The sequence below is a fragment of the Trachemys scripta genome, chromosome 4 (genome assembly GCF_013100865.1).
Source record: "Trachemys scripta elegans isolate TJP31775 chromosome 4, CAS_Tse_1.0, whole genome shotgun sequence".
Classification (NCBI taxonomy): Eukaryota; Metazoa; Chordata; order Testudines; family Emydidae; genus Trachemys; species Trachemys scripta.
Genome location: NC_048301.1, coordinates 46,365,532 through 46,509,710, shown reverse-complemented (window position 1 = coordinate 46,509,710; position 144,179 = coordinate 46,365,532). Strand labels below are relative to the sequence as shown.

Below are 144,179 nucleotides of genomic sequence, written 5' to 3'. Positions count from 1 at the left end.
TCTCTTTGGTGTCAATTCCTTTTTTATTTATTTATTTTATTACAAAATTTTCTACAAACAACAAAAGTTACTCTTTAATGGTTTTGGGTGGGGAAAGCATTAATGTAATATTTCATAGTAGCAACAAGGATTAAACAATTTTTGATAAATTTGATTCAGTTTATTTAAAAGTGGGGAAAAAGTATAGCTCTTCCTTAAGAACAGCAGATGAAAACTACATTTGGAGATCTTTCTGTGACTTTTTATTTTCTTCCTTCACCTCTGCCGTGAAATTTATTGAAAATTTCTGTGCCAAAATTGTAGCCTTAGTTATCTATCTTATTTTATATCATAACGCAGATAAAAGAAAACAGATGAATACCCAATAAAAATGTGACTGTGAAGGAAAACAGCAAACTGTCAAAAACAGCCCCCTCATTTTAAAACACTGCTTTCTAAAACAAGGATACCTTCAGCATGAGCCAGGTAAAGAAGAGCATGGGTTAACTGAACGAAAGACATTTTTTCTACCTCATCTTGCATTAAAAGTTACATAATAAAATGGTTTTTTTTAGTCACATAAATTATTTGAGTTAATTAGGTTTCTCTCTTTAAATTCTAGTATGGTCAGCAATAACTACAGTGACAGCCAAACCCCACTGAAGTCATTAGGAATCTTTCCACTGACTTCAAAAAGATTTGGAACAGGACCAGTAAAGCTGCTAAGGTAAAAGCAACTTGCTGCACTGGAACACACTGAAAGTTTTAGGGCTTGTCAACATGAACATTTAACTTGCAGCAACTGGGGTGTGAATCTACCCCGCACTAGCCTGCCATGCTCTAACTGTCCATTTGAACCCTGCTGACACACACTCCTTAGTGCACTTTGATCTACTCCTGTTTCAAAGTGGTGCCCCCCCATCAAAAGAAGGTGGACCAAGGAGTTCTAACTGAATACAAACTTTAGCACCATTTTACCAAATCAAACAGTGAAGCATGATGCACAGTCCAATGAGTAAAATGCTTGGTAAAAGAATGAACAGAATATGTGCTGTGGCCTTTTTGAAGAAGCAGCCTTGGAATGAGCAGAGAGCTGGAATCTTTTCCGACACTGAATGCTCTGCTGCTGTAAAGGAGACCATCTATGGAACCGGAAAGCAGTATAGGAGATCTTCTTTGAGACAGACAAGAGCTGGGAAAGTCCTATAGGAGTTAAGAGTGGAGGGGAACGAGATGGGGTGACTCTCTCGGTTTTAATCCTCTCTACAGACTCATCCATTTCATTACTAAAAAGACCTGACCCTTCAAAGAGGAGGTCTTCAATTATTCTCTGTGATTCCAGAGCAAGGCCAGTGATCCGAGCCAAGAATATCGCCTCATAACTATGCTAGTGGCCACAGCGCTAGCCATATCTGAGGTATCATATGATAGTCTCAATGAATATCTAACGTTCTACCCTCACTGACAAAAATTTTTACAGCTTCCCTCTGTTCCTCCAGTAAGGAGTCCAAAATAGGGTTTAGTGAAGCCCCAAACTGCATAGGTGTATCAGGATATGCAGTTTGCCACACAGAAACCCAATAAAGAGGAAGAATCAACTTTTCTCCTAAAACTATCCAGTCTGCGACCTTCACTATCTAAACCCTAGTCTACACTACAAACTTATGTCAGTAGGACTACGTTGGTCAGAGGTGTTGAAAATCCGCACCCCTGAATGACGCAGTTATACCAACATAACTCCCAGTACAGACAGTGCTATGTAGAGGGGAGGGCTTCTCCCATCAACATAGCTACCACCTCTCAGTGAGGTGGAGTACCTACATCGATGGGAGAAGCTCTCCCATTGGCGTAGGTAGCATCTTCACTAAGCACTACAGCCGCTAAACCACTTTAAGTGTAGGCAAGCCCTATGGGAAAAGAAAGGGATACCTTGCTGCTCTAGCCAATTTCCTGGTCTGCAAAGAACACTACAGAATCTGCTGAATGACGTTGTAACAAAAATCAGTGGCACTACAGGTTTACTTGGTACATCTGATTAACTCGCTTCTTCTTCTGATGTAGAAGGTGCCTCTGGTGCCAGAAAGGAGATCAGTGAAGATGACATCACCGGTGCCAAAGTCAGTGCCACAGCGATCAGATCTGGCCACAGTGAGCAGATCATCACCGATTCCTATAATAAATTGAAGGTCTTATACCATGGAAATAAGGAGTACACAGGTTGCTCATCCATCTCCTGAAGGCAAAGATGGAGTAATCTGGAAGAGTATAGATCTTAGACCAAAATATAAGAAAAGCAATACAAACTGTACTACTGACAGAAAAAACATCCACCCTTGAAATGTAAAAACAAATAGGGGTAGAATTTGAGAGAATTAGAAGTCTCCTACAAAATTATTTTGAACGATTTGAAATTTGGCCTTTAAATCAATCTTCTGCAATATTATTTTAGCATTAAAAATTCTTAGCGCTGGAGCAACTGTTCCCACCATATGAGAGGGTAAAACAGAGCACCCTTTGAGCAGAGCTAAGGACCTTTTGTTTTGAGTCTTTATGATAAGGGAACCAACAGCCCAAATGATGAAACTTTCTTCCTAAATAAGTAAAAACAGAGACTTGTTTTACAAGGTAACCATGATAGGCAGGGATGGTGTCCCCAACCTCTGGTTTGCCAGGAGCTGGGAATGGGTGATAGGGGATGGATCACTTGATGATTACCTATTCTGTTCATTCCCTCTGAAGCACTTGACATTGGACACTGTTGGAAGACAGGATACTGGGCTAGATGGACCTTCAGTCCGACCCAGTATGGCCGTTCTTATGTGGCCTTCTATCTTCCACTCAATTTGCAGAGAGTCCTTCCCAAAAATCATGAGCTTGGTCTTATTATAACTGAGAACCAGGTCTTAAAAATTACAGTAAAAAGAAAAACAAGCTATATTTATATACAAATTCTTTTACTGGTATAGCTTAGTTCCCCATGGGAAAGGGAATACGCTATACTGGTACAAGACACCTGTATATCATAGAACTGTGTCCGAACTAAAGATGGTACTGGTATAATTATTTTGGTTAAAAAGAAAAATTGTACCCCTAACTGAAAGAATTATATGGGTACAAAAGAGGTGTTTAGCTCAGGTCTAGCAGAAAATTACTAAAAAAACACCACCAAGAAACATTCTTTGGGCCTTTGAGGCAAAAAATGGTCACAAACTGTTTTCCTTTGCAAGTCACCTTTAAGATTTTTCTGGAGTGAACCTTCATGGAATACCAGCAATTGATTTTTCCTGTAACCCACCATCATTTGGCTACATATAATGCTTACCAGTATATGTAGAATCTCAGAAATGTAGGATTGAAAGGGAACTCAATAAGTTATCTAGTTCAGCCCCCGAGGCAAAACCAAGTATACCTAGACCATCCCTGACTGGTGTTTGTCTAACCTGTTCTTAAAAAACTCCAATGATGGGATTCCACAATCTCCCTTGAAATCTTATTCCAGTGCTTAACTATACACATAGTTTGCAAGTATTTCCTAATAGCCAACCTAAATCTCCCTTGCTGCAGATTGAGCTGTTTACTTCCTGTCCTATGTCCAGTGGACCTACAGAAGAATTGATCTGCATAGCATCCCTTAACATATTTGAAGGTATCATTAGGTCCCCATTCAATCTTCTGTTCTTAGGTCTAAACATGGCCAATTTTTTTAACACTTCCTGTAGATTGGGTTATCTAAAGCTTTTAACATTTTTATAGCTCTCCTCTGGACTCTCTAATTTATCCACATCTTTATAAAGTATGGCACCCAGAACTGGACATGATACTCCAGCTGAGGCCTCACCAGCACCGAGCAGAGCAGGACAATTACCTCCTTTGTCTTACATATGACACTCCTGTTAATACACTCCAGAATGACATTAGCCTTTTTCTCAATTGTATCACATTGTTGACTCATATTCAATTTGTGATCCACTATAACCCCATTAACCTTTACAGCAGTACTACCATCTAGCCAGTTATTTCCCATTTTGTAGCTGCGCATTTGATTTTTTTCTTCCTAAGCAAAGGACTTTGCACTGGTCTTTATTGAATTTCATCTTGTTGATTTCAGACCAAGTCTCCAATTTGTCAAGGTTGTTGTGAATTCAAATCATATCCTCCAAAGTGCTTGCAATCCATCCCAGCTTGGTATCATCTGAAAATGTTATAAGCTTATTTTCCATTGCCTTAGCCAAGTCATTAATGAAAATACTGAATAGTAACAGGTTCAGGACTGACCCCTGCGGTAGCACACTAAATACGCCCTCCCAGTTTGATAGTGAACCATTGATAACCAGTCAGTTTCAACCTGCTGCTGATTGATAAGGCTATGAACAGCACCAGAGGCAAGCACCGGAGCTATTCACTTAGGAAGGGGACACAACAACGGAGTCTAGGCGGTGAAAAGGTCCCCTCAGGTCTTGGAACCACTTTGTGACCAATGCAACAGCAACTGCTGTTTCTAGTGCAACCCTCTCTATGAGGGTTGCAGGGGATGGCTGATGGATCTGCAACTACAAGGAAAATGCAAATTTTCAGCGTGATCAATGGGAGCTACTCATACAGTTCCTGCCTCTTGACAGACAAATGAAGAATTCCCATTAGCCTATTTTTCAGAGAAAAACAAAACGCCATCCAGATTTTCAATGGGTTGGACATTAGTTAATAATGGGGCATAGAACCTTTCGCCCCCAGGCCACAGATTTAAATCCTCCAGAGTTCAATAGTGCCTAAAAGACACTTTTGTCCATAGCTGTTTGGTGGCCTATGTGAAGTTAGCCTAGATCCCAGTGGACAGGTACATACAATCACATAACACAAACCACAATTGGCCACTGTTGCCAGTTTAAGCAGAGTGCCAATTAATGAACAGGCTTAGAAAACAAACTATGTTCTCATTGTATATAAATGGTCTTCTCCCCCATCCCTCCAGATCATGATTGACCATACTGGCTGCATGGTGATAAAAAGCCTCCACACCATTTCTATTAAGAATAACTTAAAAAAAAAAAAAAAAAGAGGGATATAAACTCTCATGCTTCAGGGCAAAAGCCAATCCCTGGGAGGGCTTAGAAAGAAACTTTACCTCTGGGCAGGTTATTTCATAATTACCCGCTAAAAGGTTTCTTGCCTGTTGTTCTGGTATCGGCCAGTGTCAAAGACAGGATACTGGACTAGTCTAATCTGGTCTGATTAGATACAGCAATACATATCTTCCTAACAGAGGACTTCATTTACCAGTGCTCTTAATCTGGCACTTTTCAAAAGCACTACATTCACTTAAGTTGGATATCTGCCCTCTAACGTTGTTTGCCTAAGGTCAGCAAGCAATCATTCTTTTTGCTGTAGTATAATCTAGTGACCAGATAGAATATAAAATTTATTCCCCCTTGATAATGGACAGCTGTTCTATGCAAGTCTTTCCCTTTACTCCTTTCCCCACGCATTCTAGTAACCCTTCTATGTAATTTTGGTTTGGGGTGTTTATTATAAATTAAGTTATATTGTTATTGTTGTACAGTATCCCATGTGCCTCAATGGGCAAGGGGAGGGCACTGTATAAATTACCTTTGACAAAAACTAAGAAAAACTAAAATGCAGGTTGAACAACAACTTCACCATCCAAATCAGTGCCAATGGTCCTGTAGACTTATAGACTACTGATTTATTCACCCCAGCAAAGGAGGCCATTATATTGTTCGTAATACCAAAGTCTCAGAAGACTCATGCTTAATTACAATCAATTAAATATTAAAACTATACCTTGGACCCAACCCTATCCCACTGAATTTAGCAGCATAACTCCTAGGACCAGATCCTCAAAGGTATACTGGCTCCTAGTTTCCACTGAAATCAGGAACAGGCCACATAGCTCAGTGGACTGTGTTGAACTACAGAATCGTATTATTTTGGTTGCAATTTGGCCCAGGGTGCACACTGCTATTTCCAGCAGCATGTCACTCCTGCCATAAACTTCCAAGTTTCAAGCATCTTACCAGGACTCAGAATTCAGTAAACTGGTTAGAAACATATCCTGTATAAGTATTGACACCACAAGGTAGAACTAAATGGATCTAGTACTGTGAGACATGTCACTGTTTAGGTGAGAAGTTAAAACAGAAGACCTTCTTCTGGTAAAGTGCAAGATGGAAATTTAAGATCCCAGAATATTTTTCCAAAGAAACTGGGGATAATCCCAGTGTCCGTTTTCCTTCTGTCTCAGTGAGACATACAGGTTGTTAATGTTTTAGTTCACGATTTTATATCTTAATTCATTACCTTTAGCAGTAAATATTATTCTAGGTTTAATTTTAAACATTCTTTTCACTAAAACTGGAATAGAATTGAAACAACAGGAAGAAGAAACTAAATTGCTTTGAAAATATAAAGATTTCGGATCCCAAACAGTTTTACAAGGTAACAGAATTACAGGCAGCACTGGTAGCAATGCCTATAGTTAAGGTTACCTACATTTTCCATAATTGTTTATAACTGACCAATTTAAATTGTCTGGGCAGAAATTTTATATGCTGGGCATCTGCCTCAGACTAGATTTTTTGAAAGTTTCAGCAAAAATGGTGCAGTCTTTTCAGACAATTATGTTAGCAGAAAAATTGTAAATGTTTTGCTCGTTTACAAAATTCTTAACATCATTTAGCTGAGAAACCTAAGTGCCTCCCTGCTTTAGAACGAGGACTTAAAATTTGGGGGGAGAGGGTCCTCCTTTATCCACCAAAACACATAGCTGCTTTTTGACATCCCCCTAAAAATCTGCCCAAATTTGGCCAATTTATAAGCGCTGAAAAACTGCATTTTGCACATGCTCAATAGAGGCTCATTTGTTTGGCAGCTAAATTCTCTGAAAATTCACAGATTCTGTCTGCAGTAAGCATGCTCCATTCCCTTGCAGCTCCTACATGCCAGCTGACACATATCACTCCTGGAGAATGATTATGCATACTCCATTCAGAGACTTGCAGGAACTGAGCAGGACATTCCCTGCAATTTCTCTTCCTGGCTGCCAGAGACTGCTGTGGTGCTAGACATAGTAACCAAGAGCAGGGAGACAGTCTCTCCTGAACTCTCAATATTTCTCCTGCTGGCACCATGGCGGTGAGGAGGAGGAAGTAGCCTGACTGGAATGCAAAAGGATGAGGAGCAGAGGGAAAGACAAGGACAGGCTGGGAGCTATAGGAGCCAGAGTTGGGGAGAAGGGAAAAGAGGCAGAAGGGTCTGGAACAACTAGAGCACACTCCCTCCAGAACCTGCAATTGAACCCAGGATTCTTGAGTCTCAGTGTTCTCGTGCTCCCTCCTAGGAAACAACTGTGAAATACACTGACAGTGTCTTTCTTACCCCCCACTCCAACCTACATAGTCCATACAGAAATAGCAGCCTATTACTACCACCAGTTACTCAGTTAGCTGAAGTGGTAAAAGTCTGTATTGCAGATTTAAAGGCCCCAACCACGCTAATGACCCAGGTTGGAGGGTCAATATGATACATTTTATTTTCCAGTTTACTTTTTATTAAAAACATAAGAAAGAGCAAACGCAAGCATTCAAAAGTTAGAAAATGCCAGAATTAAGATTGCTTGAGTAACTTTAATTCAGCCGCTGTACTGTGTATGCACTATGATACAGTCTTTAATTACATGATCACACCCTATATTTCCCACAGGATCCAAATTAAGTGATGTACTGAAACAATCCATATATGTGTCATATTGGTCACTGCCAAATTTTGTTACTCTCGGTGACAAAAAAAAGTATGATTTTTTTTTTTTTTTTTTTTTTTTTTTTACAGGTTGACTGTGACCAGATTTCTTTTATTAAAATATATCAAAGCAATATAGGTCAAAAGAGATCTAATACAGTAAATTTCTATTTTGCCTGAAAACCATATTTTCAATAAGAGTTAAGGCTTCAGGCTAAATTTTCAAAGCTAGACAAGAGGATCAATACACATAAATCCTTTTATTAATTGTAATATTATTTATACATAACATGGACTTCTACACTTAACGACCCCATGCAATACTTTGAAAATATAGGCCAAAGTCCAATTAACAGTCAACTGCTGTAAAAGGGGAATAACTTATGTCCGTCCCCCCATACTGTTTAATTATATGACTCCAAACAGAGATACTTCAGCAGTAACATGATTTTTGCACTTTGTTTGCCATGCATTTTAAAGAGGTAACTTGGATCTCCAATATAAGCCATGCAGGACTACTATTCTAGACTATCAGCCTTAGTGCATGTATAATAGTTAATTTTACAAAATACACAATTCATGCTCATATGTTTAAGAATAGACAAACCTGAACGGCTTAGGTCTTAGTGGAAACAGACTTTTTACCTAAATTTTTTCTTGCCATCCTTTAATTCAATCTTTTATTAGTCATTTAAAAAGACAACATTAATTTCAGGAGTTTAGCTAAAATTTGAGTGTATTTTGTAGTTCCACATTCTAATTCATACACCAGCGTTATTAATTAAAATATGCTTGTTTTTGTCAGTCACCTTCGAATTAAAAATGAATGAAAATTCTCCTAAATTATTAAAATTCAGATAAAATGCAACACTTACTGAGGCAAATCCAATTATTCAGAGATAAACTTATACTGCAATTTGATCAGAACAATAGCTCAATATTTCAATTTATTCTCAAAGTGAAATGAACAAACATTTTACAGGAGAGCATTATATATGCATAAATGTGGTGCATTAACCTCTAAACGGAAATGTGAAAAGGACTCCGAATTTCATCCTGTGAAGAAACAAGGCAGCAAACTTTGTCTGTAGTTGCATTAACCAATTATGCATCTACTTTTCAACTGAACATTTTCCCTTATCATGCTCACTAGCTGTCACAAGAAACAAATGGAAATATGTGAAAGGGTAATTGATGATTAACATTATATTTAGCAAGGTGAGAATGGGCCTATTCCATTTGATAGAAAGTGTTGCCAACTTCTTCTCACATGGGCCTCTCACATGTCCACTTCCAAAAAGGGCATTCTGTTGGTGATCACAAGCACTTTGCAAGAAAGTGTCCACCTCAGATAGGAATATTCTGCAATAACTTCAGATCAAGATACCAGATTATTGGTCCACACTGAGCTATAGCCAACATGTTAGAACCCTGAATTAGACAAAGGTAGTCCCCAAGGCAAAGCAAGGGGACACTGAACCCTAAAAAGACTAACCATGAGGAAAGAAAGGAAGGACATTCTCCCGCCCCAACACCACCTCCTGAAGTTGTATTCTGCTCTCTTTCTTGAACCAGACATCCAGAGAAGGTGGGAGTGAAAATCTCTGACCATCAGCTAAGCCAAGCCTAAAGTCTACAACTAAGAGACAGAGGAGATCAACCATCGCCCCACACAAAACAAGCTCAAATAATTTGCAACATTAGAACTAGTGCTCAACTAAGACTAATGATGTGATATAAGAACATAAGAATGGCCATACTGGGTCAGACCAAAGGTCCATCTAGCCCAGTATCCTGTCTTCCGACAGTGGCCAATGCCAGGTGCCCCAGAGGGAATGAACAGAACAGTTAATCATCAAATGATCCATCCTGTCGCCCATTCCCAGCTTCTGGCAAACAAAGGCTAGGGACACCATCCCTGCCATTCCTGGCTAATAGCCATTGATGGACCTATCTTCCATGAATTTATCTAGCTCCCTTTTGAACCCCGTTATAGTCTTGACCTTCACAACATCCTCTGGCAAGGAGTTCCACAGGTTGACTGTGTGTTGTGTGAAAAAAATACTTTCTTGTGTTTGTTTTAAACCTCTTGCCTATTAATTTCATTTGGTGGCCCCCTAGTTCTTGTGTTATGAGGAGGAAATAACATTTCCTTATTTATAGGCCTCTATCAGATCCCCCCTTAGTCGCCTCTTTTCCAAGCTGAAAAGTCCCAGTCTTATTAATCTCTCCTCATACAGCAGCCGTTCCATACCCCTAATCATTTTAGTTGCCCTTTTCTAATTCCAATAGATCTTTTTTGAGATGGGGCGACCACATTCACACACAGTATTCAAGATGTGGGCGTACCATGGATTTATATAGAGGCAATATGATATTTTCTGTCTTATTATCTATCCCTTTTTTAATGATTCCCAACATTCTGTTTGCTTTTTTGACTGCTGCCACACATTGAGTGGATGTTTTCAGAGAACTATCCACAATGACTCCAAGATCTCTTTCTTGAGTGGTAACAGCTAATTTAGACCCCATCATTTTATATGTATAGCTGGGATTATGTTTTCCAACGTGCATTACTTTGCATTTATCACCACTGAATTTTACCTGCAATTTTGTTGCCCAGTCACCCAGTTTTGAGAGATCCTTTTGTAGCTCTTCGCAGTTTGCTTGGGACTTAACTATCTTGAGTAGTCTTGTATCATCTGCAAATTTTGCCACCTCATTGTTTATCACTTCTTCCAGATCATTTATGAATATCTTAAATAGGACTGGGCCCAGTACATACCTCTGGGTAGAGGTAGAGTCTCTGAGAGTATATCTACACTATACCAGCTTAGTTACTTAACCGTAGCTGCGCCGCCATAATCCCATAGCATAGATGCAGTCTACACTGACAGAAGCAGTTTTTCGTATCTGAGCAGGAACATCACCTCCTTGAACAATGTGTTGATGGAAGCATTCTTCCACTGACATAGCTACCCCCACACTGAGGTTAGGCCGGCATAGCTACATCAGTCAGGGGTGTAGACCAGGCCCAAGAAGACAACAATATGAGAGTGCTTATTTGGCAAATTCAGAGACATCTGAATTCGCCCAATATTCCACTGGAGCACATGGACTCGTATTTTAATTATTTGATTAAAATCCTATTTCCACTACATAGTACAACTATTTCTGTATCTGTACTGCCATGGAAAAAAGGCAAAGCCAGGAATCATATGAAAGGGCGGGCCTCCAATAAATATGCAGACCCTGTCCCCTCTAACATATGCAGGGTTTTGCCACAGATGTCAGGGCATCCACAGGCTGCTGTGTCGTGCCATCCGACTACTTCATGGCATGGCGAAGCTTGCCTCGCCCCCAACAGGACAAAGGCCCAATCCAGCAAAAATGTATACATATGCTTAAATTTACACTCCGAGTATTCCCATCAATGGGACTATTCAGTGTGTAAATTTGAGCATGTGGAAATCTTTGCAGGATTGGGACTTAAATGAAAACTTTATGACTTGAAATTAAGAACATTTCCTGGTCCCTTCAGAGAAACAATGTAAGGGAAAATTCAACCCAACTAACACACTTATAGCTAATTATAAACTAATGGATTCAAATATGAAAGTGATCACATCTGAGAAAAATACCTTTAAAATTCAGGATTTCTCCAAACCCTTAATAGTAGTGGCCTCACCACTCATTCCTTTAACTAAAAGCTTCTGTAACACATACAAAAATAGTACCAAAAAGAAGCATTGTTAGCAGCACATAACATGTTCGTATATACAGTATGAGCTGAAACAGCTTTAAAAACCTATAGAAAAATATGTGCACCCTGGAATGACCAAATATTATATCCCTCTCTCACCATTCCTCACTTTTCTGAGCATGTTCCTGTAACAAACTAATACTCTTGGAATGGAAGTGTTTTTAGTCCACCAATTACAAAACTTGGATAACCCAGCTTAAATTGCTTATTTCCCTTTCTAAAATTTTGCCTCTTTTGGGGTACAAAAATACCATTTGGTGACTTCCACACTACTTCACAAGACTTATCAAAGAAGTCTTTGAGGAAGTGTTTAGCAGTCATTCATATTGTTCCCTAGTTGATAATTATATCTCACTCCAAATGTTTGTAAATCTGTTACCTAGTACATCAACTAATAGTTTGTCACCAAAGTTTATATCATTTTTCCACTCAAAAATCACGATAATTTGCAAACATTTTCCTGTGTTCCATTCAAGTAACCTTTGATCACACAGCATGTTTTTTGGACCTTAATGGATGTCAAACCACCCAAACGCCAGCCCACTCTGTGCACTGCAGTGGCTTTCCTTGACAGAGGGCTGAATGGGAATTCCTTCAGAACACATCAATGTTACTTCAGCATCAATAGGGCCGCTCTGGAAAAAAATGCCAAGGGGCTGAATGTGCTGCCTCCAGCAACCACAGTAACTGCCAAGCCAAGGAATGAGAAACTGAGCCCAGGAATCCAACCCTAGCCACTAGTAACACAATAAACAGCATTAATCACATGGCTAGCAAGAGACATTGTACTTGTCCTACAAATAGCTTGTTACAGAATTCATAACCCCAAGTTTTGTAAAAATAAATACATGAATAAGTAAATAATAAAAATACATATACCGTAACACATATTTAATGAATAATATATATAAAATGTGTTTACCTTGCACCATTATTTCTAACTACTTCCACTGTTTCGCCAACAAAATATCGATCCTTGACATAAGCAAAGATTTCATCACAGATTTCATGAAGTCGTGAGCGATGGGTTAGGGTGGCCAAATACAGAACTGGAACTATGAGTGCCTCTGGAAAACTCTGGAGATTAAGTCTGGCTTTCTTTTCTGATTCCAGTGCTTCCTGATATGTGAGTCCAGGTTTACCTGTGACAGCACAGCTCCATACAAGGCTGTTACACAGAATGGTGCGTTCAAAAAAGTCACTATAATGAAGAAAAAAAAGAAAAAGAGTGAATAGAATTCTACCTAACACCTACAGTTTAGTCACAGTTAATATGGTGTGACGTGTTTTCAATCAACTAAGTGAAAAACACTCTTTACACATCTAAAATTTAAACATTGCACTGCTTCTGTTCGAGTTGTAGATTGTAGTATCGCCAGACTTAAATTACAGACATTACAGTATATCTAGAACACGTTATTATTGGCTCTCACTTCATGATGGAATACTTAAAGGGTCATTTTGCCACTTCTGTTCAACCCAATATTTCAGTGTTTGATAAATCTACTACTGTAGGGCCAAAACTTGTTCTCACTACAGTCTACATGCAGCAAAACTCCCTCTGATTTTAACTGGGCAGCATCAGGCCCTTAGGCCCTGCAAAGAAGCGCACATACATGAGCAATTTTATACATCGGAGTAGTCCCACTGAGTTCAATGAGACTACTCCTGGGTGTAAATTTAACACCACCACCCCATTTATATGCTTACAAAATCAGCATCTAAAATTGTACAAGTATAAAATAGTCTGGCAATTTTTTTTTCTTAAAATGTTTTTAATTCATTTAAGTTCCAGTTTGCTTTTCAGCAGTCAAAACTCTTAAGTGCTTTTGAGTGTTCTGGCCCATCAATGAGGAAGTTAAAAAATAACACTTCTTTTAAATAGTTTTTGTGCTTTCACTGTTTGCATTGCTCTTATAAAAACATTAAAAATTTTTTTTGCAGATTCTTCCCATACCCCTTTTCAATTTGGCAAATATTGATTTTTCTTCCCCTCTTGTGTTCCAATTAATACTGAAATTACCATGGTTATTCTTGTTTACTTCCTGTTTAGAACACCAGCATAATTTCTACAGTATTGATTATTCAACAGCTGTTGCAGGGTAAGCCCATCACAATATTTTTTGATGAACCTGGCAAAAATAGTGGTTTGTTAAATTAATTTCTAGATGGAATAGTTGATTTTTTTTTAAGTAAATGTAGAATCAAAGCCATTTAGTAGATTATAGTTATGTTAAAATACATCACATAATGTGGATCAACTAACAGTTTGACAGTGTGCCTTTAAATACGTATTCCTTAATGCAGTGTTTCCTAAACATTTAAAAACGGAGGACCACTTCAGCCTAATGAAACCAATCATTGCCGCCTCCCCTCCCTCCTGCAACCTTATCGTGTGTTGTTATAAATTAAGACACACGACAAATTTAACATCTTCTGTGTCATTTCAGCTAATCTATCATGCCCCATCCTCAGGGTGTACACTCCATACTTTGGGATATACTGGTATACATCTTCATAATGTGATACTTTTTTTTTTATTGCATGGTTTGATGATGAGTGAAACAGTTAACAAGGGTGACATTTAAAGTATTATCATTGTCATCTGAGTTAGCACCCAATGAAGTGAATGGGGCAGCTCACGCCTCAGAGCTATTGTTTTAGGCTCTTTACACACTCAGGCAGACATCTCTGGATCAGTTACATTTGCTTCACCTTTTCAAAGTTTGCATTGCAACCATAACAGCTAAACACAAACACTGTGTACATGAAAGCTGAGACTCTACATGACAATTGAGAGTCTGGCTGTCTCTCCCAGCTAGTCCTCCCCATGCCTTCAAAATGGGGGCTTCCCACATATTAGGAAAGCTTCCTTAAAAGAACACCAGTTTCTCTACTTTGTGCATTTCACAGCATCTTTGGTCCCAATTCTTCAAAGACTAATGCATGCACTTAATTTTTACACTAGGAGTAGTCTTAAATGCATATAAATATTTACTAAATCTTTGCAGGACTGGAGCCTTTGCTGTATAGTTTATCTCCCTGTCAATCCCCTAGTTCTTCCTTTGCTGAGGAAATTCTTAGAATTATCAACTGGCGATCAGAATTTATATATACTCATTCATAAGCCGAATTTTTTTTTAAGTAAAAAATGGAAGCACCAGAGAAGGAGGTCAGCTTATGAATGGGTATAGAGAGGGAGAGATGGGACAGAGCTCCTCCCCCCAACAGAGGGAGCAAGGAGAAGCAGCACAGCCAGCAGAGCCAGCAGGGAAGAGGCGGGACCAGAGTCTCTCCGCTTCTGGCCACACTGTTCTCCCCCCAGCCTCTGAAGCAGGGGGCTGGCAGGCTGCAGCCATGCCGCTCAGCCCTGTCCCCCATAGCAGGCTGTAGCTGCACCACTCGACCCGCCGGAGCACACTGCGGCCGTGCCGCCCAGCCCAGCCAGCTGAAACATGCTGCGGCCGCGCTGCCTGGTCTGGCCTGCCGAAGCAGGCTGCAGCCGCACTGCCCAGCCTGCTGGAGTAACTCCACCCAGGCCAGAGACATCGTCCCCTGGCCCTCCGCAGAATAGGTGAGAAGGGATGGCATGGGGAGAGTGTGGGGGGTGGGTTCATGTGGGGGGTGGTCACAGGGGTTACTCCCCTGACCCCCAGCTTCTTCCCCCCCAAAACATTTCCCCACCAGTTGCTGTCCTGGCCCATCAGGGTAAGCAGCTGGCGCGCCGGGACACTTTGTTTACTTAGATTTACCTCCGTGCCTGCAAATGCTCGAGGTAAACAAACCATCTCGGCCCGCCAGCAGCTTATCCTGATGTCCCAGGAGCCAAAGTTTGCTGACCCCTGAATTATAGGGTCAGCTTATGAATGGGTCATAACATTTTTTTACTTATCCATCTTGGGGGGGGTTGGCTTATAAATGAACCGGCTAATGATCGAGTATATACAGTAATTATTTTTAAAAAGTTTCAGGATATACTATTTAAAAGGGGCACTATCAGAAACTGGAGTTTTTAAAAATTTGTTCACTTGAAACATAAAAATCAAATTGACAGTGTCCCTTTCAGGGCTGCTACCTTTTTGTGAGGGAGTGGTGGGGACAGACATGTTATTTAAATCAGTGGTTCTCAAACTAGGGCCGCCGCTTGTTCAGGGAAAGCCCCTGTTGGCCCGGGACAGTTTGTTTACCTGCCGCATCCCTCGGCCTGCGTCGTTTCCTGCAGGCCCCATTGGCCTGGAGCGGCGAACCACGGCCTGTGGGAGCCGCAATCGGCCGAACCTGCGGACGCGGCAGGTAAACAAACCGGCCCGGTCCGCCAGGGGCTTTCCCTGAACAAGCGGCAGCCCTAGTTTGAGAACCACTGATTTAAATGACACCTTCAACTTAAAAAAAAAAAAAAAAAAAAAAAAAACCCCACACATCTCTCAAGTAAAATCTACAAGTAAATTTGTTACAAGTGAAAGCTAAGATTACCATGAATGAAACAGATTTGAGGGGAAAAAATTTTTTTTCAGTTACTCTACAACAACACTTCGTGTATCCTGTTTCTCGGTAGTTAGTTTACTCTTTTGTTTAGTGTGGGTTTTTCCACACATCAGCATGGAGAAAGAAATCATTTGCAGAAAAAAGTAAATGTGCTTATAAAACCATCAAAATAATCACAAAGACACAGGAGTAGGCAAAGTCCCTGAAACTACCTTTCAGCTCTCTCTCACTTTAAAAGATTGATTACATTTAATCTTGGCAGCATCCCTTAACTTTAGGTAGCGGCTACAAACAGCACATCAGACAGATAATTTATATCACAGGCCATTAACATGTTATTGTAACATATTAATGATTTCACTGAAACTGGGTCTGATAGAACAAAAATCCAACATCATGTCAATAGATTTTTAATATTCCTGCACTTCTGCTCCATGGAGGCATCTTTGTGCCATTGCAGTTATGTAAATAGAAGCTACCAATACAGCTAAGTAGTGGTAGTTACAATATTCTGTATTAAAAGAAATAGAAAAATAAAAGGTTTGATTGAGCATACTTCATGTTGCATTTAGAGTTAAAATTGCAATTGTGTCCTTATTACATCCCTTTATGTTGAAAAGCTGTGACATATATGGCATTTTAAGATCACCAACTTTTCCAAGAACTCTGCACCTGAACATATTAGGATGAAGTTCACACGGAATGGCAGTTGAGGCCCATTAGAATGGACCCTTTAACCTACGTAAAACCCATTTGACTTCCAGGGGTTCCACAGTAGCAAAAATCAAGTTGCAATCCAGAGGACTAAGTTGGAGTTCCTTTTGTGGGAAGCCTTTATGCTAAACCATGAATTTGAATGGCATGTTTGTATTTATATTTATAAATGTACAAAGTATTAGCAATGTAAATAGTTAACTTTTTATGCAAGAATAAACCCATTGACAAAATCCTGGGCAAAAGCCTTGAAAAGTAGTTCAATCCTGTTACTAAATAAGTAAAAAGGATTTATTATGAGCCAGATTCAATTAAAAAAAAAAAAAGAAAAAAAAAAAAAGAAATTGCATCCAGTTTCTGCACTGAGAATCTTTGTGAAAGGCCGCAGAAGCCTGATTTAGGAGTTTCTGCAGCCTTGTGCGACGGCCAAAATGGTGTGTGTGGTTCTGATTAAATTGAACATATTCAAATGTTTCCTCTTACCCCAAGACCTACTAAATATATGTTTTTATTGTTGAGTGTGTCTAAGAATAAGCTTATTTCAAGTCAATTTCTTTTTTTAGAAAGTTTAAAATGCTAAGGAAAGAAAGTTTACTTAAAACAGAATTAAAAACACAAGCATCAAATATTGCAAAATGTTACTTCATCCTGACATATGCTAAACCCAATGTAAAGGGTAGAAAATAAATGATTATCCTGAATTTAGAAAAGAAAAAAGAAAAACTTTTTCTCAAGCCAGTAATCTCTTTTTTTTTTTAAATATGGATCCCTATCGGCATCTAATATACAATGTACACATAGGCATGATGTTAGGATACTGACTTACAAGGATGCTGGTGTGAATGGCATTTCCTGTGTTCCAAAATATCCTATCTTCAAAAGGGGTCAATATGAAATCATCAAAGCAATGTACAAAATATCCCAAAGTGAGCAGTTATGGACTCATCTGCCTACAGTTTCTTCCTAAACTCCTTAGTTAGAGATTAGATATTCCCTATAGAATATATTCCAAAATTCTGGGTTTCTCTTTAAAAAATAATATACCAACACCATAATATAACTATGTATGCTCTCATTATCCATTTACACATTTTTGGAATTCTGCTAAACTACTGGCATCAATAATATCTCGTGTCTATGTGTTCCACTGGCTGATTGTGCAGTTGAGTAAAAAGTGTTTCAAATCAGTTTCACGATCAGTTTCAAATATGCTGACCTTCAATTTCACCAAGTGTCCCATTGTTCTTATATTATTAGACAGGGCAAACAGAAGTGCCCCAACTACTTTCTTTATACCATTCATTATTTTGTATCTCTCTCTTGTCTCCTCTTTATTTCTCCTCTCTGTACTAAACATTCCCAGTCTTTTCAGTCTCTCTTCATATGGAAGAAACATTGCACGGCTCTGCACCTCACATTCTACCAGATAGTACCACCAATTTTTAAAGGGCTTTATAATTTTTCCATTCCATTTCTCATGCATCCTAGCGTTTGTTTTTTCAGATGCCGCTACGTACCAAGAGGTGGTTTTCATTGAGCTGTCCACAGTGATACTCAGATCTTTTTCCTGACCTGTTACAGTTAATTTAGAACCTATTAAGGTCTAAACAGACAGAAAATGCAAAAGATTTTTGTGTATGTGTTATCAGCACACTTTTGTACTGGAGCAAGGCATGGACCTTATACTCTCATCAGGAAAAGAGGCTTAACAGCTTTCATATGCATTGCCTTTGTCAAATCTTTGAAATCTCCCGGAGAGACAGAGTCACCAACACTTAGGTGCTCAAGCGGGCCAGTATACCCAGCATGAAAATACTCCTCAAACAGATACACCTATGATGGCTTGGGTATGTGTGATGAATGATGGGCACATGTCAAAGGACATCCTCTACAGAGAATTGGCATCTGAAAAAAAGACGCAAAGGATGCCCAAAATTCCGTTTCAAGGACGTTTGCAAGTGAGACCTCAAAGAAATGGACATGGATGTGGATAACTGGGAAAATCATACTCAGGACCACAGCCTTTGGAAACAAGAGCTTAACAAAGGTCTCCAGAGTTACGAGAGGAAGCAGTCCAGTTTAGCAGAGGAGAAAAGAGCTCACAGAAGTTGGAGCCCAAAGGGTCGAAACACCACCTTTAAATGTGACAGATGCAGCAGAAAATCACTCTCTCGAGTGAGTCTCTTCAGCCGCAGCCATGGCTGCCATAAAACCAACTGAGTAAATTCTTTACCTCTCAGGGTGCATATCTATGGTCTCTCAAGACTGAAGGATGCCTACTACTACTACTACTACTAGCAAGGTATGCGAATAATTTAAATTATTCCTTCCAGCATGCAATATCTTGCAACCGTCAATACTGAATTTAATCTGCCATCCTACTGTTTAATTCCACAGCTTTGATAGGTATCACTAAAGATTTCCAGTCCTCTCTAGTCTTGATAACCCTAAATAACTGTGCCACCTGCAAATTTTGCCATCTCCCTGCACAACCCCTCTTTTGTAGATTACAGAATTATGAAATATTTTCCAATAGGGTGAAATAATAAGTTCTAGATCACTAAAAAAAGTCTTTTTAAAATGTTAGTCCTGCTGAGTTCTACATGCATTGGTTATTATCGTGACAGCTGTCCAATAATAAAGGGATGATACAAAAATGTAAGAAATACATCTCTATTACTGCTGCTAATAGTAATTATAAAAGTAAATTTGCAGCCAGATGATTTCCAAGTTTGTTGTTTGTGCAAACTTGCAGTAATACCAACTCTTAAGCACATAATGTAAACTGAGGTGTCTTAATACCTAATGTGCTAGATCCAGCCTATATGATGTATTTATGTGGCCAATTCAGATTCTGTGTAATCTGGACTTAGAATCTTTTTTTTTTTTTTTTTTTTTTTTTTTTTTTTATGTCTTATGGTTGCAAAAGTAACCTAAATACAAAGTGAGGTGTATACAGAGGCAATGTTGTCTTCCCAACTGCACAGAGCATAAAACAAACAATGGTTTGGAAAGTGTGAACTCCCCAGCCCTCATAAATCTCATTGGCCACGTACAGAGAAGGAAGAAAGGTAGGTTTTCCAAATATGTTAGCTAATGCACTTTTAAACACCACTCTCAGTTAGGGTACACCACAACCAGCTAACACAATTTTAAAGATGTTAAACTATGACTATACAAGTTGTTAAGTGATGTTTCAAATCATATTGGCTAACTTGATTTTTAAAAAAACAAACCAAACTAAAAACATACCATCTTTTCTTCCAGCCTAAACACCAACAGAGACAAAGCAAGGGGAAGAGAAACAGATACAGGAGAACAGGTAAGTGCAGAAATAGCAGAGGTCCAGAAAGTGAGAGAATATTTTCCTACTGAGTGATATCTAATATGATAAATAGTAACTGAAAGTTTAGTTAGTACATGAAGGCCATATTCAATCCCTGAATATATATGCAAAGTATCATCCGATCTGGGGGAAGATTCATTGCGACCTGAGTGTAGTATGTAATCCAAAATTTATCCTCCAGCCTACAAACCAGATTGAAAAATGGAATCTGGCCCTTTCCAAAGAATGAGTGACATTCTTATTTTTTTAATCTTCACACCTCTTCAATGCACCTGGGATGTCAATGAGAGTCAGTTACAATACTGTGATAACAATAATTCTAATTTATAAAAGAAACTTTCAAAGTAATGGAATTATGAGAAGTTTTATGTTCTGCAGAAAAACTTGGGTCCTTAGGTTCCTGCCCTTTACATCCTTGAGACCTTAATGCAAACACTTCCGAACTACACTTCTTAATAAGCCTTCTTTAGGGCTTTTGTTTTTAAATTCTCTCCTCCACTGCTTTGCTCAGAAAACCCTTTCAAAAGTACTTAATCCAACTTCTCTTAAGGTTTTGTTAGGTGAAGTCTATTTGAGTAGCAAAAACAAGTCCAAGCATGAGAAGACTTAGGTGTGCTCTAATTTCGTATGTTGCAAATGAAAGTATTTCTGGTTTAATCTTGCTAGACTGCATATATATATATATATATATATATATATATATATATAAAAATAAAAAAATAATAATTGTCTCTGCTTTTTTAATATACCTTGTACATATGACAACACTTTGTTTCACAATCTCGATTGGTCGTTAACACAAAAACAGGGGAAAGAAACATTTTTTAAAAATAGAAAAATTATTGTAAAACTATAAATATTGGAGGGGGAACCTGAGGGGCAAGTGTACTACTTGTAACCATGTTGGGTTTGTTTGGGGTGTTTTTTTACTGCATTAAGTCGGTCTTCCTTTGAATGGAGAAGCTCAGTTACTTATTAAGGGGAGCCATAGAAGACCTTAAGAGGCTGCTTTGAGCAGAGAGCCTGCAAAGTGTTTGGGATTAAAGATGCTACCATAATACCCCTGATATTAATGCCCTCAAGGACAGATGCAACATCTTCCGTCCCCAGCAATCCTCCTCAACCGCAAAGGACGAGTCTCAGGGCTGCAAAGCTGTGTGATGAAAGAACCCCCCTCCTATTGCTTAGGCGCCCGAGCAACGGCAACCGCTGGGGCAGGGCACGTTCAAGACCGGGAGCTGGGAGTGAGTTCAAACGGTCACCCAGCAGCTCCCAACCCGGCAGTGCATTGGAGCTGGCGGGGGCGACGCCAGGGGCTACCCGCAGAAGCGCAGCAACCCCAGGCGAGAACAAGGGGTGAAGTGTCGGGGGGGAGGCTGAGTTGACTCCACATGCTGCGCCACCCCGGCCCGGCTGCTACGACAACAATAGTGAGGCTAGCACATGTCAGGCTGCTCCCCCCGCAGCAGGGGCCGCCGCTCCCCCGCGGCGTTATTTAAACCGCGGCCCGGCCGCCGCAGAGTTAGGCGGGCGGCGGTTCAGTGCCGGCGGCCCGGTGACCGTTGTGCCCCTGCTCAAGGGGCTGGTGCACACACCGAGGCCTAGTAGCCGCCGACATGCGGCTCCGGCTCCCCCGAAGGAGCAGGGGGCCGGGCCAGGCACTTACTGCCGCCCGCTCAACTTTCACTTCCCCGCTGCCTCTGGCGGCCCGCGGCCGATGACAACGCACGCGGGGCAGCTCGGCCAGCTGCTTCCCCGCCGCCCCAGGGAGCCCCGGCCGGCGGAGGGGCGGCGAGTGACCTCCCTTCCCTAACCCTGACGAGACCCCGGGGGTGAGGGCTCCGGGGAGGGGATTCCCCCGGTCTCCGGGGGCACCCCCCGCCGGAGAGGAGTACGGCTCGCCGGCCACAGCGCTCCCAGCGGAGGGTCCCCGGGGCGCCGAGCGGGGAATCCCCTCCCACCCCAGATGTCAGCAGCCGTTCGGGAGGTTAAACTGCCCTGGCCCGCCCGGGGAAGCGGACACACGCGGGGGGAGGGGGGTCTCTTACTCGTAGTCCCTGAAGATCTCGTTGGTGACCCTGCAGTAGAAGACGCGCTCGTCGGGCCGCAGGTCGGCGGGGGGCTTCTTCCTCACGAAGGGCTTTCGGTGCAGCAGCGGCATCGCCCCGCTCCGCGCGCTCCTTCCTGCCCCGATCCGCTTCAAATTGGAGGGAAAACGAGCGTGAGTGCGAGCGGCTGCGGCGGCCTGGGGAGGAGGGAGCGGGGCCCGGCGTGTCCCTCCCCCCAGGAGAGCCGGGGAAGGAGTCCGGGTCGCGGCGGCACGGGGATCCAGCGGCAGCCTTTTGTGTGCCTGACACGCCGCTGCCTGCCTGGGACTGTGAGGAGGGAGCTGCGGATCCTTCCTCCCCCGCCTCCTCCTCCTGCCTCACAATGGGGCCATGACGCCGAGCAGCAGGCGGAGGCGGCTCCCTCCCCCCCCCCCGTCACACAACGTGCTCGGCTCGGGGATACCCCGGCTGCTGCGATCGCGCTTTGTCTCCTCCGGTTCCCCGGCCGCAGGGTCACCCCCTTCCCCCGCTTCTGACCTGCACACGCCGGGCCGGACACCAACTTCCACTCCCCCTTCGCCGCCGCCTCCTCCTCCCTACACAGCAAACGCGGGGGGAGGGGGAGCGGCGATCACTTCTCTTCCTCCTTCGCTTCCTGCCGGGCTAGTGTCCAGTGGGACTCCCCCCCGCGTCTCTGCCGGGAAGGGTATAATGGGGTCACCCTTCTCATTCCCGGCTGGTGTGTAATGGGGACTTCCTTGTCCGCCCGTCTGGGTGGTGTATAATGGGGTCTCTCCTCCTGCCTACCTGCTGTTTAATAGCGTCCCGACCCCTTTCTGCCTGGGTGGGATATGAAGAGATCCTCTCCTCCTCGCTTCTTTTCCTCCTCTTGCTCTGCTGTCTTCCCCCTCAGCTCCTGGGAAGTTTTTGATCTACTTCTTCAGCTCAATGAGGAAGAGCTGCTGGGAGGAGCTTTTCACTTCTCTACCCTACATCTTTATTGGCCGCCCAGTGCCTTCTCGCGTGTGTCACACAGGAAGACAGAGAGCTACATTATTAATTAATGGCTGAGAAGACTCATCCTCCATTTTTGAATTATCAGCCTAAAGATCTATAGAGTGAGGTGGGTGACCAATATGGGGCAAAGACCTGGATCCTCCTCATGGTGTGGTACCCAAGCAGGTTGGGATTTTAATGACACCTCACTTGGACACTAGAGAAAGCTACTGCTAACAGGGGAGTTCGTGTTCAAAGACGGGAATAAAGACCTTTCAAATTCCGTGTCACATTTTCTCTCTTCAGAAATCACTGTTGCTACTTCGAAAATTCTCTCTGTGCACACTCACACAAAACCCTCGCTGACTTCTTAACTTTGGAAAAAGCCACTGACCACAATACATGCTCAATTCATCAGGGATAAAAATATCAAAGTACTTTATAGTCTCTTTCATACAAATTGCAATCTCAGGGGTTTTAGTGCTGGTAGTACAATTATGGAGAAATGTCTCTCTTCCATTATTTAAGACCAAAATGATATGTTTCTGTATGAGGTCAGGTGGAACAGGGACGTATACTGTGGTTAAAATTATTCTCAAGTATAACTCCCATACATGGTTTAGGAGTGCCTGGGCCACAAAGCATGACCTGCTACCTTCAGCTCAGCTGGTCTAAGGACAGGCAAGCACTACCTTACTAAAGCACATCTTGTTATTATTGTTCTTAAATGGATTTTTATTTAAATAAATGTATTTTAAATATATTGATTGAGCGCTCAGGTTTGCTAGATGCCATACCCTGAGGATTTTAAAATGTAAGGTGCTAGTCCTGCAAAATACATGGATAACTTTATTAACTCAGTAGGGTTATTCACATGCATATAAGTATCTGAAGGATTGGTGTGTAAGTAGGAGTTTACAATCTAAAGCCCTGCTCCTGCAAATACGTGCACTTGTATAGTCCCCTGTGCTTATCAAAAGTCCATGGACTTCGCTGACACTTCATGCAGGTGCAGTTATCTGTACTAGTGTAATTTGCATGATCAAAGCCTAAATGAAAGTTTCCATGATATAGAATCATAGAGTTTGAATTATTCTGCTGGGTGAAAAATATGGTTTTGGTCATTGACATTTTAAGTTATGTTTATTCCCTGCATTTAGTCAGTTTACAAAATGTTTAGCTTAAATTATTAATAGGATTTGTCCCAAGTCCACTCCAAATTTCCTACCCTTTTATTTTCTCCATTTGCCAGTATCCTCCACTCTCCATTATAAATTAATTTGTGGTGAAGGGCAGAGATATGATTGCAAATTAATCTATTAAAAAAAAAAAAGTATTTAGCAAGCTCCTCTGAAATCATGTTTTTGTCTGTTTTGCATCAAAACCTTACAGTGTTTGAACTACAAATATTGGGGTAATGGCATTCAGCAATGCTAATTCTCGTGATTTCATGGTGAATTTTGCAGTATATCACTGTCTTAAAGCTCTAACTCCTGGAGACATGATTAGATGGGAATCTCAGCTTTAATTTAAGAAAAAGTTTCTAAAGGTTGCAGACAAAAGCTTGAAAATGAGCACCCTGAAGGCTGAAAAGACAGGAAATAAAATAAGCCCCAAATTAATTACTTGTTAAAATTTAATGATTCTGGAGCCAATATAATGATTTTTGAATGGTTGGGCTTGTCAGTACTGCATTATTTTAGAACTGGTTGGCATCCATGAAAAATTCATGAGTTGATAGAACTGTGACATCAAAAGCAGATTCCCTTGCCCTCTCTCTCTCTTGTTCTCACCTTTTCCTCCTCTTGTTCCTCCCCCCCTATTTATTCCCTCAGCTGTTTCCCTATGAGGGTTGAGTAGTAGGGATGTGGTATCAGAGGTACCATTTGCTCTTGCTTAGGATACAGTGAAGCAGTTGGTATATTTAGCTTTGAGTTCTGAAACCATTTCTGTTTTTACAAAACCAAGATTTTAGCACCTGATTCTGCTCCCAATCAAGTCAACAGGAGTAGGACTGAATCCTTATGACACACCTACAAGCTAATGGCTACTGGTAGAGGAAAGGTTGAGCATTTAAATTGAAATTAATTAATTCTGACAGATCTCAGAAATTATGTTTTTACTTTCACAAGGTCATTTTTTGTCTTTGCTACACAGTATTTGTAAGTTGTTATAATACATTATACCTTTAATACTTAATTGAAAAATACATTTTTGAGTCAAGGTAGAAAAGTATGGAGTTATGTAGCGGTTTCTTTTTGAAATGTGATAATCAGCTGATATGTACTGGAATCCTCATTACCCAATCAGATCACAGTATTCATTCATGCCATTTTATAAATGAAAATACCTGTAGTAAGAGCATAACAAATATCAAATATTGTAAAATACTGGATATTAGGTTTATGGCTACTGTGTTGTCAATAGTAAAACAATTTCCTAGGGACTGTGTGGACCCAGACTCAGGGCAAGTTCCTTTTCCTTCAAAGCCCTCCACAGTCTACCCTGAGTCCCAGTAACTCTTCTGCTTTTGTCTCTTCACTTGCCCTCTATTCCATCAAATCTGTAGTTTCCTTCATCCTTTGTTTCCTTCATCCACTACCATCTTCCTGCTTTTTTCCTTGCAAGCCCCTAAGGGCTTATCTACACATGGAGTTATTCAGGAATAGCTATTCTGCTTTAAATTTACAACCAATCTATTCTAGAACAACTTTAACGTGAAGGCAAATCCTAAGACTGAAACCCCAAGAAAGTAAGCCTTTTACCCACCTGTTTCAACTCTGCCATCTTGCCTCATTCAGTTCTTCTTCTTTAGGGTTTGAATTACCATTGGTTGCCACCTGATCTTGTGTCGTCGTCTTTTTTTTTTTTTTTTTGACACTACCATCTTATTCTCCAGGGGCCTGATCCAAAACCCACTAATGTTAATAGGAGTCTTTCCAATTACTTCAATGGGCTTTGGATGAGGCCCTAGATTCTCATGTTTAATTTTTGTTAAAGGCAAGTCTATCCATTGAGACTGAGAAGATAAATGATAAAATATTATAGTGTAGCTGATGCAATAATGTCTGCCTGTAGAGAGCCTGAAACAATAGTTTGGAGAGGTGTGAACTTCCCCATTTATTTCAATGGACTGTTAACTCAGAGAGCGTTTTTACAGCACAGTTAGCTGGAGTGTTACCCCTAACTCACTCATGTCCACACACAAAAATCCACTAGCTCAAATTAAATGGTGATTTAAACTCAAACAAGCTAGTTTCTCAGGGAGAGAGGGGTGGGTTGATCCTGATGCATGAGCTAGTAATGCCGTGGAAATGCAACAGCTCAAATTACAATTCATCAGCAGCTAATCCAATCATTTTGTGCTACTAATCACATTACTCTGTGTGTAACTCCAGTATGCTCTTCTCAGTTGAGCTAGCCTAGCTGGAGTGCAGTAACTTGAGTGTATTTAGGCCCGGTCTATACTCCAGGTATGTCTACACTGGCAGATTTACATCGCCAGCAGTTACATCCCCACTCAGAGAGCGCTGAAGGGAAACTGCTGTTGTGTGTTCACACTGTCAGCTGCCTGCACAATAGTGTGTTTACACTTGCAGCACTTGCATTGGTATTCAGAGCGATGCACTCTGGGCAGCTGCCCCCCGGGCCTTTCTCTTCCTCTTCTGCCACTAAGAGTTTTGGGAAGGCAGAGGGGGTTGCGGGGCATCCTGGGTCCTGTCTCAATGCCACGTGATGCATTGCTTTGCATCCCAGCAATCCCTATGCTTCCATCTGCATTTGGCGCCATCTTTCAACAGTTTGTGTACTGCGCACTCTGCCTCTTCGGTCTGCAGGAATGGATCCCGCACCGTTGACCAATATGCTGCTCGCTCTCACTAACATGTCACGAGTGGCAGTGGAGTTTTTACTTAAACTACAAAGGCAAGAGGAGCTCAACATTAATCTCACCACGCATAGAAGCTACGACACAAGATAGCTTGTGGCATTCACGGAGGTGCTGACCACAGTGGAATGCCGCTTTTGGGCTCGGGAAACAAGCACTGAATGGTGGGATCACATTGTCATGCATGTCTGGGATGACGAGCAGTGGCTGCAGAACTTTCGGATAAGGAAAGCCACATTCATGGGACTGTGTGATGAGCTCGCCCCAGCCCTGCAGCACAAAGATACGAGAATGAGAGCTGCCATGTCTTCGGAGAAGCGTGGTTCTCCAAGCGCTTGTGGATCACTGTGTGTGTTTCTCAAACGCTAACACAGGCTGGTCCAGAAAGGTGCATGATGCACGCATCTCTCGGAACACTGGCCTGTTCAGGAAGCTGCAAGCAGGGATTTTCTTCCCACACCAGCAGCTCGCCATAAGGGAAGTCGAAATGCCCATTGTGATCCTGGGAGACCCTGCCTACCCCTTAATGCTGTGGCTTATGAAGCCAGACATGGGGAACCTAGACAGCAACCAGAAGCAGTTCAACAACAGGTTGAGCAAGTGCAGAATGACCGTGTGTGCTTTTGGCCATTTAAAGGTCTGCTGGTGCTGCCTATTTGGGAGGCTGGACCTGGTCGATGACAATATTCCTATGTATCGGGGGGTAGCCGTGTTAGTCTGAATCTGTAAAAAGCAACAGAGGGTCCTGTGGCACCTTTAGGACTAACAGAAGTATTGGGAGCATAAGCTTTCGTGGGTAAGAACCTCACTCCTGGCATTGAGATAGGACCCAGGATGCCCCGCAACCCCCTCTTTAGAAGAAGTGAGGTTCTTACCCACGAAAGCTTATGTTCCCAATACTTCTGTTAGTCCTAAAGGTGCCACAGGACCCTCTGTTAATATTCCTGTGCTTATAGCTGTGTGCTGTATGCTCCATAATATTTGTGAAGGGAAGGGTGAAAGCTTCACTCAGGGCTGGACTGCTGATGCTCAGCGCTTGGAGGCTGAATTTGAACAGCCAGAGACTAGGGCTACTAAAGGGGGGCAGCGCGGGGCCATAAGGATCAGAATGCCTTGAGGCAGCAATTTGAAGCTGAAAGTCACTAATATTTGTTGCTATGCTTGGGAGTGCAGTGCTTGTAATGCTAGGAGGTGATTGTGATTGGTGCAGATGATACACTGTAAAGGTTTAAGAAAATAGCCTGTTGCTTTTCAGGGCTCTGTTTGCTTTCAATTAATGGAATAAAGATTTCTTTCAAACAAAAACAATTCTTTTATTAAAAAACAACAACCGGAGGAGATAGAGGAGACAAACCAAAAAACACATCAGTGGGGAGATGGGGGAAGGGAGGGTCCCAGGAGGAGGTGGGGTCCCAAGACGGTTAAAGATTTGTGTATGTCCAGGTAACATATGAAACCTTGTCCTTTGGAGTACAGTGCAGGGGGTACTGTACTTCAGCAGGGCTAAACTGCAGAGGGACGGATGTTGAGTGCAGTGGGTACTGGGAATCCACAGGGCTGGACTGTGACGGGGCAGGAGCGGGTATAGACTGGAGCCAGGAAATTGATAAGAGTGTCTTGGCAGTGTCTAGGGGACACATGGGAAAGAGTTTTGCGGCAGCGGTGGGTAGGCACAGAGCTGCTCGGTTTGCAGTGCTAGTAGTGCCTGGGAGCGTGTCTGCTTGGTGCTCCATAATGTTTAAGAGCCACTCTGTGGCTTTGTTCTGGCACGCTGAATTCTCCTTTCGGTCCCTCTTCTCGCTGTCCTGTCACTACTTCAATTCTTGTTTTTTGGGTGTGGGGTGCATCATGACATCACGCAGAAAGTCCTCTTTATTTTTTTGTGGCCGCTTTCTAATTCTATGCAGCCGTTCAGCAGGCAATAACAAAGAGGGAGGCTGGGCTCCAAGGGTCATATCTGTGAAGCCAAAATGCAACATTTTACAGAAGCAGTATTGTTTGCAACACACAGACCACTGATTCAGTGATTTAAAACACAGCCACTGTTCACATACCTGTCACAAACTGGCTGACCCCAGGCAAGCACACATGAGCCACAAGACCCCCTAAATGATGAGTAACCACAGGGGCAGCGGAAATCAGTTTTCCAGGACCGTACTGTACACTGGGCACGTGGCTCTTGGGGAGAGCCAGCACTGGGGGGTGGGCAGCTTATAATCATTACTGTCCCCACATTTTCCACAGGCTGTGTTCATTATGGAAGATATCTTGCTGCTGAGGGTGAGCAGGGAATCAAGGGAGGGTCTTTTCCAAGACTGTGGCTTCCGCCCTGGCCCTTATTCAGCTCGCCTGTGTGCAGCAATGGTCCTAGGGTGACCAGATGTCCCTATTTTATAGGGACAGTCCCGATATTTGGGGCTTTTTCTTATATAGGCACCTATTACGCCCCACCCCCTGTCCTGATTTTTTACACTTGCTGTCCAGTCACCCTAAATGGTCCCCCTGTCCAGTGATGGCAGAGTGGCGTGGGAAAGTTAATCTTAATGGGGCAAGAAAAAAACAGCTCTGCCAAAGAGCCTGCAGCAGCAGATTGCCCAGTATCTCCATGAGAATTTTGTGGAGCTCTCTGAAGCAGATTCCCGTGAAGTAAGGGAGTCAATCAACACCCTGTTCTGCCGCTCAAACTCCAAACCCGGAGCCCCCTCCTGCATCCCAAACTTCTCATCCCCAGTCCCACCCCAGAGCCTGCACCCCCAGCTGGAACCTTCACCTCCTCCTGCACCCCAACCCCACCCCAGAGCCTTGGGGAAGCCCTGAGCCTCCACGCCCTCTTGCGGGGCTGGAGCTGCGAGTACTGTCTCTCCCTGCTGTGGGTGGAAGCCGCGAGCCTCTGCCCTCCTCCCCCCGTGGAGCTGTGTGTGGCCCACGATTGATTTTTTTCTGTGGGTCAATGGCCCCTGATAGAAAAAAGGTTCCCCACCCCTGGTCTACACTGACATGCTGCAGTCGTGCAGCTGCACTGCTGCAGCTTTTAAAATGTTGACATACCCTAACTCAGTGGCTCTCAACCTTTCCAGATTACTGTACCCCTTTCAGGAGTCTGGTTTGTCTTGCGTACCCCCAAGTTTCACCTCACTTATAAACTACTTGCTTACAAAATCAGACATAAAAATACAAAAGTGTCACAGCACACTATTACTGAAAAATTGCTTACTTTCTCATTTTTACCATATAATTATAAAATATCAATTGGATTATAAATATTGTACTTATATTTCAGTCTATAGTATCTAGAGCAGTATAAACAAGTTATTGCCTATATGATATTTTAGTTTGTACTGACTTTGCTAGTGCTTTTTATGTAGCCTGTTGTAAAACTAGGCAAATATCTAGAGGAGTTGATGCAGGGCTTTGGAGTAGAGCTGGAGCGCGGAGCAGTGGAGCTGCACGTTTTTGCCTGGAGCTGGAGCGGAGCTGGAGCACAGCTCCAAAACCCTGAGTTGATGTACCCCCTGGAAGACCTCTGTGTACCCCCAGGGGTACATGTACCCTGGTTAAGAACCACTGCCCTAACTGCCCTAACTCAAGCTAAAATCTGGTCAGCACTAGGAAATTAGGTTAGCATAACTACATCGCTTAGTGGCATGAAAAATCCACATCCCTGAATGATGCAGTTAAAATCAACCTAACCCCCAGAGTAGACAGCACTAGGTCTAGAATTCTCCCGTCGACCTAGCTACCGCCTCTTGGGAGGTGGCTTACCTACACATTTTAAGTGTAACTAGCTCTAACTATTGCCATGAAGACAAACCCTCAGATGCCCAATGATGATAATTTAAATGTCAACATTGTTAACTGTTTCACTACTGATCAAGAAGGTACATAAGAAAGGAAAAGGACAAACATATTATGAAGATTTGCATAAATGATGTGAGCAACATCTCATTTTGGGACCAACCTTCTTAAAACATTTTTCTTCCACAATGCCTACAAACCAAAAATATCTTACGTAATTCTGATGATGCATACATTAATAATTAATGCAACTTATTGCTGTAACTTTTGACTTACCTTAGATTTTAAGCTATTTGAGCAGAGACAGTGAGCTAGGTTTACTAGTATGCTCCGACTGCATGTGTACCACTACATATGGTCCATTGTGTTTTACTAGACTGTAAAATGGTATGTAAATTTTTGATATAGTATAAATAATAACATCCTTCAGTTGACAAAAGGAAAAGATACACAGGTGATTTTCATAAAATGTTTGTTTTTGTTTCAGTTTGGCTCAGTTGTGTTTCAGTATGGTCCTTGAATGGCTCTCTGATCACTTGGATTTTGAGTTCCTGATTTTGCTATTCTATTATTTTAACATGTATTGACTTCCATAGGAGTCACACATAGGCAGCAGCTCTAGAATCACATCCGGTGTCTAGCACATTCTCATCTATACTTAAAATTTTGTCCATTCGCTTAATTCAGTACTAGTCCCCTAGGCAGAACTACAGCTGTGAATGGAGACAAGTTCTTTACTTTTTGCCTTTTAATAGAGTAGCCTACAAGACAATATTTGTGTCTGTTGTTGAGTTTGTACAGCACCTAGCACAGCAAGGACTTAATCCTAAGAAGGCCCTCCTGGCACTATTGTGATTTCTTTAATAAGGGTCACAGAAAGAATTATTCTATCACTGATCCTTACATTTTCAGAACTTAACAGGTTTTAGGCACACAGCTCCCACTGATGTAAGCACACAACATCCATTAACTTCCCAAGCATCTCTGAAAATAAAAAGATACATCCCTTGAAGGTTTCTTTTCATCACATTTCTTTCGTAACTACTGGTTTTAAGGCTATTTACACTGATAACCTATACGAAAGGGGAATAACTCTGATCACATTTACATTAGAGCTATAACCAAGTATGGTTGGCTCCTGAGCTGATTACAACATGGCAAAAAGGTGTTGTGTAATCACTAGTCATTTCCTAATAGTGTCTCTGTAACCAGGTTAAAACTCTAGAAGGGTTGGTACTGAGTCTTCTTACTCAATTACAGTCATAGAGTACAGAATACTGACACTATTGTTACTGTCTAATACTGTGAGAATTGTTCATGCATTCCACCAAACTTATTTCCTCAGTGATTAAGGCTATTTGAAGTGAGGATGAGGGATGAATTTACCATCTTGTGCTATACCCACACCATCACTACTAGATTGGTGGTATTTTACTTTTTGATTTTTATATTCTGCCTTGTATCAGTCTGTTCTGAAACCTGGATTTGTATAAGTTCGCTTACTCTGTGTATTCAAATTTAAAATTAAGAACCTAAAAGCTTATAGTGCAAACCTGGCATTTATCAAAATGTTACATGAGCCTTCAATGAATTAAGTGCATTGGAAAAATCTCCCTGTTGATAAGTAGAACCAATAATTTTAAGATGTTGCAATAATTTATGATTTTTTGATGTACAACTGTACATGTCCCAATAATTGTCCTTGCACTCCTTCTTTTCTGTTTACAATTCTTTTTTATGATTTGAGATTAGATTACATAAATATGTTTACATATTATAGACTTCTTGCTATTATACAGTGAAATTTACTATGCAATGTCACTGCTGTTTTTGAGTTTGATCCTGGAAACGCTATGCACATGAGTAACTTCGCTGATGTGAATAGTCTCAGTGAAAATATGTTTATAGAACTCGACCCTATATCCATAATATTGTTGTAAGTAATAACTAGGATCAATAGTGACCAAAGACAAAACATAATATTTCTGCAGAAATATTTGCTATGTTGAAAATTTATTAATATTATTGTTTTGACAAATGCAGCATATTACCATAACTTCTGGTAATCTCCACATTACACAGTTTCTACATTTTAAAGCTTTTTGTTTATATAATTCTATTTAAGTATAAATAATGGTCAAAAGGTAATACAAAACACTGAGCTCGTGTTCTTTTTGTGTACTTTTTTCCCCCCTTTGACTTTTCATTAGAATTTCAATTCTTGTCTATCCTGGAAGATTCTATGGAGAACTGGAGAATTATTGGGATTTTGCTATTACAGATGCTTAGGAAATAAAACCTGATTATCTGAGGGGAAAATATTCTTAAAACTCTTTTCTTTTAATTAAATAGGTGTGTAGTGGGGTTGGAAAAGCCCTGCAGAGGGCTGGGCCTGGGTAAAAAGGAGCAAAACCCCAGCTGATTGGGGAAGTGGCTGCAGCTGGGGCCAAGCCCCAAACTGAGCCACTTAGCCTTATAAGAAGGCCAGGATGCTCAGAGGAGAGGAGTCTCTCTATGAGAGGAGAGAGAGATAGGCCTGGCTGCAGGGAGCTCACCTGGAGACCTAGAGTGAGGCAGGGCTGGGAAGCCCTAGGCCAGCAACTCCCTAGGCTGCAGGGCCTGGTCCTAGGCCATATAGGTATTGGGGTTGCAGAGGGGTAGTCTGAGGGTGGGTAAAGGCAGCTAGTCCAAACCCCTTGTTAGCTGTGATGATTGGCTGATAGACTGCAGTCTGCCCCAGGGCGTGGGGGCTAGATGGTGACTGGCAGTAGCCATAACTGAGGTAACATTGGGAAAAGGGGTGGGGGTTCCCCTGGGTGGGGAGACCTAGAGAAAGAGTGGGGTACTTCCAGGGAGGGCAGCACCTAAGTTAAGGGCACTGGGGTCCGGGAGGGACATGGGGGCCAATGACAGGTGGACCACCGGCCTGCAGAGGGCACTCCAGAGGCTGGTGAGCTAATTCCCTGGACGACCAACAGGAGGTGCCACAGGGGTGAGTCCATACCTGACTACGAGGTGTTACAACAAAACATTTGTGGAAAAAGCTCTCTGTTAAGGATTCAACAACGTCTCATAAATTAAGGGCTGAGAATTCTCTCAATCCTCATTTGAGTCATCTAAGAAGTACTCCAACAAAAAGGGAAGACAAGACTTCACATTCCTGATATTTCTAAGGCCTTGTCTAATCACAAAAGTTAGACTGCTTTAACTACACCAGTATAATTAATGCAGTTCAACCCCATAGTGTGGATGCATATATACTGGTATAGCTTATTTCCCCATGGGAAAGGGAATAAGCTATACTTGTATGTCACATTTATGCCATTTAACTGTATCCACACTAAGGGTATGTCTACACTACAAAATTAGATTGATTTTGTAGAAGTTGATTCTTAGAAATCGATTTTATACAGTCAATTGCATATGTCCACACTAAGCGCATTAAGTCAGCAGAGTGCGTCCTCACTACCATAGCTAGCATCGACTTACGGAGCTATGCACTGTGGGTAGCTATCCCACAGTTCCCAAAGTCTCTGCTGCCCATTGGAATTCTGGGTTAAGCTCCCAATGCCTGATGGGGCAAAAACATTTTCACGGGTACATGTCATCAGTCGCCCCGCCCTCTGTGAAAGCAACGTCAGACAATCGTTTCGTGCCAGACACCAGGGCGATTAGAAGAGCACAGCAAGCTGCGCTGTGCATCAGAGAGGCTTTGAAAACTAGTTTCATGACTGGCCAGGCTTCGGTGTGATAGTTGTGTGTATTTCTCCTTGATGCAAACCCACCCCCTTTGTTGATTTTAATTTCCTGTAAGCCAACCACCTCCCCCCTTCAAAATAAAGTAACTATTGTTTTGAAACCAGGCATTCTTTCTTTATTATCTAAAAAAATAATTAGATAATGGACAAGGTATCCCGGGTGGTTTAGGGAAGGACAAGGCCACATTGCTTATTGTAGCCACACTAAAAATCAAACTGTTTGAATGACAGCCTTCTGTTGCTTGGGCCATCCTCTGCAGTGGAGTGGCAAGGTGCCCAGAGCCTCCCCCCCCCACCCACGTTCTTGGGCATCTGGGTGAGGAGGCTATGGAACATGGGGAGGAGGGTAGGCGGTTATACAGTCGATGCAGCAGGGGTCTGTGCTCTTGTTGGCTTTCCTGCAGTGCCAACAGATGCTTCAACATGTCCATTTGCTTCCCCATTAGCCTCAGCATCGCGTCCTGCCTCCGCTCTTTGCGTTCACTTAATTCTTTCCTGGCCTCTGCCACTGAATGCCTCCATGCATTAAGCTGTGCCCTATCAGTGTGGGAGGACTGCATGACATCGGAAATCATGTCATCGCGAGTGCGTTTTTTTCGCCTTCTAGGGACAGAGATGATAGGGGGAACATAGAAACATTCTACACTCTACGATTCTGGGGGGATTGCATGGTCACCTGTGCTGCTGAGTTCACCACACTGACCAAACAGAAAGTGAAATTCAAAAGTTCCTGGAGCTTTTCTGTGTACCTGGCTAGTGCATCGGAGTTCAAAGTGCTGTCCAGAGCAGTCACAATGGAGCACTCTGGGATAGCTCCCGGAGGCCAATACCGTCAATTTGCATCTGCACTACCCCAAATTCAACCTAGCAAAGTCGATTTTAGTGCTGCTCCCCTCGCCGGGGAGGAGTATAGAAGTCGATTTTAAGAGCCCTTTAGGTCGATGGAATGGAGTTGGTTGTGTGGTTGCATTCATTTTTAAATCGACCTAACGCAGCTAAATTCGACCTAACCCTGTAGTGTAGACCAGGCCTAAGAGTGGTACTGGTATAACTATTTTGGTTTAAAAAAATTACACTCCTAACTAAGAAAGTTATTCATGTACAAAAGATGTGTGTAGGCCAGGCCTAAGGGGAAGGGGGAAGAGAAAATTATTTTAAAAACAAGCATTCTTCAGGCCTTTGAGGCAAAAAATGGTCACACTTTTCGTGTGGCGTGAACCTTCGCGAAATGCCAGCAATTGATTTTTTCTGCAGCCCACCAGCATTTGGATACAAAGAATGCTTACCAACAAATGTAGAATCATAGAAATGTAGCTTTGAAAGGGACCTCGAGGTTATCTAGTTCAGCTCCTTGTGCTGAGGCAAGACCAAGTATACTTAGACCTCCCTGACAGGTGTTTGTCTAACCTCTTCTTAAATCCTCCAATGATGGGGATTCCACAGCCTCCTTTGGAAGCCTATTTCAGTGCTTAACTAGCCACCTAGTTTGAAAATATTTCCAAATATCCAACCTAAATCTCCCTTGCTGCAGATTGAGCAGATTACTTCTTGTCCTACCTCCAGTGGACATGGAGAACAATCGATCACCATTCTCTTTATTATATCCCTTATCATCATATCCAAAGGTTATGAGATCCTTTCTCAGTCTTCTGTTCTCAAATCTAAATATGCCACATTTTTTAACCTTTCACATAGATCAGGTTTTCTAAACCTTTTATCATTTTTGTAACTCTCCTCGGGACTCTCTCCAGTTTATTCACATCTTTCCTGATGTGTGGTGCCCAGAATTGGACACAGTACTCCAGCTGAGGTCTCACCAGTGCCAAATAGAGCAAGTCAATTACCTCCCATGTCTTAGGTGGCACATTCTTGTTAATACACCCCAGAATGATCTTATCTGTTTTCAGAACTACATCAAGTTGGCTCATACTCAATTTGTGATCTATTATAACCTGCAGACCTTTTTCAGTAGTACTACTGCCTACCGAATTATTCCCCATTTTGTGGTTGTGCATTTGTCTTTTCCTTCCTAAGTGAAGGACTTTGCACTTGTCTTTATTAAATTTCATCCTGTTGATTTCAGAACAATTCTCCAATTTGTCAGCATTGTTTTGAATGCTAATCCTGTCCTTCAAAGGGCTTGCAATCCATCCTAGATTGGTGTTATCTGAAAATTTTATAATATGCTCTCCCAGTTTGACAGCGAACCATTGGTAACTATTCTTTAAGTATATTTTCTCAACCAATTGTGCGCTTATCTTACAGTAATTTCATCTAGACCTCTTTTCCCTCGTTAATTTAGGACAGTGTCAAAAGCATCACTACAATCAAGATAAATCATGTCTACTGCTTCTCCCCTATCCACTAGGCTAGTGATGCTGTCAAAGAAGTAAATTAGGTTGGTTTGGCACAATTTCTTCATAAATCCATGTTGACTATTATTTATCACACTATTATCCTCTAGATAAGTACTATGTTTGCTGGTCTCCAGTTCTCTGGGATCACACCCATCCTCCATGGGGAATCACACCCATCCTCCATGATAATCACAAATCGTTTCATGATTGCTTCAGCTAGTTCAGGGGTTCTCAAACTGGGGGTCAGGCCCTCAGGGGGCCACGAGATGATTATTACATGGAGGTCACAAGCTATCAACCTCTACCCCAAGCCCCGCTTTGCCTCCAGCATTTATAATGGTGTTACTTTTAAATATATTTATTTTTAATAAGGGGGGGGGTCACACTCAGAGGCTTGCTGTGTGAAAGGGGTCACCAGTAAAAAAAGTTTGAGAGCCACTGAGCTAGTTCCTTTAGTATCCTAGGATGAATTCCATCAAGTACTGCTAACTAAAATACATCTAAATATTCTTTAACCTATTATTTCCCTGTTCTGCCTTATGTTCTTTGCCCCTTGTGGTTAATATTAATTGTGTTAAGCACTGGGTCACAATAAACTTTTTTAGAGAAAACTGAAGCAAAATAAGTATTAAACACTTCAGCCTTCTTGGTGTTGTCTGTTGTTAGCTCTTACATGTTCCTTTGTCTTTCTTTTGCTCCTAAAGTATTTAAAAAACCTCTTCATATTGCCTTTTATATCCCTTGTTAGGTGTAACTCATTGTGCCTCAGCCTTTCTGATTTTGTCCCTACTTGCTTGTGCAATTCTTTTGTACTCAACTTTAGCACTTTGTCCATGTTTCACTTTTTGTAGGTGTAGTGAGGCAGAGTTGCCTCCCTCCAGACTGGAGAGCGAGGGACCACTATACTCCCCTTGGAGGATGGAGCTAAACCCGCCCCGCCCCACTCGTCAGAAGTACCGGGGAGGGGCAGGAAGTATAAAGGGAGGGCCCTGCAACTCAGGTGTGAGGAGACGGACACCTCTGTCCTGCTGTGGCACCCAGGAGCTGAATCTACGTTCTGCCGCACCCTGCCCCGAAGGAGACAGATCCAGACGAGGAGTTGCTGGGACTACCATCGGCTGTCTATTCAGAGGAGCCTGAGGACTGTGGGATGCCCGAGGTACCAAACCCTGGTGAAGTAGGAAGTAGCCCAGGGGCAGCCGACGACTGGCCGGCTACAGGGCTGACCGCTTCTAGGTCGGCATCATTGCGGCTGGATCCCCACCAACCCAGTGGCAGACTTCTCTGCCACTGCTAGGGCCCTACGCTGGGACGTGGTGGAGTAGGGTGGGCCTGCGTCCCCCTGCCAGCCCAAACCCCAGGGGAGCTGACTCCCCACCTTAGGCCAGGAGGCGTCTACTCTCTGAACACCCCTGTCAGCATCCTAGGCTGCCTGCTGAATGCACAATACTTTTGGAGCCCCTGAGGCTGTGTGGGCGCTCACCCCTACCTGAACCCTGAGTCTGTATGTGTTTGCTGGCTGCCTGAGCCCCAAGTTTAGGCCAAAGCCTTCTTCCTGCTCCGCCCAGCCCAAAGGGCTAGGGCTATTGACTGTGACAGTGTATAATTGCTGTCTGTTTTGTCCCGGAGGCATAGGCTATACCCTGCTACTAGCCCGGACCCACCCCAAGGGCGGGGGCCTCAGACTGTTAATTGGTGTCAGCCCCGGCTGAGCAGCTGAAGGCTAACCCAAGGGTAGGGACAGAAGCCCAGATTATTGTTGTGTGGTTTCTTCAGCTAGACGGACTCCAAACCACAGACTGCGTATGGCTCAGCCCGCCGGGGCAGCCCAAGCATGAAGACTACCACCCCTACAACGAGGCAGAGTGGCCTCCCTCCCCACTGGAGAGCGAGGGACCACTACAGTAGGATTCATTTTTGATATTCAGATCATTGAAGAACTCTTGCGATATTGGCCTCTTACTATACTTCCTATCTGCTTTTTAGAAGTCCATTGTCCTTATTCTGCTGCTCTCAATCTTCCCTTTCCTGAAAATCATTAAATCTATCATTTCATGATCACTTTCATCCAATTTGTCTTCAACCTTAAGATTCACAACCAATTGTTCCCTGTTAGTCAAAATCAAGTCTAAAATGGCTGTCCCCCTGGTTACTTCCTCCATCTTCTGAACCAAGAAGTTGTTCCCAGTACATTCCAACAACATAGTGGGCATTTTGTGTTTCACTATGTAACTTTTCCAACAGATGTCTGAGTAGTTAAAGTCCCCCTTACAAACTGGTAATGTCTAGCTCACTGAGTATTGAATATGACAGACATCTCTTCTCTTATGCTGTGTATATCATAAGAACAGTCATACTGGGTCAGACTAAAGGTCTATCATGCCCAGTATCCTGTCCTCTGACAGTGGCCAATGGCAGGTGCCCCAAAGGGAATGAACAGACAGGTTATCATCAAGCGATCCATGCCGTCACCCAATCCCAGCTTCTGGCAAACAGAGGCTAGGGACGCCATTCCTGACCATCCTGGCCAATAGCCATTGATGGACCTATCTTCCATGAATCTATCTAGCTCCCTTTTGAACCCCGTTATAGTACTGGCCTTCACAACACCCTCTGGCAAGGAGTTCCAGAGGCTGACAGTATGTTGTGTGGAAAAAATACTTTCTTGTGTTTGTTTTAAACCTGCTACCTATTAATTTCATTTGGTGGCCCCCTTGTTCTTGTATTATGAGAAGGAGTAAATAACACTTCCTTATTTACTTTCTCTACACCAATCATGATTTTATAGACCTCAATCATATCCCCCCTTAGTTGCCTCTTTTCCAAGCTGAAAAGTCCCAGTCTTATTAATCTCTCCTCATACGGGAGCTGTTCTATACCTCTAATCATTTTTGTTGCCCTTTTCTGAACCTTTTCCAATTCCAATATATCTTTTTTGAGATGGGGCGACCACATCTGCACCCATTATTCAAGTGGTGGGAGTATCATGGATTTATATAGAGGCAATATGACATTTTCTGTCTTATTATCTATCTCTTTCTTGATGATTTCCAACATTCTGTTCGCTTTTTTGACTGCCACTGCACATTGAGTGGATGATTTCAGAGAACTAACCACAATGACTCCAAGATCTTTCTTAAGTGATAACAGCTAATTTAGACCCCATCATTGTATATGTATAGTTAGGATTATGTTTTCCAAGCAACACATCAATGGATGTATTTTGACCTACTCCTACAGTTGTACTCAGGCAAAACTCTGTAGTCCAATTCCTGAGATCCTTAGTCAGGCTCAATTTGGCAATCTTTCACCTATTGGGCACGTGCCACTGGTGAGCATGGATCGGTGGAAATGCACCCTCTCAACTCCCAACATAGACAGGCAAAATCACTATTTGCACCAGTGGACCTTACCTCTGCTTGAAACCAGCATGAACTCCACTGGTACAAACAGTGGTTTTGTTTGTCTACATTAGGAGTTTGCACTGGTGCAGCAACAGTGATACCCTGCCACTAATGTCTGTAACTGGTGAAAACCTCCATTATAAAACAAGGCTTTAGTCACACTGCTGAGTAGCACTTATTCACTAGTTTTCTTTTTTGTACAGCAACGTGAAAAGCAACATTAAAGATTAACATCCAATTCTGCCATCCACGCTATTTCCATTTCCATTCAGCCACTTTAGATTAAATCTCAGGAAAAACTTCCTAACTGTAAGAACAGTAGAACAATGGAACAGACTGCCTAGGGAGGTTTTCAAAAGGAGGCTGGATAGCCATCTGTCTTGGATGGTTTAGACACAACGAATCCTGTATCTTGGCAGGGGGTTAGACTAGATGACCCTTGCATTCCCTTCTAACCCTTATGATTCTGAGGTGACGTGGAATGAATCAAAGCTGTCCCTCTGGAGAAGGATCTTAGAGAGCAGTGTTCATTAGATGTTCCATGGTTTGGATATCTTATCCACATTCACATATTTGGGCTGCCCTTAATTTTCCATTTATGCAGTAGATAATTACAATGCCCAGGTGAGGTTCTGATGCAGTTCACTATGATCCATATCTTATGTGGGATGGTGAAGTCAGGTGGTTGGTCTGTAGGATCCATAAATAGGTCTTGATTCTTTACCCCACTATTTCCCACAGCCTCTGTCACTTGTCTTTTGATAACAGTACCAAGGTTTTTAGAACTTTGGCTGCCAATCAGAAGGGGTTTCTGGACTTAAGGTGGCATTTTGGTATGAGCGAGGGGGATGCTGGAGATCTTCACAGATGGGCAAATCTGGATTCATTGTCATGCTGGTTGAGAACTTGAAAGTGAAAGGCAGCTTGTGTGAAAGTAACCGTGAAATGGTAGAGTTCATGATTCTAAGGAATGGTAGGAGGATAATAAAGATAATGGATTTCAAGAAGCCAGACTTTAGCAAACTCAGGGAGTTGGTAGGTAAAATCCCAGGGGAAGCAAATCTAAGGGGAAAATGGTTCAATAGAGTTGGCAGTTTTTCAAAGAGACCTTTTTAAGGGCACATGAGCAAACTATCTCACTACATAGGAAAGATAGGAAGTATGGCCAGAGAACACCCTGGCTTACTCAAGAGATCATCAATGATCTGAAACTCAAAGAAGAATCCTACATAAAGTGGAAAGTATAAACAAATAACACAAGTATGTAGGGACAAAATTAGAAAGGCCACGGCACAAAACAAGATTAAACTAGTCAGATACATAAAGGGTAACAAGAAAACTTTCTACAAATACATTAGAAGCAAGAGGAAGACCAAGGATAAGGTAGGCCCATTCCTCAATGAGTGAGGAAAAACAATAACAGAAAATGTGGAAATGGCAGAAGTGTTAAATGACCTTTTTGTTTCAGTATTCACCAAAAAGGTTGGTAGCGACTGGACATCTAACATAGTTAATGTCAGTGAAAGAGAGGTAGGATCTGAGGCTAATATAAGGAAAGAACAAGTTAAAAATTACTTAGACAAGTTAGATGTCTTCAAGTCACCAGGGCCTGATGAAATACATCCTAGAATACTCAAGTTGCTGATTGAGGAGATACCTGAGCCGCTAGTGATTGACTTCTAAAAGTCATGAAAGACGGGAGAGATTCCAGAGGACTGGAAAAAGGCAAATATAGTGCCCATCTATAAAAAGGGAAATAAGAACAACCCAGGGAATTACAGACCCATCAGCTTAACTTCAGTACCTGGAAGGATAATGGAGCAAATAATTAAGCAATCAATTTGCAAACACTTAGAAGATAATAAGGTGATAAGTAACAGCATAGATTTGTAAAGAACAAATAGTGTCAAACCAACCTAATAGCTTTCTTTGACGGGGTAACAAACCTTGTGGATAATGGGGAAGCAATAGATGTGGTATATCTTGACTTTAGTAAGGCTTTTGATACTGTTTCACATGACCTTCTTATAAAAAGAACTAGGGAAACACAATCTAGATCAGTGGCTCTCAAATTTTACTGGTGACCCCTTTCACATAGCAAGCCTCTGAGTGTGACCCCCACCTTATAAATTAAAAACACTTTTTTTATATATTTAACACCATTATAAATGCTGGAGGCAAAGCGGGGTTTGGGATGGAGGTTGACAGCTCGTGACCCACCATGTACTAACCTCGCGACCCCCTGAGGGGTCCCAACCCCCAATTTGAGAACCCCGATCTAGATGGAGCTACTATAAGGTGGATACATAACTGGTTGGAAAACCATTCCCAGAGAGCAGTCATCAGTGGTTCACAGTCAACCTGGAAGGGCATATCGAGTGGGGTCCCACAGAGATAGGTTCTAGGTCCGGCTCTGTTCCAATATCTTCATCAATTATTTAGATAATAGCATAGAGAAGGGGTAGGCAAACTACAGCCTGGGGAACGGGATCTGAGGCTTGCCCCGCTCCGGTGCTCCAGCCAGGGCGCTGGGTTGGGGGCCGCACCACACAGCTCCCGAAAGCAGCCACATGGCCCCGCTCCAACTCCTATGCGCTCCAATGGCTCCCTCCGGCGCTCCAGTGGGATTTGCAGGGCCGGTGCCTGCAGATGGGGAGCATGCAGAGCCGCCTAGCCGTGCGTCCGCATAGGAGCCGAAGAAGGGCCATGCCACTGCTTCTGGGAGCCGCTTGAGCTAAGCGCCGCTCAGAGCCTGCACCCCTGAGCCTCTCCCCACGCGCCAACCCCCTGCCCCAGCCCTGATCCCCCTCCTGCTCTCCAAACCTCTCGATCCCAGCTCGGAGCACCCTCCTTCACCGTAAACCTCTCATCTCCAGCCCCACCCCAGAGCCCGCACCCCCAACCAGAGCCATCACCCCCTCCCATACCCCAACCCCAATTTTGTGAGCATTCATGGCCCGCCATACAATTTCTATTCCCAGATGTGGGCCTCAGGCCAAAATGTTTGCTCACCCTTGGCATAAAGAGTACACTTATAAAGCTTGTGGACAGTACCAAACTGAGAGGGGTTGCAAGTGCTTTGGAGGATAGGATTAAAATTCAAAGTGATCTGGACAAACTGGAGAAATGGTCTGAAGGAAATAGAATGAAATTCAATAAGGACAAATGTAAAGTACTCCAGTTAGGAAGGAACAATCAATTGCACACATGCAAAATGGGAAATGACTGCCTAGGAAGGATACTGCTGAAAGGGATCTGGGAGTCATAGTAGATCACAAGCTAAATATGAATCAACAGTGTAACATTGTTGGAAAAAAAGCAAACATCATTCTGGGATGTATTAACAGGAGTGCTGTAAACAAGACAAAAGAAGTAATTCTTCTGCTCTACTCCACACTGATTATGCTTCAACTGGAGTACTGTGTCCAGTTCTGAATGTCACATTACAGGAAAGATGTGGATAAACTGGAGCAAGTCCAGCGAAGAGCAACAAAAATTATTAAAGGTTTAGAAAACAAGACCTATAAGGGAAGATTGAAAAAATTGGGTTTGTTTAGTCTGGAGAAGAGAAGACTGAAAGGGGACATGAAAACAGTTTTCAAGTACATAAAAGGTGTTACAAGGAGGAGGGAGGTAAATTGTTCTTGTTAACTTCTGAGGATAGGACAAGAAGCAATGGGCTTAAATTGCAGCAAAGGCACTTTAGGCTGGACATTAGGAAAAACTTCCCAACTGTCAGGGTAGTTAAACCCTGGAATAAATTACTTAGGGAGGTTGTGGAATCTCCATCATTGGAGATTTGTAAGAGCAGGTTAGACAAACACCTATCAGGTATGGTCTAGATAATACTTAGTTCTGCCATGAGTGCAGGCGACAGGACTAGGCCTCTCAAGGTCCCAGACCTATGAGTCTATGATTCTCGTATTATTGCTGCTTTTCTTCAGAGGGATGGTGGTAAGATATGCGCAAGGATTGGATGCTAGAATGTCAGTGTTGACTTCAGCACTCCTGTGACAATTCTCATAGTGTTCAAATGAACATTGACACATTTCATATATACGCTACCTGCCCATTCTAATGTGCAATATTCAGCTGTTGAGAAGACCAGGGACAAGGTGGCTATCCGCAAGGTGTGAGCATCTGCTCCCCAAGGCTAGTTTGTGGCTTATATTGTTCCTAGCTTTTACCTTGACAGTGGTCTTTGTCAGATGGTGGTGGTATGTGATATTATGATTCAGAACCACTCTAAGATATTTCGGGAAAATCTTGTGCGTGCATTTGGTATCACAGAAGGTGACATTCGGGTGCTTCTTTGCATGTTGGTTGTTCAGGTGGAACGTGGAAATAGCTGTCTTTTGATGATTCAGTTGAAGTCATCATAGCCAATAGTATACCTCCATTTTTTTCAGATCTTTTGTGAGGATGCTTTCCACTTAGATCATGGGTCGGCAACTTTTGGCATGCAGCTCGCCAGGGTAAGCACCCTGGCGGGCCGGGCCAGTTTATTTACCTGCTGACACGGCAGGTTCAGCCGATCGCGGCCCCCACTGGCTGCGGTTCGCCGTCCCGGGCCAATGGGGTGGCGGGAAGCGGTGCAGGCGAGGGATGTGCTGGCCGCGGCTGAAAATATAGATTTTACTTCAGTTAATTTATATTTTCGCTTTAGGCATATGTAACTATTTCAGGCATCTATTAAATAAAGGTCTGACCTTATGGCCACAGTGGTGGTACTATAGGAGAGACTTTGGGAATAGGAAAGAAAATACCTTGAAGAATGATATGTTTTGTCTCATGGATCATGATAACTATTAAAAAGCTTGGAATCACTCATGAAAGAGCAGGCATACAGCATGGTTCTTTAATATGGTGATAACAAAGTTTGATTACACTCCCACTAGCAAGACCAGATGGCTTTACAGGTGAGGTGCTGTTGTGGAGCCTGATTGGTGCACTGATGGGACCTTCCATGCACAGATCTCCCCATTTCTGCATAGAAAGTATGCCCAGACACCTCCATGACACTATATCCCCACACACTTCCTCTTTGGACTCCACAAAGCTATCTCCATGTGGTTTGAAGTCTGTGAGAGAGAAACAGGTAGAAACTGAGTGGGGCTCTCATTCAGATCCCCCAGGGAAGATATTACAGCTTGACATTCTGATATCTTTTCTAGGCAAGCCAGGATCAGCTGGAGTCCCTAAAAGGATGGCTCCAATGGAATGGCACTGCTAAGGAATTAAGGGGAGTTGCTAGGAGCTGTATGAGGTACAGGACCTCCACACAAATGGTGCTACCTTTGTGTGTATCCCTGAATTTCTGTGTATTTCTGAGTTCTGAAAGCAGGCTCTACAGCCTTTTTCTATGGGGTGCAACTCCTCCCAGACAGAACAATGTGTGTGGGGCACAAGGTGCCTAAGTACTGGGAATCAGGACACCTGAGTTTTGCCACTGGCTCACTGTGCAGCTCTGGGTAAGTCACAAAAGACATAAAGGTTAGAGAATCTTCTGCCCTGTTGAAGTCAACAGGAGATGCAGGTATTTGACAACTCTGAAAAATCAAGCCCTTAACCTCTGTGTTCCAGTTTCCTTACCTCTAAAATGGGGCTAAAACCATTCCTTTGTAAAGTGCTTTAATTACTTGGCTGAAATATGCTACAAGTGCTTTTAATAGTCCAAATTTAACAGTATGTTTCCTATTGAGTTTTTTAATAATGTGTCATTTCGTAATATGGGCATGCAAGGCCACATTTTCAAATACATTGGCCAAACCGGACAGTCTCTACGTAAAAGAACAAATGGACACAAATCAGACATCAAGAATTGTAACATTCAAAAATCAGTAGGAGAGCACTTCAATCTCCCTGGATACTCAATAACAGACTTCAAAGTGGCAATTCTTCAACAGCAAAATTTCAAAAACAGACTTCAACAAGAAACTGCAGAACTAGAATTAATTTGCAAACTGGACACCATCAAATAAAGACTGGGAGTGGATGGGTCACTACAAGAGTAATTTTCCCTCTCTTGATATTCACCCCTTCTTGTCAATTGTTAAGAATAGGCCATTCCACCTTAATTGAATTGGCCTTGTTAGCACTGACCCCCCTATGTGGTAAGACAACTCCCATCTTTTCATGTGCTGTAATATTTATACTGCTTACTGTATTTTTCACATCATGCATCTGATGAAGTGAGTTTTAGCCCATGAAAGCTTATGCCCAAATACATTTGTTAGTCTCTAAGGTGCCACAAGGACTCCTTGTTGTTTTTACATTTTCAAGAGTGACCACTATTTTTTGCATGTCCAACTTTAAAACTTGGCCCAACATTTTCAGAAGTGACTAAGGATTTTGGGTGCCTCCATTTTTGGGTATTCAAGTGGAATACCTTAAAGAGGTCTGATTTTCAGAAAGTGCAGAGCATTCATTCTTTGAAAATCAGGCCCCTTTAGAAGTCTCAAATTAGGCATCCAAAAACTGAGGCACCTCCAAATCATCCCCTTCGAAAATGCTGGCCTTCAGCCTGATTTTTAGAGGTGCTAAACATATGCAGTTCCCATTTATTTCAGCTGGAGTTGTTCCTGTTCAGTGCCTCTTAAAATCATGCCCTCCTCTACCGCTTAAGATTGGCACCCAAAAACTAAAGCCCTCTTTTGAAAATGTAGGCCTTAATGTTTTGAATACCCTCTAGTGGTAGCACAAATAAATACAGGAAATACCTGTTGGATTAGACTAGTGTTTCTCAACCTCTTTGACCATCTTGCTGCCTTCCTAAATAGGGTTGCCAGGCATCCAGTTTTCGACTGGAATGCCCAGTCGAAAAGGGACACTAGTGGTTCCGGTCAGCACTGCTCATATGTACAATAAACTAGGGGTTCTCAACCTTTTCCTTTCCCTCCCCCAACAAGCTAAAAAAACTCCATGGCCCACCAGTGCCACAACAACTGGGTTTTCTGCATATAAAACCCAGGACCAGTGTTATGGGGTAGCAAGCAGGGCCAGCACAACCCACAGGGGGGCGGTGACCACAGTGGCCGGTCTTCCACCGACTCTGTCAGGGGTGGCATTGTGGGGGTGGGACCTTCTGCCGCCTAGGGCGGCAAAAAAGCTGGCGGCGCTCCTGGTAGCAAGCAAGGTCCCGTGAAGCTAAGTTGAGCAACTGAGCAGGGGGTTTTGTGGATTAAGTCCCTTAGGGCTTGTCTTCATATATAGCGCTACTGTGGTGCAGCTCTAGTAAAGATGCTGCTACACTGACGGGAGAGATTTTTCCATCGGTACAGTTAATCCACCTGCCTGAGAGGCGGTAGCTATGTCAGAGCTCTCCCACCAACATAGCATTGTCTACACCAGGGGTTAGGTCAATATAACTATGTTGCTCATAAGTGTGGATTTTTCACACTGCTGAGCGATGTAGTTATACTGATATAGGTCTGTAGTGGAGACCTGGCCTCAGTTCCCATGTTCAATCAAGATTTGTTTGAAGGTTCTTGGTTATGGAACTCTAATGCAGAGATGATCCACCAGCCTGTCTCCCTGCTTGCCTTTATCTACTGAATCTATCACTTTAAATATTTAGGAAATGATGCAGATCTCATTAATTTATCATGCTTATCCATTTTGTGAGGGAATGGGGGAGTGGACACCACCTTGTCCTCCTTTTCTCTATATATCCTACCACCCCTCTTTATTCCTATTGTTGGCCCTTGTCTACACACAGAACTTGCTCCAATTTAATTAAAATTGGTCTTAAAATAATCAGTTTAGTTATACTGGTGCAAACCCTTGTGTGGTCACAATTAAACCAGTTTATAACAGCCTTATATCAATTTAGTTATGAATTGAGCCAAATCAATGTCAGTTGTAAACTGATGTGTGTCCACACAGAATATAATGCTTAACTAAATCAATTTAAAAAATAATTTAAGTTAAACCAGTGCAAGTTTTCTGTGTAGACACAGCGCTTAATATTAATTGGGAATTTATTCCTTTTGTCTGATGGAGTGATTTGCCTAGGCTAGAACCCTGACTATTCTGTGTCTAATTAGTGGTATTACTGTGCACTTGTCTCACAAAAAGGAGGTCTGGTTTTGAAGCCTTTAGGATACATGGTGTAACACACACACTTTCTACAGCGCTGCCAACACCAGATATCCAGCACTATCAGCTGATTTATTCAGTATTTTCTTTAATGTGTAGTACTATTAATTCCTTTTAGACAGTGGAAGTCAGCAGCAAAGCAGGAACCTCCATTTCATGACATAAGTATTTTCTCTTAAACATACACATTCCAAAGCTATTGCAAACAGTCTGTGTGAGAAGAAACGCTCATTAATGTGTTTTAGCTTTTAGACAAAACAAGAGTACAGTGAGCAGTATGGATGAAATAAGCATTTGGTATAAAATCCAATAGGGGCAAATGCTATCCCTATGCACTAAAATGTAATGTTAAAACTCCATGGTTTATTATAAAAGATTATTTCCCCATCTAAAACCATAATAGGCCAAAATCAATGGGATGACTTTGGATTAGTACCTTGTAAATGGACAACTCAATCATATATTTAAAAACACATGCTGGGCAAAATGTTTAAGAAGACAGGCTGGCTTTGGATTTGTCCAAATGGTACCTAAGTGTCAGAAGATAGAATTTCGACGTAGACCAGGGGTATGGTCTCACCCCAAAGAGTCCAAGTCCAGTTTTCAAGACCTACAAACCATGATGTGGCATTTAAGCAGGGAAACTAAGATACAATGGGAGATGTTTACATAGTTCCTATTACAGATGCTATTAAAAATTATACCACCTGAACTTTACCATTGCACAGAATCAAGTCTTGAGTGCAAGCTATATTTGTACAACTCAGAAACAGAAAAATGTTTTCAGCCACATCCTCACCCCTGCTCCAGCTGCCAAAGCAACTCCAAAGACACTTAATTGGCTGGTCCTTTAAGAATTCCCACTTCACTGGGTATCTCTGGGGGTTTAGAGCCACCACAGCAGTTCCTACATCACTCCACCCTTGGACCTTGGTTCAATGGCCATGTCCAGGGAAAAGGGGATGTGACAGGGTGTCCCTATACTCTTGTGATCCCTGTCTCCTGGAACACCTCCTTCAGGACCATAAGTGGCTGGAGTACATTTTTTTTAAATGTCCTAGTTAAATTATATGTCTGTTTTCTTCCATGTGCTATTCTAAAAATCTTTAAATTGTTTGTGTTTAGAAATACATCAGCTGTTAGATTTTTATGTCAATGAATAAGGTATAATTCAACCATGTGTGATTTTCCTTGATCCCTCATGAGCTTCTTATAGCTTGTTTTATACCAGACTATGTCTACACTACGGGATTAATCCAAATTTATATAATTCGAATTTTGGAAACAGATTGTATAAAGTCAAATATATGCGGCCACACTAAGCACATTAATTCGGTGGTGTGCGTCCATGTACTGGGGCTAGCGTCGATTTCTGGAGCACTGCACTGTGGGTAGCTATCCCATAGTTCCCGCAATCTCCTCCACCCATTGGAATTCTGGGTTGAGATCCCAATGCCTGATGGGGCCAAAAACATTGTCGCGGGTGATTCTGGGTATATCCTCCCCCCTCTCCAGGGAAGCAACGGCAGACAACCGTTTTGTGCCTTTTTCCTGGGTGAATAGTGCAGACGCCATACCCCGGCAAGCATGGAGCCCGCTCAGCTCAAGACAGCAGTCATGAACATTGTAAACACCTCGCGCGTTATCGTGCAGTTTATGCTGAACCAGAACCTGCAAAACCAGGCGGCGAGGAGTAGGCTACGGCAGTGCAGCAGTGAGAGTGATGAGGATATGGACATGGAATTCTATCAAACCGCAGGACCTGGTGCTTTGGAGATCATGCTGTTAACAGGGCAGGTTATAGCCGTGGAACGCCGATTCTGGGCCTGGGAAACAAGCACAGACTGGTGGGACCGCATAGTGTTGCAGGTGTGGGACGATTCCCAGTGGCTGCGAAACTTTTGCATGCATAAGGGCACTTCCTTGGAATTTTGTGACTTGCTTTCCCCTGCCCTGAAGCACCAGAACACCAAGATGAGAGCAGCCCTCACAGTTGAGAAGCGAGTGGCGATAGCCCTGTGGAAGCTTGCAATGCCAGACAGCTACTGGTCAGTCGGGAATCAATTTGGAGTGGGCAAATCTACTGTGGGGGCTGCTGTGATGCAAGTAGCCAAAGCAATCACTGAGGTGCTGCTACGAAAGGTAGTGACTCTGGGAAATGTGCAGGTCATAGTGGATGGCTTTGCTGCAATGGGATTCCCTAACTGTGGTGGGGTGATAGATGGAACCCATATCCCTATCTTGGCACCGGAGCACCAGGGTACCCAGTACATAAACCGCAAGGGGTACTTTTCAATGGTGCTGCAAGCACTTGTGGATCACAAGGGACGTTTCACCAACATCAACGTGGGCTGGCCGGGAAGGGTTCATGACGCTCGCATCTGCATGAACACTAATCTGTTTAAACAGCTGCAGCAAGGGACTTACTTCCCAGACCAGAAAATAACCATTGGGGATGTTGAATGCCAATAGTTATTCTTGGGGACCCAGCCTACCCCTTAATCCCATGGCTCATGAAGCCATACACAGGCAGCCTGGACAGGAGTCAGGAGCTGTCCAACTACAGGCTGAGCAAGTGCAGAATGGTGGTAGAATGTGCATTTGGCTATTTAAAAGGTTGCTGGCGATCGTTACTGACTCGCTCAGACCTCAGCCAAACCAATCTCCCCGTTGTTATTTCTGCTTGCTGTGTGCTCCACAATCTCTGTGAAAGTAAGGGGGAGACCTTTTATGGCGGGGTGGGAGGCTGAGGCAAATCGCCTGGCTGCTGATTACGCGCAGCCAGACACCAGGGCTATTAGAAGAGCATACCAGAAAGCGCTGTGCATCAGAGAAGCTTTGAAAACCAGTTTCATGACTGGCCAGGCTACAATGTGAAATTTCTGTTTGTTTCTCCTTCATGAAAACCCGTCCCCTTTATTGACTCATTCTCTGTAAGGAACCCACCCTTCCCCTTCCCCCAGCTTGCTTTCAAAGGAAATAAAGTCACTATCGTTTAAAAATCATGTATTCTTTATTAATTGATTATAAACATAGGGAGAGAACCGACAAGGTAATCTGGGTGAGGTTTGGGAGGAGGATAGGAGGGAAGTAAAAGGCCACTGAAAAAATTCAACATAATGACAGCCTTTTGGTTGGGCTGTCCACTGGGGTGGATTGGGAGGGTGCATGGAGCCTCTCCCCCACCCCCGTGTTCTTACACGTCTGAGTGAGGAGGATATGGAACATGGTGAGGGGGGAGGGAGGTTATACAGCGGCTGCAGTGGCAGTCTGTTATCCTGCTGCCGTTTCTGAAGCTCCACCAGACACCGGAGCATGTCCGTTTGATCACGCAGCAGCCCCAACGTTGCAGCCTGCCATCTCTCATCTCGAGCGTCCCTCATGACCTCACGTTCACTGGCATCTTTCCTAAATTTAGATACTGTGTCCTTCCACTCATTCAAATGAGCTCTTTCATTGCGGGTGTATTCCATTATTTCCATGAACATCTTGTCTCGCGTACTCTTTCTCCACCGCCTTATCTGAGATAGCCTTCGGGATGGAGGAGGGAGGCTTGAAAAATTTACAGCTGCTGGAGGGAGGGTTGAAAAAAAGGAGAGAAGTTTTTAAAATGATACATTTTACAGAACAATGCTTATACTCTTTCATGGTGAACAACACTATTCACATTACATAGCACATGTGATTTCAGTACAAGGTTGCATTTTCCATCTTAATATTGAGTGCCTGTGGCTTTGGTGTTAGAGATCACAGACGTTAAACAGACTTTTCCAGTAGCTGTACTGGCCGCGAATGCATCCCAAGTCCTCAGGGCAAAGTAATCATTAAAAAATGCTTGCTTTTAAAACAAGTTTTATATTTTAAAAAGGTAAACTCACCTGAGGTCTCTTCCATGGGGTCATGGTCTTGGATATTGGCTTAGGAGGGTTGGGAGGGTACTTCAGTCAGGTTGAGAAAAAGATCCTGGCTGTTGGGGAGAATGGAGTGCTGGGTGCTCTCCGCAAGCTCGTTGTCCTCCTCCTCTTCCCCGTCCGCAGAATCCTCAGGTGTAGTTGATGAGATTATCCCTACCTTGGAATCCACGGTCAGAGGTGGGGTAGTGGTGGCGGCCCCCCCCAGAACTTCATGCAGCTCGGCGTAGAAGCGGCATGTCCGCGGCTCTGACCCGGAGCGACCGTTTGCCTCCTTTGTTCTTTGATAGGCTTGTCTGAGCTCCATGACTTTCACGCGGCACTGATCTGAGTCCCTATTGTGGCCTCTCTCCATCATGCCCTTGGAGATTTTTTCAAATGTTTTGGCATTTCGTCTTTCCGAACGAAGTTGTGCTAGCACTGAATCCTCTCCCCATATAGTGATCAGATCCAGTACCTCCTATACGGTCCATGCTGGTGCTCTTTTTCGATTATCGACCTGCATGGTTACCTGTGCTGATGAGCTGAGCTATCTGTGATCACCTGTGCTCTCCACGCTGGGCAAACAGGAAATGAAATTCAAATGTTCACGGGGCTTTTCTTGTCTACCTGGCCAGTGCATCCGAGTTCGGATTGCTGTCCAGAGCAGTCACAATGGTGCACTGTGGGACAATTCCCGGAGGCCAATACCATCGAATTGCGGCCACACTAACCCTAATTCGAAATGACAATATCGATTTTGGCACTATTCCGCTCGTCGGGGTAGAGTACAGAAATCAATTTAAAGAGCCCTTTATTTCGAAATAAATAGCTTCATTGTGTGGACGGGTGCAGGGTTAATTCAATTTAACGCTGCTAAATCCGAATTAAAGTCATAGTGTAGACCAGGCCCCAAAATGTTCCCAAACTTACCTTAAATGTGAAAGGAATGGGAACTGGTAGAGTAATGAAAAGAAACAAGGAGGAAAAATTGTTACTCTAGAAGTTGTTAATGGCTGCCATCAAAATGATCTTTGATCTATAGACAATCACAGTCATGGTTAAAGCCAAGGGGTGTGCTAATCACCCTTCCTTCAGGCTCAATGGAAGGACCAAGGCAAATAATAACCCTTAAGCAGGGATAGCTGAAAACAACAGGAGGCTACTGCCCAAAGCACTGGGCCACATGCCAAAGCCTGAGCAAGAATTATCCTCCGGAGATTAAGAGGGTTTTCCCGGGGATTGATTGTTTGCAATTGTGTGTGTCTGTGAGCAGCACAGAAAGAGAAGCAGTCATGAGCACGGCCCTGAATGACAAGGGAAACAGACAGCTCCTTAGGTACAGAACTGATTGGAGGAGCAGACTTGGAAATTGTGAGCAAGTAAACTGCCTGCTGCTATTTGTTTCTACTGTGTTCAGGGAAACAGAACTTTGTGTACATTTTTATAAACAAACAATATTACACCAAAGAATATATATGACTGGTATCGTCCATTTTTCCTTCTAACAAAAATAATCCTGTAAGAACCTGAATATTAGCTAACCGCTCAGGCTAGCAGGGCAACATCATTTTCCCCTTCTGTTATCATCAAGATATGTGGTGGGAGGAACATGCAATATGCATTTAAGAGATAGTAATGCCAGTTGTAAGGAAAAGACATCTCTTCTGCATCCTAATAAACTAAATTCATGTGTCAGGTTGCCAGTAAGAGGAAGCAGCATATGAACAGTAGAAAAACTTATGTAAAATGAATAACCAGAATCTATTAAGTTGAATACTAAGATTCTCACTAATATAAGACGTAATAGCTCACACAGGAAGAAAAAATATTTTTCTTCTCTAGAAACAGCACCAAAGCATTGCATTCACTTAACAAAATTAAGTTTAAAGGTAAACCACACAATATTCATAGGGCTAGCTGGGAAGGGGGCAAGGCGAGGTCACCTGGGAGATGTGTTGATTTCAGCTAGAGTTTAAAGCTGCTCCCCTGGCACAAATGGTATGACTTACTGCTTTCCCTGTCCTGTGGGTGGATGAAGCCCTGTAGCAAGAAAGGATTTTGGTCAGCAGAACATTTTGAAAGTTCAGGTGGTGAGAAGGCTGAAAATGTGAATGCGATGGACATATTACAAAAAAGTGACATAGGCATCTGCTCAAAAGGTATTAAGTTTATCATTTCCCCCAAATTTGCTCTCTTTACCGCTATAGGTGAACTCCATCCCTGTGCCGAGCACAAGCACAGGGGCTCTGTACCACTTAAATTCCACTAACTCCCTATTTTGAGGAACTTAAGTTGTATATAGCATTTTGCTGGCCCTCCGCACAATTTGAAATTCACCTTATTTCCCAAAACCTCATTCAATAGATACTTAGCTTTAGAATTGATTTCTGTATAAGTGGTAATTCTTTTTGCCATTAATACTGCTTTTTAAACTTGTGGTTTGTTTATACCCTCCAGTTTGTTACAATTTCCTAGCTCCACAATTTTGGGGTCATTAGGAAAGTCAATTCCAATAATAATAAATAATAATAATGTAGTTAATATAAATCAGAAACCTGACTTAATTATGTTTTGGCCTATCTTATCTAGTTTACTTAAAGAATACAGTACAGTACATCAAAAGTTTTCAGCAATGCAAACTATTTCAACATCTGTTATAACAAGTAGAGAGAAAAGGTTTTGGGGGTATATGCTATATTTATGTGAATGAATGAGTGAGAATGTTATTGAGTATGTCTTGTAATTGCAGATGCCCTTGAGAGCTCTGTCACAACAAAAAAGTTTATTGTTCACATTCAAATAGTTATAAGAACATAAGAATGGCCATACGGGTCAGACCAATGGTCCATCTAGTCCAGTATCCTGTCTTCCATCAGTGGCCAGTGCCAGATGCTTCAGGGAGAATGAACAGAATGGGGCAATTATCAAGTGATCCATCCCCTATTGCCCAGTTCCAGCTTTTGGCAGTCAGAGGTTTACAGACACCCAAAGCATGGGGGTTGCATCCCTGATCCTCTTTGCTAATAGCCATTGATGGACATATCCTCCATGAATTTATCTAATTCTTTTTTGAACCAAGTTATATTTTTGACCTTCATAACATCTACTGTCAACAAGTTCCACAGGTTGACTGTTCTGTGATGTACTTCCTTATGTTAGTTTAAAACCTGCTGCCTATTAATTTCATTGGGTGGCCCCTGATTCTTGTGTTATGTGAAGGAGTAAATAAAACATCCCCGTTCACTTTCTCCACATCATTCATGGCTTTATAGAGCTGTCCCATATCTCCCCCTCGGCATCTCTTTTCTAAAATGAGCATCCCCAGTCTTTTTAATCTCTCCTCGTATGGAAGCTGTTCCATACCCCTAATCATTTTTGTTGCCCTTCTCTACCTTTTCCAATTCCAATGTCTTTTTTGAGACAATCAGAACTGTATGGACTCTTCAAAGTATTTCGTATTTAAGCTCCTTCTGAACTCTTGGGTGAATACCATCTGGTCCTGGTGACTTATTTTACTATTTAATTTATCAATTTGTTTCAAAATCTTCTCTACTGACACCTCAATCTGGGTCAATTCCTCAGATTTGTCACCTAAAAAGAATGTCTCAGGTGTTGGAATCTCTCTCACAACCTCTACAGTGAAGACTGATGCAAAGAATTCATTTTGCTTCTACACGTTGTCTTCTTTGAGTGCTCCTTTAGCATCTTGATCATCCAGTAGTCCCACCGACTGTTTGGCAGGCTACTTGTTTATGATGTACTTTAAAAAAATTTAGCTGTTAGTTTTTATATCTTTTGCTAGTTGCTCTTCAAATTCTTTTTTGGCCTGCCTAATTATATTTTTACTCTTTACTAGCCAGAGTTTATGTTCCTTTCTATTTTGCTCAGTAGGATATGACTTCCAGTTCTTAAAGGATGCCTTTTTGCCCCTAACCGCCTTTTTTACTCTGCTGTTTATCCATGGTGGCATTTTTATTTGGGGGTATACATTTCGTTTGAGCCTATATTATAGCGTTTTAAAATAGTTTTCATGCAGCCTGGATACTAGATAGACAACAAGGCTAGGAAAAAACTTCAGGACAAATCAGAAAAGTTGACCTCAACATGACTGTATATTATGCAAAAATGAAACAACAACAAAAAACCCTTTATAGCTGCTGGCATCTACCTCCAGGATTCCTTATTTCCAGTTGAAGTCATGACCTAACTTTGAAGGCAGCTCCGAGTTCCAACAGTACTTAACATTGCTAAAGCAAAGTATCAGCTATAGCAAGGGAAATATCTGAATTCAGTTGAGCAATGAATAAAGGGAGAATTGATTTTCAAATGTTTTATTATATATTGGTTATTTTTAAGTCTACACATATTACTCATTTGTGATTTTAGGTGAATTGCGATGCTTTATATGCATAAATAAACTGAGATGTGGAAGGGAAGCCATTAGCTGATGTGCAAATTATTGATGTCTTTGGTATTATTAACTAATCTGTCTAATTTGGAGGTGTAACTTGGTCTGTTGAACGGTAGGAAAGAAACATCTCTCACAGTGAGTCAGCCCCTTTTATTTTCTATCAGACCTCACCCATTTTTGGGAACAACTACCTTCCTGTTTCTCATTGCCCCTTACAGATCTCCCTGTGTGAGATGTTTTCTTTTTGGCATAGTTTCTGCATTTGGCATGGTACTGGTACAGTAAAAAGTTGCTCTGAAGACTGGGTCTGAAGGTAAGGAAAACATCTAAGTGAAAATATTTTAAAATCACAAAGGCGGCAGATATCTCCTTTATAAAACTGAAAATGCTGGTTTATGTTGCAATTTGGGTTACACAATTTTTTTTTTTTTTTTTTTTTTTTTTTTAAACAAAACCCTAAGGACAAAACCCTAACAATTATAGTGGGCCAGAGCTTCACCTCGTGTAAATCAGCACAGCTCTATTGACTCTGATGGAGCTATGTCAATTTGCACACAATGAGGATCTGGGTTCCTGTACACAGATGTCTTCTCCCCCCCCCCCCCCCCATCAATTTAGGAAAGGGTAATGATCAGCAAGCTGGAAGCAATTATGTATGTGTATGGGGGTGGGAGGTTAGTTTCATAATAATTAACTTGATTTTATTTCCTGAATAAAGCATTAGGAGAATGGAGCCCGATGACTTGTTCGTTTTGTAAAAAAAATAGTTGTTCAAATCTGTTTATAATAATTCATTTGACAAACTATGGATAGACTCAGCTCAGGCACACACTTCCTATTGACACCGGTGGAGTCTGCTACTGATCTGGGCTGTAGGGGTGCAACTTAGGGCAGAATTGGTCCCAATTTGGCTCTCATTTACATTTGCATAAACCTGCAGTAATTCTAACAAAATCAATGGAGTTATTCCTGATTTACACTGGTTTAACTGCAAGCACAATTTGGCTGAGAGGGTTCAACTAAACATTTATAAGCTGCTTCTGGCAGCAAACAGGAATGGGGGAGGTGAAGAATATTCATAACAGATGCTTTATGAGATTAGCAAAGACTTTGTGACAACACAGTCTATTGTCAGAGTCAGTCATTTTGAGAGATGCTTTTACTAAAAAAAAAAAAAAAAAAAAAAAAAAAATCTACTGATTTTCCTCCCCACCCCCAGTTTAATTTTTAGTGAATCCAGTGGTGTTGAAAGGTGCTAACTGACGGCCCTAGAGCTTGAAATATTCAATTTTGCACGAGTACAGCAGTCTAAACTATCCATTATCAGAGGGGTAGCCGTGTTTGTTGCTTTTTACAGATCCAGACTAAGAGTCCTGTGGCACCTTAAAGGCTAACAGATGTATTGAAGCATAAGCTTTCGTGGGTGAATCCTGCGTCTGACGAAGTGGGCATTCACCCACGAAAGCTTATGCTCCAATACATCTGTTAGTCTTTAAGGTGCCACAGGACTCTTTGTTGCTTTAAACTATCCATATTGTCCTGTCTATGTATCTCAACACTGATCTGGAGTAAGATCTACTGACTGGCTTAAAGCAGCTTATGGGGCTCTAACAAATCTAATAGATTTTTTTTTTTAAATGTCTAAACAAATATTTGGTAAAGTCCATTTTAATTATTGTAAAATTTCCAAAGATTGAGATGGGAGCTAAAAAGGTTGGAAGAAATAAATACAACTACAGTAAATCCAGTGGTCATGTAAAAATGATTTGTTGTTTTAGCCCTTTCTGAAGAGGTTTCTAATCATTTACATTACATGAACATCACAACCTAAACACACTTAATCGAATATAACTGTGTTTAAATACAGATAAGATTAAACTGTCAGTGCTGGTCTACACACATTTTGTATCAATTTAATTTAGAAATGGATATTGTTAAATTAATGCAACCCCCTAGTGTTAATAACATTATTCTGATATAAAGAAAGGTATTTTATATTAACACAGCTTGTTCCTGTATAGAAATGTTTCTATACAGAGACGTGTAGTTCAGTGATACAAAAATTGTATGTAGACAAGTCCTTAAACACTAGCCAACACCTCATGAAAGACTACAGAACATTTGGCTTAGAAACTATTTTTCCTTTATGTCAAATTTTATAGGGCTCATCAACATTTCACCAAAGAATTCTTTGGTGAAATTTGGCACACACAAAAATAACTAATTCATTTCCCATTAATGTCGAATCCTCAATTTCATTTTCTGTAAAATTTCAATTTTTTTATTTTTATTTTTATTTTTTTTAAACAGAGCCAAACATGTAAAATCATGCCTCAAATCAGTTTCACCATGGCCAAACTATACGTAAAAGCATGGTGCAATTTCAGTATTATAAATCTAGTGCTTGGGGAGCGTGGAAAAGGTTCAAAAGCTTAATGCTTTTATCCAAACATATAGAAGACCCCACCAGCTCATGTGGCCCCTCTTTCACCACACAGTCACTATCCAATCCTACCTGTTGTCTTTCCCAGAGAAAGACCTGGAAGCCTACTACCTGCACAGTTGCCTTTGAGGGCTTGTGGAGAGGGGGAGTGAGAGAGACGGTCCCTAAAATTCTGCATTTTCTTAAGATAGGAGATAAGTCGCCTTCCCCCTGCCCAATGCATGAGAGAAGTAAAGAGTTACTCCCCTTTTGCTGCCTTTTTTTTTTGGGGGGGGGTAGGGGGGAAAGAGGGGTGGAGTTATTTTAACTGTCTCACAAGGACAACCTCCTTCTCTGAAAACAATGAGAGAGAAAGGCTCCTGCTTACCCTTCTATCCAGTTTGAATACAAATTAAAAATAAATCAACTGTTTTTATTTACATCAGTTTTCAATCTAAATAAAGAGATTTTAAATTACAAGTTGTTAGTTCTGTACTTTCCATTTTATAGTCTTAAATTGCTACAGTGGATGTTTTGTTGTACTTTTTTCTTTAGTTTCTTAATTGTTAGTAGAATTTCAGATTGTACAAGATTTTTTTCTACTAAGAAGTTTCACACTTAAATGGTCATCTGTACTGCAAAAGATAAGTGCAAGGCCTCATTATCATTCCTACTGAGATAACACCACAAACTCAAACAAAAGTTGCTAATCAAATAGCTTGGGCTGTATTTACAACCAATACGTCCCATCTATTGAACTTCCACAAGTCAAGAAAGATTAAATGCTTCAATCTTGCTGTATTCCTGTGTAAGATTTAACGTTTGTGGTCAATGGGACTTGTACTCCTAAGTGATTTAGGAATTTTTGAAAAATTCCACTATTAAGTGCCTAAATATGGCGTTAGGAGTCTAATTTTAAGTTCTGATTTTTAAAAATGTTGGCCTGTGTGTATTGTGAACAAAGTTCACAATAATGTTGTTAATGTGCTGAAAGTCTGAATAGCTTTTCATTGTTAACACTGTAGCAATTTTGTTTTGAGGTGACAAAGATTTTATGCCACTAAGAGAAAAGTTGTTAATAAAAATACAATTTTAGCCCCTCATGCTGGAAACACTAATGGAACACACTTAGTTCTGAGAGCATGAATCATCCAGTGGGACTATTCATATGAGTACAGTTATGTATTTCTTTAGGTGTTTGCAGGATTAGAGTCAATTCTTATTATCTCATTAAGAGAATCAATTCTCAAATGCAAATAAGGTACAATACTAATATTGGTATTTTAGAAAAATCACAATTTAGTTTATTAGAAATTTTAAAATTGCAGTGGCACAATTTTTCAAATTAGTTTTACAAAACTTCAGTTAAAAAAATCAAATTATTTAAATCCTCTTAAATAACTCCATTCTGCTTCTAACCACAGCCAATTAGGGAACCAGAATTAGTGCAACATGGATTCTATGACCAATAACAGAACTAGTTCAGCTGAAAAACTTGAAAGAGTAATGACAAAATTAGGTACAATGTGTCAACTGTGATAGCTAAAAGAAAACTGCATGAAATTTCACAAGAAAATCTAAAAATCAATACGATGTAGGCATACGCTTTTCATTATTAATTTTTTGTTCACTTATTTTCTAGGGCTGGTTCTTTTTAATTTTATTGCTAAAAACACAATGAAAATAGGAGTATTGTCATAATCTGTTTGCTGTGGCAATGAGTATGATATCACAGTTAACTATACAAGGAGTCTGGGTAAAAAAATGGAGGAACTAGTACTACCGCTGCAGAAAGTGAAACCTGATATTATAGGGGATAAAAGAAACATGGTGGAATAGTAGTCATGACTGGAGTACAAGTCTTGAAGGGTATGTGCTGTTCAGGAAAGACAGAAACACTAATACAGACAGAAATACAGTTAAAGGTGGTGGAGTAGCATTGTATATTAATGATGAAGTAGCCTGTAAAGAAATTAGAAGTGATGGAATAGATAAGACAGAGTCTGTTTGGGCCAAAATCACTTCGGAGAAGAAAGTTACTAGAGGTTCCCCAATACAGTGCTTGGGGTATACTACAGACCTAAGATCCTTCTAAGCTGCACAGCCACGCAGCAGCTGATTAAGCACCACACAGGCGCTCAGGGCTGTGACGGGGAAAGATTCTTCCCCTGCAGTCCCTCCACGGACAGGGGAGATGTATCTCTCCCCCCGGCCCCGACCCAGCCTGGCCTGGACCTGCTGTAGCCAGGGGAGACATGCCCCTCCCTTACCCCGAACCCAGTCCTGGACCTGCCATGGCAGAGGCACCTCTCCTCCCCAGCCCAGGTGCTGCTGCAGGGAGAGAGAGTTGGGTGAGGGTGGGGGCGAAGTCCTCTCTCACCATCACAGCCCTGGGGCAGCCTGCACCCAAAACCCCTCATCCCCAGCCCCACCCCCACCCCCAGCCAAAACCCTCTGCCCCAGCCCTGAGCCCTCTCTCACACTCCAAACATAACAAAATTCATTCTGCACATGGGTGGGAAAAATTAGAGGGAACACTGCTACAGACCACCAGGATCTGATTTGGATATGGGTAGAGACCTCTTTAATGTTTTTAATGAAATAAATACTACTGGGAATTGTGTGATTATGGGAGACTTGGAGGACAAGTGCTACTAATAATAGGGCCCTGAGTTTCCTGGATGTGATAGCTGACAGAGTTCTTCACCAAACAGTTGCTGAACTAACAAGCAGTGATGTCACTTTAGATTTGGTATTGGTGAGTAGTGAGGACATCTTAGAAGAACTGGTTGTAGAGGACCACCTTGGCTCGAGTGATCATGAGCTAATTCAGTTTAAACTAAATGGAAGGATAAATAGAAATAGATCTGCAATAAGAGTGCTTGGTTTCAAAAGAGCTAACTTTAAAAAAAATGAAGGGAATTAGGGAATTGGACTGGACTGAAAAACTCAAGGATCTGAATGTGGAGGAGGCTTGCAATTACTTTAAGTCAAAAGTGCAGAAGCTATCTGAAGCCCTAATCCCAAGCAAAGGGAAAAACATTTGTAGGGAAGGGTAGTAGACCAAGCTGAAGTATAAAGGAATGGAAAATGAGCTGGATCAGCAAGGAAAGCTACCTTGTGGAGGTCAGAAAGTGTAGGGATAAAGTGAGAACTGCCAAAAGCCAAGCAGAGTTGGACCTTTCAAAGAGAATTAAAACCAATGTAAAAGATTCTATAGACATATAAAGAAGAAGAAAACAAGAAGTGGGACCACTAAGCATTGAGGATGGGGTGGAGATTAAAGATTATCTAGGTATGGCCCAATTCCTAAACAAATACTTTGTCTCAGTTTTTAGTGAGGCTAATAAAGGGCTCAGGGGTAGTGTCAGGGTAGCTAATGGCAATGAGGATATGGAGGTAGAAATTACAACATCCAAGGTGGAAGTCAAACTCAAACAGCTTAATGGGACTAAATCAGTGGGCATGGATGATCTCCATCCAAGAATATTAAAGGAACTGGCACATGAACTTCCAAGCCCAAAAGCAAGGATTTTTAATGAAACTCCTCTGACTGGAGAATTGCTAATATAGTTCTTATTTTTATGAAAAGGGCTAAAAGTGATCCAGGAAACTACAGGCCTCTTAGTTTGACCTCAATTGTATGCAAGGTCTTGGAACAAATTTGGAAAGAGAAAGTAGTTAAGGACATAGAGGTGAATAGTAAGCGGGATAAAATAGGACATGGTTTTACAAAAGGTAGATTGTGCCAGACCAACCTGATCTCCTTCTTTGATAAGGAAACTGATTTTTTTAGACAAAGGAAATGCAATAGATCTAATCTACCTGGATTTCAGTAATGCATTTGATATAGTTCCACATTGGAAATTATTAGTTAAATTGGAGAAGATAGGAATTAATTTGAGAATTGAAAGGTGGATAAGGAACCAGTTGAAGGGGAGATTGCCTTTCAGTATGACGCATTGCAAACTGTCAGGCTGGAGGGAGACTACTAGTGGAGTTGCTCAGGAATCAGTCTTGGGACCAAGCTAATGTTTTTATTACTGACCTTGGCACAAAAAGTGAGTGTGCAATAAAATTTGCAGATGACAACAAAGTATTGCCAATACAGAGGAGGACCAGAATATCATACAAGAAGATCTGGAGGACCTTGTAAACTGGAGAATTAGAAATGGGATGAAATTTAATAGTGCAAAGTCATACATTTATGGACTAAAGGGGTAGCCGTGTTTGTTGCATTTTACAGATCCAGACTAAGCGACAGAGTAGGAGAAAGACCTGGGTGTATTGGTTGATCACAGGAGGACCATGAGCTGTCAATGTAATGCAGCTGTGAAAAAGGCTAACGTGGTCTTGGGGTGCATCAGGCAAGGTATTTTCAGTAGAGACAGGAAAGTATTAGTATCATTATAAAAAGGCACTGGTGAACCTCATCTGGAATACTATGTGCAATTCTGGTCTCCCATGTTTAAGAAAGATGAATTCAAACTGGAACAGGTGCAGAGGAGGGCTAATAGGATGATCAGAGGAACGGAAAGCCTACCTTATGAGAGGAGACTCCAAGAGCTTGGCTTGTTTAGCCTAAGCTAAAGACGGCTGAGGGGAGATATGATTGTTATCTATAAATTAAGGCTGTAGATTAATCGCAGTTAACTCACACAATTAACTCAAAAAAATTAATCGTGATTAATCACATTTTTAATTGCACTGTTAAACAGAATACCAATTGAAACGTATTAAATATTTTTGGATTTTTTTCTACCTTTTCAAATATATTCATTTCAATTACAACACAGAATACAAAGTGTACACTGCTCACTTTATATTATTTTTATTACAAATATTTGAATTGTAAAAATGATAAACAAAAGAAACAGTATTTTTCAGTTCACCTCATACAAGTACTGTAGTGCAATCTCTTTATCGTGAAAGTGCAACTTACAAATGTAGGGTTTTTTTTTTGTAACATAACTGCACTCAAAAACAAAACAATGCAAAAAACTTTAGAGTCTACAAGTCCACAGAGTCCTACTTTTCATTCAACCAATTGCTAAAACAAACAAGTTTGTTTACATTTACAGGAGATAATGCTCCCCATTTCTTATTTAAAATGTCACCAGAAAGTGAGAACAGGTGTTCATATGGCACTTTTGTAGCTGGCATTGCAAAGTATTTACATACCAGATATGCTAAACATTCATATACCCCTCCATGCTTCAGCCACCATTCTAGAGGACATGCTTCCATGCTGATGACGCTCGTTAAAAAAATACTGTGGTGGGGTGATGACTCACCGGCGCGGCACCTCCTGCTGGTTGTGCAGGGAATTTGCTCTTTTCTAGCTCTGGAGCATCCTCTGCCAGCTGATGTCTCGCCTGCCGCTGGCCTGTGTCCCTCCTGGACCCCGGTGCCCTTGCCTAGGGGTTCTGCCCACCACAGTACCCCCTCACTCTGGGTCTCCCTTCCCTGGGGACCCCCCCAACCTCTATCCCCACCTTGCCTCAGTAGCTACTGCCAGTCATCATCTAGCCCCTGCTCCTTGGGGCAGACTGCAGTCTGTAAACCACTCATTATCAGCAAGGGGGGTTGGACCAGCTGCCTCTGTCTATTTCTGGGCTGCCCCTCTGCAGCCCTAGTACCCTTTTGTGGGCCCCTATCTTGGCCAGCAGCCTGGGACTTTTCTAGGCTCCCCAGCTCGCAGCTCCCTCCGCCCTTCCCCAGCACTGCTCCACCCTAGGTACCCGCCTCGGCTTCCCAGGCAGCCAGGACCTTCTCTCTCTAAGAATCTAGAGAGTGTGTCTCAGTCCTGCTGGCCCCCGCCCTCTTATAAGGGCCAGCTGGGCCCTGATTGCACTGGCTACAGCTGTGGCTGCTTTCCCAATCAGCCTAGCTTTTCTCCAGCCACAGCCCTCTCCAGGGCAGCTTTAACCCCTTCAGGGCCGGAGCGGGGTGACCACCCCGCTACAAATACGTTAATTACATTTGTGGCTGAACTCCTTGCGGGAGAACTGTATGTCTCCAACTCTATTTTACTGCATTCTGCCATATATTTCATGTTATAGTAGTCTTGGATGATGAATCAGCACATGCTGTTCATTTTAAAAACACTTTCGCTGCAGATTTGACAAAATGCAAAGAAGGTACCAATGTGAGATTTCTAAAGATAGTTACAGCACTCGACCCAGGGTTTAAATATCTAAAGTGCCTTCCAAAATCTGGGAGGGATGAGGCGTGTAGCTTGCTTTCAGAAGTCCTAAAGAGCAACACTCCGATGAAGAAACTACAGAACCCAAATCACGAAAAAGAAAATCAACCTTCTGCTGGTGACATCTGACTCAGATGATGAAAATGAACATGCGTTGGTCTGCGCTGTTTTGGATTGTTATCGAGCAGAACTCGTCATCAGCATGGACACATATCCTCTGGAATGGTGGTTGAAGCATGAAGGGACATATGAATCTTTAGCGCATCTGGCATGTAAATATCTTGCGACACCGGCTACAATAGTGCCATGCAAACACCTGTTCTCCCTTTCAGATGACATTGTGAACAAGAAGTGGGCAGAATTATCTCCTGCAAATGTAAACAAACTTATTTGTCTGAGTGATTGGTTGAACAAGAAATAGGACTGAGTGGACTTGTGGGCGCTAAAGTTTTATATTGTTTTATTTTTGAATGCAGCTTTTTTTTTGCACATAATTCTACATTTGTAAGTTCAACTTTCATGATAAAGAGATTGCACTACAGCACTTGTATTAGGTGAATTGAAAAATGCTATTTCTTTTGTTTTTTTACAGTGCAAATATTTGTAATAAAAAATAAATATAAAGTCAGCACTGTACACTTTGTATTCTGTTATAATTGAAATCAATATATTTGAAAATGTAGAAAACATACAAAAATATTTAAATAAATAGTATTATATTATTAACAGTGCGATTAATCATGATTAATTTTTTTAATCGTTTGACAGCCCTACTATAAATACATCAGAGGGATACATACCAGGGAGGGAGAAGAGTTATTTAAGTTAAATGCCAATGTGGACACAAGAACAAATGGATATAAACTGGCTATCAACAAGTTTAGGCTGGAAATTAGGCGAAAGTTTCTAACCATCAGAGGAGTGAAGTTCTGGAACAGCCGTCCAAGGGGAGCAGTGGGGGCAAAAAACCTAACCGGCTTCAAGACTGTGGTGAATAAGTTTATGGACGTGATGGTACGATGGGACTGCCTACAATGAATGGCATGTGGCCCATCAGCAACCTCCAGTAGCAAAAATCTCCAACAGTGAGATGGGACACTAGAGGGGAGGGTTCTCAGTTACTACAGAGAATTCTTTCCCAGGTATCTGCCTGGTGGGTCTTGCCAATGTGCTCAGGGTCTAACTGATCACCATATTTGGGGTCAGGAAGGAATTTCCCCCTGGATCAGACTGTGGCAGAGACCATGGGGTTTTTCACCTTCTTCTGCAGCATGGGGTACGGATCACAAGTAGGTTTAAACTAGTGTAAATGGTGAATTCTCTGTCAAGTCTTTAACCCATGATTTGAGGACTTCAGTAACTCAGCCAGAGTCTAGGGGTCTATTTCAGGAGAGGGTGGGTGAGGTTCGTAGCCTGCAATGTGCGGAAGGTCAGACTAGATGATCACGATAGTCCCTTCTGATCTTAAAGTCTATGAGTCTATGAAGTCAAACTGAAATTCTGACTGAAAGTCAGAAATACACCGAAGAAGATTAGATTTTAAACTATAACCCTGTTTTCCTGTAATTGTCTTTAGGAAATAATAAAAATGATACAAAATAAAATCATATACCTAAGCCAATCTATTTATCATCAGGATGGTTATCGAAGTTTTCCAGCAGTTCTTTAAGGTTTGCTTTGATGTTAATTTTTTAGACAATTGTTGCATTTTAGATTTTGTTAAATGTCAGGGGTTAGAGTGGCACAGTGGTTCAAGGTATGTTGCATGGTACAAGCAAGAAGGCATTTCTTTCAACCTGGTATAGCATTGGACAGTTGACCAGGTGAAACATGGGGGATGAGTGGCATGTTCCACCTTTGTTTAAAGCATTCCTTTGTCTGAAGCAGGTGTCTGTCAAAGGCAAGATACTGGAGTTCATGGTCTATTCTAGTATGGGAATTACTACCAATTCATCAGTACAAGCCTGTCTGCTTTCACTTGTAGAAACCTAGGGCCTAACCATTCTTGGTGTAACTATTAAAATAAATGAAGTTGAATGAAGGGATGAATCTGAGCTGAGTTTCAAACTGACGTAAGGCCTGATCCTGGTCCTGCACATACATACTACTGAGTTTAGGGCTTCTACAATGAGACTTCTCAAGCTACCTTGAGCCTTATGCTTATAGTTTAGGTTATGTTTTAGTCATGGGTATTTTTAGTAAAAGTCACGGACAGGTCACAGGCAATAAACAAAAATTCATGGCCCATGACCTGTCCATGACTTTTACTATATACCCCTGACTAAAACTTGGGGTGGGGCTGCCCGGGGGTGCCGCGGGTGCTGGGGAACGGCAGCCCGAGTACTGGGAGGGGGCAGGTGGTGGCGCACGGCCCGAGACCCCCACTGGTGCTGGGGGGGTTGGCGGGGCCAGCAGGCTCCCTACCTGGCTCCGCGCCTCCCTCCCCCAGCAGCAGCAGCAGCAGAGTTTGGGTATGGGAGGGTGAGAGGGTTGGGGCACAGGACAGGGTGAGGCGGGCTTTGGGCGGCACTTACTTGGGGGGCTCCCCGGAAGCAGCGACATCCCCCTCACTCAGCTCCTAGGCAGAGGCGTGGCCAGGTAGCTTTGCATGCTGCCTCCGCCTAGAGTGCTGGCTTCGCAGTTCCTATTGGCTGGGAACTGTGTCCAATGGGAGCTGTGGGGGCGGTGCCTCCAGGTCTGGCCATGCCTCCGCCTAGGAGCTGAGCGAGGGGGATGTCGCCACTTCCAGGGAGCCCCCCAGGTAAGCGCTGCTCAGAGCCCGCCTCACCCTGTCCCATGCCCCAACCCCTTACCACCCTCCCACACCCAAAGCTGGTTCCGGGGTGGGGGGCAGTGGCCCAAGAACTGCTCCAGCAGCGGCCGGTGCAACTGGCGCAGGGGTTGCCTGAGCTGTCCCTAAGCCAGACGCACCGACCACTGCAAAAGTCACGGAGGTCACGGAAAGTCACAGAATCCTTGCAGCCTTACCTATAGTAACTGTTTGCAGAATAGTACTTATAACTAGAATTATCTGCTCAGGAGAGATCCAGGACCAGGATAGCAGAGCTGTTGTCCATACAGGACTGAGATCAAGCGATAGCTCTGTGAAAGGAAACTTGTAGTACCTACTTGAAGTATATATCTGTCTCTAGCAACTGCTGATAGTCACTCGCTGTTCATTAGAAACAGTAATAAAAAATTACCCATTAAATTTTCAGATGCAGATAAAAATAAAACCTGAATTTGTCAGGGCAGATTCTCTGTGCTATTATGTTCCCTTTACACTACCGTACTCTTGTGGTGGAAATGGAGCAGAAACCACCCACTGGGGATTTCTCCAGAGTGGGTGAGTCCCCAGTAGGTGAATTTGTGTCCTTCAATTCCCTCTGTGTAGCTCCTGATGAAGGGGGCCTGTCAGGGCAGGGAGGGGAATGGCCATGCTACTCTGGCTATTCCCAGTTAGCATATGGTCCTTTGGGGAACAAAGCCATCTGGTTCAAGTTAGAGCAGCCACAAGATTGCACTAGCCTGGCCTGGGACTGCGGCAGACATTCAGGGAAACACAGTCCCTCGGCTCTGCTGCAGCCAGCTAATCTAGCCTGTCAAATCTAACAAAGAGCAAATATTAACAATGTCAACGCAATCTAAAACAAAATATTCAGATGCTCAACTATTTTGAAAATACTTTCAAACATTCCTTCTAATGTCATAATGTTTTAAAAATGTGAAACAGGACATTGTATTTACCAGTTGAATAGAAACCTTCAGGAGTAATAGCTACCTCCCCAGCAGACAAAATTGACCCACCACCAATTTTAGGATAAGGACAAAGCATAAAGTCAAATTTCTACACCATTTTGGCTCACAGACTCCATTTCAAGTGTGCTGAGTATGTCTGAGTCTCATGCAAGGATTTTTTTTTTTTAAATTACTATGGTATTTATAGCTTTTCGTGAAAGAAATGCAAACAGGAATGAAAGCATGCAGTTTAATAGAAACATTCATTAAACTACTTATTTTGGCTTCTCTGGTTACTAATGAAATTAAGGCTGTCTTCACTAGAAACGCTGCAGCTGCACTGATGATGAGTTTCAGTATAGACACTCAGTACAGCATCGGGAGGGGTTCTCTAGTTGCTGTAGTTAATCCACCTCCCCGAGAGCCAGTAGATAGGTCAATGGGAGAACTCTTCCTTTGACCTATTGCTGTCTACATCTAGGGGATAGGTCAGTTTAACTATATCACTCAGAGATATGGATTTTTCACATACCCCTGAGCAACACAGCTGGGTCAACCTAACTTTTTAGTGTAGACCAGGCCTAAGACGCTGTTGTCATGGCCCACAGACCCTAAACAAACCAGATAAACTCTAATTACTAGATTGACAATTCAAGTTTTTAATTACCAGTGATAAACATATTGGGAGAAAACTGTTATGATACTGTATTGGGAAACCACATCCTCCCTACTTTATACCCATCCCACTCAGCCTCAGTGTTTTGATCAGAGTGTAGTAAGGGAAGGCAGATAACCACATCCCCAATCTGCTGTCATTCTCAGACAGCAGAGTTTCCGATGTGCCCTTCTGTTTATCAGACAAGTGGTGAAAAACATAAAGGACATAAGCACTCACAGCGGGCCCAGTCCTACAACGAAAACTTCCATTGGCCCTTTGGAAGACTTGCATTAACAATTTAACTTCAATGAAAGCTTTGCCTAAGCAAGGACTGAGGGTTTGGAGGTGCAGCACACACAGGGCAGCCAAGGATAAGAGAGAAGTAACTCTCTAGAAGAGTGAAAGAGAGACTGACCTTCAGCCTGGGGACTGCCTGAATTACAGCAGCCCCTTCTCAGCACTATGCATGTCCACTACCTTCCAAAATCCCTGCAGCAGTATGTGCATTGGCCCTGCCTCTTCTCATCACCACCGCTCTTGTCTCTGACATACAGATAAGTTTTGTTCAGCTCCATGTCATGTGTGGAATTTTATGCAAATTACTTAGCTAATTTGTCTATCTACGTATAACTTGCATGTGGCCAGGGATGGATTAGAGTTTTAGGGGAACCCTGAAAGGGAAAGCTGGTCTTAGTTCAACACCTTTCCCTCAGCATTAAGTGCACAGTATAGTTTCAGAACTGGTATTTATGGTCACATGCAGTAGCGTATTTATGGGCCCCATGCCCAGGGGCCCCGGCCAATTGGGGGGCCCCAGAAAAATGGGCACCACCGTGCCTCGACCCGCTCCGCCCACCTGGCACTCCTCCCAGGGAGCAGGGTCAGGGCGAGGGGACTTCCCCCACTCCCCAGGATAAGTGCCGCATGGGCAGAGCGGGGCAAGACCCCGTGCGCAGGAGCACACAGGGATTCAGCCAGAGAAAAGAATCACTTCCCAGAGATCTCGATATAGTGCAAATCCATCTATTGTAATCCTGTAGAAACTATTATGTGTATTACTGTAAGGCTGTATAGGCTGAACTGTGTACTTACAAGTCCCAGTAAAATATCCCTTTCCATTCCACTAAATGATGCAAAATAAACACTCTTCCCCTGTTATTTGCAAGACCTGAGCTATATGTACAGTTATTATGAAATGTGGTTGCTGTAACAAACTTCTGTTAATTTGGAGTGTGACTCTCAGATATTAGCTAATTATATGAGATGCATGGGGAGAGGGGGGAATTATATATTTTAAATATCATAGTATCAAGGCCCTTTCAGGGACAAAATCAACAGGTGTAAAACTTAATTGACTATATGAAGATTATTCCCCAAAAGAAAGGAAAAAAGGTGGCTAAAGAAAAATAAAAGAATGCATTATTCAAAGACCTGAACATATTTTATAGACATATTAGAATCCCATCCCTACTGTATATGTAAAAGAAAAAAATCAATTTGAAGAGAATTAGAGAATTTCAAATGAGTCATGTTCTCTTTATTAAATAAAAAACTGGACCCTGTGATGGGGTAATTTTGTCCCAGACTGGTGGTGCAAAGCTGCCTTAGCGCTTTCACACTATGATTGCATAGTAGTAGTATAGTATAGTATACTACAGGTAACATTTTTTTGAAATCTACTGTGACACCATTACATCTAAATGTCAGTACTAGCCTAAAGAGGAAACTATACTCTGAAGAACAAGGAGCTGGAAAGTCCATAGACAGAACTGATGTCTGCTTCTATTAGTACCAAAACAGCAGTCTGACCTAAATAGCAATTTGTTTGGCATTGAAAGACAAACAAGAATAAGATCCAAAGAATGAATCATAAGAAAAATCATGTATTGTACTACATGATCAGTCTCTTCCCAACTCAAGGCCAAAAGCTGTACGTATGCTTGAGGTCTTTTTTCTAGAGAACCATAATACTGTTTCAACATTTGTGGATGACAACTTTATGATGTTAGATTAAGAGACAGAGTCATACTCTACCTAAGGCATTTTTAAAATAGTCAATTAAACCTATTCCTAATTCCAGTAAGCACATTAGTTACATTATTGCAACATCATGTGTGATACTTAAATGCTTTATCAGTGTTCTGATAAAATCCTGGAGTTTCCACTGTGACCTACTACTCGTTACCCAGGTCCACTGGGGACTTTTGATGATGACCTGCTAGTCACTGGGTTATTGCCCTGATTTGACAGACCTCTGACAATGATCTATTTAGTCATTGGTCCAGTCTACCCAAGATGCCTGATTCAGGGTCACAGAGAAAAGTTTTTGTGGGGCATCACTAGAAGTCTGTTCTGATATAGGCCCACACTTCTGTCACCTATGATGCCACTTTACAAGTGTACCATGGAATATTAAATAATATTTTGCTCAGGTTGTAAAAGTTTCTAATTAAAATGTGCTTGGGATACTCAAAATGCATTGAAACAGCATGCAAAATTATGAAAATTCAACATCCCATTCATGCAATCTACTCACCCACCTTCATAGGGATGATGATAAAGAAAAAAATAATCACTCATCAAAAATATTATTCACCCCCACGTGCGTGGGTGAGTGGAGTTTTGCAAGGCTGCACTTAAATATTTTTAATTTTACATATCAGCCATTTAGCCTCATGTTTACTTACAATTTCCCATTTAACCTACTAACATTTTCCTTGATGGCCTCATTTGTAAAGGTATCTGGAACTGTACCTTTACAAATGAGGTACAGATACCACTGTAAAGGTATCTGGAACTGTTCTAATGGCTCCACTCAAATCCTTTTTTTTTTTTCATTGCTAATGTCCTCGTTTATTTTATCTAGGTAGCTAGACATCAGGTTCTTGTCCAAATGTTTTTTGCCAAGACACTTTCAGTAATGTTCCTTCCCTCCGTTATGTTCTAATTAGCTTAAGACTTTGCTTAAACCTATCTTTAAAATGGGGCTGTTTCTCAAAATAGTTAGGTGTGCAATTCCATGCTCAAAATTGCAAGCTTAATTTGTGTGTCTGCCATCTACCACAAGCACATGTGCCAACTACCAGAGCAAGCCATGTGTGTTCAATTACTTGATTTGCTTTCACCATCACAACAATTGCATGTGCCTCAGTTCCCCATCTGTCAGACAGGGATATTAATACTTCCTTTCTCCCAACCTCTGCCTGTTTAGATAGTAAACTCTTCAGGATACAGACTCTCTCTCACTAGGCATATGTACAACACCTAGCACAACTGGGATCTGCTTTTTGTTGGGACCACTAGGGACTATGGTAATACACACACACAGTTGCAAACTCTCATAAGTAACTCTATTTCAGTCTCTGCTAGAGCCAGTCTCCTGCTCACCCGAGAAGCTCCGGCTTTCACACTATTCCCAGCCTTGCCCAGCAGTTTTGGTTGGCTGCTCTCTCCCACTCCCTACCTCCTGGGGAAGAACAGCCACTCAGAACTCTACCCTTCCCACAGAGGTTTGTGGGGAGGGGTAAGGGAGAGGGACCACCAATATAATTTTCACACTAGGGGAGTGAGGGAGGAAGAATAGAAAGAGCCCAGGAGCTCATGACCACTCTTGCCTCCTCCCCTCTTCTGAAAAACTGAAAAAAAATGGTCAGCTCCTCTCTGCTCCTTCCCCGCCATGCCCTGGCACCATCATGCCTGGGGCTGAGAGCTTACATGGAGCTGGCTAGGAGTAGAGAGAGTGTCCCCCCCACTCCTCGGGCATGGGAGATGGGGGGCAAAGAGACCCCACAGCTGCAGTAGGAGCTGAGGTACATTGCAGGGAAGGGGCAGATGTGGTGCTGGGGAAACACAGAATTTACGTGGCACTACTAGATTTTTACATGATTTTAGGGTCTGACTTTTGTTTTTAAACTTTTGGGGGTAGTCAATACTATACAAATAATAGTAGTGTGTAAATCAGGCATGTAATAGTGCAAGGATGGGCTGCAAAGTGCTCCTAGGTCAGGAGACCTTTGTTAAATATTTCAGCACTAAATTGAAGGGAGAATGTTGCAGAGATTTCCATAGCTCTGATAGCAGTATGGGGGTCGGGGCTCGGAAAGAGGAGGGTTAACAGTAAGTCATTCCTGTCAGAGAGGACTTCTCTGAGCTTTATATAAATGCTTCTAAGGAGCAAATATTTTGCTGTTATAATGTGACTAGACTACAGCAGGTGGCAGGAATTTACAAAACTTTAATGGGAAGGAAGCACCTTGTCCCACCTCCCCACCTTCAAACAACACAAGAGGTAATAATCTATTAAAAATCTATTTCTCCCATTAGGCTGTTATGAACCTTGTGCTCTACTCTCAATATACTCAGTATATTTTTTTCAGAACTGAAGTATAAACGTTTCCAACAAGTGCACTTAATATAAGTGTCTTGAGCAAGTAATGTTGCCCCTTTCTCAGCTATGTTTATCAAAATGCATTTCTGCAAACATATTACTCCTAGCACACAGGGTTCAGAACAGCCTAATGGGAGAAATGCTATGGAAGCACCCTTGTTAAAATATTGGAAACTAACAATTACATTGCCTGTGTTGCATGGCCATTACAAAAAAAAAAAAAAAAAAAGTCAGTCCCTCTATGGATTTAACAGTTTTGTCTGATGTTCTTTGGAACATCTTCCCTTATTTATGATTGAAGAGATTTAGGTTGAGTTGGTTTTCTCCATTTCTTTGGATTCATCAGTGAGAAGTCCTTTAAAGAAGCTTTTTAAAATATTTCTGTGACTTCTTTCATTCTGGATTAACCCTTAGAAGTTCTCCAGCTAATGTTAGTAACTACATTCTCTATTCTTACTGTATCCCAGTAGCTACATTGTGCTGGACATCATCCACGCACCCAGGGAAACACTGTCACTATCAGGGCCGGCTCCAGGCACCAGCCTGGCAAGCATGTGCTTGGGGCGGCCGCTCCGGAGGGGGGCGGCATATCCAGGTATTCGGCGGCAATTTGGCAGACAGTCCCTCACTCCCTCTCGGAGCAAAGGATCTCCCACCGAATTGCCGCCGCAGATCGCGATTGAGATCGCGGCTTGGGGGGGGGGGGGGCGCTGCTTGGGGCGGCCAAAACCCTGGAGCCGGCCCTGGTCACTATCCCCAAAATGCTAGCAACTTTGCAAGAGGGCCAAGCCCTTAGCCTTTTTTTGTACTACTCCTGACCACATCCCTATAAATAATAAAAATAAGACTGAATCCTGTTCCATTCTCTCCTCGCTGAAGAAATAACCTGACACTCATTCACCCTACTCACATCTCATGTTGCATTAATGTGAATGAATAACAATCTCAGTATTTGCATATAAAGGGGATAATCACATCAGAAAGTCATACTATCCCTGTTTCAGGGCCTGGCTCTGTCACTTTTACAGAAATAGCAGCCACCTGAATGAGCCAATCAGCAGCCAACTTGGTAAAACTCCCAGTAGGGTGGGTGGGCACTACCCACCGCAGAGATCACTCCAAGGTCTGTCACACAATAATGTTACTTCCTTACTCTTCATTAAGCCTCCCAGTTAGCATCCCTGCCAAGCAGCATCAGAGACTTGCCTGTAGACTCACTACCCACAGAAGTGCCAATCAGCTGCACCATTATCACAGGAAGGTGGCTATGACTCAAAGTGAGGACTGGTGTCTGTTCTTCTACGCTCCTCCTACTGCACCATAGGCAAGCACAAGATTGTGGCAGGATATTCAGGGCAGGAAAGACAAAGGGCCAAGAAAAGATGAGAGATTGAGCATAACAGAGAATGGGAGACGGAACTAGAGAGAGGAAAGAAGAAAAGAGCAGAGGAGACTGAGGAAAAGAAAGGTGGGCAAAAGCGTAGAACATGAGGGAGGAATGGGCAGCAGTTGCTTTATCCCACCCTCTCAAGTGCCCAAGCCCTCCTAAGCAGGCCTCACTAGCCCCCACTGTAACAACACACAGTCAACCTGTGGAACTCATTGCGAAGGGAGGTTGTGAAGGACAAGAATATAACTGGGTTCAAAAAAGAATTAGATAAGTTCATGGAAGATAGCCATCGATGGACCTATTAGCCAAGATGGTCAGGGATGCAACCCCATGTTCTCAGCATCCCTAGCCTCTGCCAGAAGCTGGGAGTGGACGACGGGATGGATCACTCGAAGATTGTCCTGTTTTCAGGGTTGTATTTTTTTCATACAAACTCATCTATCATACTCAAGGTTTGACAGTTCATGTTTCACCAAAACCATTGCAGATCAGAGAGCTATCCTTCACTCACTGAAGACCTCAGGTAGTTCTTGATCAGTTTAGATTTCAAATAGCTATTTCTGCAGAAGCTAAAATTGTGCATATAAAGTTATTTGCAGTGGTGTTGTAGCAGTGTTGGTCCCAGGATATTAGAGACACAAGGTGGCTGAAGGAATAACTTTTATTGGACTGACTTCTGTTGGTGAAAGAGACACACTTTCAAGCTATACCTGAAGAAAAGCTCTATAGCTCGAAAGCTTGTCTTTTTCACCAACTTGGTCCAATAAAAGGTACTATCTCACCCACATTCTTCATGTAAAGTAAGGGATTTATAGCCCTAGATAGGCACTTCAGTAAAAGTAGCCGATTTTAGAGGTGCTTGATAGGGGGAGGGATAGCTCAGTGGTTTGAGCATTGGCCTGTTAAACCCAGGGTTGTGAGTTCAATCCTTGAGGGGGCCACCCGGGGATCGGGGCAAAATCAGTACTTGGTCCTGCTAGTGAAGGCAGGGGGCTGGACTTGATGACCTTTCAAGGTCCCTTCCAGTTCTAGGAGATGGGATATCTCCATCTGCAGCTTCCACTGGCCTCAATGGGCACTGCAGCTGCTCAGCACCTTTGTATTTAGGTTAGGATGTCAAGAGATTAAAAAAATTAATTATGATGAATCGTGCTGTTAAACAACAATAGAATACCATTTATTTTAAATATTTTTGGACGTTTACTACATTTTCAAATATATTAATTTCAATTACAACACACACTACAAAGTGTACAGTGCTCACTTTATTTTTTATTACAAATATTTGCACTGTAAAAAACAAAAAAATTGTATTTTTCAATTCACCTCATACAAGTACTGTATCTCTATCATGGAAGTTGAACTTACAAATGTAGAATTATGTACAAAAAAACTGCATTTAAAAATAAAACAATGTAAAACTTTCGAGCCTACAAGTCCACTCAGTGTTACTTCTTGGTCAGCCAATCACTCGGACAAACAAGGTTGGTTACAATTTGCGAGAGATAATGCTGCCCGCTTCTTGTTTACAATGTCACCTGAAAGTGAGAACAGGCATTTGCATGGCACTGTTCTGGCTGGCGTTGCAAGGTATTTACGTGCCAGATACACTTAAGATTCATGTGTCCCTTCAGGCTTCAACTACCATTCCAGAGGACAGGCTTCCATGCTGATGATGGGTTCTGCTTGATAATGTTCCAAAGCAGTACAGACTGTTCATTTTCATCATCTGAGTCAGATGCCACCAGCAGAAGGTTGATTTTCTTTTTTTGGTGGTTTGGGTTCTGTAGTTTCCGCATCAAGAGAGTTGCTCTTTTAAGATTTCTAAAAGCATGCTCCACACCTCGTCCCTCTCAGTTTTTGGATGGCACTTCAGATTCTTAAATCTTGGGTCGAGTGCCGTAGCTATTTTTAGAAATCTCACATTTGTACCTTCTTTGCATTTTGTCAAATCTGCTGTGAAAGTGTTCTTAAAATGAATATGTTCTAGGTTATCATCCGAGACTGCTACAACATGAAATATATGCAGAATGCGTGTAAAACTGAGCAGGAGACATACAATTCTCCCCCCAAGAAGTACAGTCACAAATGTAATTGACGCATTATTTTTTTAATGAGCATCATCAGCATGGAAGCATGTCTTCTGGAACGGTGGCCGAAGCATTAAGGGGCATATGAATGTTTAGCATATCTGGCATGTAGATACCTTGCAACGCCGACTACAAAAGTGCCATGCGAACGCCTGTTCTTAATTTCAGGTGACATTATAAATAAGAAGCAGGCAGCAGTATCTCACGTCAAATAAACAAACTTGTTTGTTTTAGCAATTGGCAGAGTAAGAAGTAGTACTGAGTGGACTTGCAGGCTCTGAAGTTTTACATTGTTTTTTGAGTGCAGTTATATAACCAAAAAAATCTGCATTTGTAAGTTACACTTTCACGATAAAGAGATTGCACTTCAGTACTTGTATGAGGTAAACTGAAATTTTTACATTGCATATATTTGTAATAAAAAATAATAATATAAAGTGAGCACTGTGCACTTTGTATTCTGTGTTGTAATTGAAATCAATATTGAAAATGTAGAAAAACATCCAAAAATATTTAATAAATTTCAATTGGTATTCTATTGTTATAAGTATGATTAATCGTGATAATTTTTTTAACTGTGATTTATTTTTTGAGTTAATAGCGTGAGTTAACTGCGATTAATTGACAGCCTGAATTTAGGTACCTAACTTTAGGCACCTAGTTTGAAAATTTTGGACTTTGCAACTTGATCAAGACAACCAGGGGCGGCTGCAGGCACCAGCGCAGCAAGCGCGTGCCTGGGGTGGCAAGCCGCAGGGGGCAGCCTGCCGGTCGGTGTGAGGGTGGCAGTCAGTCGTCCTTCAGCGGTGTGCCTGCAGAGGTCCGCCGGTCCTGCTGTTTCAGCGATGGGTACGCCAAATCCGCAGGACCGGCAGATCACTCGCAGAAACGCCGCCAAATCCACATAACTGCAGACCGCCCGCAGGCATGCCACCAAAGGCCGCCTGACTGCCGTGCTTGGGGCGTAAAAAATATAGAGCCGCCCCTGATGACAACCGAGTATCAGCCAGAGCTGTTTAGTCCCTCAGATTAGTCCCTTGCACCTGGTGCTTTTCACAGAGCTGTCCCTCTTTGCGACCAGAGGTCATGCTGGCTGCTTTGCAGAGGAGCTGGCTCAGCCACAGGCAGCCATCTGGAAGAGAGCCTACAACTGCTGTAGTGCCACCAGTAGTAGGCTGGGGAGTACTGTCCATACAGACAAGAACTGATCTGAGATCTTCACAAAAACCAAGAGAACTACAGATAGTTCCACAGTTTTTTCCAGATCCCAGTGACCATTATGGGTGGCTGCGAGGGGACTGTGATAGTGTGTGACATTAGGGGGAAAAATAATCAAGCTTTCAGCATGACTGAGCATTTTACATTGGTTCCATTTTCAAGGCTACCTTTGCAAGGAAAAAGATTAGAAACTTAACTTACAAAAAAAAGTTCTGAGATCTTTTCCACTTTTAGGTCCCTCAAATTAGGCAGGCCCTGCAACTACAGATTTTGCAAGTCCACAAAGGCCAGCTTGGCTTTGCACTTCTATTTTCATCCAAGGATCTCATAGCAATTAATAGACATTAATTCAGCTTCCCAACCCCTCTATGAGGTAGATATTATTCCCATTTTTATATGGGAGTGAGACAAATTCAATGCCTTGCCCAAAGCCACAGTGTGTCAGGGCACAGCTGAGAACAGAACCCTGCCTACTGGACACTCAATACCTAATCTCATATTTTGAAAAAAACTGCAGAATTTTTAACATCTTTCAGATTTGTGAATGTGCAAAGTTGTGTAACACTCCCATCCCCTCTGCACCCAGGCTCCCTTACATCCACTCTACCCATCTGTAGAGGAGTCAAAATTTGTGAAACTTATGCATCAAGGACCGAGAAGATCATGAAAATTAAAGGAGAGGGTGGTCTACTTTAACTTACACCTTCATACATGCACAGTTGCTTTTCTTGTTATGTTCCTATCTTCCAACCCTCAACACATTAATTACACCAACTCACACTCCCTTAGGACACACACAAACTCTGTGGGCCAAATTAAGAGCTGATATATCAGAAGGCATGTAAGTACCATTTGGGTAAGTGAGAGTGATAGTTTATGTCAGTCAGTTTAAAGATGTCCAAATGTCACATGCTTGATGAGAGTGCCAAGTGAAAATGTAAGTTACATTAGCCTGGACTTGCCTCTGAACTTAGTCTAAAAAGGCAATAGGAGCCTTCCTGTAATAGCCTCTACTTTAAATGAGCTACAGATGTACAGGTAACATTTTCAATGTCAGAGGGTCCAAATGTCATCAAATATGGATTTGCTCCACCCTCTCTCTACTGAAATTTTTACCCAACAGCAACTTAAAAACCAAAGCATTTGGGAGTCAATGAAAAGCAGGAAGGAAGGAAGAGAGAGTGGTGAAAGCTGGCACCCCTTATATAGTTATTACCAAAACAAATTGCAAAATTACAAACCAGCCCAGTCACATGGAGAAAACTAAGAAGTAGCAAAAACTGAGAAGTGACTGATCCTTGCTGTACCTCTGAAACATGAGCAACAAACCAATGTGTGGAATTATTTTCTGCTCATAAGGCAGTATTTGTTATTAAAGTAGCCTTCTATGATCAAGTTATACCACTTTTCCCCCTCCAACAGGAGCCCTAATTGTAAGTTTGAAATTCAGTCAAACTTTTGTCATACCTTTCTGAGCTAATTATTATGGTTGCAGAGCTTGTTTCCTGAAATGCATATTAAATTTCCTTTCTTGTTTCATGACCCCTCTCATTCATTTTCAGATCACAGCCTTATACTGTCACCATCTTGCATGTGGCTTAGCCTCACGGGGAATCTCTTCCTAGCTGATCAGTACAGGCAGGGACACAAGATTGAGGGGCTCAATTATTCTAGATAAAGAAAATAAATAGAAACTTTTTAACCATAATTTTCCATCTTTATTCATTTTATAATTTATGAAAAATGCATCCACAAAAGTCTCTGGGTACAGGCTCAACATAAGTCAAGTTACAACCCCCCCAAAAACAAAATGAAGTGAGAAAAGTCTGACTTCTTGGCCTCAAAAATAAAGCTCTTCCCACATAATAAAGATCCATATATTTGGTGTGCTATTAAGGCCCCAATTAGCTGTTAAATCTTTTTGCCTCCATATATATTATTACAACATTTAATAGGTATTCTTTGCTGCAAATTATTAGAAAAATAAAAAGTGTAGCCAGTATAACGTTTTGCTACTTGCACAGGACTTAACTTGTGTAGAAAACTTTTAGACATACAGTAACATTGCTTCCAACTGGCACTGCACTTAGTCAAAAATTCCTGCAGTTAAATGCAAAACATATTGATTATCAGTGATGTCTAAGGCTGAAAATTTTTTCAATGAACTGAAAGTTTTATATAGTTGGAATAGAAAATCTAAATATAAGCTCTGTGTGTGTGTGTGTGTGTGTGTGTGTGTGTTTCATTCTCTTTGGGAGGGTTTGGGTACGGTTCTGTTATTGTGTATTGCCAATGTTTTACATCACCAAAGATTATGATAGGCCATAACTCTTGCTCAGAATATTTAGTTTCTTAACCCCTTACAATCCTCATTAAAATTAAGGAAGTGAAGCAGATTTTTATTCTCCTATATTTAGACCAATATTTCTGAAGGATTCTTATTTATCCCCAATTACATCAACAGTCAACCTGGGGACCATTGAATAGAAGGAGATCGCCACTGTCACAATGCTACTCTAAATTGAGACAATAATCTTTTCTACATCAATGCCTGTAGCTACTGTGCAGACCTTAAAAAAAAAAAAAAAAAAAAATCAGGAATTCCATAGGCAGAATATTAATAGCAGTACTGTAAGTTTGTCAGTACTAAAACCCCAACATATTAAAGCTTTTAAATAAAGCTGTGTTAAATATATGAATACCATTCACATTTAATAGTGGGTCTCTATTTTTCTGTTAATGTATTTTAAAAAAAATTTTTTTGGGAGGTTCACAGCCATTAACAGTGCACAAGATGGACTCTTCTGGTGTTCATAGACTGCCATTCTTTCAAAACACTTCCATGCAGAATGAAGCTACAGAGATACCTAGTGGCTAAAATTTATTGTACTGCTATGACACACTGAGAACTTTAATGCAAATTTGACATCTCAAAATATGTTCTCACTAATGAAACGGGAGCTTTTGAGAATATGTATAATTTCTAAAATAAACAGTAAGATTTTTTATGATTTATTTGGAAATAGGGCTTAATCCTACAGTCCTTTCACACAGCTCCCTCTGAAGTCAATGATTTTATACTGTTATCAGTAAATCAGTCTGTATGCTAGAGAATCTTGTACAAATGAATTTGTTCAAGTGCTTCTCTATCAATATCCTTTTCCATGTATACATCATAGTCCAACTTCATCTCTTCTACCCACTGGCTGAGCAGTATATCCGTCTGAAACAATTTAAAACAGATACATAAATTAACACAGTTTTGAACAACCAACTCAACCTATGTTCCAAGGGTGGCAGACATCAGTGAGAAGAGGAGAGAAAGACAGTTTAGCCATTACAGCTTATTCACCATTGGTAAGTTAAACTTATTTTTGGAAGCATCATTTTACCTAAATATGAAAGAGTAAGGATAACTTCTGAAAAGTAACTCAGTCAGCTTATCTGTTTACTCAAGTTTGGGTCTGACTGTGGAAAACATACTGAGTTTTTATCTGGAATGGGAGTCTCTTTGGATTAACATCTGCCGATTAATTATACACATGATTTTATGTTTCCACCCATATTCCAAGTAATATATTGATGAAAGCATGTTATACAACTCAAAACATACATAATATAGGCTTGAATAATAGTATAATACTTTGAGATCCTCAAAATTAAGGGCTGGTATGAATTAAGCATCACAACAGCCCTGTGGGGGTAGATAAATAGTATCCCAATTTTACAGCTGGGGAACCAAGGCACAGAGAGATTGAAATAAGTTTTCCAAGATCATGCAAATTGGTGGCAAAGCTGGGAATAGATCCCAGGGTCCTGATTCCCAGTTCTCTGCTCTAAGCATTTGACCACACTGCCCTCTCTGTGATACCGTGGAGTCTGAATAGTAACAATTAGAATGCATATTGACTCACTATAACCCCTTCATAAAGGGTAAGATAAAATGTGTCAGCTAAAACTATTTGAAAAAGAACCACGAACCTGTAGGTTTGAGATAGATTCTTCAAGGCTTGGGACTGTCACTAATAATGACCCTTTTTTCCTCATATTATGACTGATAAATTCCCAGGCTCTGAAACACATTTTAAAATCCAAATATAGTATTTAAAGATCAAAAGATTGCCAATTTTTAGAGAAGGAAACACATTCAATATAAAATGAATTTAACACTGATAATTTAGTGACCAGAAGTAGATTGACTTTAAAGATTTGCAATTTGTGCTTTAGTATAAAGTCACTGTTCATATCTTACTGTCATGTCTGTGTGTGGACCAGCCACTAACACCAATGGGAGCTACTCATGCAGATCAGAGGGATTATATGGCTTTAGAGTTTCATTTTTGAAATATGTTGTTTCTTTTCCTTTTTAAAATTAGGTTTAGTTGGTGCTCAAAAAAGGGAAGAATGAATAGTTCTCTCAGTGGCCTGTGGTGAGGGCAGAGATTATGTAATGTTCCTCACTTAACTCTTCTAACATACCTTATCCAGGACATTCAACACTCTTGCTATTCCAATCTGGAGCCTGAGATCCTGCCAGTTATGTCCAAGTTTGTTGTTTTTTTGTGATAGTCAACAAATATCCACTCTAAACTAGGATGAGACACCAGACAACTTAATTTGTGACCTAAATCAGAATTTGAACTCTGGTCTCTAGGGGAGAGAGGCTAGTCCTCACTCACTTTTTTATTCACTATAGTCAAAAGTTTCTCTTCATATCACTATGCTGCAGTGGTGACAAAATACTTTGAGGTAAATTAACATAACCAGAGTATTATAGATATATCCTCCAGCATTACTTTTTCCTGATTTTACAAGTCAGATCATTTCACATACCACAGTAATATCGACTAAGAAGAATATAGTTTCCATCACTCTGCAAACCTCATTCTTCCTTAGGCTTGCTGTGCAACATTAAGCCAATTATCTTTAGTTCTTAAGGCAAGTAAAGGCATAACTGTGTCTCAAAGAACACAGGTGGAATCTTAACCATGCCTTTGCCCTTTATAGCTCACCTTTGAGGACTTCATGTTTGAAATGTCACTAGTAACTGTAATTTGCAGTGTGAATACATATTTATAGCCCTTTTGTAATCCATAGGTTTGAGGAAGGATCCTCTTGTTATTTTGTTACAGATTTTAATCTTTATATGTTGTTAAAACAATTCAAGACCATGTAATTATTTCCTATAAAGACAGTACCCTATTTTAACAGATTAGTGCAAATGTTCTGAGAAATGTCTTGGTGGAACTAAGAGAAAAAGCTTTTAGTAGATTTCAAAACTAATAATTGCCCTTAAGTTTTAGCTGCTAAATCTGACTAAATCAAGTACAGGCATTTTAAAATACATTTTTCTAATACAAACTATGTGTGTGACTTCAAAAGGCACAATATAAAGGATTTTTTATAACTTGCAAGGTTAAATCCACTGGCAGAGAAACTGATTACTTGTTTGGACACATACTTACCTGGCCTGTTCCAGTCTGTCGAGAAAATATTCAAAGACATTATTCATTACAACAACATCAGCATTTTGAAGGAGTGAAGCCTGAGTACAGATGTCTGAATGAAGCACCTGAAGGACAAATAATTGTACATACGTAAAAGTTAACTTAGAAGAAGATGCACAGCTTTCTAATAGACACAGTCTGTACATAGAGCACAGTATACAATTCATACAATTTATATTAAGTAACATAGAAATGAACTCACTGTTGTGAGTGTTAAAGAAGCCAGTTTTATTTCCTCAGTAATTACAGTACTTAATTCATTATGTATATTAAATAAAAATATATTACATCTACTTTTGATCTTGATCATTGAATGCCACAATAGAAGATTTAGGAAATTACTATTATATTTTAGTTACCTGTGCTTTATCATCATGAACGCTTATTAATTTTAGTAAAGGATTTAATCCAGCTAAAGCTTTTTATGATGCTATTAAAATGCACTTTAAGGGCTGAGCTGGTTGTTTAGTGATTAAGGCTCAGACTGTCCATGAAGACCCAAGTTTGGTTATTGTATTCTCCTTCCACATACTGGGAGTAATGGAGATGCGATGTGCTCAGCCTTCAGAGGGAGAACTGCAGAGACAGAGTGCCTCATATTATTAAACAAGTACTTCTCCAGTCAGTATAGGAGCTCTTCTTGAACATCAGCATCCTGTCCAGTCTTCCTCAGCCAAAACAATGGTAGCAGAAAATGGAGTTGTGGGGCAGCTGATGATGATGATAACATAGGGGGAATTTGGAGGCTCATCAAAACTCTAACAGGAAGTTGGAGGACTTTCCTCCTAACCCAGAAAAATAAATCTTAAATTTCTGATTGAAAAAGTAGTAGTATCATCTCTTTTGGGATTTTGTCAATCCATGTGTTATTTGTGCACCAAGATTTGATTTGAAGTGTCCCTACCAATTAGAAATCAACCTAGTGAATTTATCTAACTTCTGGATCCAGCTAAACTGATACTTTGCTTATTCAATCTGAAGTTGAATAGTGGATCACTGTCACCATGAGAGTGTTACTTATAGGAGTGACATTATCATGGTGGACAAACAGGATGATGCAGTGGCACTGGTCACCTTTTACAGTCAATATTAAGGGACTGATAATGTAGAAAAAAAGTTACTAACCTTTCCATAATTATTGTGTTGTTTTTTTTTTGAGATGTGTTGCTCATGTCTATTCCGCGTTAGGTGTGCACAAACCGCATGCACTGTTGCTGGAGATTTCCCCCTCTTTGGTATCCATCGGACCAGCTCTAACGCCCTCTGATGCTGTGCACTTATGCACTGGTATAAGGGGCATCACCATCCATGCATCCTCTCAGTTCCTTCTTGGCTGCTAACTCTGACAGAGGGGCAGGAAGGTGAATTATGGAATGGACGTAAGCAACACATGTTGAAGAACAACAATTATGGAAAGGTTAGTAACCGTTTTTTCTTCTTTGAGTGCTTGCTCATGTCACATCCATTCCACGTTAGGAGACTCACAAGCAGTACCCAAGGAGATGGGCTCGGAATTCATGGACATGCAGCTAAGACTAATAAACTAAATTTGAAGAGAAAAACACCTTGCCGGAGGCGACATTCCATCAACTGTCACAGGCTGGAAGGAATTGACAGGGTGCGATGCCAACAGTGCCCCTTATACCGGTGCATAAGCATGTGGCACCAGCCCAACGGATACCACTGAGGGAAAAAACCTCTGGCAGCGGTGCACATGGCATGCACACACCTAACGTGGAATGGACAAGAGCAAACACTCGAAGAATGGCCAGCCTGGGTACTTAATGTAATGGAGAGTAAGTTAGCTATTGTGGTGGGATACCACCACACACTAATCTAGCAGGTTGAATATCCCACATTTTGTTAATCTCTACTAGTGTTCAGGTAATTAATTTTGGGGGAGGTCTTCTCACAGGAAAATGAAGTATTTGTGTAGAGAAGAAAACACTTTTGCCACTATTTTCTTGTCTAGGAAACCATAACTTCTTATTCACTCTCTGAATTGCTTAAAAACCTGCTGGTAGTGGGAGGGAAAGTGATCTGTCTTTCCGCTACTGACTGGGGTAAGCTGCAGTTCAAATGGTCCTTCCTGAAGGACCAAGCTTTTGTTTTATCAAAACTTATCCTCACAAAGGAAATATTTGCACTTGGATCACTTAAGCAGATGTACACTATTCTGATTGCTATAGGAAAGAGACACTCCCCATGCAAAGGAGCACTATAGCAACTGAAGTGGGGAGAATGTATCATTTTGACTCATGCAGCATTGGCCAGCCACTAACACAGCGGTGGGCAAACTATGGCCTGCGGGCCAGATCCAGCCTGTCAGGGCTTTGGATCCGGCCCGCGGGATTGCCACCCCCATGACGCTGTGGGCCCCGCACCGCTCCCAGAAGCAGCCGGCACCATGTCCCTGCGGCCCCTGGGTGGAGGGCAGAGGGCTCTGCGTGCTGCCCTCGCCTGCAGGCACTGCCCCCCCGCAGCTCCAATTATCTGGGAATGGGAAACCGCAGCCAATGGGAGCTTTGGGGGAGGTACCTGCAGGCGGTGGCAGCGCGCAGAACCCTTGCCTCTCCCTCCCCCAGGGGCTGCAGGGAAGTGGTGCCGGCCGCTTCCGGGAGCGGCACAGGGCCAGGGAGCCTGCCTAGCCCAACTGCGCGCGGCTGCCACCCCGGAGCCACTCAAGGTAAGTTGCATCGGGCCGAAGCCCGCCCCCTCCCGCACCCCAACCCCCTGTCCTTAGCCCCCGTCACACCCCTCCTGCACCTGAACCCCCTGCCCTGAGCCCCCGCCGCACCCCTCCTGCACCCGAACCCCTTCCCTAAGCCCCTGCTGCACCCTGCACTCCAACCCCCTGCCACATCCCTCCTGCACCTCAACCCCCTGCCCTGAGCCCCCTTGTACACCTCACACCCCTCCTCCACCCCAACCCCTTGCCGAGCCCTTTCCTGCACACCACCCCCCACCCACCCCCCAACCCTACATTCATGGCCCTGCATGCAATTTCCCCACCCAGATGTGGCCCTCGGGCCAAAAAGTTTGCTCACCCCTGCACTAACAGAATATTTTGTAGTGATTCCATTATAGCCAAACATTTTGGTATTCACTTTACTGAAAACGAAACTCTAAGACTAGTTAAAAATGAAGAACTAGCAGCACTGGTAACTTTCATCCATTTAAGAGAATAGAGCCAAAGGGTTCACTAAGAGTTTATAGTCATACTTCTTAGTGCACCTAGACTATAAATGGGATTAAGTTCACTGCTTCTTTGGTTAAGAAGATTATTTGGACATTATTCTCAGTATGTTCTTTAATCTGAATGACAATGTTATCTGGGTACACTACAATTCTTATTTCTTGGAACTATTCTATACTCTTTTCTAATTTGGTGATTTAAAGGGATTGTGTCAACAGTCTCAAATCTGATCTACAATACCTTCTTTTAAAATGTCCTCTGAATTTCAAATCACTTCTTTAAAATCCTCCACAATGTAGCCAAGGAAAAAAAAAGTTTGTGTGCTATATATAAGTATTCGTCAACCAAAGGTGGGGACTGACTCTTTGCTAAATTGAAAGGGAAAAAGAAATCAGTTCTGAAAAATTTGATTTTCATGGTACTAAGAGAAAACCAAACTACTATATAAAAATAATTATGTGTATTAAAGTTAGATACATGTAAGGGTGATTTTCTGAATTTGCCCCAACTTCTGTTGTTGTTTTTTTAATCAAATTCTAAGCATTCACACCAAACATGGTACAACATAAGTGACTTCTATGCACTTATTTTTTTAATTTATGAATAGAACAACACAAGATTCACTCATAAATTCACTATTAAATATAGAAATTGTTTTACTCTGATCTCTCAGGTAGTAGAGGTTACAGTGGAAAGAATGTATCGTTCTGGATTTTTATCAGAACATCCCAGATAACAGTGGACATTATGAGGCTTTTTTCCCTCCAAGATTTTTAACCTCTTTTTACCTACTTATTACTTAGCCAACTGGCTTCTGGCAGTTTTTTCATGCTACTGTATATCTCCCAAAAAAGATGCAATAAAAGAGAGGATTCATTTTGGGGTGAAGCTGAAATCCAAGAATGAAATGTTTAAAGCAGTGTGTGATAATGTTCAAAACAGCGTGTGATAACAGGAGTCACATGACTAAATTAACATCAAGTGGGAGTTGAATGGCAAAGTCACCAGGCACTGCTTTGAAAATTATCTGTTTTATCTTTATGCATTGAAAACTATAACACTTCAATAGAATTACAAGGTGTGAAGAAAAACTAACATTTAAGGTGTATATTTTCCAGATATAAAGCAACTCAAGAGCATGTATATACACATCTACAGTCTCTAGTGAATTAACCTGATGGAGCATTCTGTTGTACAGTACAATCGTATTTCACTGATATATTTCAGACACATCAGAAGCCTTGTTTACACTGCAGCTAGGAGCAAGCTCACAGCCCAAGTAAACAGACTCATCCCAGCGGGGCTCAAGCTAGTGAAAAAAAAAAAAAAATAGCAGTGTGGACGCCGCAGCACTAGCAAAGGCTCAGGCTAGCCACCCAAGATAGACTCACCTCACTCCCAGCTGCAGTATAGACATACCCTGGGAGTTTTGCCACTCATTTCAATGGGGCCAGGATTTCACTTAATGTGTTTTATTTATTGCCTTTGGCCACAAGACCTTTTCCATGGGCGAAGACATTCCCAAAAAGGGACTGTTCTCATTATGAAAACAACATCTCTGTATATTAATGGTTTGAGTTTGTTTGGAACATTTCTTGTTTTTTCTGACACACATATGCACTAATGTGAACTGAAATTCTCAGTTCCAAAGAAACTAATAAAGAAATACAACATCCAGCGTTGGCAGCCTGCAGACCTTAGCGTCTACTCAAATGCAAATCCTTGACAGTATCTTTGCTATTCTTAAAAAAATATGGAAACCCCAGATGCCTCTTGTTTTTCTTACCATTCTAGATATAAACATTTAATATACTGGCTTAATCCTATTTCAACAAACAGTGAAACAGCAGTAGAACTTCTATTGATTTTAATGAGACTAGTATGTACTTGTTTGGGGTCAGCTGAGAGATTGACCCATACTAAGATAAAAGGCTGAATGAATCAAATATTACTATATTTTAAAAAAGAACTTTTTAAATCTCTTCTCAATTTTAATGTACATTAACTTTTTTTGTTTTGTTTAAAATCAAACCAACAAAGTACAGATTTATCTTTAGAACAACACTGATTTTACCAGCCTCTCTCATTGGAATAGAATTAATTAATCTATTATACAGTTGGTTAAAAAATATACACACTATAAAATGTATTTAGTCACCTTTACTCTGTCTGTAAATTGGTATTTTGTGATTATCATTTCTTGCAACTGGCAAAAGTCTGAATTCATTTCCACTCCATATAGTTGGGATGCTGAGCTGTAAAGATAGCCCTGAAATAAGGAGAGGAAATGTAATAATTGAGGTGCCTATAAAATGACTTATTCTAACTTAAAGTGGAAAAACTAAACATTATAAAGTGAAAAACAAAGGTTATGATTAGAGGCAGGTTAAAAAAAAAAGTGTATTGGAGGGGTTGTTAAAAAATTGTTAATTCGTTTTAAAATAGAATGGTCGGAAATGCACTAGAGTGAACTACATATTTTTCCAGGGTTAAGACCCTCTTTTTGGCAATTACAGTAAATGGTTTATGAATATTACCATGAAAAAACAGATGTGAGCTGATAGGCCAAGATAAGAAAGGAAAGCAAGCAACAACTCCGGCTCCACTTCTACTGGTAGATACATAGAAACTGCTTAAGGGAATGGGGGAAAAACTAAAGTTAGCACAAACCGAATTATAAAAATAAACTGAAAGAGGAGGGGGGGGTGGAATTAACACACAAAGATTGTGTTGGGATTCTTTTATTTATATATTTATCGGTTTGTTTTCTTTTGTAGAACAGAATGCAACAGAAATATCCAACACACACACACACACACACACCCCTGTATGAATCGGGAGTTCACTCCACACAGTGGTATGTGAAAGTCCAATTTGCAACTATAATGGGATGGAAGAGCTCACAAAAGGATTTTCCTCCTAGACTGAACAATGCTACTTATAGATGCAGTATTTTTTTTAAATGTAAAAAATGTAAATCATAATTTATATTTTACCAATACCTCAAAAATGGTGGAATTAAATTTTTTAAACATTATTCTAAAGTAATTTGCCTTTGGGCTCAGACCAATCATGGAAAGTTTCTGTCCAAAAGGAGAATTTTTGAGAAAGTATGAATGCCAGAAAAAATCAGCCTATAATGAGTAAAATGTTGTAACTTTAACTACAATTTTATCTACAATGAACACTATAATTACACTTAGCTAGCATAGGAAAGTTTAAAAAAAAAAGTATGACAAACATACTATGTTACAGATGTCAATATACTGCAACTTGATTATTAAGAGCTTTCTGAAGCCCTTCAACCCTCTGGCTAGAAAGGCAACCTGTGCAGATAAAACATGGCAAATTGCCACTTCTGAAATACAAGCCAAGAATATGATGAAAAAGAGAACCTCTCTTTTAATTATATTGCTGCTTTATCTTGAGGCTCTCTTTCATTATAACAGTACAAGTGTTCCATAACTTCAAAATAAATCCAATAACTGACAACAAAATGTTAACATTTAAGGACCCAATCCTGCAAACATTCACATGTGGGAATAACTTTACTCATATGATTAATCCCAAACTGGATTATTCAGAGGAGTAAAGTTACATGTTCAAGTGTCTCCAAGATCAGGCCCCTATTGAAGCCACTGACTTTGTTAAGAATTTTTTATTAACTGATATAATTTGCACCCATATATGTATTGTGCTGCTGTTGGCCATGCAGTGTACCAATCATGCCAACAGCAATCTGAAATTACACTTGAGCTTCCTGATAAAGTATTTGATAGGACAAAATGCTTTAAGCGTTAGCTAGGTAGTGTTTCTCAACGACTAGTACATGGACTGGCACTGGTCCCTGAGATTTCCCTGACACAGTTTAGGAAGGCAGCAAGCCAGTCCCTGGTATCAAAACAGTCAAGAAACACTGAGCTAGGAGACAAATTCATATCCAAAGCATCTCAGTGAAATTTAAGAGTTTCCCGCTTCACGATGGGATTTACCAAAACTCAGCAGAATGCTTGGCCAGAACAGGAAAGAAAACATTAATTTAGCAATGCGAGACTGAGCAGTAACAAACTAAAGAGCAGCCAGGGTGTGCGACAGCAAAATGCTACACTGTTGGACAACAGATTCTGATTGTTTGTGGAGGCAAGTCAATAAGTGAGATCAACAGTGTTTTCGTCTCTGTGAGAAGCAGAAGGAGAACTGAGTGTACAAGAGTAGAACACCTCTTACTGGCTGGATGCTTCATGCTATAGATGGCTATTTGTTGATCTGTCCCCTCAGATGAAGTATGGAACAATGAAAGCTGCCAACTGGAGAAGGGAAAAGTATGGCACAGAAACAGAATATGAATTCCCATGCTGGATTTTACCCCAAATAGCACTGCACCAAGCCTGGAGCCAACGTCAACCAGAATCTTTCCTGTCAGGTCAGGCAATGCATACTGATAAAGAAACTTCAGTTCCATGAGGGAAAAGGAATGAGAAATAAACTCTGAGAAATAAAAGCAGAACAGAACAAATGTGTTACATGGGCAACATTCATCAGTGCAAAATATTCAGCAGAGCTTAACCCTACTCTGACACGGCTCTCCTCTTCTACTATATTTTAATTCTTATTTCCTAGACATTTTTTTATTATAGGGCTCCACCAACCATCTGAGTCTGCAGTGTCCTGTGCTATGACTTAGAACTTGTCAACATTTGAAACACTACAGCAGCACAGCTGCAGTGTTGCAGCTGCATTGCTGCAGTGCTTCAGGATAGGTACCACCTACGCCAATGGATGAGGCTCTCCCATAAGCGTAGGTAATCCACCTCTCTGAGAGGTAGTAGCCTGGTCAATGGAAGACTTCTTCTGTCGGCCTAGCATTGTGTACATCGGGGGTAGGTTGGCTGAACTATGTCACCCAGGGGTGTGGATTTTTCACACCCCTGAGTGAAGTAGCTGGGTCTACCTAACTTTTTAATGTAGACCGGGCCTTTGTCACTAGATTAACTTTAGTTGAATCAGCATCATTCCTCTATTATAGAGAAGTTAACTATAATTATTAGAGCTGGTTGGAAAAACTCAAACAAAATATTTTTTCATTGGAATTTACTGATTTGTCAAACTCATAATGTTCCATGGAGACAGTCTGACTTTGACAATGTTTCAGGGAATCCAGAAAGGGGTCCTGATGGACCCCTGCCTGCTTTCCTGCCAGCTCACTCGCCCAGCTCCTCAGTGCACCGCCGGACTGCTTTGGCATCAGTGCTCCATTTCCTTTTGGGGACATTTTTTAAAATTTAGGTTTTCAGCCTGAATTGCAACAAAACCAAATTCTGAAACACTGAAATCCTCTGAGAAACAGAATTACCTTTCTCCACCCAGCTCTATTAATTATTTACCTGGAAATATTACTATACATTAATGGCAGTGAATGATTCAGAGTATTACAACTGAATACAGCATCTTAGATTTCAATGTAACAATATATCTGTTCACAAAAAAGTCTGTAAATAGTTTAAATTGGAACATCTAGCTTTTAGAACACTGAATGTTACTGTAATAAAATATTTATGTCTTGCATTTTAAAGGCCCTGCTCTGCTTTGGGGTAGCAAAGAGCTGCACCAGGCCAAAGAGCAGCTCTCAGAAGCACTGTTCCTCCTAATGTTCCTACATATGAAGGTGGAGGAGGCCACTGTCATCTCTTTTGACACTGCTGTATGCACTTTCCTCTTCAGCGGTCCATAACCCTGTCTCCTTCCTGCCCCCTTTGTGGCTGGTTAGTGTCACTCATGCAAATGTGCAAGTGTGTTTGGCCCTTGTGTGCAGGAGGCTTCTTGTACTCTCCCCCATGCAGAGTGTGGGGAATAATTTGGCCTGATGACTATGCCAGTTTGGAAAGACAAAGGCCAGGTCTACACTATAGACTTCTCATAAAATAGCTAAGTCAGTAGGGGTGTGAGGATGCATGATCCTTGACCGACATAGCTATACCGGCAAAAGCCCCTAGTATAGCCACAGTTATACCAGCAAAGCTGTGCTTTTGCCAGTTTAGGTTATTTTGCTTTGGGGTGGGGGAGTGCTGGAAAAAGCTACACTGGCAAAAGTGCTGAGTTTTGCAAGTAAAAACAGCTTTCACTCTAGGTGCACTTTGCTGGTATAGCATGACGGTGTACCTATATTGGTAAAGCACTCCTAGGGTAGACTTGCCCAAAGTCCTCAATCAGCTGGATGGTCTGTTGCTCAGCTGAGCTACTGCATGACTATTTTTAACAAATATAAAATAGCTACATCTATTGTATATTCACAAATCAGCCAGCATATGCTTGTGCACTCACAACATGGTACTTACCTAAAGGTGCGGTCTTGTGTGAGCCACACACTACACAGTAGTTTCTACTCATTTTTCCCTTCTCACACAATGAATCAATAATATCATCATCATCATAAAGGAATGCATCAACATGAACTGTCGGCTCTGGCTGCTCAAGTATCTGAAAAAGAAGATGAAATCTAAGAAAATCACAGGCAAATCTCTATTTCACTTATACAGTGATTTGGTTGTTTTAAACAAAACCCAAAGGTCCAGACTGTGTCCTATGCAATGCGTTAGACATAAATTACAGATCACATGTCCTGGAATTATGTACACTACTTCCTCACGCACTCTCCACCTTCCCCCAAGGTTCAGTCCAATCAGTCTACTAGCATTTGTGTAATTTATGTATTTTAATACTAAATTTAATATATATTTCTCCAAAATGTGGAGCTGGTCTAACCAAATTAAGCTAAATTGATTTAAGTCACACAAACTGATTTAAGAGAAGGTCCCACCCAATAGGGGTTGCACAGATTTATTTAAAATCTATTTGATTAAATAAATGCAATTCTTGTGTGTAGACTTAGCCTTCAATATTCAACTGACAAGCAACTGCTTTGTAGAAGTTGTCAAGGAAAAGCTGGAGGTTTGACCAGCTGGGCAAGGGACAGTTGGGGCTTTTGGTGTCCAAGAGATAAGTAAAGGTTATAGGCTAGGGAAGGGACACATTCCCTCTTTCCTTTACAATTTGGGCAAAGGAAGAGGTGACTTACATTTAGGGGATGGGGAGCTGAATCCCTCATTACTCACCCCAGAAGCACACTAGGGTAATGCTACTTCTCTTACAACTTTAACTGTCTAAAGAAATACATCTTTTCATGTTTAATATTTCAGAATCAGAAACACCATTGATTAATGCATGTACAATTTTCAATCAGATGGATGTTATTGTGTTTGCCTTATTATCTGAAGGGGGTGTGTTCCTCAAACATCCCTCTATCTCCTCTTTCCTCCCCTCAAAGCACTGGTGTACAGGGCCAATCCATTTTTCCAGTTAAGAACTACATGCCGCTCCTCTGGGAATGTATTAATTCTGTTCCTGGAATGAACAGAAGTGCCTAAGTAGAAAAGATGCTACTTTTCTCCACTCCCAAATACACATGAGCTGAGCATCCTGCCTCTTTCAGTCCCTAACATCTCAGGAAACAAGGAACTGGAAGCCAAACTTGAATCTCCTGTACTGTATGCCACCACACCACTGGCCCGATCTTTTCAGTTTTCTTATTTCACGTTCATACTGTAATAGTGCCTAGAGGACCCAAATAGGAATCATCATGCCAGCCAGGCACTATATCCCATAACTAGGCTAGCTGCATTTTGCTGGGCACTCTACATGCATGTAATAAAAGACAGGCCCTGCCCTAAATAACTTACAATCAAAGTATTTAACAGAGGCACACTGAAGTGAAGTGATTTTCCCAAGGTCACACAACAAAGCAGTGGCAGAGTTGGGAACAGAACCCAGGTCTCCCAAATCCCATTCCAATGCCCTAACCAATAGACCATATTTCCATCAGTATTACTATTATAATCTCCGAGTGAATTCTGTGGTGCAGCAGAGAGAGACCAGAATGACAAGCTTACTTTTTTAATTGCTAGATGTTCCGAGTTAAGCATTGCCTCAATGGGTAAGCAATTCCGAAGATCTTCAGCAATACTTCTGAGCACAACATCATTATTACTCAACATGAATTCATCAAAGTCATCTACAAAACAAAAGGATTTAAAACAATCATGTATATATCATGGGGACTGTAAGTGATGACCAATACAATATAGCTGTGATTTGTAAATAATGCCAGATGTACAGGGTTTTTATATGAAGCATGTTTTCCAATCTTTGTTGTTTGTATTTTCAAAAAGAGACAGATTTAAATCCTAATAACTTTGTCTCTTAAAATAAGTATTTTTTAGATTTCAAATTTTTATATTTACAAACTTATAACTTACACATGATTATCTGTATCCCACCAAAGCGATACGGTCTCAGTCTAAGACAGAAAAACATCAAAAATGTTTTTGAAGTGTTGGGAAAACTCACAGTTGCTTGCACGCACATAACTGTCACAAAGATTTCTCTTATAGAGTCAAATAAAATACAGTAGAGTGCTAGTTACGAAGATCAGGGACAATACATAGTTCAACAATTCAGTTTACAAGACATCTTAAATAAGTGTTTAAAAACAAATGAAAAAAATAAGAATTTATTTTTTCACATCCTATTTGTATTGTAGATTCTTGTTATTTTTCACATGGAGACATCTGCAATCATAGGGATCTCCCCCCTTCTATCCTGATTTATCCTCCCATCCTTCTCTCTTTAGATCTATAGCCAATTTCCTTTTAACCAGGAAGGACTAGATGAAACTGCCTTTTAGAACTCCTCCATGCTCCAGCCACATTGAGCCCTGACCTAGTTTTAACCACTGGCATAGGCCAGGATGCAATTATATTTATTTAAAAAAAAAAAATAGTAAAAGACAGTTACCTTTTCCGTAACTGGTGTTCTTCAAGATGTGTTGCTCATGTCTGTTCCACAATAGGTGTGTGTACTTGCCACATGTACTGGAGCCAGAAGTTTTCCACCAGCAGTAGCCATAGGGGCGCGCCCGTAGCAACCCCTGGAGTGGCGCCTCTATGGTGCGGTATAAGGGGCGCTGCGCACTCCCCCCACCTTGTGGTCAGACAACTCCGACAGAGGGGAAGGATGGCGGGATGTGGAATAGACATGAGCAACACATCTCGAAGAACACCAGTTACAGAAAAGGTAACTGTCTCTTCTTCTTCGAGTGATTGCTCATTTGTATTCCACAATAGGTGATTCCAAGCTATATCTGTTGGAGATGGGTAGGAGTTCACAAACTCTCAGGATGGCGCACAGCCCTGCCGAACCCGGCGTCTTCCCTGATCTGGGAGACGATCACATAATGCGAGGTGAACATGTGAACTGAAGACCATGGGGCAGCCCTGCAAATGTCCTGAATGGAGACATGGGCTAAAAAGGCAGGCGACGAGGCTTGCACCCTAGTTGAGTGTGCCCTCACAATTGACGGCAGAGGGATTCCTGCCAGGTCATAACAGTACGGATACATGAGGTGTACAGTTGAAGAGCCACCGAGTGGAGATTGGCTGACCCATCATGCGTTCGGCCGAAGCGATGAACAGCTGCGAAGACTTCCTGAATGGCTTAGTCCGCTCCAGGTAAAAGGCCAGAGCCCTTCCCACGTCCAGCGTGTGGAGGCGGTGCTCCTCACTGGACACATAGGGCTTGGGGCAGAGAACTGGCAGGAAAGTGTCCTGACCCATGTGGTAGGCGGAGACCACCTTTAGGAGGAACGAAGGATGTGGGCAGAGCTGGACCTTATCCTTATCCTAGGGAGGTGGTGGAGTCTCCTTCCTTGGAGGTTTTTAAGGCCCGGCTTGACAAAGCCCTGGCTGGGATGATTTAGTTGGGAATTGGTCCTGCTTTGAGCAGGGGGTTGGACTAGATGACCTCTTGAGGTCCCTTCCAACCCTGATATTCTATGATTCTTATGGAACACCGTGTACGGGGGCTCAGAGGTCAGGGCCCTGAGTTCCGAGACTCATCTAGCAGATGTGATCGCCACCAGGAAGGCTACCTTCCACAAGAGATGTGACCAGCATCATGTAGCTAATAGCTCAAAGGGGGACCCGTCAACCGGGCCAACACCAAGTTCAGGTCCCATTGCAGGACTGGGGGTCTAATGTACGGGAAGAGATGATCCAATCCCTTAAGGAATCAGCCAGTCATAGCATGGGAGAATACTGCGTGCCCCTGCACTAGCAGGTGGAAGACTGATATGGCTGCCAAGTGCACCTTGATAGACGAGGACACAAGGCCTTGGGCTCTAAGATGAAGGAGATAGTCTAAAATGAACTGGATTGGGGCAGCCATGGGAGAAACGTCCCACTCAGCCGCCCATTGGGAAAACCGAGACCACTTTGCCAAGTAGGCTCGATGCGTGGAGGGTCGCCTGCTTTCCAAGAGGACATGCTGAAACCCCTTCCGAGCACGTCCTTTCCTCCTGGCCTAACCATTAAGCAGCCATCCCGTGAGGTGGAGTGCAGCTAGGCTGGGGTGGAGGAGGCAGCCCTGGTCCTGGGAAAGCAGGTCCAGGTGGAACGGCAATGGCCACGGCAGATCGACCACCAGGCTTGTGAGGGTCCCGTACCAATGTTGCCTGGGCCACGCCGGGGCAATCAGGAGGACCCGGGCCCCGTCGGTCTTTATCTTTTCCAGGACCTTAACTATCAGCGGGATCGGGGGGGGAAGGCATAGAGAAGGTGGCCTGATCAGGATAAGAGGAAAGCATCGGAGATAGCGCCCACTCCCAGCCACCCCGGAGCAGAACCGGGGACACCGGCAGTTCTGCCGAGTCACGAACAGGTCCATCTGGGGAAAAGTCTGTGCATCACCTCTGGGTATAGAGACCACTCGTGCTGAGAGGAGAAGTCTCGGTTCTGGCGATCCGCCCGCGAGTTCTGGGTGTCTGGTAGGTGATAGGCCTGTAGGCAAATATCGTGGGCTATACAGAAGTCCCACAGCCTGAGGGCTTCCTGGCAGAGGAGCGGGCCCCGCCTTGCCTGTTGATGTAAAACATTGAGGCTGTGTTGTCTGTGAGAACCCGGACCATTCTGCCCTCCAGGCACAAGCGGAAGGCCATCCACGCCAGCCGGACCACCCTGAGTTCCTTGACATTCATACTCAGGGAAAGGTCCTGCGCAGACGACAGACCTTGGGTCTGAACATCTCTCACATGGGCTCCCCACCCCAAGTCTGATGGGTCAGGCACCAGCTCCACCAACGGGGGCCTGCCCCTGAACAGGACCCCATGGAGCATGTTCCCCAGGGAGGACCACCATTGTGGGGAGACTATCATCGGCTCGGGCACAGTGAGGACCTTGTCCATCCTGTCTCGAGCCTGGGAGAACACCGAGGCCAACCAGAGTTGGCGGGGCCTCATCCTTTGTCTGGCATGGTGAACCACATATGTGCCCGCTGACATGTGACCCAGGAGCTGGAGACGCGCTCTGGCTGTCGTCACGGGAAACTTTGTGAATGTGTCGATGAGCCCTTTCAGCGTCTCGAATCTGTCCCGTGGGAGGGAGGCCCTGGCCCAGTCCAAGACTGCCCCAATAAACTCTATGCACTGTATTGCGACTAACGTGGAGTTGGTGTCATTTACCAACAGGCCCAGGGTGGCGCACGTGGACAGGAGGAGCACCACGTGATCCTGCACCTGCGACCGGGAGCTGCCCTTGACCAGCCAGTCATCCAGATGGGGAAGATCTGGACCCCATGACGTCTGAGGTAGGCCACCACCACAGACATGCACTTTGTGAATACCCTGAGAGCAGTGGACAGGCCAAACGAGAGGACTGTAAATTGGTAGTGCTCCTGTCCAACCGTGAAATGGAGGAAGCGCCTGTGCCCCTCGAATATATGAATGTGGAAGTACGTGTCCTGCAGATCGAGGGCAGCGTACCAGTCCCCGGTACTGCCGGTAGCAGTGCTCCGCGATCGGCTCCAGCAGGCAGATCCGCAATGGCGAGGCACCGGCAATCAATGCCCGGGACTGCGGAAGCGGTGCCATGGCGGGGTCCTGGAGAGAGACGACAAATGAGAATGGCGTCGACGGCCGTATTGCGACGGGCTACGGTAACCTCTCAAAGACAAGGATCTCCGCTGCCGTCTGTCTCAATGGGGCCCACTCTCTTCACGAGGTCTTCGGTCCCTTGAGGCGGAGTGGTGCCTGGAACCCCGGTCAGTCCGAACCCAGTCAGACAACCTGGGGGGGAGGGGCGGAGGGAGTCGATGGTGACCGGCGTGGACTATGCACGGGATGGTCACCGAGCAGCGAATGGTGTCGGGAACATTCCCTCGACCGCAAACGGTACTGACCAGGAGGCGACTGCGGCAATCCAAGCGGTGGCTTGCCTCTGGACTGGGGAGCCAACGGTGGCAGAGCCCCTGGTACTGGCAGGGACATAATGTTCTGGGCCACTTGCAGGGCCTCTGCCATGGAGGGCACCCGGACACTTGGGGAAGCCTGCGCCAATTGGTCCGGGCTACTCCATTCAACCTGAGTCAGAGGCCTGGAGGCCGACGGGGACCGAGAGCTGCCCAATGTGGGTCTAGTCTCTCCCCCCGTCTTGCTCTGGTGCCTCGGTAGAGAAGACCTCTTCTTAGCCTTCTTGGCATGCCCCGCGGATGGGGAGCGATGCCAACTGGTGGAAGGCACCGAAGGGTTGCCGCGCACCGACGCCGTGGTACCTGGTGCTGACTCGGAGCTGCACCAGAGTCAGGGTCAACACCAACTCCATCAGAATGGCTCGGAGCCGAATGTCTTTCTTTCTTGGTCCGTGGCTTGAAAGATCTGCAAATCTTGCATCGATCACTGAGATGGGTTTACCCCAGACAGCGTAAACAGTCCGCATGCAGGTCACTCACTGGCACTGGCCGCCTGCAAAAGTGTTGCACGACTTAAAGCCCGGGGCATGGGGCATGCCCCAACCCGGGCGCACTAAACTAAACTAACACTAATTTAAACTACTTCAACTACAGGTACTACTACTACAAATGAACAAGTGTTCTAGAGGAAAGCTGCAGACAAGCTGGAGCAGAGCAGTTCCAATGCACCTTCACTGGCGGCAAGTAGGAACTGAGGGTAGGGGGAGCGCACAGCACCCCTTATACCGTGCCATAGAAGTGCAACTCCACGGGTCACTTGGGGCACCCCCCTAGGGGTACTGCTAGGGGAAAAACTTCCAGCACCGGTGCACATGGCGAGCACGCACACCTATTGTGGAATACACATGAGCAATCACTCGAAGAAGAACATGGATAGCCCCATCCATCGAGGCTTTGTCTACACTTAGACTTTTTTCTTCTCAAATAACAATTCTTTTCTACCCCATTTTGTCTGCCTTTTCTATTTAGATTGTAAGCCTTTGGGCAGAGACTACGTTTTACTATGCATACATACAGCACCTAACACAATGAGATCACATTCTTAGTTGGGGCTTCTAGGCTCTTCTGTAATAAAACTAAATAATAACAAATTTCCATTACTACCACTGGTGGGAGCGCTAGTACAGATAGGCTGTCAGTTGCAGCCACTGTTCAGAGCAAGTCTAGAAGACATAGTGGTTAAAAATGCCAGGCCTGGGGGGCTGATCCACACTAGTGCTCCCACTGTTTCTATCAATGGTGGAGTTGTATCATGCCAACAACGGACAATTTTAAGTCTAGGGTAAAGACAGCCAAAGGCCAGCTAAACTACAATTTTAGCCTCGAAGTGGTTTTGAGTCATGTTTAAAATTGCTCCAGCAAACATGGTTTAAATAAAGGAGTCACTATTAATTAGTGCAAGAGATTAGCTCTCTCTCCATACAAAGAGCTCTGACACAGACTGGCTAACCTAGTGAGGAGGGCTTTAAACTAGGTTTGACGGGGACAGGTGAGCAAAGCCCACAGGTAAGTGGAGAACATGGAGACCTGGGAGATAGGTCGGAAATAGGAGGGAGCGAGGGATATAATGGCAGAGAGAAAGGAAGGTCAGGGCAAAACTGGGAGGCAAGATTAAATCAGGATCTTAGATGCCTATATACAAATGCGAGAAGTATGGGTAATAAGCAGGAAGAACTGGAAGTGCTAATAAATAAGTACAACTATGACATTGTTGGCATCACCAAAACTTGGTGGGATAATACACGATTGGAATGTTGGTGTGGATGGGTGCAGCTTGCTCAGGAAGGATAGACAAGGGAAAAAGGGAGGAGGTGTTGCCTTGTATATTAAAAATGTACACACTTGGACTGAGATGGAGATGGACATAGGAGACGGAGGTGTTGAGAGTCTCTGGGTTAGGCTAAAAGGGGTAAAAAGCAAGGGTGATGTCATGCTAGGGGTCTACTACAGGCCACCTAACCAGGTGGAAGAAGTGGATGAGGCTTTTTTTAAACAACTAACAAAATCATCCAAAGCCCAAGATCTGGTGGTGATGGGGGACTTCAACTATCCAGATATATGTTAGGAAAATAACACAGCGGGGCACAGACTATCCAATAAGTTGTTGGACTGCATTACAGACAACTTTTTATTTCAGAAGGTTGAAAAAACTACTGGGGGGAAGCTGTTCTAGATTTGATTTTAACAAATATGGAGGAACTTGTTGAGAATTTGAAAGTGGAAGGTAGCTTGGGTGAAAATGATCATGAAATCATAGAGTTCACAATTCTAAGGAAGGGTAGAAGGGAGTACAGCAAAATAGAGACAATGGATTTCAGGAAGGCGGATTCTGGTAAGCTCAGAGAGCTGATAGGTAAGGTCCCATGGGAATCAAGACTGAGGGGAAAAACGACTGAGGAGAGTTGGCAGTTTTTCAAAGGGACACTATTAAGGGCCCAAAAGCAAGCTATTCCGCTGGGTAGGAAAGATAGAAAATGTGGCAAAAGACCACCTTGGCTTAACCACGAGATCTTGCATGATCTAAAAAGGAGTCATATAAAAAAATGGAAATTAGGACAAATTACAAAGGATGAATATAGGCAAACAGCACAGGAATGTAGGGGCAAGATTAGAAAGGCAAAGGCACAAAATGAGCTCAAACTAGCTACAGGAATAAAGGGAAACAAGAAGACTTTTTATCAATACATTAGAAGCAAGAGGAAGACCAAAGACAGGGTAGGCCCACTGCTCAGTGAAGAGGGAGAAACAGTAACAGGAAACTTGGAAATGGCAGAGATGCTTAATGACTTCTTTGTTTCGGTCTTCACCGAGAAGTCTGAAGGAATGCCTAACATAGTGAATGCTAATGGGAAGGGGGTAGGTTTAGAAGAGAAAATAAAAAAAGAACAAGTTAAAAATCTCTTAGAAAAGTTAGATGCCTGCAAGTCACCAGGGCCTGATGAAATGCATCCTAGAATGCTCAAGGAGCTTACAAAGGAGGTATCTGAGCCTCTAGCTATTACCTTTGGAAAATCATGGGAGACAGGAGAGATTCCAGAAGACTGGAAAAGGGCAAACATAGTGCCCATCTACAAAAAGGAAAATAAAAACAATCCAGGAAACTACACACCAGTTAGTTTAACTTCCGTGCCAGGGAAGATAATGGAGCAAATAATTAAGGAAATCATCTGCAAACACTTGGAAGGTGGTAAGGTGATAGGGAATAGCCAGCATGGATTTGTAAAGAACAAATCATGTCAAACTAATCTGATAGCTTTCTTTGATAGGATAACGAGTCTTGTGGATAAGGGAGAAGCGGTGGATGTGGTATACCTAGACTTTAGTAAGGCATTTGATACGGTCTCACATGATATTCTTATCGATAAACTAGGCAAATACAACTTAAATGGGGCTACTATAAGGTGGGTGCATAACTGGCTGGATAACCATACTCAGGGAGTAGTTATTAATGGTTCCCAATCCTGCTGGAAAGGTATAATGAGTGGGGTTCCGCAGGGGTCTGTTTTGGGACCGGCTCTGTTCAATATCTTCATCAACGACTTAGATCGGGGTAGGCAACCTATGGCACGCGTGCCGAAGGCGGCACGCGAGCTGATTTTCAGTGGCACTCACACTGCCTGGGTCCTGGCCACCAGTCCGGGGGGCCCTGCATTTTAATTTAATTTGAAATGAAGCTTCTTAAACATTTTAAAAACCTTATTTACTTTACATACAACAATAGTTTAGTTATATATTACAGACTTATAGAAAGAGACCTCCTAAAAACGTTAAAATGTATTCCTGGCACGCGAAACCTTAAATTAGAGTGAATAAATGAAGACTCGGCACACCACTTCTGAAAGGTTGCCAACCCCTGACTTAGATATTGGCATAGAAAGTACGCTTATTAAGTTTGCGGATGACGCCACGCTGGGAGAGATTGCAACTGCTTTGGAGGATAGGGTCAAAATTCAAAATGATCTGGACAAATTGGAGAAATGGTCTGAGGTAAACAGGATGAAGTTTAATAAAGAAAAATGCAAAGTGCTCCACTTAGGAAGGAACAATCAGTTTCACACATACAGAATGGGAAGAGACTGTCTAGGAAGGAGTATGGCAGAAAGAGATCTAGGGGTTATAGTGGACCATAAGCTAAATATGAGTCAACAGTGTGATGCTGTTGCAAAAAAAAGCAAACGTGATTCCGGGATGCATTAACAGGTGTGTTGTAAGCAAGACACAAGAAGTCATTCTTCAGCTCTACTCTGTGCTGGTTAGGCCTCAGCTGGAGTACTGTGTCCAGTTCTGGGCACCGCATTTCAAGAAAGATGTGGAGAAATTGAAGAGGGTCCAGAGAAGAGCAACAAGAATGATTAAAGGTCTAGAGAACATGACCTAGGAAGGAAGGCTGAAAGAACAGGGTTTGTTTAGTTTGGAAAAGAGAAGACTGAGAGGGGACATGATAGCAGCTTTCAGGTATCTAAAAGGGTGTCATAAGGAGGTGGGAGAAAACTTGTTCATCTTAGCCTCTAAAGATAGAACAAGAAGCAATGGGCTTAAATTGCAGCAAGGGAGGTTTAGGTTGAACATTAGGAAAAAGTTCCTGTCAGGGTGGTTAAACATTGGAATAAACTGCCTAGGGAGGTTGTGGAATCTCCATCTCTGGAGATATTTAAGAGTAGGTTAGATAAATGTCTATCAGGGATGGTCTAGACAGTATTTGGTCCTGACATGAGGGCAGGGGACTGGACTCGATGACCTCTCAAGGTCCCTTCCAGTCCTAGAGTCTATGAATCTATGAATGTTGCTTCCACAGCACTTCCCAAAACTGAGACCAAGAGCCAATCCCAGGGCTCTCTTATTATGCTGCAGAACATTACTACTAGGCTTTAGGCCAGATGGACTCTATCTAAGATTTATATAGGTTATTAATTATTCCTTGTACTGTGGTAATGTTCAAAGGCCCCGATTGGGATTGCAGTGTTAGGCATTGTACAAATACATGGTCTAAGAGCTTCCAATCTAATTTGAAACATGACGCACAGTATGAACAAATAGTAGGATAGATAGGAAGAGCTGGAGAGGGGGTTAACAGTAGTGACATTAAGTATTGCAAATTATTACATAGATGGTGTGCACAACTCAGTGGCTCCAGATTTAGCTTTTTATTTTTAACCCAATAAATAAAATCTCATCTGTCTCTCACTGTCCCATCCAACATTGGTTTGAAAATTATTTCCCGGCATCATAAAAGAAGTGGGTCTTGAGCAGGGGTAGGCAAACATTTTGGCCCGACGGCCACACATGGGCATGGCAATTGTATGGTGGGCCATGAATGCTCACGAAATTGGGAGTTGGGTTGTGGGAGGGCTCCGGGTGGTGGTGCGGGCTCTGGGGTGTGGATGGGGATGAGGGGTTGGGAGTTCAGGAGGGTGCTCTGGGCTGGGACTGAGGGGTTCAGAGGGCAGGAGGGGATCAGGACTGGGGCAGGGGGACAGCTCCGGGCGGCGTTTACCTCAAGTAGTTCCTAGAAACAGCAGCATGTCCCCCCTCCGACTCCTACCCAGAGGTGCGGCCAGGCGGCCCTGCTCACTGCCCTGTTCACAGGCGCTGCCCCTGCAATTCCCACTGGATATGGTTCTCGGCCAATGGGAACTGCGGAGGCAGCGCTTTGGCTGGCAGCAGTGTGCGGAGCCCCCTGGCATCCCCTATGCGTAGGAGCTGTGGGGGGGGGGGGACATGCCGCTGCTTCTGGGAGCCATGTGGAGTGCAGCAAGACCCCAACCCCACTTCCCGTCAGAAGCTCGAGGGCTGGATTAAGACATCTGGAGGGCTGGATGTGGCCCCCGGGCAGTAGTTTGCCCATTCCTGGTCTTGAGGAAGGAGAATAGTGGCTTTATTGATCACTTTCACATAGCAAGCCTCTGAGTGCAACCTCCCCTTATAAATTAAAACCACTTTTTTATACATTTAATACCATTATAAATTCTGGAAGCAAAGCTGGGTTTGGTGTGGAGGCCGACAGCTCTCAACCCCCCATGTAATAACCTCGTGACCCCCTAAGGGGTTCTGACCCCCAGTTTGAAAACCTCTGCTCTTTAGGATACTGTACATCCAGCCTCCTTGGGACCACTGAACAATAAAGATCCCAAAGGAGCACTCAAGGACGATAAGGCCATTGTGGAGAAACTAAATGAATTCTTTGCATTGGTCTTCACGGCTGACGATGTGAAGGAGATTCCTAAACCTGAGCCATTCTTTTTAGGTGACAGATCTGAGAAACTGTCCAGATTAAGGTATCATTAGAGGAGGTTTTGGAACAAATTTATAAGTTAAACAGCAGTAAGTCACCAGGACCAGATGGTATTCACCCAAGAGTTCTGACGGAACTCAAATAGGAAATTGCAGAACTACTAACTGTAGTCTGTAACCTATCATTTAAATCAGTTTCTGTACCAGATGACTGGAGGATAGCTAATGTGATGCCAATTTTTTTAAAAGGGCTCCAGAGGTGATCCCGGCAATTACAGGCCTGTAAGTTTGACTTCAGTACCGGGCAAACTGGTTGAAATATAATAAAGAACAATATTGTCAGACATATAGATGAACATAATTTGTTGAGGAAGCGTCAACATGGTTTTAGTAAAGGGAAATCATGCCTCACCAATCTACTAGAATTCTTTGAGGGGGTCAACAAGCATGTGGACCACGGGGATCCAGTGGATATAATGTACTTAGATTTTCAGAAAGCCTTTGACAAGGTCCCTCACCAAAGACTCTTACGCAAAGTAAGCTGCCACGGAATAAGAGGGAAGGTGCTCTCATGGATTGGTAACTAGTTATAAGATAGGAAACAAAGGGTAGTATAAATGGTCAGTTTTCAGAATGGAGAGAGGTAAATAGTGGTGTCCCCGGGGGTCTGTACTGGGTCCAGTCCTATCCAACATATTCATAAATGATCTGGGAAAAGGGGTAAACAGTGAGATGGCAAAATTTGCACATGATACAAAATTACTAGCGATAGTTAAGACCAGGCAGACTGCAAAGAGCTACAAAAGGATCTCTTAAAACTGGGTGACTGGACAATAAAATGGCAGATGAAATTTAATGTTGATAAACGCAAAGTAATGCACATTGGAAAGCATAATCCCAACTATACATATAAAATGATGGGGACTAAGTTAGCTGTTACCACTCAAGAGAGAGATCTTGGAGTCATTGTAGATAGTTCTCTGAAAACATCCACTCAATGTGCAGCGGAAGTCAAAAAAGCAAAACAGAATGCTGGGAATAATTAAGAAAGGGATAGATAATAGGACAGAAAATATCATGTTGCCTCTATGTAAATCCAAGCCCACATCTTGAATACTGTGTGCAGATGTGGTCACCCCATCTCAAAACAGATATATTGGAATTGGAAAAGTTCAGAAAAGGGCAACAAAAATTAGGGGTATGGAACAGCTTCCGTATGAGGAGAGATTAATAAAACTGGGACTTTTCAGCTTGGAAAAGAGACGGCTAAAGGAAGATATGATGGAGGTCTATAAAATCATGATTGGTGTAGAGAAAGTAGATAAGGAAGTGTTGTTTACTACTTCTCATAACACAAGAACTAGGGGTCACCAAATGAAATTAATAGGCAGCAGGTTTAAAACAAATAAAAGGAAGTATTTCTTCACACAACGCACAGTCAACTTGAGGAACTCCTTGCCAGAGGATGTTGTGAAGGCCAAGACCATAACAGGGTTCAAAAAAGAACTGGATAAATTCATGGAGGATAGGTGCAATAATGGCTACTAGCCAGGATGGGCAGGGATGGTGTCCCTAGCCTCTGTTTATCAAAAGCTGGGAATGAGCAACAGGGGATGGATCACTTGATGATTACCTGTTCAGTTCATTCCCTCTGGGGCACCTGGCACTGGCCACTGTCGGAAGACAGGATACTGGGCTAGATGGACCTTTGGTCTGACCCAGTAGGACCATTCTTATGTTCTTGGGCAGAGAAATGGTTATTGTAATATGGAACTTTTGAGGGGGAGGGGGGAAAGACAGGAGGGAACACCCTACTTCCCCAAATCCAGAAAATGGGAAATCTGACTCTTCCCCTCCTCATATTCTCTGAATTTTTCTGAGGGTACCAAAACCTGAAGAGCAGCTCCATGTAAGCTCAAAAGCACGTCTCTCTCTCTAACAGAAGTTAGTCCAAAAAAAAAAAAAAACAAACAAACAAACACAACCACCAAAAAAAACAACACCTACCTCACTCACCTTGTCTCTACCAATAGAACTATGACCATATATAAAATATACAGTATCATTAGAGACTCACTTTCTTCAGAAACAAGAATAAACTGAAACATCACCAAACACTAGAAACGGAGAGAAAAAAAATCATGGATGCTCTTTACAATAACTACCAGCAGAACAATAAAATAAACACTACCAACTTCCCTAAATGTCTTACACTATCTGGAACATAATTAAGATCAAATAAATCTTCAAATCAACAATATTTAACCATTTCCTAGATTGTTTACATTAGTCAAATCAGCAAATTAAGTATGGTTCATTTTTTAATCTCTTTTTTAGTATTTTTAAAAAAGCAACCAACTGGTCAGCATAGTAGAATGGATAGATTTTGCTGTCCATTTTAATCTGACACATCTGACAAAGGCAGAAATTAGCCTCCACCTGTCTAAAGTGAGGGGGGGAAATAAAATAAATGCTCACACAGGAACACCTTAAGGCCATGAAATAACTTGCCCCAGTGTTGCTAGGCACATCTCAGAACCCATTCCTGTCAACGACTAAGAGAAAAATATATGTTTTCACCAATCTGGATTCTACAAAAGTCCCTGCTGAGGCAGTGTAGTCCAGTAGACAGGACACTAACCTGAGACTTGGAAGATCTGGATTCTATTTCTAGCTCTGCCATTGACTCAGTGGGTGACCTTGTCCAAGTCACTTCACTCTCTGTGCTTCTGTTTCCTCTCCCACTCTTTCCATTGTCTAGAATGGATTGTAAACTCCTTAAGGCAGGGAATGTCTCTTACTATGTGTCTGTACAGCAGGCCTGCACAACTCGTAAAACGGCGAGGGCCATATTACTCCAAAGAAAATAGCTGAGGGCCGAAACCCCCTGAGCGCCGCCAAACCCCCCAGTGCCACCCAGCCCCCCCCCAAACATAACCCCCCCCCCAGTGCCACCCACCCCACGGAAACACCCCCCCCCCAGCGCCACCAAAACACACACACCCCCAGCGCCACCTGAACCCTCCTTCCCCAACACCGCCCCACCGAAACAGCAGCATTGAACCTGAATTTGTTATAGCGGGCCCCTAAGGTAGTATAATTAAGGTAAAAGAAAAATGTCTTTTTGCTAGAAGTAGAATAATATCTCCCCTCCCCCCTCCCCCCAACCCCAAAAAAACCCCCCCCCCCCCCCCCCCCCCCGGCTTTGTAATCAATTGCCCCGTTGAATGAATGAGGTGTGAATGAGGAAGGCATGCCAGGCAGGCACCTCCAGACAGCTACAACCCTTGGAGAGGACAGGGCGGGCTCTAGGATTTTTGCCGCCCCAAGCAAAAAAAATTTTGGCCGCCCCCCCCCCTTTTTTTTGTGCCGCTCTGCCTCCAGCCCCGCCCCAACTCCACCCCTTCCAAACCCCTTCCCCAAATCCCCAGCCCTGCCTCCTCCCCCAGCGTGCCGCATTTCCCCCCCCCATTGCTTCCTGCGGGCCCCCCGAGACCTCCCGCCCTAGCTCACTTCCGCTCCACCTGCTCCCCTGAGCGTGCCGCCGCTCCGCTTCTCTCCCCTCAGGCGAGGGAGGGCGGAGAAGCGGAGCGTTCAGCGGAGCAGGCGGAGCGGAGGTGAGCTGGGGGGGTGCAGGAAATAACAGGGGGTAGAGGAACCGCTCCCCGCTCCACCACCGCCGCCTCCCCCAAGCGCCCGCCGCTCGGCTTCTCCTCCCTCGCAGCCTTGCTGCGCGAAATAGCAGTTTCACGCGTGGCAAGCCTGGGAGGGAGGGAGGGAGAAGTGGCAGTGGCACGCTCAGGGGAGCAGGCAGAGGCGAGCTGGGGCGGCGCGGGCACTTTTTCCCCATGCCCTGGAGTCGGCGCCTATGATGGACGGCACCAGAATGCCGCCCCAAGAAATGTGCTTCCCCAAGCACCCGCTTGTTTTGCTGGTGCCTGGAGCCGGCCCTGGGAAAGGGGATGGGAGCCAGACCAGATCAGTAGAACAGGGCACCCACCAATTCGCCGCTCACCTCCTCAGTCCCCCTCCCCCAGCTCGCCTCCTCACCCCCCGCCACTGTCTGCTCGCTCGCCTCCTCAGCCCATCCCCCCAGCTCGCCTACTTACCTCCCACCACTGCCCACCTCCTCAGCCCTCCTCCCCCGCCACCAGCTCACCTGCCCGCCCCCACCACTGCCCACCCGCTAGCCTCCTCAGCCCCCCACCCCCTCTCGGTTCGCCTACTCACTCCCCGCCACTGCCCGCCCGCTCGCCTACTCAGCCCCCCTCCCACTGATTGCAGCATCCAGGTGCCAAATATTAAAATATACACTTCCGCCTCACCCCGGGAAGGGTATATCTACTCCACCCTCAGTAGGGTTGTACTACATAGGCTATCCCTTGATGTCTATCTCTCCAGGTATCTCCAAACAAGAAATCAAAAAGAACCTCAATACATAGGTACTGTTCTTGTGTCACCAGAACTTGGCCTGTTACTGGTACTAAATGATGGAAATGTACAGTACATAATCCAAGCTCTAGTATGTACCTTCACAGAGTTAATAACATTTTAAAAACAAACCAGGAAGAAACTGCACATAGTTTATGAATTAGTTTAAGATGAATCTCAATCAGTTGTGTTTTTTTGCTGGAAGGAATATTACTGTCTGTATTACACTCCAAAACTGGTTCTGCAGGACCTGCTCACTGTGCATTTATAATTTAATCAACACCTTAGAAAAAAACTGACACCCTGCCACAACTCAACCTTAACGTAGCAGATTTAAAATTAGCCATATAAACATCAGAAGCCTCACACTGGATGGATAGCACCTCTGACTGTATTATGTCTAAACATTTTGGCACTATCAAAAAATCTGACTGTACAGAAGCATTATAGAATCCCAGAGTTAGAAAGAACTGCAAGGGTCATCTAGTGTAACCCCCTGCCAAGGTGCAGGATTTGTTATGTCTAAACCATCCAAGACAGATGGCTATCCAGCCTCCTTTGGAAAACATTATGTAGCCTCTAAATTACAACAGGAGGTTGCATAGCACACTGAAAGGAGAGGATTTAATAAAGAGGCAATCTAAGAGCAAAGACAACTGGGTTTTTTTTTATATAAATTCAAGATCACAGAGGAAAAAGCAAATATGCTTTGCAAAGACTAACATTTGTGTTGCTTAATAATGCAAAGCTAATTTAAACTTTGAATATGATTTGATGATACTGAATGTACAAGTTGAAGATAAGGCCGCATCGCTCACAAAAATTAATTTCCCCCATGTTACCAATAAGATTTTAGATATGACCTCAGCATGAATAATCTGGTCATGCCTAATACCATCTTCCCCTGCAAATGTCTCCATTAAGATTATAATCAGCTTCCTGGTACTTTTTTCCCCAATAGAAGTCAGGTTTATTTAATTAGTACTTCAGCTCTTTTGGTGTATTGTTCAGGGTGGATAAAACCAATGATTTTTTTTTTTTTAATTGAAAAAAAAAAAAAATCATTGTTTTTTTTTAATTTAAATTGGATTTTTTTGATAAAATGCTTTTTGAGGAAAAAACCTATCTAAAAATAGCTTTAATTAAGATACATTATATCTCAAAGATATCTCATCATGGAATAGGGATTATAAATTTGAATTCTATAGTATGAGACAATATATTCATGTAATGTTTAAGAAAAGTTTTTTAAATGAGTTCCAATAGTTCATAGATTAGGAACCCAATTTTATAGGATTCCAGGGGCTTCAGTATAGATTATTTAGGTTAATCCAGGGGTGGCCAACCTGTGGCTCCTGGAGCCGCATGCGACTCTTCAGAGGTTAATATGCGGCTCCTTGCATAGGCGCTAACTCCAAGGCTGGAGCTACAGATGCTAACTTTCCAGTGTGCTCTGGGGTGTTCACTGCTCAACCTCCTGCTCTGCCCCAGGTCCTGCCACCACTCCACCCATCCCCCCTAAGCCTGCCATGCCCTCGCTTCTCCCCTCTGCCCACCAGAGCCTCCTGCTCACTGCAAAAACAGCTAATTGCTGTGGGTGGGAGGCATGGGGGAAGAGAGGGGGAGGTGCTGATTGGCAGGGCTGCCGGTGGGCGGGAGGCGCTGGGGGTCGGAGGGGGTTAGCAGATGTGGGGCTGCTGACATATTACTGTGGCTCTTTGGCAATGTTCATTGGTAAATTCTGGCTCCTTCTCAGGCTCAGGTTGGCCACCCCAGGTTAATCTTTCTATCTACCCAATGGGACTCAGTGCTAAGTCTAGAAGAGACCATCAGAGATGCTTAGTTTTGCAGTTCTCAAACTGTGGATTTGTGTCTCCAGAGATAACATGCTTGTTAACAGCAAAAATGTTTTTAAAAAAGTAATATATAGAGGTGAGAAATAACAGACCTCAACCCTATTGTCCCTCTGCAAATTTGTGTACAGAGTCAATCCCTTACCTCTCTCTAAAAGTGCAAAGTTTCAAAAAGTTCAATGAATAGAAGATTGTTGGGGGCGGAATAGATCTGGACAAGGAGAAGAAGTCTGGAGATAAATGTGAGAAGGGAGGGATAGGCAGCAGAAACAAAAAAGTGAAACTGTTTGAGCAGCATATTCCAGAAGTCTTGAGGTCTGAGTGTAGCTGTCATTGATTTGAGATCTACCATAACATTCTCTCACTAAAAGGGAAAACCTATAATTGCAGCAGGCCGTAAAAGAGACCCAGTTTGGGTCTCATCGATATGAGTTGTGAAGAATGTGTATTAAGGTTATAACAACCAACAGGAATGCACTTTATGTAGAAATCCATGATTAAATACAGTCTTCCTGACTAGTGATTTAAATCATGATCAATTGGATTTAAATCAAATCCACCCTGGTGTTGTTTAAATTTACATCTCTTTGACTGAGCTGATAGAAGCTCCACAGTTCAATTTTGAACCAGTCAGAACTTATATGTTGTATAATTGTTCCATACATTTATCAAAATCATATGACCTAGTTTTCATGGATGACTAACTGCTTATTTCCAGTCCTTGTTCTTACATCAACCTTTTCCTTAACAGCTTCATTTTCCCAGTGGACAATTGTAAAAGGTAATTAATGCCACTTCCTAAAATTGGCAATACATCAGAGCCTAACATAACATCCCATCTCAATTAATCAAATAATATTTAAAATAATGAAAAGGATTCACAATATATCCACCATCTTAATGTCGATCTAATCTGTCACTCTGGCTTCGGCTCAGTGACACCACTTGATCTCTACTCAAACACTACTCTGTTTGGATAAATCATATTCCTTATGCTCTGGGTAAGGAGCATAGTACAGATGCAATCTTCTTGTTCTATAATAGTACTAGTTATGATCTCTTAGCACTCATGTTCATCTTTCTTTGTTCTTGCTCTTTACTCATCACGATGCTTTAATTAGAAGCTCTTGAAGATTTCCAGTTCCACCTTACCTTTTCTTTTCCTCTCCTCTATGGCAAAAGTATCTTCCTCTTAAGGAATCCTGCCCCCCCACCCCCATATCCGCCCCTTACATATAAAGTAACTCCTCTCTTAACATTGTAGTTATGTTCCTGAAAAATTCGACTTTAAGCAAAACGATGTTAAGCGAATCCAATTTCCCTATAAGAATTAATGTAAATGGGGGGGTTAGATTCCAGGGAATTTTTTTTCACCAGACAAGACTATTTTGTAGTGTAATATATATTATATATATATATATATATACACACACACACACACACACAGAGTATACGTTTTAAACAAACAATGTAATACTGTACACAGCAATGATGATTGTGAAGTTTGGCTGAGATAACAGAGACACACACCCTGTAGGGGAGGGAGGGAGGGAGAGAGAGATGTGCATTGCCCCTTTAAGTATGTTCACCCCACTCTAAGTACATTGCCTTTTTAATTAGATCAGCAAGTTGAGACAGCAGCTGCTGCTAGCAAGCTCCCTCCATCCTGAGCCCTGTCGTGTCCTACCCTGCTCGATGGAGATGGGGTACGCAGGGGGAAGGAGCAGAGGGGAGGGGGACACCGTAACATTAGCACCCCTCTTCCCCCCCGGCCTGCAAAGCAAACAGGTGGCTCCCAAGAGGAGTTCCAAGGCAGAGGGCAGAAGCAGCACATGGCAGTGGGGGGAGGGACAGCTGAACTGCCGGCAATTGATAGCCTGCTGAGCGGCTGCCACACAGGGAAACTTAGGGGAGCTGATGGGGGGCTGCTGGTCCATCCTGGTTCCAACCCCCACCAGCCAGCTGCAACTGGTTGCTCTTTCCGCAAGTGGTGGACAAAGCAGGCGGCTGACAAACAACAGAAGTAAGGGTGGAATGGTATGGTATTGCCACCCTTACTTCCACGCTACTGCTGGTGGGGTGCCGCCTTTAGAGCTGGGCACCTGGCCAACAATCGCCACTCTCCAGCCGCCCAACTCTGAAGGCAACGCAGAAGAAAGGCCGCCCTGCAACTTCCCTTTGGCTCAGGACCCCCAATTTGAGGAACGCTGGTTCCCCCATGAAATCTGTATAATACATGGTAAAACCACACACAAAAAACCCAACAGATTTCACAGTGGGAGACCAGATTTCACAGTCTGTGACGTGTTTTTCATGGTTGTGAATTTGGTAGGGCACTATCAGTGTATGATTGATTGGTAAGAATCCACAAATAAGCTTGTTAAATCTGTTTTAAAAGCTCAAAATACAACAAAAAAGGTTTTTAGTTGCCAAGAAAGGTGACTTTATGACTAGTTTCAGATTTGAAAAGTGGACTTCCTGAAGTCAGAGAGTCAATCCTGATAGTGTCAACTCATTCCCTCCTCCTGAGGTTAACTAAAGTACCCCAGAGTTTACTGTATGACAGAGGTTTTTTTAAAAGCATGAGTCTTTCAACCTGAGGCCACACCTTCTCTGTATAAACATTAATATAACCCAGGACACTTTTATAATAGTGAAGTCTGAATGGTCAGTTTACACAATTCTCTCAAACCTCTAACTGCAGGGGGCGCCATCACTAATGGCTTGAGGAAATAAATCCAGGCGCATGTTCAGGTCCAGGGTTAATGCTCTTCTACAGTTTACACCACACATTTAGAGTTCCAGCACCAGATCTGATACTAGCAGTGCAGGGGTTCTCACACTACACTACATCAGCAATGCAAATTCATTTACTGCTCATGCTCCAGTTCTGTGCAGTAAAAGATGCATCAGGTTGACAGAGCTGGCAGTGATAATATGAGCCCCTAGTAAACCAGAATGTCTCCCTCTTTTAACACAACCTGGGCATATTACAAGTAGCCTCTTTCAGCTTACACACATACACACTGAACTCTGCACCCCAATTTAATGGAATCTTTGCAGGGGGGTCCCAAATCGGCTTTAGCCTTTAGGTTTTGTCCAAGTTTTCTTAGCCAAAATTTCTGGGACTTGGCTTTCCCAGTATTAAAAAAAAAAAAAAAAAAGTACCAACGTTTCTTGTTGCTATTTCTGATAGTTAGTGTTTCATTTCTTCAAGATCTAAAACTGACTGTAATTCAAAGGAAAAGCTGTAATGTAAGTCACCAGAAAATGACGTACATTACACTATAGTGCGTGGGATGAGGAAGCTGGTTGCGAAAGAGTGAAAGCAGTGTTGCTAAGCAGCTGCCTGAAGACAGTAGACTATTTCTATCATCATGTGAAAAGAGTTGGAACTTCTGTAATTTGTAAGAACTGAAAGAAGTATCACTTATTTTATTCTGTATATGGGCAGAGGAGAAAAATAGGTTCAAGACGGTGATTTATGTTACCATAATTACTAAGGAAGATTACTCATGGAAACTGTTAAACCAAGGAACTGTTTAAAGTTTTCTATTTGAGTTCTTAGTTGTTCAGATATCTTTATTCTAGACAAGATAAAAGTTACTAGCTTTTTGCTATGCTATAAAGATCTTAAATTACTTTTAACTGATGTGCCAGATAACATTTTACATATTTATCATTTTCATAAAAGTCAAAAAAATCTTAATAAATTGTTTTAAGTAAAAAAAAAAAAAAAAAACATCAAGCTGTCTTAGCAGTGATGCAACATGCTACTGCAGGAGGATCCACCTGCTCAGGTCTTTATCTCAAGCTGCCATGAGCTGCAAACACACTCAGCCCTCGGGTGGTGAGGAGGATGTGAGCCTTAAATTGCTCTGCTGATGATGTTGGAACCATGCCCAGTCCTCTTCAGCTGGAAGTATAATTGTTGCAATGCAACATCTTGATGGGAACAGAAATAGGACTGTGGTAGGAGTACAGAAAAGAAAGCGATAAACTTGTGTCTCAGAAGATGTCATTTTCCCTGTTTATTTTACTCCCCCTTAGTTGCAATGATCTCTCTTTCACCATATACATTCAAATTGGTTTTCCACTATTAGTTGGTTGTTTTTTTTTTTTTTTGCCCAACATCATTCCTCTGCTCTCTCTCTCTGCATTCCTAGAAATACTGGGCTTTAAATTCACTGGATAATTGTGGAGACTGGACAACTTTTCAGCATCTCCCATGATACTGGCTCCTCCTTGAGTGGGACAACCCCAATTCTAGAGATGTAGTTGGTGTTAACCATGCATCTCAGTACTGACTCCTTGCAATACTTTGTCTGGTCCCAATCTTAGTGATTATGGGAGTGCTCAGATATTACAGTAATGGATGTGATATAAGCATCTAGGACAGAGGAATTTCGGGAGAAGAACGTAGTAGGATCTGCCTTCCCTCACCACTGCCACAATTGTTGCTCAGAGCAGCTCCATGAGGTGAGGAATCACCAAGAATGCTGAGCGGAGGCCCTAGTTCCGGGGGCAGAGTATAGTGATTTTAAGCCCCATCTTCCTCCACTAGTTCAGACTCTCTCCCAGTATTTTGGGCAACACCTGCAGGAGGGGGCTCAGGAGAACAGCCCTGCTGAGCAAGTGCCTCAACTTAATCTCTACTCAATTCTTTAGGTGAATAATCCAGTAGAAAAAACTGTTACTCACCTTTGTAACTGTTGTTCTTCGAGATGTGTTGCTCATACCCATTCCAATTAGGTGTGCGTGCGCCGCATGCACGATCGTTGGAGAATTTTCTACCCTAGCAACACCCGGTAGGTCGGCTGTGGAGCCCCCTGGAGTGGCGCCTTCATGGCGCTGGATATATACCCCAGCCAACCCAGCGCCCCCTCAGTTCCTTCTTGCCGGCTACTCCGACAGCGGGGAAGGGGGGCGGGTTTGGAATGGATATGAGCAACACATCTCGAACAACAGTTAAAGGTAACCATTTTTTCTTCTTCAAGTGCTTGCTCATATTGATTCCAATTAGGTGACTACCAAACCTTACCTAGGCGGTGGGGTCGGAGTGAGACATTGCTGTGTGCAAAACCGCTGATCCGAATGCAGCATCGTCTCTGGACTGCTATACAAGCGCATAGTGAGCGGCGAAGGTGTGGACCGATGACCAAACTGCAGCTCTACAAATGTCCTGGATCAGGACTTGAGCCAGGAAGGCAGTCGAGGAGGCTTGGGCCCTCGTGGAGTGGGCGGTGAGGTTGTGGGGCATGAAACGGCACTCCTTCGCAAATCGCCCTGTGATCCAGCCACCAGGTGAGGGCGGTCAAGACTGAGTTCCGAACCGTGACCACCATGTTTAGGTTGTCCCAATAAGGACGGTACACCGACGACACCCAGGCCTGAAGTGGGCGAAGCCGAAGTCTGGCATGCCTGGTGACGTAAGTGCAAGAGGCCATGTGACCCAATAGGCCGAGACACGTCCTTACTGTGGTAATCGGGAAGACCTGGAGACCTTGTATGATATTCACGATGGTGTGAAATCGAGCGTTTGGCAGAAGAGCTCAGGCGAGTCTGGAGTCTAAAACTGCCCCGATAAACTCTATCCTCTGAGTTGGCTCCAGAGTGGACTTTTCTTTGTTGAGTAGAATACTTAACTCGTGGAATGTTTGTAGTATTATCTGGACGTGCGCCTGAACTTGCTCCCTGGTCTGGGCGCGCACTAGCCAGTCGTCTAAATACGGGAACACCTGTATCCTTTGTCGACGAAGGTATGCTGCCACGACTGCCATACATTTGGTGAACACTCTTGGTGCCGCGGACAATCCAAAGGGAAGGACAGCAAATTGGTAGTGTCCATTGTTTAGTACAAAGCGAAGGAAGTGCCTGTGAGGGGGGTAGATCGCTATATGAAAATATGCGTCCTTCACGTCAAGGGCAGTATACCAGTCTCCAGGATCCAGGGAAGGGATGATGGTCCCCAAGGAGACCATGCGGAACTTCAACTTTACTATGAATTTGTTGAGCCCGCGTAAGTCTAAAATGGGTCGCAGACCCCCTTTTGCCTTGGGGATTAGGAAGTAGCTGGAGTAGAACCCCCTGCCCCATAACTCCGGGGGAACCTCCTCTATGGCTCCCGTAGAGAGGAGCCCAGAAACCTCCTGTGTAAGGAGATGCTTGTGAGAAGGGTCCCTGAAGAGGGACGGGGAGGGGAACGAAGAAAACTGGAGAGCATATCCCCTCTCCACCATGCGAAGGACCCAACGGTCCGAGGTTATAAGGGACCAAGCAAGGCAGAAACGGGAGAGGCGATCCCAGAAGGAAGGAAATGGATCCTGGGTAGTGGCTGGCGCGCCGTCCTCGAGCGCACATTCAAAAGTTTTGCCTAGGTCCTGAAGGTGGCCTAGGAGGGCCCTGGTTCTGACCGGGTTGAGGGCCAGTCGACCTCCGTCTACCACCTCGTCCCCTCCTTCTGGGGAAGTCCTGTCTTGGATGAGGAGGAGGAGGGTAGAACCTTTGTGGCTGGGGCCTAAAGGGCCTGCGCTGGGGTCCTGGGACATGCATCCCAAGGGAGCGCATGATGGTCTCGAGTCCTTGAGGCTCTGCAACCGAGAGTCCGTCTTGTCCGAGAACAACCCCTGGCCCTCGAACGGTAGATCCTGCAGGTAGATTCTGGAAGTAACCCCGAAACCTGGAGCCAGGAGACGCGTCGCATGGCTATCCCAGATGTTAGTGTCCTGGCGGCCGAGTCCGCTATGTCCAGGGAGGCTTGTAAGGAGATCCTAGCCACCTTCTTACCTTCCTCCACTAAGGCCCCGAACTCCTCTCTTGAGTCCTGGGGAACCAACTCTTTGAATTTACCCATTGAGTTCCATGAGTTGTAACTGTAGCGGCTCAAGAGCACCTGTTGGTTCGCGGCTCTGAGCTGCAGACCCCCCGCTGAGTACACTTTACACCCGAACAAATCGAAGCATTTAGCGTCCTTCGATTTGGGCGCTGCCGCCTGCTGGCCATGGCGCTCTCTTGTGTTCACCGAGTACACAACTAGTGAACACGGTGGAGGGTGCATATATAGGTACTCATAGTCCTTGGAGGGGACAAAGTACTTTCTCTCTACACCTCTGGCAGCGGGTGGAATGGAGACAGGGGTTTGCCATATGGTATTGGCATTAGCCTGAATTGTACGAATCAGTGGTAACGCCACCCGGGATAGGGCATCAGCCGACAGGATGCTCACCACCGGGTCCTGTACCTCTACTATCTCCTCCACCTGGAGGTCCATGTTGCGTGCCACCCTACGTAATAGGTCTTGGTGGGCACGGAGATCTATTGGGGGTGGGTCTGAGGCTGTTGTGCCCGCCACCGCCTCATCCGGGGAAGATGAGGAGGATGCCTCAGGGGGTAGGGGATCCAAATGAGGGTCCAGTTCTAAGGGTCCCCGATGCGGAGGATCTCCTTCCCCGGGGTTTGGGGCCTGTGCTGGTGTAGGCACAGGAGCCTCCATGCCCCCTGGGGGAGGACGGGAGATGGTGGCCTCCAGGACTCTGGGCTCGGATTGCGCCGAGCGACAGGCCGATGGTGGAGCCCCTTGCGCCTGATAATACGCCCACGGGGTCCAGAAAGACCAATGCGTAGGGTCCTGTGCAGGGTCCTCTGCCCCCTCCTGCCAATGACCCAAGTCAGCAGCAGCCTGACCCTGAGCAGGGTACGCTGATCGGGAAGCCCCGTCGGATAAGCGAGACGCCGATCTTGAGGGCCAGGGCAGTGCCGAGTGTGTCTGCATCGGCTCGGTCCGGTACGGTGCCGATCAGTGCCGGGCCATAGGTGAGCGGTCCCTGCGCAGTGCCGGTGAGCGGTACCGTGATCGAGAGCGGTGCCGCTGGCCATGTCGGTGCCGAGATCCGGATCTGGATGACGAAGACTGCCTGTAGACTCGGTGCCGGGAGCGGCCTCTCGAACTGGAGCGGCACTCATACCGGTGCCGAGAACTGCGTCTAGACTCCGATTGGTACCGATGGTCCTGACGGTGCCAAGACGCAGATCGGTGCCGTGAAGAAGACCTAGGCCGCGAGTACGACCGGTGCCGGGGTGAAGATCGGCGCTGGGACTGCGAGCGGCGTCGGGACCTGCTCCGAGACCGGGAGCGGTGCCATGAGTCCACGCCCGGAGATGGCGGGCGTACCAGGGCAGGCTTGCCCCTGGATTTCACGGTCCGAAGAGCAGGTGGTGCCACGGGCTGAGACGGCGCCGTGAGGGCGATGAGGTCTTTCGCTGTCGCGAAGGTCTCCGGAGTAGAAGGGAGACAGGGCTTCACCACCGAACAAGGCGGTGAGCCAGTCAGCACCTGACTCAACGGCCCTACCCCCAGTGCCGGAGTCAACGGCGTTGAGGATATCTGCGCCTTCTGGCGCTCTATAGGTGGACACGGCTCTACCACTGGTGCCGGGGGAGCCGATGCCTGTAGGACCGCGGCGTCCTGGGTCTTACGGGGTCTTTTATGTCCCGGAGACAGGGAACGGCGCCGAGGCGCTTGTGGCGGACGCGGTGCCGAGGGAGGACGGTGCCGTGTGGCCTTATCCGCGTCTGCTCGCGGTGCAGTACCGGTGGGTGCCGCAGGGGCGCTGCGCACCGAGGCACTTGGTGCCGGGACTTGGCGCGCCGAGGGAGGATCTGGGCTAAGTGCCGCCTCCATGAGGAGCTGCTTAAGTCTAAAGTCCCGTTCCTTTTTGGTCCTGGGTCTGAAAGCCTTACAGATTTTACACTTATCTGTCTGGTGAGACTCTCCTATGCACTTCAGACACGAGTCGTGAGGATCTCCCGTTGGTATAGGCTTAATACAGGACGCGCACGGCTTAAAGCCAGGAGCCTTGGGCATGAGCCCGGCTGTGCGCCGGGGGAAATATAGCCCCCTTAACCCCTGCCAACTATTTAAACTAGTGAGTGAACTATTAACAACAAACGACTAATCTAAAGAATATAACTACAACTATCTATAAGAACTAACAGGTTAAGCTAGGGAGAGTAGAGAGCAGCTATGCCGCGCTCCACAGTTCCAACGACCATCACGGGCGGCAAAAAGGAACTGAGGGGGCGCTGGGTTGGCTGGGGTATATATCCAGCGCCATGAAGGCGCCACTCCAGGGGGCTCCACAGCCGACCCACCGGATATTGCTAGGGTAGAAAATTCTCCAAAGATCGTGCACGCAGCACGCGCACACCTAATTGGAATCGATATGAGCAAGCACTCGAAGAAGAAGAGAGAGTTCTTTCCTTTCTCCATTTGCTCACTGTCCCTTGACTTGGTGCGAGCGAAGGAAATGGCAGATATATACTAAAGGCTATGGCCATCCAAAATAATCCCAAGTCGTGCTAGAGGGGGAAAAAATTAACTTATTTGTAGGGTGAGTTGTATGAATGTTTCTTCGGACTACCAATCTAATAAGAGTGACTATCACCATTAGATGGGTAATGATAAGAAATTCAAAAATTTGCCTAAAACTTTTGTATGTTCCTCCTAACTAAAAAGAACGTACCCCATACACTCAGATTAAAGATGAGCGAATACTGAGACTTTTGTTGACTTCCTTGATTAAATGCCAGCAACGCTGCTGATGTCAAGGAATCTGGAAAGAGTGTTAACCTCCGCTTACAGTGATAGGAGGCCATGTTCCGTAGGCTCTGCACCTCTCCACGGCCCTCTTGTGTGCATTTAAAGTTACTGTATTTCTCTTGTGGCTCTCTGGAAGTTCTAGACCAGAGGTTCTCAAACTGTGGTCCGTGGATCACCAGAGGTCCGTGAGCTCCATTCAGGTGGTCCGCAGATAGTTCCCTCTAAGGTGCGTGCCTGAGTGGCGACACACACAAGAGAACGAAGGGCCACCCACCTAATTAGTGGAGCCACGCAAGCATGGTTCCAATTAGGTGCCTGGACCTTGGAGAAGACACACATATAAGGTGAGGTGGTGGCTTTGGGGGGAATAGGGGATAGGTGGGAGGGGCAGTGTAGTTGGGCGGTCACCACTCTCTGGCTCAGAAGGGGTTAGAAGCCAGCCCTTGGGGAGTGCTGGGGCTGAGAGCTAACTCAAAAAATTGAATTGCAATTACAATACTGTTGCTATGTTAGTTTAGGCTTGCTCCACAAATCATAGACACATATGACTGGACTGGAAAGGACTTTGATTGGTCATCTAGTCCAGTCCCCTGCACTGAGGCAGGACTAAGGCCTTGGCTACACTCGCGGATTCACAACGCTGCCGTGGCAGCGCTGTGAAGCACGAGTGTAGTTGCGCCGCCAGCGCTGCAAGAGCTCTCTCACAGCACTGCAAGTACTCCACCTCTCTGAGGGGAATAGCTTGCAGCGCTGCGAGAGAGCGTCCAGCGCTGCAGGAGCTGATTACACTGGCGCTTTACAGCGTTGCACTCGCTGTGCTCAGGGGGGGTGTTTTTTCACACCCCTGAGCGCAGCAAGTGCAGCGCTGTGAATTGGCAGTGTAGCCAAGGCCTAAGTAGTGTTTAGACCATCCCTGACAGGTGCTTGTCTAACCTGTTCTTCAAAACTGCCAATCATGGAGATTCCACAACCTCCCTAGGTAATTTGTTCCAGTGCTTAACTACCCTTAGAGTTAGGAAGTTTTTCCTACTGTTTAAATCTCCCTTGTTGCAATTTAAGCCTATTACTACTTCTCTTGTCCTCAGTGGTTAAGGAGAACAATTTATCCCCTCCCTCTTTACAACAACCTTTTATGTACTTGTAGTCTGTTACCATGACCCCATCACAGTCTTCTTCTCCAAACTAAAAAAACCCAATTTTTTCAATCTTTCCTCATAGGTTATGTTTTTTAGACCTCTACTCATTTTTGTCCAACACCTGTGGACTTTCTTCAATTACTGGGGCTTTTTAAAAGCAACAGAGTACATGAAACTATGATTGCGCAGCCTACCAGACGGCACCAGTTATAAAGTAGTTTAAAATCTCGGGCCTGAACTACTTGACAGATTCTCATTATCTTAAGTGCAGAAATCGTTAGCAAAAATATGCTGTCTCTCATTAAGAGTACTAAATATGTGTACATTTTAAAAAGGCTCTAGAGGTTATCCAAGGTACTACAGACCAGTAAGCTTTGCATCTATACAGTCTTAAAGTCGTCCCGGTTAACCTTGTTTCGTTGCTGATCTATTAGGGAACATGCTCGTTTAAAGTTGTGAAATGCTCCCTTCTAAGTCATTTGGCAGCCGCCTGTTTTGTCCACTGCTTGCAGCTAGAGCAGCCCATTGCAGCTAGCTGGTGGGTGGTTGGAACCAAGGTGGACCAGCAAGCCCCCTATCAGCTCCCCACTCCCCTACGTTCTCCAGGTGCTGCTTCTGCCCTCTGCCTTGGAGCTGCTCCCAGAGACTCCTGCTTGCTGTACGGGGGGAAAAGGGGAAAGGGGGGCTGTCAGGGTGTCTTCCCCTCCGCTCCTGCACCCTGCTAACCCCATCTTCCATAGAGCAGGGGGGGGGACACAATGGAGGGAGGGAGCTTCTAGGCAGCAGCTGCCATCTCAGGTCTCAGCAAGCTGATTTAATTAACAAGGCAGTGTACTTAAGCCTGGGGTCATCTACTTAAAGGGGAAATGCGCATTTTTTCCTCACACACAGGGTGTGTCTCTGTCTGCCCTCCCTCCTTTCCTGCTGCCTTGTAGAGTGTTGTGAGAGTTAACCCTTGAGGGCTCAGTCAATTGCTAGTTCATTTAGCAGTAAGGCATTCCCTGGGAAATATCCCACCCTCTGACTCCTCCACCTCAACCAAGCTTCACAATCATCATCACTGTGTACCAGTATTAAATTGTTTGTTTAAAACTTATACTGTACTCCGTGTGTGTGTGTATGTATATTTTCTTTTGTCTGGTGAAAAAAAATTCTCTGGAACCTAACCCCCTAATTTACATTAATTCTTATGGGGAAATTGGATTCGCTTAACATCATTTCGTTTAAAGTTGCATTTTTCAGGAACATAAGTACAACGTTAAGTGAGGAGTTCCTGTACCTGGTAAACTGATTGAAACAATAGTTAAAAATTAGAATAATAAAACATCTGGAAGACAATGAGAGTTTAATCAGCAAGGTCTGTGCAAAGGAAAAATCACGTCTCACTAACCTATTCGAATTTTATGAAGGTGAAGGAGTTGTAGATAAAGAAGAATGGGATGACATTGTTCATTTAGATTTCAAAAAGGTTTTTCATAGGTCCCTCACAAAAAAAAAAAAAAACCACCCTAAAGAAAATAAGTAATCATGAGGTGAGAAGCAAAGTATTGTCGTGAAACAGAAACCAGCTAAGTGACAGGAAAACAAAGTAAGAGCAAGTGTTCAATTATTAATCACAAAATGCATCCTTAAACTGTGAAACCTACTTGCTCTGTGTGTTGAGGCCAAAAACTTAAGATGCAAAACAGGATTGGACATCTATATGGATAACAAGAACCCAAAATAATAAAGTTACTGCTAATGATTTTTGGAATAAACATTAAACCTTATGCTTCAAATTTTAATGCAATCTTTAACTGTTTGGTCTCCTCCTAATCTGTAATGTGGGGGCAAGTTATCCCATAATCTGCCTAATGCAGTAGTCCCCAAACTTTTGAGGGTTGTACCCCCCCTTTATCCCATCCTCCTTCACCTCCTCCTCCCCCCCCCGGAGCTGGGGCCAGGAGCAGGGCTCTGGCGGGGGGGGGGGGAAGGGTGGAGGAGGACGCGGACGGGAGCTGAGGCTGGGGCTGCACTTTATTCAGCACAGTACTACAAGGCTATGGCTTCAGCGCATTACCTAAATACATACTCTACATTTTCAACCTTCTCAAAGATTGTTGTAAACAATTCATAAGAAACTAAACATATAAGGCTAATTTTTTTAAGTCTTTTTAGAAATGGCAAATATACTACTCAAAACCAGCTGGTCCAATAAGGGTGCTATCTTGGGACTTCGCATATACTACTCTGTATCAGCCTTCCTGTGTAACACTGGGCAAATCACTTAATCTCCATGTTTCAGTTTCCTTCCTGCACCAAAAAATATGGATAAAAGTACTTTCTTATTTCACAAGGATCTTGTGGGGATAAATACGTTGAAGCCTGATGCACTCAGATACTATGGTAATGAGACTCAGACAGACATCGAAAAGTGCCATCACTCAACTACAGTCTTTTCTTACATTTAGTGCTACAGATTTAGAGTAAAATCTGCCAAATCAAGACTATAGAAAAGACGAGACTCATGTAATGGCAGTGTAAATATGAGCACATGCATGAATCGGAGAGGAGATAAAAACCAACATGCAGTTTGAGGATTATCCAACATTAATGTATTGGTGTAGTGCTTGTCCTTCCTTACCTATCAAGACATTTTTCTCTATGAAGCATCTTACAGGAATGCGATCAACGTCAGAAACAGTTATTTGTATTCTCATAATGCCTATGAACCTCAATCACGGCACAGGGTCCCACTGTACTTATAAATAAATGTTTCTTTTCTTAGGAAACTACATTCCTTTGATTATTAAAAGTGTAATAATTTCCAAAATCCAATTTACTTTTTTCATTAGATTTTGCATTTCTCTTTACACAAAGCAATTTAAATCAGTTTCACTATTATCATCAGCTTTGCTTGCATGGTTGCAGTTTAAATTTAAATAAAAGCATCTGCACCACCCTGGATTTTAACCCAATTTAAATTGAATAAGTGCATCTCCTGCCGTTAGACAAAACCTAACATTTGTAAATGACACCAATGCAAATTCAATGTTATGAAGTATTGTGATAACAGAGTATTTTCTTAGCGCCCCAGCTGCTGGAATCAAGAGATTGCGTGGTGATTTCAGCTTTCACGAGACTCGTAGAAAGGTAGGGCTAGAAAGGACCTTGAGAAGTCATCAAGTCAACCCCACCCCCGCTGTGGACAACCCTAGCCAACCAAGCAAAACTTGCTTTACAAAGGAAGCGTTTAGCCCTCAGAACTGCAGAGAAAAGCTTGAACACGTGACTTTAGTGCACCCTGAAGGCTCAGAAACCTCACAGCAAATAGGATCCCTACTTTTTTTTTTTTTTAAAGTCTCAATTTTTAAGCCAATCTGACGATTTGGGGAGGGTAGAAGCGGCCAACACCGGAGTTTCCGCAATCTAAGCAAGCCCTACTTCAGTCGATACTTAAAAGTGAGGGGCACACGTTACTCAGGGGCGACACCTTCCGAGCGCCGCGCTGAGCCGACCCAGGGGAGGAGCCGCGCGCTGCCAAATCCCCGGGCCCAACGGGCGCGGCGCGCGCAGCGCCTCAAGCTCCCGGGGAAAGCCCAGCCCCCGCGCGGTGCCTGGAGCTCGCGGAGGACGGACAGGTGCCGCGGTGGGCGAATACATCGCTTACTGGTCGTTCGCATCCAGTGCAGCAGGCGGGACCGGTCGCCTGCGCTGACGCCCCTCAGCACTGCCAGCACCGCGCTCCGCGCCCCGACAAAATCCATCGCCTGCCTGACCAGCCGCCCTAGCCTAGAGCCGAGCTCGACGCGTATGTACTGCGCATGTGCACGGAGGGCCACGAGCCCTGCCTCCCAGCGCTACACGTGTTTCCTAATGCGCATGTGTAGGGAGAGGGCCACCCGCCTTAGGATGGAAACAGTACTGAAGCGGCCTCTCAGTGTGCAATGCGCATGTGTGGAGGAAGGCTCCTCCCTTGTTCTTGGCTCTTCCCTCCTTTCTGTACGCCTGTCGGGATGGGGGCGTTTCCCCCACCGCCTCCTAGCCCTTGAAAACGCTTCTCCCTGCGCATGTGCAGATAATAGCCTGCGTGTCCACCCCACACGCACACGTTCCTCGCCCTTTCCAGGGAGGAATCATATGGCTGCTCTGCCTCTCAGTGCGCAGGTGCACAAAGAATCACCACACCTCCCTCCCTACTCCTGGGATGGGAGGGAATATAGAGTCCTGCCTCTTAAGGTGGGCTGCTCCTCCCGCTGGTAGGCTTTGTATTATGCTGCTTTAGACTTTCAAAGGGGCCCTTGAGGGATGAATCGCCATAAAGAGAAGAATGCTCACTCATGTGGAAGTAGAGATCATCTTTCTATAGGAAACCCATCTTAGTAACTTAGGGGCAGGGAGATCTCAGAGGGAGTACATGGGAGGAAAGGGTGTTTAACAGGGTATAGGACAAGGGGCCTCAAACTGGGAGTCAGGACCCCTCAGGGGGTCACAAGGTTATAACATGGAAGGGTCATGAGCTGTCAGCCTTCACCCCAAACCCCACTTTGCATCCAGCATTTATAATGGTGTTATACATTAAAAACACTTTTTAATAGCAAGCCCCTATGTACAACCCCCCACCCCCGATATGTGAAAGGGGTCACCACTACAAAACTCTGAGAACCACTGGACATCATTTTACAAGAGACTCAATTTACAAATTCTAGATGTTGATGAGGAAGGTAGATTTTTGCTGATTAAGGTTAAGATCTTTAACTCCGTTTCTATTGTAATTAATATATATATATGCACACAAAGATCCAATTTTTTCCAAATTAATTAATATCCCACTAGTATCAATCATCATAGCAGGAGATTTTAATGCATCGTTAAACCCTTCTTCAAACGGGTCAGTCTGGTACCAACATACTTACTCACATGATAGAAACATTATAAAAGATACGTCTGTTGCAGAATCCTACCATAAAGGAGTTTACTTCTTCCCCTTCCCCCATATTCTACATAGTCACAAATAGATTTCTTCCTGGTGTATATGAATCTGGTGGACTCCATGCTTAATAATGAAATCAAGTCTATGATGATCTCTGCTCATACTCCAATTTTCCCCCTCTCAAGGCAAATCTGAATTGTAAAGAATGGAGATTGAACTCTCTTTTAAAGATAAACACTTTCAGAATTATATCACAGAAGAAATTCTGTTTTTTCTTCTAAAAAAATGGCACACCTGAAATATCCTAGTCCACCCTATAGGATATTCTGATTTTTTTATTATTATTAATTATGATTATTAAAAGGAGCGGGATAATTTCCTATTCAGTGGGTAGAGAGAAGGCTAGTCAGACTCTGCTCCTGGAATTAAGTGAACAACTCCAAGATACAAAATTAGAATGTGCAAACCACCCCTCCCAAGAAAGTTTTAAAAAAATAATTAATCTTCACTATGAAGCAAATAGACTGACTTCAAAACAAGTCAAATTTATTCTTTTTAGACTCAAACACATGAAGTGGGGAAGAGAGTAGAGAAAATTCTTACATATATATTAAAAGAGAGAGGTTAAACATCCTGAACAGTATTACTCAAATCAGAACAAGGACAGGTAATCAAAAAGAGATCAATGATCAATTTTTACCAGGCTCTTTACAATAACGATTCACAATCTGACTCCGAAGACCCAAATAATTTTGTTCAAACTCTTAACCTCCCACAAATCTCAGAAAAACAGCAGACCAAGCTGGTTTTTCCTTTGTAATCAGAAGACATAATAAAGGCCATGGAGGAAACAAGTCAGGGCAAGACCTGGTGCTGGTGCTGATAGAATTCTAGTGATAGGTCATCAAACTTCCAAAGAAATTCTGGTCCCCAAGCTGTTATATATTTGCAAAGATGTCTTTAAAAAAAGGTATGTTACCTTCTAATATGAGGGAAGCCCTTATTACCACCATACAAATTATATCAAGTGAGAATGCACAAAAGCCCAACAGCTATAGACATCTTTCATTAATACTAATAAAAATACTTAAAAAAATATTGGCTAAAAGGCTTGAAAAAAGTAGAGTGATAAGGTTAATCCCAGTCAGCTGGGATTTATTAAAAAAGGTTAATGTTATGGTATTCCACCAACACTCTAGAAATTCCTATGCAATCATTTCATTTGATGCAGAGAAAGCCTTTGACAGAGTGAACTAGCAATACCAGTTTCTTACCCAGGATAAATTTGGGTTGGGAAAATCCTTTATTTCATGGATGAACTGTTATATTCTAATTCAAACTCTTGTATCCTATCAAACAACACAACATCCCCCTCCCTGGATCTGTTTTAGGGAAGTAGACAGAGATACCCCCTCTTCCCCTCCTGTTCAATCTGGCATTAGAACCACTTAAAATACTCATTAGGGAACACCAAAGTATTCAAGGGTTCAAATCAGAGACTTGGGAGACAAAAATCCTTCTATATGCAGACAATGTCATTTCCTCCTATTTATTAAAAAACCAGCTCAATCCATTCCTAATATCCTACAAATAATAGGCAACTTTGATATATTCTTTGGCTTTGAGATAAATTGGGATAAGTCAGAAGCAATGAAGATCTCATTGGCTTTAGTTAGAAGTGCACCTTAGATCTCACACCAAAGACACGACTTGTAGCTAATCCTATAATAAGATATCTAAACATTTATTATTAAACAAGGAAATGAGTTATTTAAGAGGTTAAAGCAGGTAAACACACATACACAGATGTGTTGCAATCAAGTTTCAAAAGATAATAGACGCTTCTATAATAAGCAAGCTCTACATGTCCTTTATGGTTAAGCAGCTGGGAATCCCTTACTTATGCCTAGAAACCTTGCCCCTGAGAGTCCAAGCAGCACAGAGATCTAGTGCCTTCTTGTTAGGGTTTTTATCTCCCTCCCCACATTGCTCTGAGCTGCAAACTCAGCTGACAGGAGGAATTCACTTACATAACTCACCTTCAGGAGGCAGGTGGAATAGCAGAACAAACTCTTTTGTCCTTTTTAATGTCCTACAATAGCCCATGTGGTGTTGTCGGCCTTTTCCTGTTGGGAAGGTCATAACACCTTCTGTTGGAGATCAGCACTTCACACTAATTAATGTCTCTCTCCTGTTTGATGATTTACACAATTACAGAGGCATACAATACAAATGCTTAAATATTACCGTACAATATAGGATATAGACGTTGTAAGAGAGATTAATGCATGCAGTAACTCATTCAATAAAGTCTAAACACATTCTTATAATCCTAATATCTAATTTAACAATACTAACACACTGATGGAGCCAGAGTGATTCCAGCTGTATTTGTCAGTGTTCAGGTAAGACATGGGACTTTGCCGTGAGCTGGTACCTGGTCTGCCAGCAACACAATGGAGGTTCTTCCTAGGATAAATTTTATTCTGAATTCCCTTCCTGTCGATATTCCTCCCTTTTATTTTACCAAAATTGACAACATGTTCAGGTCCTTCTCATGGGGTGCTGGCAACAATCTCCTTACAGCTCCCTATCAAAATAGGTGGTTTCAGATTTCCCAACTTTAAACTTTAGCATCAGGCAATGATTCTTAACCAAGCAGGCCAGTGGCTCATTCTCTCATGCTGCAGAGGCCCAGATTGGCTCCAGCTAGAGGCAGAATTGGTTGCTTCTTTTCCTGTTTCCATTGCGCTGCACTCAGATTACCACTGATTTCCTAAAGAACAATTACCAACTATTGTGGCAGCCAGAAATACTTGGTGTACTATGTCTATTAAATGTAAAAATCACTCCCTTCTACATATCAAGGCCTGTATCTGGGATAACTTGAAACTCTGTATAGTAGGCAACCCCATCATTTGGCCAGGCTGGATAGGAAAGGGATTTTAACCATCAGTCAATTTATTGAAAATAATATCTTCCTCCTTTTTCCAATATTAAACAAAAGGTTCAATCTAGAGACTAAGAAGGAGTGGAAATATATCCAATGTAAACATGCCATCTCCCACCTATTTAGCCTCAATACCTGTGCTACCTCTACCCACCTGAACTGCTTTCATTTCTCCAGATATTACCGATTGCCAAAACCTATGGCAACACTATATACAGACTTGGTCTGCAAATTTGAATTAAAAACAGATTTCCTAAAAAAATAATTAGGAGGAAGAAGTAGGCCAATTATTTTCTGCTAACAATGGAAACACATTTTAACCAGTGCTCTGAACTGTTCTTTGGACTTTTGTTTAAGATTAATCCAGCAGAAAATTATATGGAGAATGCACTGGTCCGCTCTCTGTTCAAAATGCATGCTGCTAAATCAGACAAATATATGATTCAGCTTGTGCCAATTTAACCCATATGCTCTGGAAATGCCCCTGTACCCATATGTTTTGGGCAGAACTTCATTGCAGAGTAAATTTCACCCTAACAAATAAAATTGTGTTACAGGATAATCATGTAAATTTAAACCTAATTGATGTTAATTGGAAGCTGAAGAATTTGGAAAACTTTTGCTCAACAGAGCAATAATAATTGCTAACAGATTAGTACTACCAAAATGGAAATCCAAATAGAGCGCAACAATTGAAGACTGGAGCATAGACACTGTAGGCTTAGCCACCCTGGAAAGAATAGTATATCATCACAGAAATAAACAAAGAAAAATCCTCAGAATATGGGATGCTTTTCTAGAAGTATCTGAATTAAATACATTCCGCCTCCTCTTCGCCCCAACCGACCCCTCCTCTCTACCCACTCTCTTCCCTCCCCATCTTTATCCCCCTCCTCTGATTTTTGCTTCTGCTCTTTATCTTTTTTTGAACTAGCTGGATTTGTAAAAACAAAAGTTGTTTCTGCCTAAAATTCTGTAATACAAATAACGGATTTGCATTGTAACCAGTCATATAGCATTAAATGTTTCTAATAAATTTGTTAGTCTCTAAGGTGCCACAAGTACTCCTGTTGTTTTTTTTTTTTTTTTTAGCTAAGGTGAGACAGCAAAGGGTTAATCTATTATGAGACGTTTCAGCATCGTTTGTTATGTTGGTTTTTCTCTAGAGATACTTTAAAAAGTTAATAAAAAAGAAAATGTTTCGGCCTGTTAGCGCGTGGCTAGGAGCGAGACCCCCTAGAGCGGAACGTCTCAGCTCCACCTTAAAGCGGACAGGCTCAGCTGGCGTGTCCCGGAAACGGAAGTGGCTCTCCGGGAGGTCGGGGATCGAGTGGTAAGGTGACGTTTCCCAGGCTGAGTGGCGGCGCTGGTGCTCGCTGTGTTGTGAGTCGCAGCGGCAAGGGGCAGACGGGGTGAGAGAGAGGAGCGTGGCCCCCGCGGGCCCGGCCTGCCCTGCGGCCCCTCGGGCCCACCGCCTCCCGCGGGACCGCTCTGCGCCTGTGCTTCCTGGTGAGTCCCGTGGGCGGCCGGGCGGGGGGTCCCGGGGACGGGCCCGTTCTCATCTACTTTCCTCCACTGCCCCGAGCGCAGGTTCGCTCTGCGGCACCTGTCTCCGGCGCAGCCCGGCTGTTGGCCTCTCCCCGCGCGCTCGGCGGCAGGGCCCTGCAGGTGAGCTCCCGCCTGGCCGGGCCTGCCCTTGCCCCGCACTCTCCAGCTGGGGGAAGTCTCAAGCGGTTCGCTCGCTCCGAGACTGAGGCGGGGTGTCGGCACCGGGGGAGGGGGCACCGCCTGCCTGGCAGCCTGGGCAGATTCGAAACACGACAGACACACACCCTTCCAGGCACCAGCCTGCCCCTGATTCCGGCCCAGCCCCGTGGCTCTAGAGCCGCGCTCCCGTTCTTAAACGGTCCGGCCTCTGCTCTAAAGATCTACCCAGAGTGGGGTGGGTGGTGTCTGCTCTCTGCTTCTAGCAATCCGGACCCTCACCCGTTGTAACGGCAGGTATGAAGCTTGGGTATAAACGTTCTTTTTTGAGTTGCTGGTGTTCCAGACTAAATGTGGCTTTGTTGTATTATGTGAAATAATTTTTAGTTGGCCACGGATTTGTTCATAAGTAGTCATGTAGGGTTTTATGTTTGCCATTCTGCATTTTAAAATATTGACACATTTTCGTTCAACAATACCAGATATTTTTCATTAACCATACAACTTTGAATTGCGTTATGTAATTCTACAGAAAAAAAAAAAGCAGCAGAGAGGACTCCATAAGTATCACCTGAAATAAATAAACATATCCAGTCTCAAAGTAGATAATTTTTATTCCATAGGCTAGAAAACAATATTTTAATCCTTGGGATAAATTTAATCAGCATTGGGCACTAGTAAATATCAATGTTTCTAGGAGTGCTTTCTTAATCTCAGTACAACAGTCCACTATAACAACCCTATTCCCTGATCTGACTATGCTTGCTGACCCAAGAGTAGAAATTATTTTGGGCTTTCAAGCATGCAGGGTGGTTCTTATCTGAGGGTTTATAGCACTGGATTTGAAACTACTTTGTTTTGAAAGAGCCTGCATTTGTTATGCCTTGCAATGTGACTGGAAGATCATCTGCTCATTTAGACTTTGAGGAGAGTTCTACTGTTGGCGATTATAACTATTTAAATTTAATATGGTATGTTTTCAGAGAGAACTACAAATTAAATCTTGTGGAAAAAAATTTTTTTTACAGAATGTAAAACAAAAATGTTTTCATGATTTTTTTAAAATTACAGCCCCCCCCCCAAAAAAAAAAAAAACCCCAAAGCCCCAGAGAAACAAAGTGGGTGAGGTAATATCTTTTACTGGAACAACTTCTGTTGGTGAAAGAGAAGCCTTCAAGCTACCCAGAGCTCTTCAGGTCTGAGAAAAGTACTCGGGGTTTGTCTACACTTAAAGCTGCTGTAGCACTTCAGTGTAGACATTACCTACCCTAATGGGGAGAGTCTCCCATCGGCATAGGTAATCCACTTCCTCGAGAGGCGGTATCTAGGTCAATGGAAGAATTCTTCCCTTGACCTAGTGCTGTCTACACAGGGACTTAGGTTGGCTTAATGACGCTGCTCAGGAGTGTGGATTTTTCAGCAGTCGTTCACGCATATTCTAAGAGACCATTTGAGGTTAAGTGGTCTGTTAATATCACTGTAGTCATAGGAAAATAAAGGGGGGTTAGTGGGTACAGATTGTTGTAATAAGCCATAAATCCAGTGTCTTTATTAAGACTTATGAATAAAAGCTCCCAGGTTCATTTTTTAAATGTGTTGTGTGCACGTTTCCTTTGAAGATGAGGACTGAGAGGTCAGATATGGAGTGATGGTTTTGTGAAAAGTGTTTGCCCATGGGTGATTTTGTTTTTTATTATTTTTCTCCAGGAGTTCATTCACCCCCTTTTTTGCCTGTGACTGCCAAGGTATTAACAGGCCACTTCACCGTAAGTGTTCCCTGAGAATGTGTGTTAACTACGTATGCTGAACAGTCTGTTCCACCTTGTGTTTAGCTGTGACACTATCTTTCTTAGACCTGAAGAAGAGCTCTGCGTAGCTTTAAAGCTTGTCTCTTTCACCAACAGAAGTTGACCCATCAGAGGATATTACCTCACCCATCTTGTCTCTCAGGTCTGTCTATGCTAAAAACCTATATCGGTATAACTACGTTGCTCAAAGGTGTAAAAAATCCATACCCCTGAGCAATGTAGTTGTACTGACCTAGCCCTTCGTGTAGACAGTGCTATGTCAGTGAGAGAGCTTCTCCCATAGATATGTCTACAGTAGCACTTTTGTAGGTAAAACTTTTGTCAGTCAGAGATGTGAAAACTCCCCCCCACCCCCTTCCCTCGACTGACACAAGCTTCACTGACAGAAGCGCTGGTGTGGATGACTGTGTCTGCAGGAGAGGCTCTCCCACTGACATAGCTACTGCCGCTTCTTGGGGGTGATTTAATTATGCTGACGGGAGAGCTCTCTCCTTTCACCATAGAGCGGCTGCATGGGAGCCCTTACAACAGCACAGCTGCAGCAATATAAGCTGTGCCACTGTAAGGTCTGTAGTGTAGGCATAGCCATAGCTGTCACCTCTCGAGGTGAAGTAACTATGCTGACGGGAGAGCTCTTTCCCATCAACGTAGAGCATCTTTATTAAAGCGCTACAGCAGTGCAGCTGCGTCAGTGCAGCGTTTTAAGTATAGATTTACCCTTTAATATACTTGGACCAACACGGCTGCAACAGAAAACGCTGTTTAAATAAATGCTCTCCTGCAATGTTTGTGACATTAAAGGGACTATTAACAAAAGTAAAGCTGACTTCACTGATTTTCATCGTACAAGCTGTGAGAAATGCAAAAAGGAAACATGATGAAAAGAGATCTGTATTTAACATTTTTTTCCATTCTTAATAATCCAACATGTTGGTAACGTAGGCAAATAAATGTTTGTTTGCAGTATTACTTGAGTCCCTTGATTTTAGTATTCATGTGCCTAACTTTAAACTGTATAAACTTTTACAAATATTTAAAAAAAAAAAAAAATCCCCATGAAGTTTTCTGGTATAAAAGAATGAGTTGAGTAGTATTTTTCTTTTTTATTAATACCAAGACTTGTATTCAAATAATTTCACAAGAGTAAATATTTGGATTTGTCTACCACATGAGATGCTTCCCTTTGAAGAATAGGTGTCTACTTTATGATGATGAAGAAGGAATAAAGCAAGTTTATTAAAGTCTTCTTTCCCCATCTCATCTTCGTTAGTTATATCCAAATTTCTGTGAAATATTCATGGTTTCTTTGAGTCTCGGATTCTTTTAACATCATTAGACTTCAGCAGTTCCCAGCCCTTCTGTTGAAATGTGCTCCCTATGTTAATGGCTGGTAACTCGTGGGAGAATGGCAGTTGGAACTAAATGCTGAAGCTGAAATGTAGAGTCTTTTGGCCTCCCCATCCCCAATTACTTATCTGTAGGCTCACTGTAATGGTGTTACAAGCTGAGCCACTTGATTTCTTTAGTTTTTGTTTCAAATTTCTATGGCAAAAATAACACTTTGTCAGGAAACAATATGTAACATCTGCACTTGCAGAATATGAAAGCTTATTTTAAATTCTATAAATATTTACTTAAGACTACTCATGACCACAGAACACCTATCAAACTTAACATATAAAATAAAGCCCTTGTGTAAATGTCTGCAGGATTGGGGCTTTGATTGGTAATAACAGGAAGCTATTAAAATGTAACTTTAAAAAGTAGATCTTTTCTATTTAAGCTGTGGATTTCACAGAAGTTGGACAAGGAAAATCAATGAAGTCTAGTCAAATTTGAGTTGTACCTCTACCTGGCAGAATCAAAATCAGAAGGTGTACTGAAAGATGAGGGTTTACTGGTCAAAACTGTGCTTTCTTATCTTTATGTGACATCATTCAACTTTCACATGGCTTTTGTCACAATATTTTTCCTACCTAGAAATTTTTTTTCTTGACAGGTTGTCAGATATATATTGTAAGTAAGGCAAGATTTACCATCTAATTCTGGTGTTTTCCTAGCGTCGTTGGCTCACTGAGGGAGATCTAGATTTGAACATGGGTCTCTTACTTGGTATATTTCTCTGGAACAATTTTTCACTTCAAAGTTTGAGTTTGTTCATATCCTCTTCTTCCTTGCCATAACTCAAATCTGGTTGTGACATCACAGCTAGTTGCTTGGAAATGCTCTAAAGAGAATTCTAGGACTTGAGATGAGAAATGAGCAGCAGTAACAAACTCCAAAATAACCTGTTTTTCATGAGTGTCCTCAGGAAATGCGAAATTCAGATTGGTATAGAGCAGCAAAACTCTCTAAATAGTCTTAGAACAAAGCTGATTATGAGACAGAGACTTTCCTTTCACTCTGTATAAACATCAAGATGACATCATGGTAATGTACCTCACCTAAAATCAGACACACAAAAAAAGTAAGTAACAGAATATTTCCTAAAATTAATGTAGCATGTTTACCTTTTCTTAATGCTTTACAGATTGTTGTGTGAGATTTCTCTGAAGCCGCCAAGATGGTGTTAGCAGACCTTGGAAGAAAAATTACCTCAGCATTGCGCTCGCTGAGCAATGCTACAATTATCAATGAAGAGGTATGTAATATTTGTGTACATTATAGCTCTGTTATCACAAAGAAGGCAAAATATTACCATGATGGACTAGGCTGATGTTGCTTAAAAACTACTGGGATTTAGTCACCCCAAAGTCAGATGGCCAAACTAATGCGTCAGCTTGAAGATACCACAATTTAATTTTAACTAAGTGTACAAGGCATGGACAGGGGATCACACTGTCTTTTCTGAAGAGGAAATGGGCTGGGGAAGAAGGCAGGCAGCTGAAATCAAAGGAGTAAATGAGAGGAATAAAACGAACACATAAGTTTGGGTGTGCCAGCTGGTAGAAGGTACTGAAGCACATCAGTAAGGGAGTATAAATCTTTTGCATCAACTTCACTGGATATAATTTATATGCTTAATAGTATATACATTATTAATTCTATGTTTTTAAGCTCATTTGGGTATCCTCTGTATGATTTTGGGTTACTTAGTAGTTACAATGTATGTTTAACAAAACCTAGTGAACAGGTCTCATAGCCTTTAAGATCAGAAGGGACCATGGTCATCTAGTCTGACCTCCTGCATGTTGCCCACCCACTCTTGAAATAGACCCCTAACCTCTCACTGAGTTACTGAAGTCCTCAAATCATGATTTGAAGACATCAAATTACAGAGAATTCTCCATCACTAGTTTTAAACCTGCTTGTGACGCATGCTTCAGAGGAAGCCATAAAACCCCCAGGGTCTCTGCCAATTAGGCCTGGGGGAAAATTCCTTCCTGACACCAGCTATGGTGACCAATTAGATTCCGAGCATGTGGGCAAGACCCACCAGACACATGCTTGGGAAAGAATTCGCTCTAGTAACTCAGAGCCTTCCTCATCTAGTGTCCTGTCGCCAGCTATTGGGGATTTTTGATGCTGGCTGTCACTGATGGGCCACATGCCATCATAAGCAGTCCCATCATACCATCCCCTCCATAAACTTAAGCTCAGTCTTGAAGCCAGTTTTGTTTCCCCCCTCACCCCCCTGCTTCCCTTGGAGGCTGTTCTAGAACTTCACTGCTCTGATGGTTAGAAACCTTTGCCTAATTTCAAGCCTAAACTTGTTGATGGCCAGTTTATATCCATTTGTTCGGTGTCCACATTGGCGCTTAATTTAAATAACTCCTCTCCCTCCCTGGTATTTATCCTTATGATGTATTTATAGAGAGCAATCATATCTACCCTCAGCCACCTTTTGCTTAGGCTAAACAAGTCAAGCTCTTTGAGTCTCCTTTCATAAGGTAGATTTTCCATTCCTCTGATCAGCCTAGTAGCCCTTCTCTGCACCCTTAAGAAAGAATTCATTTTTCTTAAACCTGGGAGACCAGAATTGCACACAGTATTCCAGATGCGGTCTTACCAGTATCTGGTATAATGGTACTAAAACTTTCTTGTCTCTGCAGGAAATACCTCACCTGATGCATCCTAGGACTGTGACTGCATTAGCCTTTTTCAATGTAAATTTTTGGAATAATTGGTTAAACATCAGAGGGGTAGCCGTGTTAGTCTGAATCTGTAAAAAGCAACAGAGGGTCCTGTGGCACCTTTGAGACTAACAGAAGTACTGGGAGCATAAGCTTTCGAGGGTAAGAACCTCATTTCTTCAGATGCACTTGCCACAGGATCCTCTGTTGCTTTTTACAGATTCAGACTAACACGGCTACCCCTCTGATACTTGACACCATGCAAGGCACTGCATTTAGCCGTATGGAATGGTTAAGCATGCATCCATTATATATTGAAATAGAGTTTAAACTTTTTTCACCCAATAACAATCCAATAGTTTTTGAATATAAGTGCAGGTTCTTTTAGCAAAAAAGAAGTTAAACAATTATTTCTTTAAAGGACTGAGTTACAGTGCTTGTGAAACTAGTAACATTGGCTATAGGCATCCATAATGTAGCCAGGAGCTAGTAAACTTTACATTGACAGAAACTCTGGATCTTATTCCTGACTGCGTGGTACCTGTTTCATTTCACTTTTAAGTCTGAGCGTGTTGTTAGATCTCCAAAAAAGCCATAAGCCCATAATTGAGAGAGAGAGAGAGAAGGTGACAGTGGTTAAAAAACAATCCTGGCTTAGAGGGGAAGTGAAAGTTATATAAAACAAATGGAAATAAGTGGAAGTTGATAGCAATGAATATGAATTAGAAGATGGGAATAGCAGAAAACTGACATAGGAAGCAAAAAGGACACAGACCGATATCTATGGCCAGCAGAATTAAGGACAATAAGGAGTTTAATTATATTAGGTACAAAAGGAATTCTAACAATGGTATTGGTTCATTACTAGATGAAAATGGTAGAATTGTCAATAATGCAGAAGAGGCAGAAATGTTCAATAAATAGTTCAGTTCTGAATTTGAACAACAAGTATTTCATAATACAATATGAATACATCACCTTGCTTCTCAATCAGTAACTAAAGAGGATGTTAAACAATAGCTAATAAAGAGATTTTTAATCAGGTTTGGATAATTTACAGGAGAATTAAACAAACTGTTCAAAGAGCTCTCTGGACCATTAATTTTTTTTTTTTTTTTTTTTGTCTTGGAACACTGGGGAAGTTCCAAAGGACTGGAAAAAAGCTAATGTTGTGTCAATACTTAAAAAAGGTAAAAGGGATGACAATGGTAATTATAGCCTTCTCAGCTTGACAGCAATCCTGTGGCCCTTTTTTTTTTTTTTAAATGGCTGATACAGGATTCAATTGATAAAGAATTAAAGTAGGGTAACTAATGCCAATCCACACAACATGGTTTTATGGAAAATAGATCTTGTCAAACTAATCATCTTTTGATGATAATAGCATTGATGTAGTATGGTTAATTTCTGTAGGTATTTGATTTGGTACTGTACCATGTTTTGATTAAGAAACTAGAATGATACATAATCAACATCGCACACATTAAGTGGATTACAATTACATTTTGAGTCATGTTAGTCAGGTTTTAAACAGGGAGTAGCTATAGAGCAGGTGTGTTTGTAGTGGCATTTGCCACTGATTGTTTCTTGGTGCTATGCTATTTAACATTTTTATCAATGATCTGAAAAAAATAAAATAAAACCATCAGTGATAAAGTTTGCAGATGACCCAAAGATTGGAGGAGTGGTAAATAATGAAGTGGACAGGTCACTCATACAGAGAAATCTAGTTCTTGGTAAGCTGGGCACAAGAAACAATAAGTGTTTCAGTATGGCCAAATGTAAGGTCATACATCAAGGAACAAAGAATGTAAGCCATAGATACAGGATGGGGGAAACTTCAGAACTGGACACAGTATTCCAGGGACTGGATACAGTGACTCTGAAAAAGATTGTGTTATGGTGGCTAAACAGCTGAACACGTGATCTCTGTGCAAAGCTGCAACCAAAAGAGCTAATGTGGTTCTTACATGTGTAAAGAGGGGAGTACCAAGTTGGAGTAGAGGTTTTATTACCTCTGTACTTGGCACTGGTGCGACTGCTACTGTGAATATTGAATATCTGGTTCTGGTGTCTACACTTAAGGATGTTGATAAATTGGAGAGGGTTCAGCGAAGAGCCATGAGAATGATGCAAAACATGCCTTAGTGACTGAGCTGCTTGAGACTATCTGGCTTAACAAAGAGAAGGTTAAGGAGTGACTTGATCACAACCCTAAATATCTGCATGGGGAGTAGAAATTTGGTGATAGAAGGCTCTTCAATCTAGCAGGTTTCTGTCTAGTTATAACAAGATCTAGTGGCTGGAACATGAAGCTAGATAAATTCAGACTGGAAATAAGGCCTAACTAACCATTGGAACAATTTACAAAGGTATAGTGGATTTACATCACTGTAAATCAAGATTGGATGTTTTTCTAAAATAGGGTCTGATTCAACCACAGCTATTGGACTTGAAGCAGGAATTCATCCAGAGAATTCTATGGCTGGTGTTTTGCAGGAAATCCAGTTAGACAATAACAATGATCCCTTGTTGCCAATTATCCTAAATTTTATCATGTGTTTTTATAACAAATTATCAGATTTGATTGAGACCATAAACTTTTCATCTTACCCCAAGCTCATATCTGTGTCTGAAGATGTATAATACCTCAGACAAAATTCTCAAACCTGGGTGCCTAAGTTAGGCAGTTAAATAAGTAACCTGTTTGTTTTCAGAGGGGCGAGCATCCATATCTCCTGTTTTCTCCAGTGAGAACTAGAAGAGCTCAGTGTTTCAGAAAATCAGGCCACTGAGAGAGCTGTGTAGAGTATGGATTAGTGGTAACATTCTTAAATGCACTCAACTCTTAAAATTTAACCTTTATTATGAACTCTAGCCACCCTGGTTTGAAAACACTGGCCTTAGTGTGTGAACCATGATGTACCTTCTCAATAAAATGTGCTTATTTTGCTTCTAGGGAATACTTTTATTTATGGCTGTTACTGTGTTCCAATGTTTGTTCTTGTTCACTTTTGTCTGTGACTGGATATAAACTGTTCTTGTCAATGTCATTTCATCTGCTATTTGTCATAACTATTTTGTGCACATTTATAATTCTTTCAATTAACTTGAGTTTATCTTTACATGTGGCTGAATTATCTCTTATTGTTATGAAATTATGATAAGGGGGAAGGAACATTCTTTTAATATAGTAGAGTAAAAGTTGCATGATATAAACTGATCAACTGTGCTTTCCATAGCTGAACTTTTTTTTTTTTTTTTTTTCTCCTCATAGAACTATAGTAGAACCTCAATTACGAACACCTCAGGAATGGAGGTTGTTCGTAACTCTGAAATGCTCATAATTCTGAGCAAAACCTTATAGTTGTTCTTTCAAAAGTTTACAGCTGAACATTAACTTCATAGTAAATTTTCAAAGCTTTACTGAGGAGAAAAATTCTGCTTTTAATCATCTTAATTTAAATGAAACAAGCACTGAAAGCTTCCTTACTTGGAAAAAAAGATTTGTCAAACTTTCCCTTTTTTTTTTTTTTAGTAGTTTAACACAGCACTGTACCATATTTGCTTTTTTTCTTTTGTGTCTCTGCTGGTGTTTGCATACTTTCAATGATTGCATACTTCCAATTCTAAATGAGGTGTGAGGTTGACCGGTCAGTTCGTAATTCTGATGTTCATAACTCTGGGGTTCTACTATAGTACTTTTGTTTTATTCCTGTGTTTACACAATTGAATCAAATATTTTTAATTTATAAATCAGTGTGCGCCAGTAAGACCCATCTAAAATCATCAACTTCCACTTAAGGGCTATCATTCTGTCTATGGTTTACATCAGATTCATGGATTACGTTAAGTATTAATCATTTTATGTTTACTGAACACTAAAACAAAAGTGCCATTGTTTTCATGATGCAGATATGAACAAACTTGATTTCTGCACAATTGTAAATTTTAAATGCCTTTTTTTTTTTTTAAATCCTCCCAAAGGTTTTAAATGCTATGTTAAAAGAAGTATGTACAGCACTACTGGAAGCTGATGTTAACATTAAATTAGTGAAGCAGCTGAGAGAAAATGTCAAGTAAGTCAAATAATCAAAATAAATTAAATTGACTAGTTCTATTATGTTTGTATGGAGGTTGCAGACAAGTGAGGTGTACAGTAACTTACATATGATACCTTAAGGAACACACACGTGACTTTCATTTAATTATTTCCCCATCATTCCACTTCTCTTTCACTAGAGAAATTTAGTCTGAGCATTTAAATGTTAGTGTCAATCCAGTTTTACCTAAAACATCTTTCCTCAAGTTAACTAGTTTATGATGATGCTCTTCTAAAGAAGAAAATAGCATATATAAAATCTGTTTTTATATCAAATATCCTATTTCATGAAGTTTCCATGAGAAGTAATGAGGTCAAATCAGACGTTTTAGTGTAGTGAAACTCCTTCAGAGTTTCTCTAGTTCGCCGTACATCATACTTTTTAATAGTAACCATACTGATGCCTCTTAAGGTTTGCCTGTTTCATTCTGTGTTTGATATAAACGGGTCTGTTTACATGTGACAGTACTGTTAGACATATTTTAACTTTTAGTGTACTTGACTTGAGTTTATGCTCTTCAAAATATTCAAGTATACTGGAAAGCTGGTAATCTACCCTAAACATGAGAATAATGTTTCTACTGTATGTCTCTTAATGTTTAAGAAAATACGGACAGTTCAAGACACTTAGAGAATGTAGGGCATTTTTCTCTGTTCATGTAAACTAAGACATACTTCTAATCCTCTTCAAGGCTTGCTTAAACTATACTAATGTTTCTTGTCTTGTTTTGATTTTATTTTAACAACTTTTAAAAACTTAGGTCTGCTATTGATCTTGAAGAGATGGCATCTGGTCTTAACAAAAGGAAAATGATTCAGCATGCTGTCTTTAAAGAACTTGTCAAGGTAAAACTGCATGAAATTAGCATATTTTTATTTTGGATTTTTATCTCTTTTTATGTAAGTAACCATCCAGTCCAAATAACAGTTCATGTATGAACATATTGTACAAACATTTGAGTTACAACATATGAGCTACTGTTACGTATTAAAATAGATGGGTATTGGTAAACGTTCCTGTTTGGATACATTGCATTTACCTGTGCCAGGACATTAAATCTGAAGATGTTTAACACTTTTTAATGGCAATCTACAACATTATTTTTTTGAATTGTGATTGAACAATGGAAAAAAACAGTCTTTGTTTCTGTATAAAACTCTTTCTGTTGAATTTTGAAAGAATGTAGGATTAGGTAACTGGAGTCCTTTCCAACTCTAGTGCTCACACAAACTATTTCTGTCTGTAACTGGATCATGAAAAATTTGTCCAACATCTACAAGGCTGAGAAATAAGCCTATTAGCAAGTGGAAAAGAGCTGTTCTGCAATGCCCCCAATCCAAGCCACACTGCAATTTAAAGGAATAAAGCGGTTGTGTATTGTTTTTATTCTTTAATAGACACATTGTGACATACTGTCAATTTAATAAAATTTTTAAAATATAATCTACTAAATCTCCCTTGCTTTCTTAGGGTAGGCCTACACTTCACTCTGCAGCTGCAGTGCTTTAGCACTTCAATGAAGGTGTTACTA

General features: G+C 42.7%; 3 protein-coding genes across 4 annotated transcripts in view; 1 reads left to right on the top strand and 2 right to left on the bottom strand.

Moving 5' to 3' along the window:
* BAZ1A (bromodomain adjacent to zinc finger domain 1A) overlaps nucleotides 1-23,047 on the bottom strand; it is a gene marked incomplete in the record, with an annotated part of 107,828 nt that extends 84,781 nt beyond the window's left edge. The window contains 3 exon segments of the mRNA XM_034768643.1: nucleotides 12,417-12,695; nucleotides 22,088-22,236; nucleotides 22,895-23,047. Coding sequence (XP_034624534.1) covers nucleotides 12,417-12,695; nucleotides 22,088-22,200 — 392 coding nt within the window.
* Nucleotides 23,048-53,112: 30,065 nt separating this feature from the next.
* LOC117876443 lies at nucleotides 53,113-126,867 on the bottom strand. Its single transcript, XM_034768641.1, has 10 exons — nucleotides 126,748-126,867; nucleotides 95,808-95,848; nucleotides 95,442-95,563; nucleotides 93,831-93,972; nucleotides 91,862-91,983; nucleotides 89,654-89,764; nucleotides 84,258-84,364; nucleotides 82,774-82,864; nucleotides 80,260-82,015; nucleotides 53,113-54,313 (listed from the first exon to the last, which is right to left on the bottom strand). Exons 2-9 carry the CDS (start codon nucleotides 95,809-95,811, stop codon nucleotides 81,899-81,901), a joined length of 816 nt encoding a protein of 271 aa, XP_034624532.1. The 5' UTR covers nucleotides 95,812-95,848; nucleotides 126,748-126,867; the 3' UTR covers nucleotides 53,113-54,313; nucleotides 80,260-81,898.
* Nucleotides 126,868-132,265: 5,398 nt separating this feature from the next.
* Nucleotides 132,266-144,179, top strand: part of SRP54 (signal recognition particle 54) — a 23,722-nt gene continuing 11,808 nt past the window's right edge. The window contains exons 1-5 of one of the 2 annotated variants that reach the window (XM_034768633.1): nucleotides 132,266-132,469; nucleotides 134,372-134,430; nucleotides 137,003-137,113; nucleotides 142,533-142,624; nucleotides 143,409-143,493. In XM_034768633.1, the coding sequence (XP_034624524.1) occupies nucleotides 137,036-137,113; nucleotides 142,533-142,624; nucleotides 143,409-143,493 (255 nt within the window). In that variant the 5' untranslated portion in view covers nucleotides 132,266-132,469; nucleotides 134,372-134,430; nucleotides 137,003-137,035. The remainder of the gene's footprint in view (nucleotides 132,470-134,371; nucleotides 134,431-137,002; nucleotides 137,114-142,532; nucleotides 142,625-143,408; nucleotides 143,494-144,179) is intronic. The other variant, XM_034768632.1, reaches the window with a different exon arrangement.

What these genes read in the sequence shown, in the direction of transcription:
- LOC117876443 (XM_034768641.1), bottom strand. An exon ending in AACATCTAGCAATTAAAAAA is followed by an intron (nt 93,973 to 95,441) that starts GTAAGCTTGTCA and finishes CTTCTTTTTCAG; the next exon opens with ATACTTGAGCAGCCAGAGCC. An exon ending in GACAGACTGGAACAGGCCAG is followed by an intron (nt 82,865 to 84,257) that starts GTAAGTATGTGT and finishes AATGTGTTTCAG; the next exon opens with AGCCTGGGAATTTATCAGTC.